The sequence below is a fragment of the Rana temporaria genome, chromosome 11, assembly GCF_905171775.1.
Source record: "Rana temporaria chromosome 11, aRanTem1.1, whole genome shotgun sequence".
NCBI classification, from domain to species: Eukaryota; Metazoa; Chordata; class Amphibia; order Anura; family Ranidae; genus Rana; species Rana temporaria.
The window spans coordinates 35721143-35865321 of NC_053499.1; the positions used below are offsets into that span (position 1 = coordinate 35721143).

Here is a 144179-nt window from a genome sequence, read left to right on the forward strand (position 1 = left end):
AAAATCTTTGAACTAAGAATGATACTTCAGTTTGACACAAAAAATAACGCCCCAAAATTAGATATTGGTTTCCTTACACATTATACTACAGTTTTATGACCCCCTCTGTGACTGTCACCCCCCCAGTCTATAGCTCTCCCTCTGTCTTATCTCACTAACTCTACTGCTAGCTTTATTACCAATGCCATCAGTGGCGGCAGGGCAGCCATCAATTTTTTTGGGGCCCTTTACACAGCTTTAAGTCTGGGCCCCCGGGGCCTGACCACCAACATTCCCCAGGGCCTGCCCACTGGCCGTCCCACCGAATCCGCCCACATTGTGGAGACTGGACTGTGTTGAGTTATTTTGAGGGGCCAGCAAATTTACACTGTTATACAAGCTGTAGACTCACTACTTTACATTGTAGCAAGGTGTCATTTCTTTAGTGTTGTCACATGAAAAGATAATGAAATATAAAAAAAAAATGTGAGGTGTGTACTAAATTGTGAGATACTGGGCCAGATTCATGTAGCACTTACGCCGGCGTATCTCGAGATGCGCGGCGTAAGTCAAAATGTGCACCGGCGTATCTCTGCGCCGTACCCACAGAACCAGATACTCCTCAAAATAGACTTCTTCCTACCGGCGTAACTTTTCTACACCGGAGCGGCGTGGGCGCATCTTTACGCTGGATGGATCTGGCGTGGCCATGGTTTTTTGGTTTTAAATATGCAAATGAGGGAGATACGCCGATTCACAAAACTACGTTTGACCGGCGCAGGCTACTCCCGGTGAGCGTAACTGGAAATTCCGGTGCAAAGTTACCCCTCATAAAGCAGGGGTAACTTTGCACCAGACTTGCTCAAGTCAGCTGGAGAGGGCTCGGATGGCCCGGATGGGAACCCCCTTAAAAAAAAAAAAAAAAAATACATTTTTTTTTTTTTTTTAGGGGTCCGGAGGCCACCAGGGCCCCAGATGGCAACCCACCTTTTTTTTATAAAAATAAATTACCAAATAAAGGGGGCTTTCCATCCGGGACCTCTGGGCTCTTTAATAATAATGATAATAACAATTATATATATATTTTTGTCCGAAAGGCACTGGCCGTGAACTTGTTCTGCATACAGACGGCAGAACTTTTTCAGCCAACATTCACGAAACTACGTAGTTTTTCTGCTCTTTTGTCCGATGGAGCGTACAGACGGTTTGATTATACGACAAAACACGTCCATCGGAATATTCGATCGTGTGTGCGATCCTCTAGCCTGTAGGGTTCAATATTGGGTCTTCTGTGAAGGCCGTCCACAAGGTTTAGGAGTGTGTCTATGGGAATGTTTGACCATTCTTCCAGAAGTGTATTTGTGAGGTCAGGCACTGATGTTGGACAAGAAGGCCCGGCTCACAGTCTCCGCTCTAATTCATCCCAAAGGTGTTGAGGTCAGGACTCTGTGCAGGCCAGTCCAGTTCCTCCACCCCAAACTCACTCATTTATGTCTTTATGGTCCTTGCTTTGTGGACTGGTCCAAATCATTTGATGAAAGGGGGGATTATGGTGGGGGGTTGTTTTTCAGGGGTTGGGCTTGGCCCCTTAGTTCCTGTGAAGGGAACTCTTAAGGCGTCGGCATACCAAGACATTTTGGACAATTTCATGCTCCCAACTTTGTGGGAACAGTTTGGGGAGGGCCCCTTCCTGTTCCAACATGACTGCTCACCAGTGCACAAAGCAAGGTCCATAAAGACATGGATGAGCAAGTTCGGGGTGGAGAAACTTGACTGGCCTGCACAGAGTCCTGACCTCAACTCGATAGAACATCTTTGAAATGAATTAGAGCGGAGACTGCAAGCCAGGCCTTCTTGTCCATCAAAAAAAAAAAAATACAAATATATTAAAAAAATATATTTTTTTTATAAAAAAAAAAAGGGGGGGGTTCCCATCTGGACCCCGGGGCCCCTTACAGGTGTACTGCCTGTACCCCCCTGATGGCGGCCCTGGTCATAAGTCTCCATTGCTGTTATGAGGGCTGACATCTCCTGGGTGTTAAAGTTTTTTTTCCTCCTCTGCCTGTGGGGAACGGGAGCAGCCATCTCACAGCAAAAGTACCTTCCCTGGGGGGGGGGGGAAAAAACTGGATGTACTTTTGCATCGGCTAGGCGTAAGTTGGGCCGGTGTATCTCTGTAAGTTGGGCCGGCATAGTTGTGAGCATGCTCAGAAGGGAACAAACATACTGAGCATGCTCCGTTCATGATACGCCGGGCGTAAATCACTGCTCCACGTTCAGAACATCATTTGCATAAGGTCACACCCACTTCCACTTACGCCGAGGAAATTAAGTTAGGCCGGTGCAAAGTTAGGCACAAGTGCTTTGTGAATACCCTACCTGCCTCTTCACGCTGGTCCGGCGTAGCGGAAAAAAGATATGCTACGCCGGCAGAAAGATACGCCATTGTATGTGAATCTGGCCCACTGTGTATACAAATTGGGCTAGATTCATATAGCCCGCCGTAAGTTTGTGCGGGCGTAGCGTATCTCAGATATGCTACGCCGCCGTAACTTAGTGAGGCTGGGGCTGGATTCACAAAGAACCTGCGCACTAAGTTACGGCGGCGTAGCGTAAATCTGCCGGCATAAGCGCGCTGAATTCAAATTTTTAAGAGGTGGGCGTGTTTTATGTAAATAAAACATGACCCCATGTAAATGACGTCTCTAACGAACGGCGCATGTGCCGTCCGTGAACGTATCCCAGTGGGCATGCTCCTAATCCCGTCGCAAATAGTCAATGCTTTCGACGTGAACGTAATTTACGCAAAGCCCTATTCGCGAACGACTTACGCAAACGACGCAAAAATTTACGCTGTCCCGACGTCCATACTTAACATTGGATACGCCTCATATAGCAGGAGTAACCTTACGCCGAAAAAAGCCTAACGTAAACGACGTAAAAAAATGCGCCGGGCGGACGTACCTTTCTGAATCGGCGTATCTAGCTCTTTTGCATACTCTACGCCGAACTCAATGGAAGCGCCACCTAGCGGCCAGCGTAAATATGCACCCTAAGATACGACGGCGTAGGAGACTTACGCCGCTCATATCTTAGCCTAATTTAAGCGTATCTGGTTTCCAGAATACACTTACATTTCCGACGGCGTAGATTCAGAGTTACGATGGCGTATCTACTGATACGCCGGCGTAACTCTCTCTGAATCTAGCACATAGTGTTTTGACCAGGCACACAAGTCTGGCTGCATACGCTTCACTGCTGTCCACTCAGATTGCGTATGCTGGACATAAATTCAAAGTGAAATAAACAATGTACTTCATTCTACAGCAGTGGTCTCCAAACCGCGGCCCAGGGGCCAGATGCAGCCCTTTGCTTGCCTTTATCTGGCCCTTGAAGCACTAATCCTCTCACTGACAATAACAATGGGCTTAATTCCTGCTACTGACACCAACAGCGGGGCACTATTCCCCCCACTGACACCAATGATGGGGCACTATTCCTCTTGCTGACATTAATGATGTGGTAATATTCCTTTTACTGACTCCAACGATAGGGCACTATTCCTCTTACTGACACCAATTATGGGGCACCATTCCTCTTGCTGACACTAATGATGCAGTACTATTCATTTTACTGACTTTAATGATAGGGCACTACTCCTCTTACTGACACCAATGATGGGGCACTATTCATCCCACTAACACCAATAGGGGAGCACAATTCCTCTCTCTGATGCCAATGATGGGACACTATTCATCCCACTGAAACCAATAGGGGAGCACAATTCCTCTCTCTGATGCCAATGATGGGACACTATTCATCCCACTGAAACCAATAGGGGAGCACAATTCCTCTCTCTGATGCCAATGATGGGACACTATTCATCCCACTAACACCAATAGGGGAGCACAATTCCTCTCTCTGATGCCAATGATGGGACACTATTCATCCCACTGAAACCAATAGGGGAGCACAATTCCTCTCTCTGATGCCAATGATGAGGCACTATTCTGCCCACTGCCACCAACAATGGGGCACTATTCCTCTCACTCCCACCAACTCCATTTACTACTCTTACTGGTCACAGTCCAGCCCATCTAAAGTCTGAAGGACAATAAACTGGCCCTTTGTCTAGAAAGTATGGAGAACCCTGATCTACAGCAACTAAGCAGTGGTCATCTTTCATTATTTTAACACTTTTACATCATGTAAAGTAAACTTAAAAACGTATTGTAATGTACATAGCACACAAGCATGTACAGCAGGGGTGCTCAACCTTTTGAAGAGAGAGGGTTACTTAAAGTGGTTCTAAAGGCTGAAGGTTTTTACCTTCATGCATTCTATGCTTGAAAGGAAAAAACCTGTGTGCAGCAGCCCCCCCCAGCCCACCCTTATACTTACCTGAGCTCCCTTTCGATCCAGCTATGTGCACAAGAGCATTGGCTCTCCAGGTACTCTCCCCTTGCTATTGTCTATCACAGCCAGTAAGCCAATGAGGAGAGCAGTGGGGCATGGCCGAGCCATGGCTCCGTGTCTAAACGGACATGCAGAGCAGTGGCTCGGGAGCGTGCCTGTTTGGGTGCCCCCATTGTAATCTGCTTGCTGTGGGGGCACTCGACAGGAGGAAATAGCCAGGGGTGCTGATGGAGAACCCAAGAAGAGGAGGATTGTGCAAAACCGCTGCTTTAACTGGTCTACTTGTTTTATGGGATCCTCCGCTTCTTCAGCACCACGAAAATCGGGTACCATATATACTTGATCTAAAATTTGAATTCAGTTCGTCAGTAATTCGATAGTACACTGGTCTGCTTGTTTTATGGGATCCTCCACTTCTTCAGGAGTATGACATGTTTGTTTATGTTTTTAATTTTGCCTTTAATATCACTTTGATGATATTGGTAACCGACGCGGGCCACAATGAACTATGGGGTTATATCGCCCTCCAAACCACAGATCTAAACAAGCCCTTACTGTCCTGATCCCCTTATAGGGCTGCTTTCACACTGACGTGATGTGGTTTAGCCGCACCGAGGGTGGAGCGCAGTGCACCTTCGGTTTTCCTGCTGGTTAGCTGCGCTTTGCCATAGACTTCTATTATATCTAACAAGAGCACAACAAAAGAACAAAACTAGACTTTAAGGCCCAGATTCACAGAAAGCAAGGCGCACATTACGCCGCCGTAGAGAAAACACTGTACGCTACGCCAACGCAGCGCAGAGAGGCAAGCATTGCATTCAGCAAGCCAGTGCTCCCAACGCTGCGTCAGCGTGGCGTGGATTTCGAAGGCGTACGCCGACGTAGGTGGAAGTGGGCGTGACCCCATGCAAATGAGGCGTGACCCCATGCAAATGATGGGCCGAGCGCCAGACAGGTACGTATCACGAACTGCGCATGTGCCGTGATGTGGACGCACCCCCCTGCGTCTGCTCATAACCATGCCGGCACAACTGCCTAAGCTATGCCGGATCACTGCGTACGCCGTGAACATAACGTAAGCCCAGCCAGACACACGTCCAACGCACAATACGCCGGCTTGTGTTCCCTGGTGCAGACCTGAGCATGTCTGTTGCCGGGTTGCACCTCCTTTATGGGGAATAACTTTATGCCGGACGTACAACTTACGCGCATCTCGCGTAGCATGCGCCGGGCACGCGCTCGTTCATGAATCACCGTATTTCCCTCATTTGCATGTTTGAATGGCTAATCAGTGGAAGCGATACCATGCACCCAGCCTAAATGTACGCCCACCCTACGTCGGCGTAAGCAAGATACGTCGGCGGGGTGTAGCCTGTTGTTAGGCGCATATTAGTTTGTGGGTCTGGCGCACAGATACGACGGCGCACATTTGCACTAACGTTGACGTAACTTGTTATACGTCGGTGTAAGTGCTTTGTGAATTTGGGCCTAAATCTGCCTTTGAGTCCAAACTGGATTTGTAGATTTTTTTTTTATTGTATTACATGTTAAAAAAAAAGGTAATTAAAACCTCATTCTATACACCATACACTACAGAGTAATGCCCTGTACACACGATCGGTTCATCCGATGAAAACGGTCTGATGAATTTTTTCATCAGATATCCGATGAAGCTGACTTTCATCAGTCTTGCCTACACACCATCAGTTAAAAAAACGATCGTGTCCAACGCGGTGACGTAAAACACAACGACGTGCTGAGAAAAATGAAGTTCAATGCTTCCGAGCATGCGTCAAATTGATTCTGAGCATGCGTTGATTTTTAACCGATGGATTTCCCCACAGACGATCGTTTTTTTCTATCGGTTTTTTACCCATCAGATAATTTTAAAACAGCGATGGGAAAAAAATCGATGGGGCCCACACACGATCGGTTCGTCTGATGAAAACAACCGTTTTCATCAGACGAACCGATCGTGTGTGGGCCCCATCGATTTTTTTCCCATCGCTGTTTTAAAATTATCTGATGGGTAAAAAACCGATAGAAAAAAACGATCATCTGTGGGGAAATCCATCGGAGGAGGCAGCACGGAAGCAGAAGGAACCGAGCGGTGTGTGGAGGACTGTGGCTGCTGAAGGGAAGAAAGCCGACAGCCGGGCTAATGACAGTCTGTGGCCCCGGCTGTGTGCACAGGTGAGAGGCACCCCCCCGCTCAACAAATTTAATGCGCCCCCCCCGCTCAACAACTTCAATTCGCGCCCCCCCGCTCAACAACTTTAATGCTTTAATGCGCCCCCCCCCGCTCAACAACTATGATCCCCCCCTCGCTCAACATCTTCGACCCCCCCAATTCTCGGCTCCAGGGGGCCCCTTCAACACTCAAGCCCAGGGGCCCCCACCACCCTAAGTCCTGTCCTGCGCGGGAACGACGGGTATATGTAGCATTGGCTGCCCCTGCTATTAGCAGGAGCAGCCTTACGCGAAACCCGACGGACGGAAACTACGTAAACTGCGTACGCAGGGCTCGCGTAACGTTGTGAATCGGCGTTAGTATGCAATTTGCATACTATACGCTGACCACTACGGGAACGCCCCCTAGCGGCCATCGTAAGAATGCAGCCTACGATACGATGGCATAAGAAGCATTATGCCATTCATATCTTAGGCTGCAGTTGGCGTATCGAGGTTCCTGAATCAGGAGCATTCGATACGCCGGGGCAAGTAAGCAATTGCGCTGCGTAACTATGGTTACGCAGGCGCAATTGCTCTTTGAATCTACCCCACTGTCTGGAAAGGTGTAAACATCAGGGGCAATAAAACGTTAACTGTGTGCCTAGCCAGTGCTTGTGTACTGTGTGGGGGGTGCTTTGACTAGGGGAAGGCATTGATCCATGTTCCTTTTAAAGGGTGTTCCGCGGCTTTTCGAATTTGCCCCACACGGGCAAACAGCCAATGTTCGATTTGAACTCATGTTCGACCCGAACATAAAGCTCATCCCAACTCCTGAACAGAGAAAAAGTTCTGACCCAAATGGCAAACTCCATTGAAGTAAAAAATCGATCATTCACTATCTCCTCCTGTGTAGTTCTGGGCTGATACCTCAATTTTCTCATGATCAACCTTACCCCATGAGGCAAAATCTTACAAGGAGCTCCAGACGGAGGGTGATTAATGATTTTTTTAGTATTTCTTCCATTTGTGAATGATCACTCTAACAGTTGTCTGCTTCTCACCAAGCTTCTTACTGATGGTCTTGTAGCCCATTAGAGCCTTGTGCAGGTCTACAATCGTGAGTCCCTGACGTCCTTTGACAGCTCGTTGGTCTTGCCCGTGATGGAGAGGTTTGAATGGAAGAAAGAGATTCTGTGGACAGGTGTCTTTTATACACATAACCAGTTATCGTTACGAGTACGTTTTTAAAATGACAGGCAGTGGCGGTGCGTCCATAATGGGCACAGGAACGCCGCCCCCTCTCTCCTGCACCTATCAATACATACATTGGATGAATGTATGTATTGTCGCCGGCTCCGCTGCCACCCACTATTCAGATGGCCGCCCCCCTGGCGAGCGCCAGCCATCTGAATTACAGCAGTGGCCAGCGACAGGTGTGTTTTGGAAGTGCCTATCAGAGCCAGCGGCTCTGATATGCTTCCCGATTACAGCCTGTGGGCTGTAATCATCTTCCGAATAATTAACCATAGGGCGCACAGCCACACGCCTCCCAGCCAATCAGGATCACTGGGTCTGGTTACCGGTAACCTGATTGGCTGAAGCGACATCGAAGGCGGGAGAAGACATCGAGGGAGCGTGGAGGTCTGGAGGAGGATGGCTGACCAAAGTAAGGTAAGTGCCGGTCGGGGGGGGGGGGCAAACTGGCTGCAATTGATGGCATGGCACAGTGGTGACAATTGATGGCATGGCACAGTGGTGACAATTGATGGCACAGTGGCTGCGTTTGATGGCACAGTGGCGACAATTGATGGCATGGCACAGTGGTGACAATTGATGGCACAGTGGCTGCGTTTGATGGCACAGTGGCGACAATTGATGGCATGGCACAGTGGCAACAATTGATGGCACAGTGGCTGAATTTGATGGCACAGTGGCGACAATTGATGGCATGGCACAGTGGTGATAATTGAGGGCACAGTTGCGACAATTGATGGGCACAGTGGCGACAATTGATGGGCACAGTGATGCTGCAATTGATGTTTTTTTTTCTCGTTTGTTTGCGCCCCCCCCCCCCCCCAACAATTTTGAGCACCAGCCGCCACTGTTGACAAGACTAATCTGTGCACCACATGAGCACATACTGTAGCCAGTCTGTGGGAGTCAGAATTATTGTTGGTTGGTAAGGGATGAAATACTTATTTCACTCACTGAACGGCAACAAAATTTATAAAATTTCTTTTGTGTTTTTGCTTGATTTTTGTTTAATATTCTGTCTCTATCATTAAAAATACACCTATGATAAAAATGATAGACCCTTAGGGGCAGATCCACAGAAAGAGTACGCCGGCGTATCTACTGATACGCCGGCGTACTTTCAAATTACCCACGTCGTATCTTTGGTTTGAATCCTCAAACCAAGATACGACGGCATCTGGGTTAGATCCGACAGGTATACGTCCTCGTCGCCTTTCTGGTCTAAGATGCAATACTTCGGCGTCCGCTGGGTGGCATTCACGTCGTTTTCCGAGTCGGGTATGCAAATTAGCTATTTCCGACGATCCACGAACATACGCACGGCCGTCGCATTCTCTTACGTCGTCTCTAGTCTGCTTTTTCCGGCGTATAGTTAAAGCTGGTATTTTGCGGCGTATAGTTAGACTTGCCATGTTAAGTATGGCCGTCGTTCCCGCGTCGAAATTTGATTTTTTTATTTTTTTTGCGTAAGTCGTCCGTGAATCGGGATGGACGTAATTCACGTCTAAGTTAAAAAAAATTACGTTGTTGCGACGTCATTTAGCGCAATGCACGGCAGGAAATTTAGAAACGAAGCATGCGCAGTTCATTCGGCGCGGGGACGCGCTTTATTTAAATGAAACACGCCCCCTAATCGCCGATTTGAATTCCGCCGCCAGAGGTACACTACGCCGCCATAACTTACGGCGCAAATTCCTCCAGGATTCGAACCGGCCAAAAGTAAGTTACAGCAGCGTAGCGTATCTCTGATACGCTGCGCCCATCTATTTGTATGTGAATCTGCCCCCAAATTTCTTTGTCTGCAAACTTACAAAATCTGCAGGGGATCAAAAAACAATTTTCCCCAATGTATATATAATATTTGGGGATCCTTATGCCTTGTACACACGATCGGAATTTCCGATGGAGAAAGTCAGACTGACTTTCCATCGGATATTCCAATCGTGTGTAGCCCCATCTGAGTTTTTTCATTGGAAATTCCGATGAAAGCTAATCGGAGTTTAGATATAGAACATGTTCTATTTTTTTCCAATGGAATTCCGTCTGAATTCCGATGCAATTTGGCCGGGAAAAAGCCTGATTGTGTGTACGCGGCATAAGTCATTTTGGAGAAAAAATTACAGATTTTTACATGTAAACAAAAAGTGTCAGAAAAGGCCTGGTCTTATGAAATGTGTGTGTTGTTCTCCCTATGATTGCATTGGTTACCTATGGGTACCCCAGTTTCCACCAACACTCCAAAGTTGGTAGGTTAACCACTTCAGCCCAGGACCATTTCGCTGGCTAAAGACCAGGCCACTTTTTGCGATTCAGCACTGCGTCACTTTATCTGACAATTGCGCGGACACCTTTGACACCATTTTGGGACCATTGTAATTTTTACAGCGATCAGTGCTATAAAAATGCACAGATTAATGTAAAAATGGCACTGGCAGTGAAGGGGTTAACCTGTAGGGGGTGCTGAAGGGGTTAAGTGTGACCTAGGGAGTGCTTCTAACTGTTAGGGTGTGTGGCTTGCCGTGACATCTCACTGATCGCTGTTCCCGATGACAGGGAACAGACAATCAGTGACAGTGTTGTGATGGACGTGAAATAAAATGAATATTTTATTCTATGCTATTTTGTGTTATGCTAATTCTTTTATTAGAATCACTGAAATGTTTTCTCTTTTTTATATTCTTTTATATACTTATATTGTTTTATATTCATTATCTATATATGCATGTATGAAGGTATATATTCCAAGTGTTTGTTTTCCTTGAAGTTTATATCAGATATGATGTTTTTAAAGTTACAATTGAACATTGGAAAACAAGAGACAACGGAGAGTTATTCAGATGTGTTCAAACCCCCACTCACTCCTCATTCTCACTCCATCCCCCCTCCCTCCTACTGCATTCCTATATGGACTTGAAAGAGGAAACCACCCCTCCTCCTCACTCAAATCTCCATATGAGCTTATATGACTTTGGAAAGAAACCCTTGCTGAGCTGACCAAGAACCCCTGTACACTGGACATTACACAAGGCTGAAATGTGCTGTGAAACATGTGCCACGATGCCAAGAACAGACGTCACAGGGGGCGTGTAATAAGAAACCACCATGTATAGACTGACCTATCAAATGTGCTCATGTTTTGTAATGTAATTTTGTCTATAAGGCTATGGAATAAATGGGTTTGGCCTTCTCTTTGAGGTTGGACGCTAGAAGGTGAGGATGTAAACTTTTTTAGTCTCTCTGGTTTGCATGCTCCCATTGATTTGGGTCAAACGGCAGAAATGGGGTTAATCCTGGGAATTGTGTCAGGAAATCAATCGTTATCAGTGTCACTAGGCAGAACGGGGAGAGGCAGGTTTACACTTGCCTCTCCCTGTTCTGCAGCTCTGTGACCCGATCGCGGTACACCGGCAGACATAAAGTCTGCGTGTCCCGCTGGCACAGTCACGGAGCACGGACCGGCGCGCTCAACCACATGGCCGGCAAATTAAAGGGGATGTATATATAGGCCCATTCGCCCAGCCGTGCCATTCTGTCGAAGTAAAAGTGCGTGCGGCGGTCGGCAAGCGGTTAAATCCTTTTTATAACCAGAGTGCCTCCTGTTTTTTTTTTTTTAGTTACACCAAACCATTTTCATTGTGCACCATCAAAACCTTCTTGCCTCTGGAGTCATAACAACCAATGATGTCATCGGTTCAAAAGGAGGACCATTCCAGCATCCTTGTTTGCCCCTCCACTGCCCCTCTCTTTTTAAGAGTTATTGACTAAGAATTTCAAGTGTAATTCTAACGGGATAGATAATAACAGAAGATAAATTAGCCAACAGCGTCTGGCAAATACTGATCTCAGGTAGACCAAGCCTTTAATGTTTATTTATAGTAAAAAATGTGATTTGTTATAAACATATTTTATTCTCTTTTGATAAGTCTTAATTTGGATTCATGTTTATTTAAAAATCAGTTTGAAGTTTGCAGTTTGGTCTTCAGGGCCCTCAGTCTGGACATAACAACATCCCAATCAAGGTAAGAGCCTTCAAGGTGACGCGAGACATCTGCCCCGGATTGGTAGCTCTTCCTCCCATGCAGAATCCTCCAGTTGTCGAATGTTACCACTTGACCTAAACACAGAAATAAACGATTGGAATCTGAACATGAAATAAAATCACTGACATGCATTTAAAGAGACCCTGTCACTAGACCTTTTTCTTAAAAACAACAATGTTCCTATAAGATTATTTGTGCAATTAAAGCGGAGTTCCGGCCACAATTTCACTTTTTAAATATAAATACCCCTGTAATACACAAGCTTAATGTATTCTAGTAAAGTTAGTCTGTAAACTAAGGTCCATTTTGTTAGGTTGTTACAGCATTTAGACACTTTATAAAATAGAAATTGACTGGGGCCATCTTAAGTGTGGGCATCATGAAGCCAGACTGTATGACTTCCTGGATTTCAGCCTTGCAGATCTCGCACATGCTCAGTGCTGCACAATCAGTGTCAGATCAGGTTTCAGCACCTGTGCTGTCCAAGTCACATGATTCTTTGAGACTGGGGAGTGCACAGACTCCTGGAAAGTTACACCCACTACATTCCCAGGAGTCTGTGCAGTGTAGATTAGGAAGCATTAAGCACCTAGGTGCAGGAAGTGGGAAGATTAACTATTCTGCCTAGCAACAACACTTTGAAGGCATCTAAAAAAAAATTTATGGGTGGAACTCCACTTTAACTTATCGTATGCATCTTAGTTACTTGTAAAAGCCTCCCTTGTGTTGACATCAAATGACACCTATAGTCATAGGCGTGCACACAGAGTGTGCTGGGTGTGCCTGGGCACACCTAATCAACCAATGCGCTTTGAATTAAATCTCAGTCTTGCCAATCCAGGCTGAATCCCAGAGAAAACCGCACCACATCAGTGTGAAAGCATCCTTCTGGGGGAGGAAAGACCAAAAGCATATTTTTGGGCACAGGAATTTTTTTATTTTATTTAATCATGTCTATTTAAGCCCCTCCCACTGTAAATGCCATTTGGCTACATCCACAATTCGCCATGGCTTTAGGGTGTACACACCTATGCCTATAGTATCCACTTAATTTCACATTGACAGCTACATATAAGGTTATGTATGGAGGTGAAGGAATGGGTGGAAGAGTTAGGTCAGCACAGAGAGTGATTAAACATTTCCAGATAAGCAGAGGTGTAAACTTTGGATGTTCTGGTGTTCAGACAAATACTTCAGCCAGTTTGTAGCCTTGTTTGGTGGGAGTAGTGCCCCTAAGGCCTGGTACACACGATAGGATCCTCTGTGGATTTTAATTCGATGGAGTGTACACACCATCGGATTAAAATCCACGCCGAATTCCCATCGCGGTGACGTGTCGCGCCGTCGCCGCGATGATGACGCGGCGACGTGCGCGACGCTGTCATATAAGGATATCCACGCATGCGTCGAATCATTACGACGCATGCGAGGGATGGGTTCGGACGGATCGATCCGGTGAGTCTGTACAGACCACCGGATCGATCCGCTGGAGCCGATTCCAGCGGATAGATTTGTAGACATGTCTACAAATTTTTATCTGCTGGAATTCGGAAATCTCCGCGGATAAATATCCGCTGGAACGTACACACCAGGGGATCTATCCGCTGAAACCGATCCGCTGAGATTTTTCAGCGGATGGATCCTCTCGTGTGTACGGGGCCTAATATAGAAGTGATTTTTCTATTGCTTCTATATTTCACATCTTTCCACTGTCACTGGTTCCTAAATAATCCACGGGTACCGCTCCGTCCTGATTTTTAAGGTGACCTCATCCAGTTTTTTTTAGTCCTCCTTAAAATCTGTTCCAGATCCAAACAGTCTAGCATGGATTTCTAGAACTTTGCTTGAGCGGTTATTTTTAACCTCTTAGCGCTGGCACCTCCCGGCCCTTTAAGATGTTTATGACTCCAGGAGGCGTGACAGGGCTTAAGATCCCGTGACGGCTACATGGTCTGAAAACTGATCACAAGGAGCGATCGGGAGCTTTCGGTTAGGAGATAACTGCTGGGAATGTGCAGCACAGGCAGGGCTTTTTTTTCAGGGATCCTTGGGGGGGGGGCTGCTCACCAAAAGCACTTGTAAACACAGATGCCTGGTTTCTGCACTCTGACAGCTCTGCACTCTGTGTAACCCCCCTAAACTCTGCACTCTATATGTAATGCAATCCTGGTATCCCACTATTTGATGTGATTTGGAGGGTTTGTGTGGGGGAGGGGTTGAGTTCCAGCACCTATTGTTTGAGAAAAAAAGCCCTGCACACAGGCATATGGGTAAGGCATGTTCACAGTTAAACATTTATGGGGAATGAACGCCATGGCCAAAATATTTTCCAAATGCAAATTTTAACTGCAAATTAAATTGCCAGCAAACATTAGTTTCTCTTAAAAGCCCAAAGTGTATTTAAACAACGTATCAAACAAAATGAAAAACAAACAGACATAAATAAGTTGCCATGGGTTCAGGAAGGTCAAACAAAGATTTAATCAGAGAGGGAGAGAGACTGAAAGAAAACAGCTTCTGCTGTGCTTACATTTTAGATAACTCATGGTGCTTTGTGAATCTAATGTCATGGCTGTACCCTGTATTACACAATTCTTTGCAAAATACATTTGTTATTTGTTTCCTTTCGGTCTGTTAAAGTGCAACTCCAGAAATTCAGGCACTTTCTAAAATGTGTAGGCATACTATTGGCCAAGTCCACCAAGGTGCTTGCCACCTCCTGGGCTTATCTCTTTAATTTATATCTGACAGTTTTATGGAGCTCCATGAGGATAGCTACATTTCCGACACTGGATCTTCTGGTCTCTGCTCCAGAGTACCATGTAGCTGCTGTGCCCACCATTCCTCTCCTTCTGCCCAATTACAGAGAACTTTGTGATAATATAAACTCAGAAATACATAAGAGGGGAGGGGTGGACATAGCTGCTGTGTGCAAGACGCCAATGCATTTACATACCCAGGGTGTGACCTCCATAAAAACTGTCAGATGCAAGTAATGCCTAGTACACACGGGCCGAATGTCGGTAAACATCTGCCGGATCAATAAAAAATGGCCGACATTCGGCCCGTGTGTATGTCAGCTGGTCTGGCAGAAGCCATTTGGCCAAATTCTGTCGGACATGCATGCTAGAACACCAGCAGCCTACTGGCTCACCATCAGCGCTGACCAGAGTGTTTTGTGGGAGGGGGTGCCCTCTGTCAGAACACAACAGTTAGCAGGGGAGATCACTGTACTGACTTCTAATTGTTAGTACAATGGCTGCAACCAGAGCTGTCAGTTTTTTTTTTCATTCAACCCACTGAGTTGAACGAAAAAAAACTATCAGTGGGTACCAGGCTTAAAAGATGCGTAAATCCACATGCACCGTGTTGCCTTTACATAATTCATCGTATGCCTTTACATCTTTCAAAGCGTCTGAATTCCTGAAGTTCAGCTTCAAATATACAATTGAAAGAATTTCTGCTTAATATGTAAATAAAAATATCTGTTTATCGTGTCAGAAATTACGAGCTGTTCGGTGTCTTGTGCGCAGCTCCTGCATTACCCAATTGAGAAAAATAAGCTCTCCAAGGCCTTAGGACTACAGACTACTTAGGGCCAGATTCACCAAAAAGATACGACGGCGTAACTGCTGATACTCCGGCGTATGTCTGTTTCTATCTATGCGACTGATTCATAGAATCAGTTACGCATAGATATCCATAAGATCCGACAGGTGTAATTGTTTTACACTGTCGGATCTTAGGATGCAGTACCGCGGCCGCCGCTGGGGGGAGTTTGCGTCGTAAACCAGCGTCGGGTATGCAAATTAGGAGTTACGGCGATTCCCGACGGATTTTCGCGTTCGCTAGTCTAGTTTCCCGTTGCAAAGTTAGTCGTTTTTTTTGGTGCCCTAACTTTAGTCAGCAATCGTATTGCTGTCTAAAGTATGGCCGTCGTTCCCGCGTCGAAATTTAAAATTTAATGTCGTTTGCGTAACACGTCCGGGAATACGGAAGTACGCTACGCACGTCGCAGTTCGAAAAAATTACGTCACGGCACGCAAAGCACGAGGGGATTTGCGAAACTGAGCATGCGCAGTAGGTCCGGCGCGGGAGCGCGCCTAATTTAAATGGCACACGCCCATTTGAATTGGCCCGCCTAGTTTTCATCGCAAGTGCTTTGTGAATCAGGCACTTGCGATGAAAACTTGCGGCGGTGTAACGTATCTATGATACGTTACGCCGCCGCACTTCTACGTGAATCTGGCCCTTAGTGTCTTTGTTGTGAAGATGGGAGAGTGGGTGAGTTTGAGAAGTTTAGCAAAATAAAACTGGGCAGGGCTGACACCAAACAGTCTATAAAAATGCTGTGTATTTTCAGCCCACAACAAAATATAGGAGTGCGGATCAATTTTGGCAGATCAATGTGTTTTCTTCTGTACTTGTAAAATCATTAGATAATAAAACATGGGAACATGTACATGTATTAAACAGATGTACTGCATGTGTTCTTATTTTGCTATGACAAAATGTCCCTTTAATTTTCATGTAAGGAGCGAATGTTGTGTTAGAACATGAAACCTGATTGTGTTATACCAAATAAATTAAGAACTAATTAGCAAGAGTAAATTTTATAACCAACCTGGTTTCATTTTGAAACAGAATATATTCTCAGGCTTATTCATGAGACCGACAAACTCTTTTAAGGAGGAATAAAAAGGTTGCACTTTCTCTGGTGGCATGTTGAGTACGGAGTCCCTTGTTGCATTATTAAAATTTATTTTCTGAAGTTTACCATTCTGATCTAGCCTGAAAAAAAAGAACTCATTATCAAAACAATTTATTTTCATCTTTAAGCCATCATAAGCAAGATTGGGGCAGTATGATAGTAGAACACTCCTTTCTCAGAGGGAAAATAAATCACGGCCAGAGAAGGCACATGTATATAATATTAGGACAGATCTCTTAACCACTTAAAACCCGGACCAAGATGCAGGTTGCCCCTTTTTGCGATTCGGCACTCCGTCGCTTTAACTGACAATTGCGCGGTCGTGCGACATGGCTCCCAAACAAAATTGGCGTCCTTTTTTTTTTTTTTTACAAATAGAGCTTTCTTTTGGTGGTATTTGATCACCTCTGCGGTTTTTAGTTTTTGGGCTATAAACAAAAATAGAGCGACAATTTTGAAAAAAATGAATATTTTTTACTTTTTTGCTATAATAAATATCCCCCAAAAATATATAAAAAAACATTTTTTTCCTCAGTTTAGGCCGATACGTATTCTTCTACATATTTTTCGTAAAAAAATGCAATAAGCGTTTATTGATTGGTTTAGGCAAAAGTTATAGCGTTTACAAAATAGGGGATAGTTTTAGGCATTTTTATTAATATTTTTTTTTTTACTAGTAATGGCAGCGATCAGTGATTTTTATCAGTACTGCGACATTATGGAGGACACTTCGGACACTTTTGACACATTTTTGGGGCCATTGGCATTTTTATAGCGATCAGTGCATTGATTGCATTGATTACTATAAAAATGCCACTGGCAGGGAAGGGGTTAACACTAGGGGGCGGGGAAGGGGTTAATCATGTTCCCTGGGTGTGTTCTAACTAAAGGGGGGGTGGACTTACTTGGGGAAATGACTGATCACTGTTCATACATTGTATGAACAGACAATCAGGCATTTCTCCCCCTGACAGGACCGGGAGCTGTGTGTTTAGACACACAGCTCCCGGTTCTCGCTCTGTAACGAGCAATCGCGGGTGCCCGTCGCTGATCGCGCCCGCCGAACACACGCGTCGGCGTCAGGGGCGAGAGGGGGGATCAGCCTGCAAGGAGGAGATCAGCTAAAAGTAGTTGGATCTGTATGTGCGTTATAATTAATTGAAATTAGTCGATTAATCGAAAAAAAAAAAACGATTAATCGAACACAAAAAAGCCCTAATATATATATATTTAGCTGTGTAAATTGAGTTCAATTCATTTATATGCTATATCATTTTTGTCCAGCGAGAGGCAGTATTTTCCTTTCTCTCCGCGTCTCTACTTATTGATGTCGAGCACAAACTACATCTAAAAGGACTACTTTTGAATGAGCTTACTCTATTATCCGTTGTTTGGACTGGAGGGAAAAATCACAGTAATCAATTCCAGTGTCTGTAAAGTCGATCTGCGTAGACGTGAGGATTCTGAACGCGTCTGGATTCTGCGCTTTCAGTTTGTTGCAGACATGGAACCCGTCTACCACTTCACTCTCACCTCCAGTTTCCGATTGTTTTAAACAGTGAAGAAACTGTACCTGGGAATTGGAAAATGTCACAGTGAAATCATAGGACACACGCAAACTACTTTACATAGTTCTCACGTGTTTTACATTATAATACTGACATCACCCATGATATAATCAACTCATACAGCAACAATTAAAGGGGAACTATGGTGCTGATAAACTGAATGTACAAGATTTTTTTAGAACCCCTTTTATCTGGAGCTCCGTTATAGAGATTTCCCCTTTCTTCCTGTCCCAGTGACCACAATTTCATCAAACTATAAGTAAGGGAAAATCTGCAACAGCAGCACAGACAGAACTATTTTTTTCTTTTTAGTAATGCAGAGAGTGGCCCCGGATTCAGATACATTATCGTATCTATCGGCGGGCATAGCGTATCTCAGATACACTACGCCGCTGTAACATATTGCGCAAGTTCCGTATTCAGGAAGAACTTGCGCCCTAAGTTACGGTGGCGTAGTGTAAATGTGTCGGCGTAAGCCCGCCTAATTCAAATGTGGATGATGTGGGCGTGTTTTATTTAAATTACTTGTGACCCCACGTAATTTACGTTTTTTACGAACGGCGCATGCGCCGTCCGTGAACGTTTCCAAGTGCGCATGCTCCAAATTACGCCGCAAACTGTCAATGCTTTCGACGTGAACGTAACTTATGTACAGCCCTATTCGCAAACGACTTACGTAAACAACGTAAAATACGACGCTGTTCGTATGTTTCCGACGTCCATACCTAACATGACTTACCCCTGCTTTATGAGGGGTAACTTTACGCTGGAAAAAGCCTTACGTAAACGACGTAAAAAAATACGGACGTACGTTTCTGAATCGGCGTATCTACCTAATTTGCATATTCCTCGCGTAAATCTACGGAAGCGCCACCTAGCGTCCAGTGTAAATATGCAACTAAGATACGACGGCGTAAGAGACTTACGCCGGTCGGATCTTAGGGAAATCTATGCGTAACTGATTCTAAGAATCAGGCGCATAGATACGACCCCGCACACTCAGAGTTACGACGGCGTACCCGGAGATACGCTGTCGTAACTCGTATCTGAATCCGGGCCAAAGATTATAACTCTAGTCAGCTTTTAATTGATTTAATAATAATATCTAATAATTATAATATCTAATAATAATAATAATATCAATAATAATAATAATAATAATATCAATAATAATAATAATAATAATAATAATAATATCAATAATAATATCAATAATATCAATAATAATATCAATATTAATAATAATATTAATAATAATAATAATGTCAATAATATTAATAATAATAATAATAATAATAATAATATCAATAATAATAATAATAATAATAATAATAATAATAATATCAATAATAATAATAATAATAATAATAATATCAATAATAATAATAATAATAATAATAATAATAATAATAATAATAATAACAATACTATTATTATCATTATTATTATTATTATTATTATTAATAATAATAGATATTGGGGGTTATTTACGAAAGGCAAATCCACTTTGCACTACAAGTGCAAACTACAAGTGCAAAGTGCACTTCAAATTGCAGTCATTGTAAATCTGAGGGGTACATCTGAAATGAGGGGAAGCTCTGCTGATTTTATTATCCAATCATGTGCAAGCTAAAATGCTGTTTTTTATTTTCCACTTCCACGTGCACTTTCAGTGCAATTTCAAGTGCACTTTGCACTTGTAGTGCAAAGTGGATTTGCTTTTAGTAAATAACCTCCATTGCGTCACATGCCACGGCAATTCACCAGATGACCAGGGACTTCAGAGCCCATTCACTTTTGTGTGCTGCAACAATGCACAGTAAAAAGGAAACAGATTTTGACATTCGCCACATCCGCATATACATATGAGAAAGAATTACTGGCTAAATGTATTTGAGCACTGCCTATATAGATTGGACTTTATAGGCTCAATGTGGGAGACCACACAAAGAAATTGTATAAAATATATGATTGAAAAGGGGGGGACAGGGGACGTTGGGACTTTATATGAGGAAATGGGTCAATTACCTCCATCTCTAATAATTGTATGAGAACAGGAGAGAGCGGGAATTTATATGAGGCATGTGCGGGGAAGGATTACTATTGATTGGGGGAAAATAATATATCTGAAATACGTTATAGATTTAATATTTTAATACTTTTACATAATGCATCGTGATAATGGTGTGAAAGAGGGCGCTAGTGGGATGGTTACCTAGCTGTTAGGACACCCTCACTGGGAGGGATCCAACGGTAGGTGTGATAGGTTATATAAAATTAAACACTCCAGTGACAAAAAAAACAAAAGGCTGTATATCAATACTGAAAATAAATCAATATGGAAACAATATAATACAACTACTGTGAATTAGATGCCAAAGAATAATGTTCACGATAGATCGTGAGAGTATAACAATACAGTGAAAAAGGTGATTGGGTGTCTCTAGCCAACACACTCAAATATGCAGTCCATAACAAGTGGTCTTCCCAAGAAATTTGGTAATCATGCGATGAAAAGTAAGTGATATTGCAGCCACCACCATCTGTTAAAGCTTCACCCGATGTGCTCTGGTCAAGTAATGCTCTTACCGGAAAGCGCGGACCTCTTTAATTACAAAGAAAGGTCTGTTGAGCTGAGCAGGTTTCAGTGCCTGCACACTATTCATCAGCTATTCAGACTGCTATGATGTATGGGCCAATGATATCCCGGGAAATCTATCCACAAAAGCAAAGGAGAACTAATAGTGCATTATTGCTTTATTAAAATGTAAAAAACATAGAAATGGCTGATTGGCCCCTTACTTGGTGGGTGCCTACCCGGCACTAGGACTGCATGCGCTGAATATGGGCTCTGTCTGGATGTATACAGGCCACTTGGTGCGGGGAGTCCCAATCAAGTCTGCAGCGTCTATGTGCGGGATCAGCTGGGGAGCGAAGATGTCAGACTGCCTCCGACATATGTTTCGTGGATCTCGACGTCATCAGGGGGGCTGCTGGCTTTTAATATTTTTTTTCAGCGGATATCCGCTTTAATTTCTTCTCACTTTTTCGATGTATACAATTTTTAATTGCACACATTGGTATATCACAGAAGTGCAGCACTCTATTTATGTATTTATTACTATACAGTATGTGAGGAACACACATTCAGTGATTGCAGCAGCTGTCAGATTAACACACTTTAACTCTTGTGTTTCATCACATTTTGTTGGTAGTGCACAGGTTTTTATTTATACGAGTTTATCAGCGTGCTACTTTTCCTTTCATTGTGTAGTCACAGGGTGGGATGGGAAGGAGACCAGTTTGTAAAAGTGCATTGCAGCTGATAACAATCAGGTCCCTTCTCTGTGCCAAGCTGTGTCGCAGAGCTGCGTAAATCTCAAGAATGGGTGGACAGAACTACAAATTCCTATGGCAGGTTAAACAGCTCTCATATACAGTATGTATAGTGCAGTGGCGGCTGGTGAAGTTTAAGGACCCCTCCCACTTGGTGAAAATGGGCGTGGTTTCAGCGAAATAGTGGGCGTAGCTCTAAGGTGGTGTGGTTAGCATCTGAGATGAATGAGGGATGGAGGGAGAGGGAGAGAGTGGGACAGCAGGCCCCCGATCCTACACAGCAATAGAAATATGTGCATTCTAGAAAGTTTAACAATCAGCAGATAAAGATACGTCAATCATCTCGGCACCATGGTTGTTATAATGTCAGGATGATTGAAGCGCATTATTTCTATTACATTGTAATATAAAATGAAATCATTCAACTCACCATAATGCAGAATCAGTGGGAGCCCTGAGACCAGATGCTATCATGTGTCCCCAGCAGAGTCCCTCCTTACATCATGTGTCCCCAGCAGAGTCCCTCCTTACATCATGTGTCGCCAGCGGAGTCCCTCCTTACATCATGTGTCCCCAGCAGAGTCCCTCCTTACATCAGGTGCCCACAGCAGAGTCCCTCCTTACATCAGGTGTCCCCAGCGGAGTCCCTCCTTACATCAGGTGCCCACAGAGGAGTCCCTCCTTACATCAGGTGCCCACAGCGGAGTCCCTCCTTACATCAGGTGCCCACAGCGGAGTCCCTCCTTACATCAGGTGCCCACAGAGGAGTCCCTCCTTACATCAGGTGCCCACAGCGGAGTCCCTCCTTACATCAGGTGCCCACAGCGGAGTCCCTCCTTACATCAGGTGCCCACAGCGGAGTCCCTCCTTACATCAGGTGCCCACAGTGGAGTCCCTCCTTACATCAGGTGCCCACAGTGGAGTCCCTCCTTACATGCAGCCCTGTGTCACATCAATTGCAGCGGCTCTCTCCCATCAATTGCGGTGCCGATATTTCCCGAAAATGACATTCACTTTAAAGATGATAAACGCGGGGGGGCACCAACGACCGCCGAGAGATAAATGACACAGCGGGACTTACCGCTCTGCGTGGTGTCCTCTCCATGGAGGAGTCCGCTCCTCATACTTCCGGTTTTCTCTCCGGTTTTCTCTCTCGGGTGCAATGAGAGAGAAAAAACAGGAAGTGACATGATCTACCCAGATGTCAATCAAACTGCCCGGCCGTAGTAATAGATACTACGAGTGCCGGGCAGAAGCTGTGGCGGTACAAAAGCATAAACATGAAGTGCCGCGTCTGCAATCTCATGATTGCATTGAAGCGGCGCTTCCCATAATGCACGTGGCCGGTGCCACATTTGGTAAAAGGATTTTTTGAAAAAAAAAAAAAATTGTGTATTTAGCGGTTCCTGGAGCTCAGGGTTGAAAAAACCCAAAAGTTATTGGCCCGGATTCACAAAGCACTTGCGCCGACGATACGCCGCGTAAGTGCAAATATGCGCCGTCGTATCTCTGCGCCGGACTCAGAAACTAAGATACGCCTGAAAATAGGCTTTATCCGACCGACGTAACTTGCCTACGCCGGCGTAGAGTGGGCGCATATTTAAGCTGGACGTATTTGGTGCTCCCATTGATTTTCTATTCACATATGCAAATGAGGGAGATACGCCGATTCACGAACGTACGTCCGTCCGACGCAGTGCGCGTAAAGTCATACGTCCGGCGTAAAGTTATGCCCCATAAAGGAGGTGTAACTCAGCAGCATCCATGCAAAGGTCTGCACCAGGGAACACAAGCCGACGTATTTTACGTAGGATGTGACTATGACTAGACGTAGGTTACGTTCACGCCGTAGGCAGTGATCCGATGTATCTTAGGCAGTTCTTCCGACGTGATTGTGAGCATGCGCACTGAGATGCGCCCACGGAACGGCGCATGCGCTGTTGGCGATACGTATCTGTCTGGCGCTCGGCCCATCATTTGCATGGGGTTACGCCTCATTAGCATGGCTCACGCACACTTCCACCTACGCCGACTTACGCCTGAGAAACCCAGCGGAGATTTGGGAGGAAGTGCTTTGTGAATTCAGTGCTTGCCTCTCTGCGCTGCGTCGGTGTAGCGTAAAGGAGATACGCTACGGCGGCATAAATATGCGCCAGTGTCTGTGAATCCGGGCCAATGTCTGCATTTTTTTATTAAAACACATGTGCCCTGCAGTTACACATTTAAATGAAGACTTTGTTTTAGTAGTTTGCACTTCTGGTATATAAACTCAACTTCTGCCTTCCTTTCATGAGACACAACTAGGGAGAGGCCGGCATGTAATATTGTAGTACAAGTTTATACAAGGAAAAAAAAGACTTTGAAAAGATAATTTTTTTTTCTTTCTTAATGGTATTTAACACTCACAACTTAATTAACTACATGTGGTGACTCCATAATCCATGATGTTTATATTGTCTGCTCTTTGTAATTACTGTTGTGCTTTTGTTTGTATTTAATAATGTCTGTGGGTTTTAACTGAGATAACATAAATCACACAACAGCAGCAACATAAAAACGTCAGCCAAAGACGTCATATACGGATTTACGGTCCAAGTGAATCCATACTGTTGTGTTTGCAAGAGAGGCTGGGAACCGGACAGGATTTCTGAATCCTATGGGTGTATGTAATCCTTGGCATGCTTACGTTATATGACCTCAGGCACATCTGTTCTCATGTATACAGTATTTTACCTATGTTTTTTCTTTGAACTTTTACAATACTTCCAATTAAGAGGATGTATGTCATTGGCACAACAGCTAAATGAATTTTCAAGAGCTGTAGTGAGTGTTGGGGAAAGAGCCTTAAAGCGGGAGTTCACCCGAAAAAAATTTTTTAACATTAGATTGAGGCTCATTTTGTCAAAGGGAATCGGGTGTTCTTTTTAAAATCGAAGCAGTACTTACCGTTTTAGAGATAGATCTTCTCCGCCGCTTCCGAGTATGGTCTTCGGGACTGGGCATTCTTATTTGATTGACAGGCTTCCGACAGGCTTCCGACGTTCGCATACATCGCGTCACGAGTAGCCGAAAGAAGCCGAACGTCGGTGCGGCTCTATACGGCGCCTGCGCACCGACGTTCGGCTACTTTCGGAAAATCGTGACGCAATGTATGCGACCGTCGGAAGCCTGTCAATCAAATAGGAACGCTGTCAGGGCACCATTCCCGTCTCTGTTGGGCTCCCGCGCATGCGCAGGGCAACGGGGCTCCGGCGCATGCCCAGGCGCAATGTGCACGCGCGCATTCGCGGTACAGCGGCGTGCCGTGTGCGTGGACGCGCGCACGTGACAGCCCTGTGGCCAAACGGAGGACTGACAGTCCTATTTAAACCAGCCTCATCCCTTGAACAGGTTGCTGGTTTGTCTTCAGCTTCTATGTGTTTACCCGTTGCCATACCTGCCTGTTTTGACCCGGACTTCCTGACCACTCTCCTCTCACCTGGAACCTTTGACCCTTTGGCTAACGTTACCTGGATTGCTGTTGTCTCCTGCCCTTTGACCTTGGCTTATACCTACGGACTTCCTCTGTTTTCTCCAACTCTTGACCCACGGCCTGTGACCCGGACTTGCCCTCGTTTTCTACTTGATCCCTCTGGACTTCCTGTCAGTTCCTGCCTGACCTACAGTTGTCTCCAGTCTTCTGCACCTGCCCTGCTTCCGTCAGCTGCACCAAGTCTACTTACCAGTTTCCGGCACCGGTGCCTCCTTGTGCCTTCCCTCCTCTGTCTCAACTCCAGGGAGCGGACTGCGCAGGGTCGCAAAGGTGAGCCGTCCTCAGCATCTCGGCCTCGGTGAGTACAGGTTCCTGATAAACGCCCAGTCCCGCAGCCCATACCTGAAAGCGGCAGAGAAGATCGCTCTCTAAAACGGTAAGTACTGCTTCGATTTTAAAAAAAATACCCGATTCCCCTTGACAAAATGAGCATCAATCTAATGTTAAAAATTAAGCTTTCGGGTGAACCTCCACTTTAAAGCATAACTCTATCCATAAATCGCAGGACAAAAAGGAACAGTCTATAAAAATATAACATAACAAAACCAGCTTTTGCTTTAATGTTTAACTTTAATCCAGAGATTTCCTCCACAGTACTTTTCTGCCACTAGATGTCCCCAGTCTTATGACCAGCATCATTTAACTCACTTCTTCTGAGGCCAGGTCATCCTGGATCTACCTCAGCCACTCTCTGAGGTCAGGTTGTCCTGGATCTACCTCAGCCACTCTCTGAGATCAGGTTGTCCTGGATCTACCTCAGCCACTCTCTGAGGTCAGGTTATCCTGGATCTACCTCAGCCACTCTCTGAGGTCAAGTTGTGCTGGATCTACCTCAGCCACTCTCTGAGGTCAGGTTGTCCTGGATCTACCTCAGCCACTCTCTGAGATCAGGTTGTCCTGGATCTACCTCAGCCACTCTCTGAGGCCAGGTCATCCTGGATCTACCTCAGCCACTCTCTGAGGCCAGGTCATCCTGGATCTACCTCAGCCACTCTTTGAGGTCAGGTTGTCCTGGATCTACCTCAGCCGCTCTCTGAGGTCAGGTTGTCCTGGATCTACCTCAGCCACTCTCTAAGGCCAGGTTGTCCTGGATCTACCTCAGCTTGTGACTGGACAGTGAAAGGAGAATCAACACACTGATGAGCTAATCTTTCCATCACTTTGATTTCTCCTCCTATCTCCTAGCTTCTTGTCAGCACATGAACAGGTTTGCTCCTTGTGCTGCTTTTTTCTTTCACACTTAAGTGTTTCTATACAGGCACTCCAATGCCAGACATTTGCTGCCGGAACTTCCGAAAACAAAAATTTGAGAGCTGGTTCTCAAATTTTTCGATCGTCTGTATGCAATTCCGATGCACAAAAAATCCACTATATGCTCGGAATCAAGCAGAAGAGCCGCACTGCCTATTGAACTTCATTTTTTTCGGCTGGTCGTACGTCTTGTACATCACCGTGTTCTTGACGTTTGGAATTTTAGACATTTGTGTGTCACAAGTTTGAGCCAACATTCCGTCGAAAAAAAATCTGCAGCATAAGAGACTGATACGAAGTGTAGCGCCCACCCCTTACAAATTCTGCTGATTTGTCCCAGGTTCTCTTCCTGGCTGGATCTCCAGGTAGCAAGGCACACACCAGTTTCTCTCACAACATCCAGGCAGTGAATGCCTTTTGCTTTATTGCTTGTTATGGGGTGCGGGGAAGCTTTGGAATACTCCACAATTTAGTGCACAAATTATTTGGAGGACACTGTCTAATTTTGTCTAATCTTCAGGGGCACCCGCTTCTTTGCAGAGACCAGCAAGGTCGAATCCGTTTAAGCAACACTGACACAGTCACACAATGGGTTAAACAGCAGACAGTCATTAGGATCTCACTTCCAAGCCTTTACTAACGGTGTCTCCAGATACTTGGAAACCTCCTGTCCAATATTGGCTAGGCACTATACTGTGAATCATCAGGACGGATCCTCAGGGCATATCCTTTACTTGACTCAAAACTGTTTCCAGGAAAAGCAAGCCCCCCAGCTTTCACTGAGCTGCGACCTCTGTTAACTCTCTGCAATAGGCCCCCCAGCTTCCACTGAGCTCTTTGTGACCGGCCCTTTAAGTCCCTCTGGGCTGGGACCTTAGTGAGCTCTCTGCAGGCTTCAGTTAACTTGCCCAGAAAGCCAGCAGCCCTTCATGCTGGGATCAGCCACCTATTGGACACGCCCAGAGTCTGCCTCTACATTCTAGAACCTACTATGTTTTTAATTTCATGTGAATTGCGGAGATATTATAGAGATTACTTAAATTTCAGAATATGCATCTCATTAAGAGGGCATAGCCTCCAAACATTCCTAAAAAGTCCAACCCCAAAGTCCTGGGAATTGGCCCTTCAAAACATGGGGAAATCTGTGCACAAAAGTCCTTAAGTGTATGATGGACACCAACCACCACCAAGGGATCTGGGTGTACATGAACTGGACAGTAGGACTTTCCAGATATAGAAGTCAATACACAATTGTTTCCAACATGGAAAATATTTCTGCTCTTTAAAAGTTTCACTGTTCCCCAGTCTGCAGGGATGGTGAACGCTCTTCCAATCCACAGGAAAAAATACACACGATCAGATTTTTCGACGGAAATTGTGTGATAACAGGCTGTTTGTACGCTTTATTGGACATTTGTTGTCGGATTTTCCGCCAACAAATGTTGGATAGCATGCTTTAAAATTTTCTGCCAACAAGTGTGGGCTGTCGGATTATCCAATCGTGTGTACAGAAGTCCTTCGGACAAAAATCCAAAGTACAAACATGCATGCTCAGAAGCAATGCTAACCATAACACAACATTAGCAGAAGTTGCCCAAAGGGTGGTGCTATAGAGCTGAAAAACCACGTAGATTTGCGTTTGTTGGCCGACAATTCTTTGCCGTTTGTATGCAAGACAAGTTCATGGCCAACGCCCTTTGGACAAAAGTCCTACGCTTTGTCTGCGGAAAATCCGATCGTGTGTAACAGGCTAAAGGCTCCCAAAAGCAAGTGATGTCAGTCCACTAGCACCAGGGTGGAAAGTTTTATAGTCCCGAAATTTTTTTGCTTACTGCTGGTATGTATTAGCATGTATTGATCTATCCAATTTGTATCTTAGCTCCATAGGTAAAATACTATAAAATGTGGATGTGTAAACCTACAAATTAGAGTGATGGAGCTTTAACCAAAATAGCCATAATGGCCTTAAAAAATAAATATAATAATTAGATTTTTATTTGAGTCAGCCTTATGGGCTGGAAAGGAAATATACAGTAGGTGTGGTACTCACACAGTAACAAAGTCAAAACGATTGTACAATTCTTGGCCATTTGAATGGTTAAAAATCAGTTGTGGGACTTGTCTGCACCCTAAGTGTATCTAGTGCCTGACATAATAAGCTTGAATGTATGCCTATTTCCACAATGAGTGGATTTACTAAAAGACCATTTATACCCTTCCCTCTGTGAAGCATGCAGTGGAAAAATGGCTCATTGACAAAAGAAAAGAAGATGACAGATTTTTGTAAGTATGCTCTTGTTGCTAAATATCAAAGTCAAAAGATAAAGAACTTACTCCTGGAGGATACTGGAGAGCTGGATAGTCCGTGTGTAGACTTAATTTTCCAGAGGTGTAGGCCACATTGTTGGCATCTACTTTGTCTTGAACTTGCCACGTGTATCTGTAAAATAACCAACCAAGATTAAAATGCATCATTTTAGGTTCACCTCACCCAACAACACTGTTTCTTAGGCCTCGTACACACGACCGAGTTTCTCGGCAAAAACCAGCAAGAAACTTGCTGGGATTTTTTTTTTTGCCGGGGAAACCAGGTCGTGTGTACATTTTTCGACGAGGAAACTGTCGAGGATCCTGTCGAACCAAAAAGAGAGCATATCTTCTTTTTCCTTGACGGGAATGGAGAAACTTGCCTTGTCGAGTTCCTCGACAGCCTAACAAGGAACTCGACGAGGAAAACGATGTGTTTCGCCCGTCGAGTTCCTCGGTCGTGTGTACGAGGCTTCACTCTTTACTTTAACTTGTAAAAAGTTAAGCCTTGCAGAGAGAAAAAAAAAGTGTGTAAAAAAAAAAAAAAGTGAATGAATGAATAGGTGGTACTATACTCCGTCGAGACTAGGTAGGTTTTCCCTGGAGCTACAGACCAATGCTGGCGATGCAATAAGGGGCAGGGAACCTTGCTCCATATATTTTGGTCATGTCCTAGGATCAGACAATACTGGCTAGAAGTACAAAGGGTCTCCCAAAAATTTACATCCTACCCAGTATTGGATGACCCTGCATTCTTTTTGCTACACCTTTCACCTGAGGGGCTAATGGAGATCATGCGTTTCTGCTAAGCAGAAACACGGATCTCTGTCTTTCAACAGTCAAAGCATCCCCCACACAGTTGGGAAGCACTCCCTAGGAACACATTTAACCCTTTGATCGCTCCGATGTTAACATCTCCCCTGCCAGTGTCATTAGCACAGTGACAGTGCATATTTTACCACTACTATGCCTTTATACTGGCTTTTAAAATGTACAAATGCAGCAATTTAGAAATTGTATGAATGGTTTAGCACTGGGAAACACTTTTTGATAGATAAGTAATGCATTTTATATACAACTATATAGATCAGACCAAAATGAGGGACAAATTAGGAGGAAAGAGGGACAGAGGGACTTTGTTCCAAATCAGGGACAGTCCCTCGAAATCAGAGACAGTTGGAAGCTATGCTTAAATTATGCTGAGACATATTTTTCTGAGCTCATTAATATTCTTTATACATACAATGTACATTTGAACAGAAAAATAATTTTAGAGAGATGTCTACCATATATTTGCATCATTTATAGAGAAATTGTTGATCAGGAAAGAGAACAGGGTACTGCTTTTCTTCACTTATACATCCTCCACTATTCTGCTATTCCTTTTACCTCTCCTGTATTTAATACAATGTGACCTCTTCACCTGTAGCACAGACTTACAATGCACACTTTGTACTTTCTCGCCAAGAAGGTGCAACTTTCACACTCAAACAACTCACCTTTCTGTTTACGCTGCAAGTAACAGTCTCCCCCATCCTTCTGCAGATTGACCTTCCAAACATTATGTTGACCTCTACATGTCCGACCTCATTTACACATTCAACCACAGAAAGCCTTCTGAATTAATATTCTTGTAATATTCACTGTAAATATCAGCAATTTCAGCGCTCTAATGTTTTGAATAAATGGTGTCCTTTATTATATGATGAGATGCAAGAAAATATACTTATTTGACTCTTGAAACTAGAAACATGCCAAAGTCCAAAAAGCAATGTTCTTATAATTGCGAAGCCATTTTGAAATATTTAATCACATCTAAAGTCTCCTGCCTAAACAGGTCTCAAATCCAGGTACATCGTGATGCAATAGCCCAAATATACCGAAGATGGCGGTGGCAGCACCCGAGCCAAGGGACAGATCGTCTTTGGGCACCCTGGACAGGCAAGTGTCCCAATATTAAAAATCAGCAGCTGCAGTATTTGTAGCTGCTGACTTAATATTTTTTCCGGCAAAACTCCGCTTTAAAGAGGAAGTAAACCCTGATGGGTTTTACTTCCTCTTTGTTTCCCTGCAAAGGTAAAGCATAATGGGCTACTATGTAGCCCATTATGTGTCGCTTACTTGAAACCAAAGCCTGCAATGTCCATGATTTCCTCACCTCCATCTTTCACCCTTTTACTTCCGGGTATCGAGGCTCCAGCGCAATGACGCATGTGTGCGGGAGCCGCCAGTGACGGCACGATCTCCTTTAGAAACGGCACGATCGCTGTTTCTAAAGTGCGCCTGCGCCGTTGTCTATGACGCATACGCCGTAGACATCGGCGACTGTCTCTTTTGCAAATATCTCCTAAACCGTGGAGGAGAGTGTGCTTAGCTGTGAAAACCTCTCCTTCCCTTCCTGAAGACTCCTGGGATGTATGCCATCATTTGCTTAGGCAAGGAAACAGGAAGTAACTATCTATTTACTAATGCTAGCAGGATAAGGATTAAAAATAATCAATGTTAATTGGGAGAGTGAAGTTCTATTTTAAGTAAAAAAAAAAAAAGCTTTATTTGTTGCCCTACATTGAAATTCCACTTCTTGGTATAGTGAGGCACTTGTGACATAGTCAGGACTAAGGCCGCGTACACATGGTCGTTCCAAACCGATGAGAATGGTCCGACGGGCCATTTCCATCGGTTCACCGCTGAAGTGGCCTGATGGTCTGATGTGCGTACACACCATCGTTCCAAAAACCGATCGGGTCAGAACGCGGTGACGTCAAACACATGACATGCTGAATAAAACGAAGTTCAATGCTTCCAAGCATGCGTCGACTTGATTCTGAGCTTGCGCAGGTTTTGAACCGATGCTTTCTGTACTAACTATCGGTTTGGACCGATCGGGCAGCAGGCCATCGGTTCGATTTTAAAGCATGTTTTAAAATTTTGGACCGAAGGACAACAGACCAATGGGCTATACACACGGTCGGTTTGGACCGATGAAACTGAACCTTGGTCCATTCTCATCGGTTTTGTCCGACCGTGTGTACGCGGCCTTACAGGTGCCCCCTTTGAGGGCTACATCACCAGTGACTTCTGGGGAGAACTGGCACCCAGTGATTTTCAAGACAGTACTTTTTTCTCCCACTAGATGTCCTCATTCTGATGGCTCGGCATCATTCAACACACTTACTCTGAGTCCCTTTCAATCTGAGTTTGCCCCATCCTGTGACTGGTCAATAAAAGGAAAAGGAGCAGAGGGATGAGTTCATCTTGTTCTGCTTCTTCCACAAAATGCAGCCATGCTCTAAAGGTCAAATTCAGGTACTTACATCATCAAAAAAAAACTGAATTATATGTGTAGCACTACCCCCTAAGGAGCTACTGGTTTGTTTTGGGTGGCATGTTACCTCTATTCCTTCGCCGTCTAGGGTATACGATGAGAGTTGAGAAAAACTGCAATGTCCACACTTTAGGTGTATATTTCTGTGCTTTATTACCCAACGGGGTAAAAAAATAAAAGTAGTAGTTGAAGAGATAGGAGGGTAATAGGTAGAAGGTTCAGGTGTATAACTTTGGAAACAATCCTGCTTCCAGCAAGGTAACTTTCGTTGTCACTCTAGCCAGAGTATTGTACACCTGGATAGGCCTCTCTCACCAGCCTAGCAGCCAGGATATCACACGGAAACTTTAGCAAAGTCTCTGCCACAGACCTTCCCAAAGATGGAGAAGTTTTCGGTCCAGAATCCATCTCAACACAGGATTAAGCACCCGGATCTCTCTTGAATAAACTTTTGAACTCAGAACTGACAGGCGACCTTCACTCAGCCTCTCAGTAATGGTGCGTCCTTCGATGAAGTTCAAGGCCTCTCCTGAGATACCAACCTCGTGCTCGGTGCTCTCCAAGACAGGTTCTTCATTGGGTGGCTTCCTCCCTCAGGACGGACAGCACAGGAATACCCTTCGATTGTAAACCCAGTCTGACTACCAGGCCTACATAGTAGATCACGACCCCGGACCTGGTCCCGAAACCAGGAACACTTGAACACGCACCCCCGGCCATGAGGGCCACACACAGAGGGTGGTGGGATGACAGACCAGCGATCGACGACCGCAAACTAATGACGTCTGTCCCTTAAAGCGGAGGTTCACCCTCAAACTGAACTTTGTCTCTATCATATCTGCAGCCCTAATAAATACATGCAGCGTTGTCATTTTTTTTAATGTCTGTACCCTTACCTGTATCCAGCATGACTTCCGGGTCTTCTTCCCTGCGGGGAGTGGGCGTGTCGCTCCTTTTCCCCGATGGGGAGCTCTGCGCAATGTCTCCTGGGAGTGAGTTATGAGAATCCCAGGAGACGCGCTGTGCTGTAATCCCGAGATATCTTGTGGGTCATGTGACTCAGCAAGCGGGTCATGTGATGTGGGCGGCTACAAATTCTCCATTTTAGGTATGGAGTATCCCGAAAGGACATCCTGCTGGGCTTCACAGTGCCCACAAACAAGATGGAAACGTCCATCTATGGATTTTTCTAAAATATCGTTTGCGGGAGAAAACAATTCCTGGCGCCCAGAAGATTGGGACACACGAGTTCCTTATTTAAGAAGGTAAGAGCGGCAGAAGGATTAAAAAAAAAACGAAAAACCCGCGGAACCCCCGCTTTAAGTACTCTCCCCCAGCATGCGCAACCCCCACTGATTGGCTGCCGAGGAAAAACGCCCAGACTCGACTGCTGCCACCTTTGGCCTGGGGTGGTACCAACACCCCAGAGAGCAATAGTGGTCACTCACAGTACAGCCATGGCTGTAACAGAGGCCCAAATTTGGTAAAACAATACAGTCAGAGGTAATTAAGTCTCTGACCACCCTCTAAATTGAAGGCAGCGCCAGCTATTAAAGTAGCAGGGTGCTACATATGCTTACAGAGCTCCATTAACTTGTGTCTACTGCAGGCATGTCCAAAGTCCGGCCCGCGGGCCGATTGCGGCCCTTGTACCGGTTTAATGTGGCCCCCCTGGTAATTTGGATATATATATCTTTTGCAGCCCCCTGGGCCACTAAAGATATACACTGTATTCATTGGTGCTACCTCAGAGGGGACAGGGAGGGGGCAGAACTAGCGCCGTCAGATTACAAATCTCCCGTTTACTCATTGGCATCTGTACTAGAAAGTCCCGTCTCCTGGGCTGCCATTGGATGACGCTCTGTCTATCATAGGAGGCGGGACTTTGTATTAAAGAGGCCGCCGAGTAAACGGGAGATTTTCCTGTATGTATCTGTTGGCGCTCATCCCATCACCCCCCTGTCCCCTCCGAGGCTGCAGATGGGAATGGATCAGGCTGCACTGACGGCAATGGGGAGGCTGCACTGATGGAAATGGGGAGGCTGCACTGACGGCAATAGGGAGGCTGCACTGATGGCAATGGGGAGGCTACACTGATGGCAATGAGGAGGCTGCATTCATGGAAATGGTGAGGCTGCATCGATGGGCACTGACCCTTATTTTGCTTCACAGTTCTTTTATTTAAAATAAAAAAAAAATCCTGAAACTTCCCTCTTAAAGTGAAGGTGCGTGTTATACGCCAATAAATACAGTATATCCCAATAACACGCCCAAGCTCATCCTTAGTCCTGAGCGGCGCTAGGGGATTCGTTGGGGCCACAAAAGCGAGAGAATTCTTGTTGAGCAGTGCTTTGACAAACACACTTGAACCAAATTTTTAATGGGTCAAAGAATGTCAAGTAAAATGGTCGGCACTCACGCATGTTCATTTCATCAAATCTGGCCCTCTTTGAAAAAAGTTTGGACACCCCTGGTCTACTGTATATCTGCCTAGAGTACACTTTTAAGGCAAGTATAAATCTGGGGAGTGGGGAGGTTGGTGGTAGTTTGTCATGGGACCTAGAGGAAAACAACTGTACTTTCTAATGTATATGATAACCTGTACTGACACAATTTAATAAAAAAAAAAAGGTATTGTTTAAAAAAAATAGAAAAAATAAAAAAGTAAATAACTGTACTTTATGTAAAGATACGGCTACCCTTCAAGAAAAAAATACCTATCATTTCTTTTGCACCTTAGTTACAGGCAACACGGTGCTCAGAAAGTAAAAAAAGTAAAAGGCAAATATATATCTGGCTTTGCAGATATGTTAATTTTAAAGGCTAACTCCACCTTTAAGGACCATGTTACACCCATTGTGAGGTGTAACATATAACATGATGCCAAACACCCCACCCCCAAAATAACCTCCCTTCTGGCAACATGCCAGGGTTCTTCTCCCCACATCATCTGTCAGGTTTGAAATTGGAGCTGCTGTATACATGGTTCCATCCGCACAGCTGCATCATTCATTCACAGAGATCTGTGAATGAATAAACTACACGGCCCACCTGCCACCACAGCAGTTTGAGATGTAGTTCTCAATATAACACAAGTGGGGTAACTACCACACTCAGTCCATTGCCACTTCTTCCAGCTCCCTTACTGACAGTCCATAGAGTGGTACTGACAGAGCTGGAGGAAGAGTCTATAAGACACTGGTATGCTTTGCAGGCTCATTTTCAATTTTTTTTTATTTATTAAAGCACATTTTTGTTTCTGCAAATACATGTGCATTTATTATTATTTATTTATTTTTCTTTTTTTTGCAAAAAGGTGGATTTTGCCTTTAAACAGATATTTTGGTCATGTTATTTGTCATTCGTGCATTTACACTTTTTGGTTTTTCTTTAACTGGTCCTTTATTTATTTATTTTTGCAAACAGTGGCCCGGATTCAAGTAGATTTGCGCATTTTTTGCGGAGGCGCAGGGCAACGTTTTTGCCCTGCGCCCCCGCAAATTTACTGCGCTGCCCTTGATTCACGGAGCAGTAGCTCCGTAAATTGCGTGGACGCGCTGGCAAAATGCCCGGCGTAAGCGTACGCAATTTAAATGATCCCGTAGGGGGTGGGAATCATTTAAATTAGGCACGTTCCCGCGCCGAGCGTAGAGCGCATGCTCCGTCGGGAAACTTTCCCGACGCGCATTGCGGCAAATGATGTCGCAAGGACGTCATTTGCCTCAAAGTGAATGTGAATGGCGGCCAGCGCCATTCACGATTCACTTACGCAAACTACGTAACTTTCAAATTTCGTGACGCGGGAATGACGGGTATACGTAACATTGGCTGCCCCTGCTAATAGCAGAGGCAGCCTTACGCGAAAACCGCCGTACGCAAACTACGTAAATTGCGTACGCAGGGCTCGCGCAACATTGTGAATCGGCGTTAGTATGCAATTTGCATACTATACGCTGAGCACAACGGGAACGCCACCTAGCGGCCATCGCAAGAATGCAGAGTAAGATATGCGGGCATAAGAGCCTTATGCCGCGCATATCTTAGGCTGCAGTCGGCGTAACGAGATTCCTGAATCAGGAGCATTCGTTACGCCGGGGCAAGTAAGCAATTGCGCTGTGTAACTTATGGTTACACAGGCGCAATTGCTTCTTGAATCCAAGCCAGTGGATTTAGCCTTTAAAACGCATAAGTATGTCTTTTGTGCATTTACACTTTCTTTTGTTTTTATTCTGGTCCTTTATTGTTCTTTAATGGAAAAAATATGGTTTATAACTCTTGCAACAAACCAATTTATAAATAGCTTCCTTGCTTGTGCAAAGGATTATTAGATATTTTTTTTTAATACCTATTATGCAATAACTTATTGTGTAGCGTAGACTTCTGAACCAGCGAAAATTTCCACCCCGACACTCCTTGGATCCAGGAATGCTAAGGAGGGGAGTGCGAGGGATATGCACAGAACGTAGAGAGGAAAAGACAAGATTAATTTAAAAAGAATTTGAACACAGCAGGAATTCTGCTACTGATGAATTTGGTCTTCTCCCTCTCCTGTTCAATGAACCATTAATTGTGATTTTGGCTTGTCCAGTGTCACCTCTTTGTAAACACATGTCAATGAACTGTCCTAGAATTAGTCATTCTTAAAACTCAGGGGATGCCCTTGACTATACTACAGTTGTTTACATGAGATCTTTTGTGTATAGTATCACTTCTGGAGCCAGAAATTTCCTAGTAATGAAATACAAACAACGTGTGTCATCTCCCACTGGTTAAAGTACGAACATTTGCTTTGACTGCATTTCTTTGATTATGATCATATTGGGCTCATCAACTGTTCTAGTAGAAGACGTTAACGCAACTCATATGTGGTCTAGGAGTTATAAACGGGGAAGGAAACCTTCTTGATGCTATGTTCTAATCTGGAAAGAATGCACAATTCCTGCCAAAGCTACTTTGGCGAACCCCCCTCCTTCTCTCTCTACTCTCCTTGCGGTCTATTTAAACTCTAACAGACAAAAATTTAGACCATGTCCATTGCACACATTGTTGGTCTTCGTATTGAGCGGGTAAGCACAAGACTCAACGCAAGCTCAAGCTTTATTATCTGCATCACAAAACTCCCCTACATTGGCTGGGATTCCCTGGCTGTTCTGGTTACAGCGGTGAAACGGACTCAAGGTTTTTCGTGCAGACTTGGCAGGAATTCTTTGACGATTAAATTACAGATGATCAAGGGCCAAACTGTTCTTGATGTGCTATTTAAAAAATAATGTACCAATGAAAATGATATAACTAGTTTTGCTGCTTTAAGCACATGAAATAAGGAAAGGCTAAAGAAGCAGTTTTGCTGGAGGCTCCAAATAAATCTTTAAGGCAGAATTTTCCAAGAGCGAAGAACTTTGCAGGGATCAAGATTGAAATATTAAAAAGTTTAAAGGTTTAACCACTTACCCCCCGGACCATATTGCTGCCCAAAGACCAGAGTACTTTTTGCGATTCGGGACTGCGTCGCTTTAACAGACAATTGCGCGGTCGTGCGACGTGGCTCCCAAACAAAATTGGCGTCCTTTTTTTCCCACAAATAGAGCTTTCTTTTGGTGGTATTTGATCACCTCTGCGGTTTTTATTTTTTGCGCTATAAACAAAAATAGAACGACAATTTTGAAAAAAATGAATATTTTTTACTTTTTGCTGTAATAAATATCCCCCAAAAATATATAAAAAAACATTTTTTTTCCTCAGTTTAGGCCGATACGTATTCTTCTACATATTTTTCGTAAAAAAAAATCGCAATAAGCGTTTATTGATTGGTTTGCGCAAAAGTTATAGCGTTTACAAAATAGGGGGTATTTTTATGGCATTTTTATTAATATTTTTTTTACTAGTAATGGCGGCGATCAGCGATTTTTTTTTTTGGTATTGCGACATTATGGCGGACACTTCGGACATTTTTGACACATTTTTGGGACCATTGGCATTTTTATAGCGATCAGTGCTATAAAAATGCATTAGATTACTATAAAAATGCCACTGGCAGTGAAGGGGTTAACACTAGGGGGCGGGGAAGGGGTTAAGTATGCCTGGGTGTGTTCTTACTGTGGGGGGGGGGGTGGCCTCACTAGGGGAAACACTGATCCTCGGTTCATACAGTGTATGAACCGAAGAAAAGCATTTCCCCTGCTGACAGGAACGAGAGCTGTGTGTTTACACACACAGCTCCCGTTCCCCGCTCTGTACCGAGCGATCGCGTGTGCCCGGCGGCGATCGCGCCCGCCGGGCACACGCACGGGAGTCGGGGGCGAGCGGGGGGCGCGTGCGCGCGCCTCCGGCGGCGCGCGTGCGCCCCTAGTGGCGGCTAAAAGGTAGGACGTCATAATACGTGATCTCGCCTAGGAGAGCCACCTTGTGGACGTATTATGACGGTGCGGCGACGGCAAGTGGTTAAACAATTCAGAAGAACCAACTTAAAGAGGTTGTAAACCCTGGGAAAACAAAAACAAAAAACCCTGGAAGACAAAAGGCATAATGAGCAAGTATGCATCGCATACTAGTTTATTATGAAATACTTACCTTAGAACGAAGCTCTCCAGCAGCACCCGTACACCGCTGAAATGGCTGACATCTTTCCCAGGTGTTTCTTCCGGGTTCGGACTCCGGTGAGTGTCCGGAGCCACAGTGACATCACTTCCATGCATTTGTGCGGATGCCGTCAGTCACGGCACAGGGCTCTGAAGAAACCACAGAGTAAAAATCTCCTAAACATGCAAGTTTCAGAGATATTTACAGTACCTGTAGGCAAGTCTTATGCCGCGTACACATGGTCGGAATTTCCGACAACAAATGTTCAATGGGAGCTTGTTGTCGGAAATTCCGACCGTGTGTAGGCTCCATCGGACATATGCTGTTGGAATTTCCGACAACAAAAATTTGAGTGCTGGTATTCAAATTTTCCGACAACAACATCTGTAAATTCCAATCATGTGTGGACAATTCCGATGCACAAAGTTCAACACATGCTCTGAATTAGGTACGAGACGGAAGCGCTCGATCTGGTAAAACTAGCATTCGGAATGGAGATTGCACATTTGTCACGCTGTAACGGACTGAAAAGCACAAGGCACAAGGCTGAAAAGCGCAAATCGTCTCTCACCAAGCTTCTACTAACAGTATTGAACTTCCCTTTCCTAGTGCCGTCGTACTTGTTGTACGTCACTGCGTTCTTGGCGTTCAGAATTTCTGACAATATTTGTGCGACCATGTGTATGCACGACAAGTTTGAGCCAACACCTGTCGGAAAAAAAAACACGGTTTTGTTGTCGGAATTTCCGATCGTCTGTACAAGGCATTATAGGTACAAACAAACCAGGGAAGTTTACTTCCTCTTTAAAACAAACACATTCAGGAATATTTATCTCAGTGAAAATGGAAAAATGGAAATTAGTAATAGAATATACCTCAATTCTGGGTTTGCACCAATATACAAGTAATACAGCTGTTAGAAGTCCCACAAATGGGTTCTCATCAACAAGTCTGTCTCGGATTAGTACCCAATCCATTTGGAGGTGCTAAAAAAACATAATAAGCCCAGGGACCTGTACATAATAAACTCCTGAAGAAGCAACCAGGTCACAAAACATGTAGAGCGGAACTTATGAGATCCATGAAGGATAAGTGAATACACAAACTCTGGAGGATATGTAAATACTTTGGTGTATACTTCACTATGCACACGGTTTCATATATGCTATACATTTCTCTAGAGGGAATTTGGAATTTACAACTTGCCCATGACTCATACTATTTTAAATATATATATATATATTTTTTTATCTTTGTTGCATTGTATACTAATATTTTATTATGCATATAATTGGCAGGATTGGGTAAAATCTGCTTATATTATAACAGGTTGACTATGAAAGTTCACCTTTGACTAGCTATATAATGGGGATGATTTACTAAAACTGGATAGCACAGAATTTGGTGCAGCTGTGCATAGTAGCCAATCAGCTTCTAATTTCAGCTTGTTCAATTAAACTTAGACAAAAAAGAAAGGAACTGCATCTGAGCTACAGTTTTATTAAAATCAACCTGAGTGTCATTATTTTTCTACATGGTATACTTATGGAAGCATTTATTGGTGAATTTATTTAATCCTTTTACTGCTATACCATTTTTTTTTTTTTTTCACATATTTTTAAATACTAGATTAATGTCATTTTTAATTTTCTTTTTTTTTACTATTACTAGTAATGGCTGCGATCAGCAACTTATAGCGGGACTGCGATATTGTGGCGGACAAATCGGACACTTGACACTTTGTGGGGACCAGTGACACCAATACAGTTATCAGTGCTAAAAAATACACTGTCACTGTACTAATGACACTGGTTGGGAAGTGGTAAACATCAGGGGAGATCAAAGGGTTAAATGTATGCCTAAGTTGTGCTTACTCACTGTGGGGGAGGTGCTTTGTTTGGAAGAAGGCAAAGATCCATGTTCCTGCTTAGAAGAAACACAGAATCAATATCTTCCCCTCTAGTTTACATAGGCAGATTGTCGTTCTGCCTCTGTACTGTGTAATCAGTAGGCGCCGTCTGACATCGAATCTGCGTTACCCGCCGCTGGGCTCCCGATGTGTAAAATCACTGTGGATCGCTGGTGGCACGTGCGTGAGCGCCCCAGACCCAGAAGTGTACGTGATCTGGAGCAGAGCGGCCGTCCTGCCAGAGTAAATGAATGGTGGATGGTCCGCAAGCAGTAATCAAGGCTAATGACAGCATAGGGGTAGAACCTACACCTGTCTGTATACTCTAGTGAGGATATCAATTATAGCAAAGGACCAACAGGAAGATGCTGGAGGTGCAAAGAAGTTGGTCAACCTTGGACACTACCAGGAATGTTGAAGCTTGCAGATAAAGAAGCCCGGGGGGGTAAGGGTTGGCCTTGGGCCTACTTTTAGACTACTGAAAACACGGGCCTGCTGTTCTATATATTTCAGCAGTTTTTCTTACTGACAGATTGACTTTGTAACATGATTAAAATGGAACTCAGAGTAATCAGGGAATACAGTGCTAAATACATAATGAGCAATATTTAGGAAATTAAAAAAAATATTTTTGTTTTTAACTTTTTGTGCAGCCTATATATTGTTCTTTGTTTTTTCCCCCCACTTAATAGAGTCTTCACTAATTTGTATAGTGAATTGTGTACCAAACTGTAATTCTTAATGTACCTTGTAACGAGTAACTTCCTGTGTTAAGACATGAATCAGTCTAGCACACATGCATCTCTTATTATTCAGTTTTCAGCGGCACATATGTTTCTAATCCATCTGTCAGGACCCAGATGAGCATCTTTGTAAAACTAACCGCTGCCTGCTAGACACATATAGTCCTCTTTGCTTTACTTAGGGAGTTATGCCGTGGCAGTAACATTTTTTAAATCGTGCATTCAGCTACAACATCTACTGTGAGTGAGTAACTTGTATAGCGCAACTAATGCGAACTTAATCGCCTCAAGGCGCTTTGCCTTGCACTGTGGGAGCAAAATCATTCACACTGCTATCCTCAATTACTGTAAAATTTCCAAATCGGCTTTAAAAAGAGGCCCTGTCATAAAAACAAAACCCGCTGTGAGTATACCTCCCACAGATGCTCACTTTTAGGGCCACAGGTAAAGAACAAGCTGTCTGGTTCCCAGGTTATTATACCTAGCTAGAAATCTGCTTGACCAATTTCGGTTGGCACCCACTGTGCCTTCCAGGGCGCAGTGGATCATCTACATTAAAGCCTCTTACACATGATTGGATTTTCCACATACAAAGCGTAGGACTTTTGTCCGAAGAGCGTTGGCCTGGAATTTGTCTTGCATACAAACGACCGTTCCGATGGAATCCATTCTCGGTACCCAGCGATGGGTGATCTCCACGTGCCAGCGAAGATGTCCAGCGAGGAACACACACACAATGCTGACTCCACCGCAGACACCCCAAGAATGACGCGGCGCCAGCCTGTCAGCTCTTATATAGTTGAGGGCGGGGCCACTCGTCACGTGACTCCATCCCCCTCTAACGCAAGGGGAAACGCCGGGCTTTCCCACTGACGTGGATGGGTGGTTTCCGGTGCACCAGATGGGGGCAGGGTCAGCCATCCACATCACTGGGAAAGCCCGGTGTTTCCCCTTGCATCATAGGGGGCGGGTTCACGTGACGGGTGGCCCCGCCCTCAGCTGCATAAGAGCTGTCAGGCTAGCCGCTGTAATTCCCGGGGTGTTTCCGGTGGAGTCAGCATCGTGTGTGTGTTCCTCGCTGGACTTTATCTCTGGAGAGTGGAGATCACCCATCGCAGGATACCGAGAATGGATTTCATCGCTGGAGTAGAGATTGAGAGTGGATTTACATTGCTGGAATGTTTTTTTCTTTTTCTTTTTAATAAATGACTTATAAAGCTGTGTCTGTGTGGTTTAACAATTTGACTTTTTTACCCCTTATCAATTTACATGGGGGGGGGGGGTGGGATCTGGGAGTCCCCTTTGTTAAAGGGGGCTTCCAGATTCCGATAAGCTCCCTGCCCGCAGACCCCCACAACCACCGGGCAAGGGTTGTGGGGATGAGGCCCTTGTCCCCATCAACATGGGAACAAGGTGCTTTGGGGGACCCCCAAAGCATCCTCGCCATGTTGAGGGCATGTGGCCTAGTACGGTTCAGGAGGGGGGGCTCTCGTCCCCCCCTCTTTTCCTGCAGCCTGCCAGGTTGCGTGCTCAGGTAAAGGGTCTGGTATGGATTTTTTTGGGGAACACCACATTTTTTTAAAATTACGTGGGGTTCCCCTTAATATCCATACCAGACTTGAAGGACCTGATATGGATTTTTTTTTTAATTTTGGTTCCCTGCACAAAATGTCATTTTTGAAGGAAAAAAAGTAATGTAAAACTACTCGCGCTGTTAATGAATTGTCGGGTCCCAGCAATACAGACAAAAGTCATTGAAAAAATGGCAGGTGTTCCCCTTAATATTCATACCAGACTCAAAGGGCCTGGTAATGGACTGGGGGGGGGACCCCTGTAATTTTTTTCAATTACTTTTCTCTGTATTGCCGGGACCAACAATTCATGAATAGCCGCTAGTAGTTTTAAATAACTTTTTCCCCCCTTCAGAAATTACATTTTCTGCAGGGACAATTCTAAGCACGGGAAACATGCGCTACTTTAAATGCATACTATAGACACCCCCCAGGTACGAAATTTAAAGGAATATTTCACCTTTATTGTTTCACTTTAAGCATTATTAAAATCACTGCTCCCGAAAAAACAGCCGTTTTTAAAACTTTTTTTGCATCGATACATGTCCCCTGGGGCCGGACCCCAAACACTTTAGGACAATAACTTGAAAATGAACCTTTAAAATTAGCACTTTAGATTTCTCCCATAGACTTTTACAGGGTGTTCCGCGGCTTTTTGAATTTGCCGCGAACACCCCAAATTGTTCGCTGTTCGCTGAACAGCCAATGTTCAAGTCAAACTCATGTTCGACTCGAAGCTCATCCCTACTCAGGAGTTTTGTATGGCCCCCATGTGCTTGTATGCATACCTGACAATGTCAGGGCATGTGCCTAATGAGATGACAGATGGTGTCCTGGGGTATTTGCTCCCAGATCTGGACCAGGGCATCACCGAGCTCCTGAACAGACCGAGGTGCAACCTGGCGGCATCGGATGAACTGACACATATTGTCCCAGAGTTGCTCTATTGGATTTAGTTCAAGCAAGCGTGGGGATCATTTAATCGTTTCAATGCCTTCATCCTCCAGGAACTGGCTGCATACTCTCGCCACATGAGGCCGGGCATTGTCATGCACCAGGAGGAACCCAGGACCCACTGCACCAGCGTAGGGTCTGACAACGGGTCCAAGGATTTCATCCTGATACCCAATTGTAGTCAGGGTGCCATTGTCTAGCCTGACCCACCAACAAATCGGTCATGCTAAGCAATGTTACAGGCAGCATAACATTCTCCATGGTTTAGACCCTTCCATGTCTGTCACATGTGCTCAGTGTGAACCTGCTCTCATCTGGGAAAAGCACAGGGCCCCAGCGGCGGACCTGCCAATTCTGGTGTTCAATGGCAAATGCCAATCGAGCTCCACGGTGTCGGGCAGCGAGTATAGGGCCCTCTGGCCATCCTCATGAAGTCTGTTTCTGATTGTTTGGTCAAAAGACATTAAATAGCAGTGGCCTGCTGAAGGTAATTTTGTAGGGCTCTGGCAGTGCTCATCCTGTTCCCCCTTGCACAAATGAACAGATACCGGTCCTGTTGATGGGGTAAAGACATTCTACGACCCTGTCTAGCTCTCCTAGAGTAACTTCCTGTCTCCTGGAATCTCCTCCATGCTCTTGAGATTGTGCTGGGAGGCACAGCAAACCTTCTGGCAATGGCTTGTATTAATGTGCCATCCTGGAGGAGTTGGACTGCCTTACAACCTCTATAGGGTCCGGGTATTACCTCATGCTACCAGTGGTGACACTGACCCTAGCCAAATGCAAAACTAGTGAAAAACAGTCAGAAAAGATGAGTAGGGAAAAAAATGTCAGACACCTCCACCTGAAAAAACATTCCTGTTTCATTAACGCCAAAGCAGCTGAAACTGATTAAAAAAAACCTCAGCTACTTAACTGAACAGATCAATATCTTAAGAGTTTAATTGACTTGATGCTATACTCTGATTAAAAAGTGTTCCTTACATTTTTTTGAGCCGTGTATCCCTGCAAATTTTATAACAATATGGCATCTAGTTATAAAAAAAGTGTTGTACAAATGTCACAGCATTTGCACACCTGTCAAAAATAATCCCCATAATGTGTCTAATATGTTTCCTATGATTGGCAGCTTTATTTAGTGGCCCTAATGCAGTATTTTTCAGATAGAGGTATTTCTGGAAAACATCACATTATGGCCAATTAGGATTATTTGCGAAGTTTGTACAGCAATTTTTTTTTTTATATAAAAAGACCCCTTTATGTTCTTTTCTTTTACTTATGGGGTGAAAAATTGCCATTGCCGTTTCATTCATATATATATATATTTACACACACATATAAATAAAAAATATATGTGATGGTTTTAGGAACTTAGAAAATTTACGTCAATGCATATTTGTTGTGTGTTTATGTAGGAAAGGAATGTATTAGATGTATTTGTCATGGATTGGTTTCCATGAAAAGACTGCACATGATATTTCACGTATGACGTGGAATAGATCTTTGGCTTGCCAATAAAAATACCAGGTACCAGGTTCATCATCTAGTCTCATTTCCTTTAGGAATTCCAGAAATGAACACACATCTGACAAATTCCAGATGTCAGTAAAATACGGGATGTTGTAAGGCATTAGGCGTAGTTGGGCTAAGAACTACTTCATGGATCCATGTAAAAAAACAGGATATTTTTTTTTATTTTTTTATGTGTTTATCACTTAACCACTTCAATACTGGGCCCTTTCACTCCCTACGCGGTCGCGTAACACTTTACCCAAATGAAATTTTAATAATTTTCCCCCACAAATAGAGCTTTCTTTTGGTGGTATTTGATCACCTCTGCAGTTTTTATTTTTTTTGCTATAAACAAAAGAAGAGCGACAATAAAAAAAAAAAAAAAAGCAATATTTTTTTACTTTTTGCTATAATAAATAACCCCAAAAATATATAAAAAAAATATTTTTTCCCTCAGTTTTGGCCGATACGTATTCTTCTACATATTTTTGGTAAAAAAAAAAAATCGCAATAAGCGTATATTGATTGGTTTGCGCAAAAGTTATAACGGCTACAAAATAAGGGATAGATTTATAGCATTTTTATATATATTTTTTTTTTTTACTAGTAATGGCGGCGATCAGTGATTTTTATCGTGACTGCGATATTGCGGCGGACATTTTGACACTATTTTGGGACCATTCACATTTATACAGTGATCAGTGCTATAAATATGCACCGATTACTGTGTAAATGTGACTGGCAGGAAAGGGGTTAACACTAGGGGGCGATCAAGGGCTTAAATGTGAATCCTAGTGAGTGATTCTAACTGTAGGGGGAGGGGACTGACTGGGGGAGGTGACCGATCTGTGTCCCTGTGGTGCATTGGCAGTCCATTCATAATGGCATTCAATTTAGAAGGCTGGCTGGAGGCTATAGCCTGCATTTGTAGGAGGAGTCTGGGCACTATATATCCCTCCTCCTCTGGTGGATCCCTCGTCGGCTTGTTTTCTGGTTCCCACCCTCCCGGTTTCATAATTTCTTTCACATTTCACTTATTTCAGGTACATTTATTCAGGGTATGCCCTCTTTTAGGCTTATTGACCAGCTAGGCCAAGGCACACCTCAAGTCTTGGTAGTTAGGGTTATCGCATTTCCAAGTAAAGACTCTGACTACAAATGCACATATGCCATAATGCGCTTGCACTAACTACTGCAATGGAATTATTTAAGCCTCTTGCACACTGCGGGCCAGATTCACAAAGAGATACAACGGTGTATCTACAGATACACCATCGTATCTCTGACTTACACTGGTCCTATCTATGCGCCTGATTCATAGAATCAGATACGCATAGATAGGGCTAAGATCTGACAGTGTTACACTGTGTTACACTGTCGGATCTTTTTTTCAATTTAAAAATGGCGCCGGGGGCGTTCCCGCTGATTTACGATAAATAATATGTAAATCAGCGAGATACGCAAATTCACGAACGTACGCGGACCCGACGCAGTCTTCTTACGACGTTTCCGTAGCGGCGTACCCGTCGTATACTTACCCCTGATTTTATCAGGTGCAGCCAATGTTAAGTATAGCCGGCGTTCCCGCGTCGAATTTGAATTTTCTAACGTCGTTTGCGTACGCCGATTCACAAACACGCGCGTTGCAAGTCACGCTCACGTCGAAACCACTGACGTCCTAGTGACGTCAGTGGGAGCAATGCACGCCGGGAAATTCCCCGGACGGCGCATGCGCATTTAAATCGGCGCGGGAACTCGCCTGATTTAAATAGTACACTCCCCCTAGCCGCGGAATTTGAATTCCGCCGGGGGATTTAGGATCCGCCGTCGCAAGTTTGGAGGTAAGTGGTTTGTGAATTAGCCACTTGCCTCTTTTTTTCTTTTTTTTTTTTTTTTTTTTTTTTAAAGTGTATTTTTGTGCGTGTACTCGAGAGAGGAGCCGGACTGCAGGAGTTGGGAGTAGGCAGGCCTCCCCCAGAGGCAATCTGCCACCTTTCTCCATGCCCCGGGTGGCAATGGCGAGTGTGTGAGGGGGTCCTCCCACACAGCCCGCCCTACCTGCTCCGCTTTGAAGCCCAACGGGGCAGAGGGACTCCCTATAAGGGAGTGAGAGGATTAGCCCGCTCAACCAGCCCCATTAGTCCTTCGCCTCTCTTTTAGAGACCGCGTGGTCAATGTGAGTGTGTTAACCCAATTTAGAGTGCGTGTGTAGGTGTGGTGGTTTTTGTGGGAGGGGGGTGGGCGTACTAAGCACAGGCTTACCCTGCATAGCACACCCACTGGGAGCCGGGCTGAGACCACCAAACTCAATTCACATGAAGCCGAGACCGGGATCCGAACCTCTAGCTGCAGAGGTGAATGGCTTGTCAGCGCAGTGCCAATCGCGTTGAGCCACCACAGCTCCTAGCCACTTGCCTCGCAAGTTTAAGAGCCACTTGCCTCTTAAACTTGCGGGAGCGGATCTTAAATCACGTAGATCGAGCGGATCTATAGATCCGCTGATCTACGTGAATCTGGCCCTGCAACTTGAAAAAAGCTTGGTACAGCATTTTTTTTACTGATCTAAAATGCGGCCCATTGCTTACAATGTGCCGGTACACAGGCGCGTAAAAAAGCGCAGCATATTCTTGAGTAAAATATAGAAAAATCTGCGTTCCCGGTCAAAATGTTGCACCGGTATGTTCAAACGCATGCAAATGTGTACATATGAACATAGTTATTCATCTATATCCCCTAGGAATGTATTGTGTGCATGAATACGCAAATGCACATACACTCGCAAATAGGTGCATAAATACATGCAAAACAAGCACCTGAAATTATGTACAAACAAGCAGATGCTGAAACATCAGTACCGTGTACAAGGGACCTTAGGTTTTCTATACATGGTTCAAATCTCAGCCGGTTTAGCAGGAACCAGGTAAAATTTGAACCATTAACTGGCAGGCTGAAGGTACCAAGTTGATGGATTGATCAACTTGGGTACCACCAGCCTGCTAGATTCACTTGGCCCCCCATTGGGAGAAGACAATTGCTCGGTAAGAGGGATTCTCCTGTCAACACTGAGTTGATGGGGAAATCGTGCAAATTTGCACCGTCTATGGCCTGCCCTAGTGTGAATTGGCCTTTTAAAGCTATAGGTCTTCTACAGATATATTGCTAAACTTTTTTTTTTAAGGGCAGGATTTGTATATTTGTTTGAAGAACTCCCTTTGGAATGAAAATAGAGCAAACACTTCTTTCTATTTAATTCAAGCTGAATTTCCAGCATATAAAGCACTATAATGTATAATGTATGATGTCATACAAAAGGATGTTAGTCCCATATTCCAATTACACAGACTGCCAGTCTGAAGTTTAAGAACTATTTTTCAAGGATACTGTGAATATTGAATAAATATGTGCATTTCCCCCAGACATGCTGGGCCAGATTCACATAGAATTCCGGCGGCGTAACGTTTTGCATTTACGTTACACCGCCGCAAGTTTTATGGGCAAGTGCTTGATTCACAAAGCACTTGCCTGTAAACTTGCGGCGGCGTATCGTAAATCCGTCCGGCGCAAGCCCGCCTAATTCAAATGGGGCGTGTATCATTTAAATTAGGCGCGTTCCCGTGCCGAACGTACTGCGCATGCTCCGTTTTGAAATTTCCCGCCGTGCTTTGCGCAAAATTACATTGCACCGACGTAATTTTTCGAACGGCGACGTGCGTTCCGTCCTTTCCTATTCACGGACGACTTACGCAAAAAATAAATAAATTTAAAATTCGACGCGGGAACTACGGCCATACTTTAACATGGCAAGTCTATATAAGCCAAGAAATAGCAGCCGTAACTATACGCTGGGAAATGCCGACTAGCGACGACGTAAGAGAATGCGTCGAACGCGCGTACCTTTCGTGGATCGCCGTAAACAGCTAATTAGCATACCCGACGCGGAAAACGACGCGAACTCCACCCAGTGGGCGCCGAAGTATTAGGCCCCGTACACACGTCCGAGAAACTCGACGGGCAAAACACATCGTTTTGCTCGTCGAGTTCCTTGTGAAGCCGCCGAGGATCTCGGCGAGCCAAGTTTCCTCATTGAACAACGAGGAAATAGAGAACATGTTCTCTATTTGGCTCGACGAGTTCCTCGTCGGTTTCCTCTGCCAAAAGTGTACACACGGCCGGGTTTCTCTGCAGAATACAGCTCCGATCGAGTTTCTGGCTGAATTCTGCCGAGAAACTCGGTCGCGTGTACGGGGCCTTACACCTACGATCCGAAGGCGTATGAAGCCTAACGCCTGTCCGATCGAAGCCAGAAACCGTCGTATCTTGGTTTGAGGATTCAAACTAAAGATACGACGCGGCAAATTTGAAAATACACCGGAGTATCAGTAGATACGCCGGCGTATTTCATCTGTGAATCTGGTCCGCTGTGCCTGTTTCATTGTCAGTAATAATAACCAGGTCTGGGGCCCACCTAAAAGAATATTTTGCTACAGCTAATACTTAGCAGTCACTTCTGCAAGATACCATGTACACAGTGTCCTAATGAAATGACACAATGCAGAATCATTTATAGAATAATTTTTATAGATGAAAATGCAATTATAGGAGTGCTAGAATGGAAACATTGCCATTGTTTAATGGAAAGTTTTGACCTTTCAAGTACACAATTTACTGTAAATACACGTTTCAAATTGGTAGCAGCTAACCATCTCTAATGCTTAGAATGTTTGATGGTGCAAACAGAGCTCAGACTTCTCAGCAAATATTTAACTCCCCTCCTTATATACAGTAAGCATGCTTGTTATACTCATTGTGGAATCTAAGGGGGTTAATCCTCTGCATTGTGTAAAAAGGCCGTTTGATCCTGTCTTCTGATCCTCCACATGTTTTACTGTCCTCAATCCATCTCCTGATAAAACAGAGCCTTTGGAGTCATTCTGTACATGCTCATTTTGATGTGTATTAAATTTTTTTTGGGGGAGGGTGCATTTCATCAGAAAGATGGCGCAGCAAGCATGCATTCCCCCCTCCTAAACCATGTTAGTCCACATGACCACAACAATGGCAGGGTACATGCAAGGAAGGGATAACGAAAAAGTGCAAGACACCTTGTCCCTATGTTGACAGAGTCAAGGGCCTCATGTCAAAATTCTGTCACCCAAAAAGGAAGTGGTGGTCTGTGGGGGGGAGTCCCTGTATTAGTAAAGTAAAAATAAATGTCCTGGATATAAATCACATCAATTACAATGACCTGTCGAAACAAGGACCCGATGATGTTCACCCGCCACCACTCTCAGTGCAAATGACAGATTCCCACTGGCTTCTGTATGTAAACAAAGGGGCTGAATATGTGAGGCGGTGCCATTAATCAAATATGGCTACTGTTAAATGTTAAAAGCCAGCCGGGGATCTGTCATTTGGAGTTGGTAGTGCTACCGCTGCTAAATGACAGATCCCTGGACACTTAAGGATTTGTGTATATTTAAATGTTGCCTGTAAAGCCTCATTAAAAGGCCCCCTACCAGCTAAACAGTATTTCTTTTTACATTTTGCATTGGTATACGGTATGTCCTTGGAGTGCCCAGCTACCCATGCACCATAATACAAGTTAGAAAGCGAAATCTACCCTATTTTCTGCTGTAGACAACTCTTAGGCCTCGTACACACGACCGAGGAACTCGTCGGAAAAGACACATCGTTTTCCTCTATGAGTTCCTTGTTAGGCTTGCTTTGCGTACACACTGTCAAGACAAAATCTCCTCGTTCTCAAACGCGCTGACGTACAACACATACAACGGCAGGGGAACTTTGATTCCACTGGCACAACTCTTGGGGCTGCTTTTGCTAATCTCATGTGTTTGCGTGTTAAGTAAAAGTTTGTTAAGAGACGATTTGCACTTTTCAGTCTGTTACAGCTTGAAAAATGTGTTATCTCCATTACAAATGCTACTTTTACTCCCGTCTCATACTTTATTCTGAGCATGCAAGGGTTTCTTAGCATACACACGCTCAAGTTTCTCGTCGGAAACCAGCCCGTCGAGGAACACGACAAGCAAATTCAGACTCCCGTCGAGGAAAAAAGAGAACTTGCTCTCTTTTTTGCTCGTCGAGTTCCTCGACAGTTTCCTTGATGAAAAACGTACACGACCGGTTTCCTCAGCAAAAAAGCTCTGCCACCAAGTTTCTTGATGGATCCTGCCGAGGAAACCGGTCGTGTGTACGAGGCCTCACTTTTTTATATCTCTAGTTTTTAGGAATCAGAATTTATGATTAATTACCCATAAAATGTATGTCTCATGTATCCAATCCTCTTTCCAAGTGTAACCAACTCTCCTTGTCTGACAGGTGCTCCTTCCAAGAGTACAATTCCCAGTTTTTTCAGAGTACACAACCACTTGAAGGCCGTCTGGTCACAGCGTAGAACATCTTCATAAGACATTGTAGGGATTTTCAGGTCGCTACCCCAGTACTCATGATCTGTAAGGACAGTAAATAGTTAGACACAATTACATTGCTCACTCAGATTGCTCATTCAGCTACATAACATCCTCTGCCTGTAACATAATTTGTGGATGCTCTGTATTTTTCTTATTGTTTTTCTTAGTCACCAATTCCCCCTTTTCACAGTTTTGCATTTTGTTCTCATGTCTTTGACCCTCTTCAATTTCTGAAATGTTGATTCTTGTCTCCGGTGAGCCGTTGAGGCATGGAGCTTGCAAAAGGAACCATCCTTTTACTGTAAATGTGTCACAGTAAATGCTGGCAGTCAAGAAAGGTTGCGTGATGTGCCTATATTGATAACAATGGGCAACCTTTTCTTAAAAAAATAAATATCCAGCATTGCTAAAAGGGTGAGAGAAGTCTTGACTACAAATGAGCTACCTACTGGATTCTTATATCTCTTGGGGATTCCATTGAAGATATGTATGCCCAGCTCTGCTCCTGCCCAACTTGGAATCCCATTGCTACAAGATTTGTCTTCCCACTCTCTTCTGTTGCATTCTTCTTCACAATATGAAGCAAATAAAACATTCAGTAGATGACCACCTTGTATTTGTAAGTGTGCAATGTTGAAAGTCAAATGCAGAGACTAGAGGCCCAAGAGACAAAAAAAAAAAAAAAAAAAGGGAATGGGATTATTTTGGCAAAATGATTTTGAATGTAAGCTTTCAATTTCACTCACAATTTACTTGAAAAAACACTAAATCGTTTTTTTTTTCTTTTTAGAGGTTGTAGAGTTTTTGGGGTGCATTTTATTTAATTTCTTTAGTGTTTTTTGCACTTGTGTTTTATTTATTTTGTTATTTAATTGTAATTTTTGTACTGGCACTTTTAATTATGCATTCTATGCAATAAGATAAAAACCTGAACCCATCTCTATCCAGTGATATTGCACAAGAGACTCGGCTAACCGAGACTCTATTCCTCTTTGGCTAAAACAGCAGCGTCATTGGCTGTCAAAGTCAATGAGCCAATAAAGAGAGGGGGGAGGCTGTGCCTAGCCAGTGTCTGAATGGACAAACGGTGCTGAGGCTCGGCTCAGGTACCCCCATAGCAAGCTGCTTACTGTGGGGGCATTTGTCAGGAGGGAGGGGCCAGAAGAGCCGAAGAGGGACCTGAGAAGAGGAGGATTGGGACTGCTCTATGCAAAACCACTACACAGAGCAGGTAAGTATAACATGTTTTTTTTTCTTAAAAAAACCTTTACAATCACTTTAAATGTCACCTTCCCTATTGACCCCCAATGCATTTTGCCAACATAGCAACATTTGCCGAAATCTCCCATATTTCCTTGAAATTAAAGCTCATTTTTGCCAACCACTACCCTTTATAATCACCAAAAACATGCATACAGTGGTTGATTTACTAAAGGCAAATAGACTGTTCACTCTGCAAGTGAAGTTGCACTTTGCAATGGGATCCTCCCTGCAGCTTAGTAAATGTGGGGAAATTTATCTTTACGAACAATACCAATCATGTGCAGCATTTTGGATGATGGAAGTCACCACATCTAATAAACTCTACATACAATTCCCATGCAAAGTTCAACTTCAGCCTATTTTCTTTTAGTAAATCAACCTCAAAATATTTTAGGGTAGACACACCTTCTAAATGCACATAAGAGAGAGTAAGCGCTAGCACCAGCAGCAGTGGAAATGCAGCTAAAACAAATAAAAACATGGGAGCTCATGGGAGCTAATTAAAACTTTAGACTGTTGATATAGTCCTTTGAATTCATAATAAAACACCTGCAGGCAGCCTAGTGAAGATTGGAAGCGAATCTGAAGGCAGAAGAGGAAAACACAATGGCACCACTCTAAGGCCAGGTTCACACCTATGCGAATTGAGTGCGGTTTAAACCGCATCTAATTCGCAGGACATTTCAAAATACATTGTTTTCAATGAGGCTGGTTCACATATGTGCGATGCATCCGCACTGCGTATTGCCTCCAAACCGCATGCGGTTTTTATGTCTTGCGGTGCGGCTCAGGTGCGAATTCAGTCCCATTATCTTCTATGGGTACGCATCTAATTCGCACATGTGTTCAGTTCTCTGCAGGAATTTCTCTCAGTCAGCTCAATACAATTCTCCCCCACTCTCCTCTCACCCGGAACTTCTCCCAGGTCTCCAAATTCGCACCTGATCTGCAGCTAACCCGCAGTTGATCTGCAGAACACCCTCTAGAGAAATTTGCAACGACAACGCAGCTCAAAAAAGCAACGCACTAGTGTGAACCAGGCCTCAGTGTGAGGCCTCGTACACACACTACCAAGGAATTCGTCGTAAATGAAACATCGTTTTCCTCGACGAGTTCCTTGTCAAGCTTGTGGAGAAACTTGACAAGCTTTCTTTGCGTACACACTGTCAAGACCAAATCTCCTTGTTCTCAAAAGCGGTGACGTACAACACATACAACGGCAGGGGAAGTTCGATTCCACTGGCGCCACCCTTGGGGCTGCTAATCTCATGTTAATGCGTGTTAAGTAAAAGTTTGGTAAGAGACAATTTGCACTTTTCAGTCTGTTACAGCGTGACGAATGTGTTATCTCCATTACAAACGCTACTTTTACCAAAGGTGCGCTCCCGTCTCATACTTTATTCTGAGCATGCGCGGGTTTCTTAGCATACACACGAACGTGTTTCTCGTCGAAAACCAGCCCGACGAGGAACACGCGAGGAAATTGAGACTCCCGTTGAGGAAAAAGAGAACTTGTTTTTTCTCGTCGAGTTCCTCAACAGTTTTCTCGATGGAAAACATACACACAACCATTTTCCTCAGCAGAAAAGCTCTGCCACCAAGTTTCTTGATGGATTCTGTCGAGGAAAACAGTCGTGTGTACGAGGCCTTAGAGTGGCGCCATTGTGTTTTCCTCTTACACCTTTTAAATGTTATCCCAAACAAATATTTCCAGGTGTCAAAAACAATCCTTGATCCTCTAATTAGGTCCCTTTGTCCTTGCACGTGTTTAGTAGCATTTGCTTATACAATTTATTATTTCTGAACGCGCCTTTACACAGAATGATAGATCATGTCTGTTTCTAAGTACAGCTCTTCCATGGAAAAGTTTTAATGATACCAGGGATCAGTATATCCTTGTTTTTTTTCAGAAAGCTTTCAAAAGCTCATGTTTATGGACGCAACAGCAATTTTGGAGAACTTACTTTGACAGAGATAAATCCATGGCAGACATAAGTAAACACTTCAGGACATGTGAAAAATTACATCTGATGGCTTACACATGCTGAAGCTGTTCATAAAACCCTCCCACCGAAAAAGAATGTAAACTATAGTTATATAATATATGCACAGTGTCATAAGCAGTAGGATAAAAAAAAAATGAAGGCTAGTCCAAGACTAATTGAGTTTGGGATGGGTTTCAGTGGGTTGATTGACTCTTGAAAACTCAAATAGTGAGATTTCCTCAAAGCATTTTCTGTCTTTGCGCTCTACCATAATAAAATTGTTAAGGGGAGCTGCGGTGGCTCAACGCGATTGGCACTGCGCTGACAAGCCATTCACCTCTGCAGCTAGGGGTTCGGATCCCGGTCTCGGCTTCATGTGAATTGAGTTTGGTGGTCTCAGCCCGACTCCCGGTGGGTGTGCTATGCGAGGTAAGCCTGCGCTTAGTACGTCCACCCCCCCTCCCAGAAAAACCACCACACCTACACACGCACTCGAAATTGGGTTAACACGCACGCACTTTGACCACGCGGTCTCTAAAAGAGAGGCGAAGGACTAACGGGGCTGGTTGAGCGGGCTAATCCTCTCACTCCCTTATAGGGAGTCCCTCTGCCCCGTTGGGCTTCAAAGCGGAGCAGGTAGGGCGGGCTGTGTGGGAGGACCCCCTCACACACCCGCCATTGCCACCCAGGGCATGGAGAAAGGTGGAGGATTGCCTCTGGGGGAGGCCTGCCTACTCCCAACTCCTGCAGTCCGGCTCCTCTCTCGAGTACACGCACAAAATACACCTTAAAAAAAAAAAAAAATGAAAAAAAAATTGTTAGGGTATCTGGACATCCCACTTAATTGAGGAAGACAAAGAATTTATGAGAACGAAAGTGAAACTATACATTGGCTTTGTAATGACCACAAACGTTTTGGTGGAATTGGATCTTTTATTGGATAACTAGAGGTTCAGGAAACCAGCGTTTGGCTAGCAAATACACAAAGCTGAAATTTGACTTTGGGTTGCCTTTAAGTAAAAGGAAGATAACAGTATAGGCATACCTTGCAACGTTCCCTGATTTTGGGGACTGCCCCGTAGTGGAACCAAATACCCTGTGTTGCTGTTCAAATGTCCCCTTTTGTGGGCTGAGGTATGGACTGGAACAAACCATAGATGGGGCTGACAGTCATGGTAAATAAGTATTTCTTATGATCATCAGCTCCATTTAGTGGCCATAATGCAATATTTTCCAGGTTCACACTATTTATGAATCAACAACATTCAACCTGAAGAGAAAATCATCCAATAAAATGTGATTTTGTCCAATACGCACAGAATGAATGTACATGCAGTTTCACTGGATTAGTAGCTTTGCATGTTTTTTTTATAAATGTAAATACAAAAAGAGTTAAGGCCCGTACACACGATCAGATTTTCCAATGGGAATTGTGTGATGACAGGTGGTTGTCGGAAAATCAGACCGTTTGTATGCTCCATCGGACAATTGTCAGATTTTTCGCCTAAAAAAGGTTGGATAGCATGCTTTGTGCCTATGGGCTATTTTGATCATCCACATTTTATTTTTGGAGGTGCATTCAATTTAGTATATTTTTACTCACATATTCTTCATTTAAATTTCATCATACATTGGTAATTATATTGCGTTTATGAGCACTAAAATTAATTTGAGTGTATTTTTACTGAAAATATAGGTTTGAAAAATAGTTACACAAATATGTGACAATTTTATAATTACCATAATTTTATTGCACAGGTTTCTTCTCTTTCAGAATATATGTAATGTGTTGGGACTTTTAGATTTTTAGGCCTGAAATTTGTGTTTTAGCACGCTTGCAGTACATCACTACAATCCATGCCAATTTTCCCATGCTTTCTTTAACACTGTATGCGCAGAAAAAACAATTTGCCAGAAATGCAATGTGTATCTGCCCTGCTGTTTGAGCTACCAACACACAGCCTTTATTACACTAGAATCCCAAGGCATGTTACCAATACCTTGCCCAGTACTCTTCTGGTGGACTGTAGAGCCCTCCCCAATATGTTTTGGTTGTCAGCTTGAACAGAACGTTCAAATCTGTATTTTTTAGCAGATCAATGGGTATTTTTCTGTACTTTCTGAATTTTTGAACAGACAAAACCTGGGGAAATTTGTGTATTGCAGAGATGTGCTGAATATATACATTAGGGGCCAGATCCTCAGAGCGAGTACGCCGGCGTATCTACTGATACGCCGGTGTACTTTCAAATTACCCGCGTCGTATCTTTAGTTTGAATCCTCAAACCAAGATACGACGGCATCTGGGTTAGATCCGACAGGCGTAAGACTTCGTACGCCTTCGGATCTAAGATGCAATACTTCGGTGCCCGCTGGGTGGCGTTCTCATCGTTTTCCACGTCGGGTATGCAAATTAGCTATTTCCGACGATCCACGAACGTACACGCGGCCGACGCATTCTCTTACGTCGTCTCTAGTCGGCTTTTTCCGGTGTATAGTTAAAGCTGTGCGTGTTAACCCAATTTCGAGTGCGTGTGGTATAGTTAGACTTGCCATGTTAAGTATGGCCGTCGTTCCGGCGTCGAAATTTGAATTTTTTATATTTTTTTTGTAAGTCGTCCATGAATCAGGATGGACGTAACTCACGTCTAAGTTAAAAAAAATGACGTCCTAGCGACATCATTTAGCGCAATGCACGGTGGGAAATTTTGGGACGACGCATGCGCAGTTCATTCGGCGCGGGGACACGCTTCATTTAAATGAAACCCGCCCCCTAATCGCCGATTTGAATTCTGCCGCCAGAGATACACTACGCCGCCGTAACTTAAGGCGCAAATTCTTTGAGGATTCAAAGCAGCCAAAAGTAAGTTACAGCGGTGTAGCGTATCTCACATACGATGCGCGGATATCTAAATGTATGTGAATCTACCCCTATATATTTATATATATATTTTTTTTTTGCTGAGATATGTACTTTAATTTTCAAAGTTGTAAGACTGGTTAGTTTTCAGCTTGCACAAAAAAAAAAAAAAAGACTGCTTTCTTTTTCAAAAACAAAAGCAAAATAATTACTTTGACCATAATAAGCTGCAAGAAGATATACTTATTGGATGCACTTCAGTATATTACATCCATTTCTACTTTTACACTGCACTGTCCAAATACTTTACATTCCAGAAAAACTTTTGGGATATATTTTGGCTATTCTTAACTGCTTTTTGACTATTTACTGAAATTATCCATAGCAATGCAACTCCCCAACCACTCTGTTCTAGTTAGTTTTGGTTTAACTCAACAGGAGATCGTCACTTTGGAAGAGGGAACGCTCCTGACTTGCAGGAACATAAGTGATTATCCTTTCTGTCTGAAACCTGTAATGACCCCTCTGGAATTGACTACTGCGTTGTCCTGTTGAGTTCAGCTATCTTTGTCAATTAAACCAATCAGAACATTCTCCAAAGAGACCTGGTCTTGGGAGCCAAGTTATTTGTATAGAAGACATACAAAGCAGAATATTTTGTCAGCTTTCCAGATGCTAGTACTCTAACATAAGCCTTTTACTGAGACTTGGTCAATATCCATTACAAGTCCTACAAACTGATCTATGTGACTGGCTCATAATGTGGCCTGCTTGCTATTCAATTGGCCCATTATAGCATATTCTCTCTAATGTTATAGCCTCTTTCAGGTCTGTAATTATTTTTATTTTTTATTTTGTGTGACCTATTGAGAAGCTTTACAGTAAATGCTTAAGGGTTTGTTCATACCATGGTCCTTTAGACCACATAGGAGTGCTGGAAAATGTAGTACAGTATATTAACTTCCAGGTATTTCTAGCATTAATGGGTTTTCATATTTTCTGTATATATTTAAATGCTTATGTTATTTTGAAAAAGATTTATAAATTTAATAATAGCCAAAATAATATATTGTTAAGCAAAATATGTCAATGCCATTACCTTATTGGTTCAAACTTTAAGATGCAGAATAATTTTTCAATCACTTTAAATATTTTTATGATATACAAAATTTCTCATTTGCATCCTTCATCCCTGATAAAGTAGAAGCTTTAGTAACCTCCTGTAACGCATTGGCTTTTATGTCTGGTGTCTTTCCAAACAAAGACCAATACATTTGAGATTTTATGACTTTATCACTACTTATCAGTATGATACTCACGTTGTGTTTTTACATTTGGACTGCTCGTTAGGCTGCCTGGTGTATGTGAGCTGTTGTAGCCAGAGCATCATTCCTTGTAAATCACACCTTGTCCCATAATGGAATAAATAGCCCATGATCCAGCCCTTAGATCTATACCCTTCAAATACAAAATGATTTTTCCCTCCGGATGTCTGATCTACAGAACCTGTATAAAGTAAGACTGCCTAAACACAACAACATTATCCCTTTTTACCAATCTGGTAATTTTTTTTTCTCTTGACTGAGTAAAGGTTTAAAATACATTTACTGGGGTTTATCTAGTGAACCATGTTTTTAAAATGCCTTGATCTTTCCATTAACACATTTTCACTTTCACCAAGATCATCTATATTGTATTAAGGAAATCATCAAATTCACAAAAATAAAACTCCAAGTTCTGTGCAAACACAGTTTTACCTTTGCTCTCTTAACCGCAAGGCCAAAAAGGTGTAAATGCACTAATATGTACATGGCTCCCAATAGAATGCATTACGATGATACCTTCAGGGTTTACAAACCCTTTAACTATTTCCTAATTTATCCAAAACCAACAAAGAAAAAAAAAGTATTGCATACACTTTTAAAGTGATTCTAATAAAAGGTAAGAGGTGCATTCCCTGCATTAGAGCAGAGTTCCACCCTTTTTTGTAAAAAATCCCCCCCCCCCCAGTGTACAGCAGTAGGGATGAGCCGAACATACCCAGGTTCGGTTCGCACCAGAACGTTCGAACAGACCGACCGTTCGCGCGAACATTTAGAACCCCATTGAAGTCTATGGGACTCGAACATTCAAATTCAAAAGTGCTCATTTTAAAGCCCAATATGCAAGTTATTGTTGGAAAACGTCTTTGAGAACCCGGGTCTTGCACCAGGGAACATGTATCAATGGAAAAAAAAGTTGTAAAAACTGTAGTTTTTTTCTTGAGCAGCGATTTTAACGATGCTTAAAGTGAAAAAAAAAAAATCCTTTAAATATGGTACCTGCTGGGTGTCTATAGTAGTGGCACGTATTAAGAAATGTCCCTGCACAACATGAGATTACTCTCAGAAAAAAGTAATTTAATACTGCCTGCGGGTTTAATGTAATGTTTGGTCCCCGCAATATGGATAAAAATCATTGAAAAAAATAGCATGAGTTTCCCCGCCACCACTACCCCCAGGTCATTACAAGACCCAGTGCCGATCCTGACCTCCCTGGGGCCCTAAGCAAAATGACATGGCACATTAAAAATGAGAAGCGGGGGGGGGGGGGGGGGGCCTGACGACAGTGACATGTCACATTAAAGAAAGTTGAGAAGCGGGGGGAGGGGGTGTTCTGCTGTCGGAAATGACTCAGCCAGCGAGTTTAGAAGCGGGGTGAGGGGGCGAAAATGACTTCTCACCAGGCGTGGCCTCTAGTAATTTGCGGGGCCCTAAGCGGCTTGCATAGTGAGCCTATAGCGAGGATCGGCCCTGACAAGACCGTTTGGCCCTATATACTTTGAACAGCAGTATACAGGCGGTGCAAACAAGATAAGGACTGTAGGTTTCTTAAGTAGAATCAGAACCATGTCATACTTTGCTCCTGCATATTGCACAATTTCCTAAAGAGACCCTCAACAAACTACATGACACTTGTGCCTGATGAGGACACTGATGTTCCAGTGGTGGTGGCCCGTGAGACTGTCCATACAGGATTGGACCCCCAAAGTGCCAGTGCTGTGTGGCAACAATATGTCGATTATTTTACGGGTGGGGGGGTCATTACAATGGGAAAGAAAAATTCTAGAAAAAAGGGGGGTTGCCATCCGGGGCCCCCTTTGAACAAATCCTGTGAAAAACTCCTGTTCTCTGAAGGCCTCCATTATTTCTGCAAGTCAAAATGTATAAAAAAAAACTAATGTCAGTCAAGCCTTAGCTTTCTCCCTATATCAAACCCACAAACTCATCCACTGATCATAAAGTCCAAAAATCAAGTTTCGTATCGTCGTACTGCATGATCGTTTTCACAAAGTTTTCTACCAACTGTGAACGACGTTCTCACTCACGCAATATCGCTTTATACACTATTAAATAGCCCACGTGCAGTAACAGCTAATGCGTTTATGGGCAATTAAATAGCACACGTCCACTAAAACTGAGTACTATGTTTAGGTGTAAACTAAACACTATGCAGGCAATACAACACGTTAGAGCACTGCATCTAGCACAATCTACTGCCTAACAATAGGAATAGCTGATCTAGCTAAGCTATACAGTGTATAAATATATGTACAACGCTAGGATTTATATATATCCTCTACACACTGTAAATTTAACTAAACTGACTAGCCTTCCTGCTCTATCTATCTATCTATCTATCTATCTATGGGGCGTGTACCATTTAAATTAGGCGCGTTCCCGCGCCGAACGTTCTGTGCATGCTCCGTGTGAAAATTTCCCGACGTGCATTGCGCAAAATTACGGCGCCCCGACGTGTTTTTTGAACGGCGACGTGCGTAACGTACTTTCGTATTCCCGGACGTCTTACGCAAAAAAAAAATTTGAAATTCGACGCGGGAACGACGCCCATACTTTAACATGGCTGGTCTAAATTTAAGCCATGAAAAAGCAGGCCTAAGTTTGCGACGGGAAAAAACGACTAGCGACGACGTAACGAACGCGCGTACCTCCGTGGATCGCCGTAAAAGCTAATTTGCATACCCTTTGCTGGAAAACGACGCAAACTCCACCCAGCGGCGGACGAAGTATTGCATCCTAAGATCCCAAGGCGTACGAAGCCGTACGCCTGTCGGATCTTAGCCAAAAGCCGTCGTATCTTTGTTTGTGAATGACAAATAAAGATACGACGTGGCAAATTTGAAAGTACGCCGGAGTATCTGCTGATACTCCGGCGTACTTTCAAATTTGCCACGTCGTATCTTTATTTGTCATTTTCTGTGAATCTGGCCCTGTGTCTCTATCTATCTCTCTCTCTCTAACTGTCTGACTGTTCTTTTCTTTAACAAAGCTGGAACACACTACACGCGGCCGCCTTACAGGCGGCCTTATATAGTGTGGGGCGTGTACTAAACCCCCTGAGCCATAATTGGCCAATGCCACCCTGGCTTTGGCCAATTGTGGTTCTTCGTTTTTTGCGCCTTGTGATTGGCCAAGCATGCAGGGTCATGGTGCATGCTTGGCCAATCATCAGCGCGCAACGCCGCAGCGAATTATGGGCCGACGCGCGTCACTCGAATTTGGCGTGAACGACCCGTTTTGTTTGAAATTCGTCGAACGTACGAACAGACGATGTTCGAGTCGAACATACGTTCGAGTCGAACACAAAGCTCATCCCTATACAGCAGTAAATGGCTACATTTTTTTTCGGTATGTAGATACTTTTGTTGTCTTCGGCGGCACTTTTTGGTGGGTAGCCAGCTGCACCTAATCCCAGAAATGAACAGAGGCAGGCTTTAGATGCCCACATCTGAGATGGCTCCTGCCTGCTTCCGAGATCATGTAAGAGATTAGTCATTTCATGAAGACAGATTAACCACTTACTGGGCACTTAAACCCCCCTCCTGTCCCCTCCAGACCATTTTTCAGAGCTCTCACACTCACTTTGAATGACAATTGCGCGGTCATACAACATTGTACCCAAATGAAGTTTTTTCCCACAAATAGAGCTTTCTTTTGGTGGCATTCGATCACCTCTGCGGGTTCTAAAATACAGAATAATAATAATAATAAAAAAATAAAAAAACGTTATATTTTGGAAAACGGGTAATTTTTCTCCTTCATTGATGTACACCGATGAGGCTGCACTGATGGGCACCAATGGGCTGCACTGATGGGCACCGATAAGGCGGCACTGATAGGTGGAACTGATGGGTGTCACTGAAGGGCATTGATAGGTGGCACTGGTGGGCACTGATAGGTGGCAGTGATGGGCACTGATAGGCAAGACTGATAGGCAGCACTGCTAGGTGGCCCAGATTGGCACCACTGGTGTGCATTGATGGGTGGCACTGTTTTGCACTGGTGGGCACTGATGAGGCGGATGTGCCTCTTCCACTGGGGACTGATGTCCCTTACACAAAAGCCGGTGATCGGCTTTTTTTTCGCCTCATGCTGTCAAAAACAATTACTGAGCTTTGTTTACAATACTTGATCAGCTGTCATTGGCTGACAGCTAATCACGTAGTAAGGGGCAGGGACCAGCCCCTTACTCGGATCTGTGATCACCACAGTCTCAGTGAATCAGTGATCACAGAGCGCGCCGCACGCGCCCTGCAGGGGGCGCGCGGGGAGCGTGCAAAGGGGAGGACGTCTATTGTGGTTAATAACAGTATGCAAATATTATTGTGCAAGAACTGACAATCATGGAGGCAGGGGGTGATTGGAGGCAGGGGGCCTGGGGGAGATTGAAGGCAGGGGAGATTGGAAGCAGAGGGAGATTGTGGCACCGCAGAGGGGGGTGAAGGCAGGGGTGTTGGTGGCAGAGGGGGATGGAGGCAGGGGGTGATGTGACTAAATAATTTGCCCTTATTATATCGAAAATAACAAAAATATGTTTTTTTACCTTAATATCTACCTTAAATCACATGGCTATTTGCCTAGCGTACTTGTTTGTAGCCTAAATACTGAGATTTGCACCTAAAAATGTAATTTAGTAACTTTTGTGAAATGCCAGTAAAAACATGGCTGCACCAGGAAAGTTCGGGTATCGTGCCAGTAAATTTCAATCTGATAGGTTGGCAACACTGGTATCGATCCAGCACTGTGCCCTTCTGCTGGTTTTCACTACTCTCTCCTTGCTCTCACAAGCTTGGCTGAGAGCAGTGGGAGCCATTGGCTCTGGCTGCTATCAGTAAAATATTGTGAGCAGAGAGCAAGGGAATGGGACCAAGCCGTACTGTGTGCTTCAATAGAGGCACACAGCTTCGCTTGAGATCGAGCCTGCACGTCTGCCCTCATAGCAGATACAGAAGAGGAAGAGCCAAGATCATGGGTGGGGGACCCCAAAAGAGGAGGTTAGAGGCTGCTCTGTGCAATACCGTTGCACAGAGCTGTTATAACATGTTTATTTTAATAAAAAAAAAATGCCTTTAAAACAGCTTTAAGTAAATCTGTCAAAAAGGAGACTTGCATTTCTGAACTTATTTTCTCAAAATGCTAGTTACCTGATTACTTGCTGAATGTCTTGCCTTAATTGAGGCAAACCTCAGGCTCAGAATACTAAATCAGGCAACTGACATCTGAAACTTGGCAAAAGCTGCTCTTCTCATCATGACAATGCATGCCCAACTGCACACAAAGAATATGATCAGATCATCAATGACACTGTTTACAACTTTGCTTTTATAGTGTGCATTTTTTAAAGACTTGCAAAGTGTGGCTGGGCTATCTGCTGTCTATAATTATTTATAAAGCAGAGGCAACAACAAGTAATATTGTGATGAAGCATAGTGTTCTGCCTCAAGCAGGGAAATTCATCATGTTGTTCTTCCTGCAATATTAAAATTGGCAAATAGATGGAGACACTTACATTTACTGTTCTACAGAAACCAGAAACTTTTTAGCTTTAATAAAAACTCCCATCATCCTTCATTCTCAGAAAAGGAAACCGGTTCATCCTAGGAGCTCAGACTCCATCTTAACTGGTGAAGAGGCAACCAGCCAACTAAACTTATATCCCCTAAAGGCAGCATCGCTGGTGACCATGGACTTATAGCCATTTGCAGGCTAGTTATTTCACTATGTTTTTGTATGTTTCATATATAGATTGTATGCAATGTGTAGCGAGGACAGAACACTTATGCCCTGTACACACAATCGGTTCGTCTGATGAAAACAGACCGTTTTCATCGAACGAACCGATCGTGTGTGAGCCCCATCAGTTTTTTTCCCATCTGTGAAAAAAAATAGAACCTGTTTTAAATTTTTCGTATGGTTAAAAAACCGATCGTCTGTGGGGAAATCCATTGGTCAAAAATCCAAGCATGCTCAGAATCAAGTCGACGCATGTTCGGAAGCATTAAACTACATTTTTCTCAGCATGTCGTTGTGTTTTACGTCACCGCGTTGGACACGATCTGATTTTTAACCGATGGTGTGTAGGCAAGACTGATGAAAGTCAGCTTCATCGGATATCTGATGAAAAAATCCATCTGTTCGTTTACATCAGACGAACCGATCGTGTGTACAGGGCATAAGTATTATCCTGGAAACCAACCAAGTAAAAGATGATCCAAAGAAAATGTAAATCACAGTACAAGCAGTCCCCAGGTTAAAAACACGATATGGTCTGTAGGAATTTTGTAAGTGTAACTCCAGCCAAAAATAATATTTTTACATTTTGTGGATAGCATAGGGAAGGGTTAATGCCCCTGTAACATTTGTTTTGCTGTCTGTGCTATGTGTGTTCAGAAGATTTCACCTCATTTTCTGTCCCTGTGACAATTGGATTTTGAAAAATTTGAGTTGTGGAAACAAGGATTGGCGATAAAGCTTCAGTGGAGACCCCCCCCCCCCCCAATCATAACTCTTACAGGAGTGAATTTCCTTTCCTAAGGATAGATTTCCTCTTACTTCCTGTTGTCTTCCCCCATTTGTAACTAGGAGTCGTTTGCAAGTCGGAGGTCTATAGAGTCTATAGACTCTATTGCTCAGCCCGCATGCTACAAGCCTTTAAGTCTACCAGGAAGAATGTCAGTCCATATCTGGCTATAAACCCAAGCTATTATGGTTAGGCCTTCTCCACCAGCTGTCCCTGGAGCTCCTGAAAAATCAAACCAAGAATAATAATAATAGTTCATCTACATGGACACACATTTCCCTAATGAGGTACACAGATTCTATACCAGGTTCTGCCTCTATGGAACATTTAAATGTCAGGAAAACATTGCTGTAAAATGAAAGACTTCTGACAGGAAGAAAAATTGTAGTGCCAGCCGTCTCTAAGTTAAGTTTATGATTAATGTAGAACAACATTGCCTTGCTGAGGTGTTCCTATAGGAGAACTCTGTCATGCTTTGATGGAGCTACGGATGTCTTTCGTTAATTCTTTCAATGTAAACGAGAGGCAGACTTCAAGTACAGTTGAGAAACCACAGACATCGACATTTGATTCCTTTCTGAAGAGTTTTGGAAATTGTGACATACCCAGACTACATGTGTCCTCTGCTTCATAGTGTCTGGCTTTACTTTATACTCTCGAAAAAGTTAAGACAAAAAGAACAAGACATGACTAGTACAAAGTGTGACTTCATTTGAGAAGTACAGACAAAGATTTAGAAGATAACTGACAGGTGTGTATGCTTGCCTGCAGGCATTGGATTTCAGACTGTTAAGAAATTTGGTGTTCCCATAAGTTATTATGTCATTCACCCTTACTAGTAAATGAGATAAAGGTGTTGAAACAAATTGATGTAAAGCCAAAAAAATTATAATTCTAACACTGTTATCGTTAATTAAATAGATATCAACTCCATGCAAATTCAAAACACAACCCATTAGCCTTAATATGTAGCCAATAAAAATCACTTGAGAACACTAAACTTACTCAACATTGTTTCCCCCATCTAAGCCAGCTTTTATTCTTTTTGTGAATTCTTCAGAAATCGACAGTTCCATTGGAACATATTTCCCTGGGCCCCCTCAGCTCTTATTGGTTCCTCTTGCCAACCTTCACACATTACAGGATACAATAACGACATTGAAAACTAAAAGTTAAGATCTTATCGAATTTCCAGCTGCATCAATGGCTATGTAGTGAATGAATGAAAAACTTATATAGCGCGGCACATGCGAACCAAATCGCCTCTGGGCGCTTGTTGTTCCTGTCTTATTTGATATCAAAAGAGATGAGTTTTGATCTTTCTCCTGAATGCTGAGTGATTTTCCTCCAAACGAATGCTGGTTGGTAAATCTTTCAATAGTCTGGGACCCTGGACCGCGAATCTTCTTTCTCCTTTGGACTTGAAATTGGCTTTTGGTATTTGGAACAGATTTTGGTTGGTGGTTCGCAGAACGCGATTGGAGTTGTGAGCTTTCATTTTTTCGCATAGATAATGGGGAGCATTCCCATGGATACATCTATGCGTTAGACAGAGTGCTTTAAAAACAATTCTGTCTTTTACTGGCAACCAATGAAGGGTTCTCAGTAAAGGTGAGATTGATTCCCAGGGTTTTTTCCCAGTCATTAGTCTGGCGGCCGTATTTTGAACGACTTGCAGACGAGCGATTTGGTACTTTGGGAGTCCGAGGTAAAGGGCGTTTGCATAATCCAATCTGGAGTTTACAATTGCTCCCACCACGGCCTGCGGGGGTAGTGCTACCCCTGCAGGAACCGCTTGGTAGATTGGGTTTGCTGTTCCTCTCCCTCAAGAACAACCTTAGCCCCACCGACACACCAGGTTAAAGCCTAGGTTCCCCTTTCTGAACATGTTACATGTCACACCCGTATTTAGGGTGTACCATGTTCAGTATCCTCCCCCTCACCCCCTGATCCTGAACCCATTCCTGTGACAGATCTTCTTCCTACATCCTATGACAATTCGAAAACAGTGGCTCTGCGGGGTTCTGTCCACATGCCTGAGGTAGTCATTCACAGAGTTCTGTGAATAAATAAAGTACCAATACTGTCTGACATTTTCACAGGTTGCAGTTAATGGCAGTATGCACATAAATAAGTAAAAGATTTTACAAAAACTTCTATCATCCTTCGTTCTCAGAAAAGGAAACAGGTGAGCAGATCACAGTTCCCTAGACAATATGTTCATTAGGCTATAGCGGTATAGAATGGAGTTCTATGCAGCTAAATTAGCACAAACCTGGTAAACCACAAAATCAGCAATAATGGCATTAGAAATGAGTAACAGCAATCATAATCAATACTGTGATTACTCCTCTAAACAGTAGGCTATATCAAGTTTAGAGTGCACTCCATCTGAATGGCAGTAATAAAATGTAAAACTTCTTAAAGAGGTACCTCATACTATGGACAATAGGCAAAGTTCCTGTGAAACAGCTATTTGAATGAGCAGTCTTTAGCCCTAGTTGTTGAGCCGGCAGCATTGGGACCTCGTTTTTATGGTGGTGCACATGAGTATAGTCCCAGTAAAGTCTGCATGCAATAATGCTGCTAGTTAAATTGTCAGTCCGGACTGGCAGCTCCTGCGTGCATGTGCAGGAGTGACAACACGCGACTCCGGACAGTCACAGAGCTGAAATTTGCAGCCCCCGGATGAAAGAGTGGTGAAGATGGACGCTTACTGCAACAGGGGACAGCGGTGACATCACAGGCTTTGGTTTCAAGTAAGTGACACATAATGGGCAACTATGTGATGCTTTACCTTTGCAGGGAAATAAGGAGGAAGTAATACCCATCAGGAATTACTTCCTCTTTAAGTGGGTAATTCTTCCCAATGACCACAAGTGTGAGGAGCACTAATGTATCGTGGGTTGTAGATATAGTCATTTCTAGCAGGGGTTCCCTGGGCCTGGAAAGTTATTTCAAGGGTTCTACTATGTTGAAAAGGTTGAGAAAGGCTGCTCTGGAATTAGATGATAGAATTAGATGATAGAGACGCAAAAGTATGTCCTGAACACATATAGGTAGATTCAGTAAGAGTTAGGCCGGCTTATCAGTAGATAAGCCGACCTAACTCAGAATCTACGCCGACTTATGTTTAAGTGTATGCTCAAACAGAGATACGCTTAAACATATCTAAGATACGACGGCTTGCGCCGTCCTATCTTAGATTGCAATATTTTGGATGGCCGCTAGGTGGCGCTTCCATTGCGGTCGGCGTAGAATATGTAAATGATTAGATACGCCGATTCACGAACGTACGCCCGCCCGACGCAGTACTTTTACGCCGTTTACGTTAGAGATAGGCCGTCTAAAGTTAGAGCTTAGCCCTACATGGAATAGTAATGTTAAGTATGGCCGCCGAAATTCGAAATTTTTACGTTGTTTGCGTAAGTCGTCCGTGAATCGGGATTTACGTTGTTTACGTCCACGTCAAAATCAATAGGCCCGTGCGGCGTACTGAGCTGCAATGCACACTGGGAAATGTAGGCGCCCGGCGCATGCGCAGTGAAAATAAACGTCAAAAACGTAAGGTCAAGCCTTATTAACATAAAACACGCCCCCCCCTTACACACATTTGAATTCGGCGCCCTTACGTCCGCCCGCTTTAGGCTACGCCGCCGTAACATAGCAGGCAAGTACATTGTGAATCATGTACTTGCCTCGCTAACTTACGGCGGCGTAGCTTAAATGCCTTATGCTACGCCACTGCAAAGTTGCGTCAACGTACCTGAATCTAGGCAATAGTAACTGTTAGTGCAAATAAAATAAAATATCATGTACAGTACTCAACTCTGTTGCTACACGTGCACTAATAAGGATACAATCAATGTAACATGTGTTGGAACTATATACATCTATGCACAATCTAAGCTATTCATTATTTTCTAATAGATACAAGAACAAAAGTATAACTTGGGTCGTATTATTAAACATCTGGCTGCCAGGAAACAAGTTTTTTTTTTAATCTATACCAGATAATAGAAAAATAATACACTGTATACAATTGCATACTCTGTACAGATTCTGTAAGAACTAAACTTTTTTCCACCAGATAGCTTTGAATTTAATGGTGGTTTCCTGGACTCTTCATGCATTGCAATTTAATTTACATGTGTATATATACAACCAGTAAAAGCAATTAAAACTCTGATTTAACTGTTGGGAATAAATGTGCTTTGAATGATTTCATAAGTGTATTCAATAAATCAAAGAAAATCCAGAAGTGTGTTCTTTCATTAGATAGATATGCATGAGGTCATACTGATCTCATTGGCCAATCTATAGGATACTTTTATGCTGCCTGAAAGAATACATATGTACTGATTATTAAGGCCTATTCATTGTTATAATATGCACATCTTATGGCTGATTACATCATGCTTAAGTGTTTTATGAATTTTAGTTACATCATTTATATATCGTATTTCTGAAACAATCTACAGTACTTTACGAAGAAAAATCAATGACTCGCTATGCTCAATGTCCCAGAAGAAGCTTGCCATCTAATGTCCCTACCACAGTCAACCAACTGAAATAAAACCGCCTATCCCTTACTCCCCCTGCACCCAATTTTGTTTAAAAAATGACCCTTAAGCCTCGTACACACGATAGGTTAACCAGAGGATAATGGTCAAAACCGATCGTGTGTGCGCCCCATAGGTTATTTATCCTTCGGTTAAAAAAAAAGCCAACTTGCTTTAAAACTAACCTATGGATTGGTAACCGATAGGTCAAAACCGATCGTTAGTAGGCACGACCATCGGTTAAATATGACATTTGATTGTCACATTTAATAGTACACACGGTTGGACAAAACCGATGAGAATGGACCGAGGTTCAGTTTCATCGGTCCAAACCGACCGTGTGTATAGCCCATCGGTCTGTTTTCCTTTGGTCCAAAATTTTAAAACATGCTTCAAAATCGAACCGATGGACCTCTGCCCGATCGGTCCAAACCGATGGTTAGTACAGAAAGCAACGGTTCAAAACCCGCGCATGCTCAGAATCAAGTCGACGCGTGCTTGGAAGCATTGAACTTCGTTTTTTTTCAGAACGTCGTTGTGTTTTACGTCATTTACGGCATTCTGACCCGATCGGTTATTTAACCTATGGTGTGTAGGCGTGACGGACCATCAGTCAGCTTCATCGGTTAACCTATGACAACGGTCCTTCAGACCGTTGTCCTCTGGTTAACCTATCGTATGTACGAGGCTTTACACATACCTTAAAGTGTATCTAAACCCAGGACCCTGCATTCACCATATCTGGTCTCCCACAGTACACAGAACATGTAAATGCAATTATTTTAGTAATTATAAAATGTTAAATACCTTTTCCCATCAGCAGTATATATCAGTTTTAGGACTTCTATCAGTGTCTGGTAAAAGCTTGTATGAGGAGTTTTTATTCTCCCCTGAGGCTCAGTTCACACTGCAGCGATGCAAGAACCCTGTGATCTGATTCTGTTGTGGACCAAAAAAAGGATTTGGTTTGATTCAAATGCAATGCAAATTCAGCCATATTACCTGTATGGCTTAAATCGCATCGTACAGAGATCACATGTAATTTGCAGTGCAGTGCGAATCACATCTGACCCTTTATCTGGACAGTGCCGATTGACCCTGTGGTGATTACATGCAATACACACCAAACTGAGCATGTGCAGAGTGTCTCTAAAGGCTCTGTGTTTCATTAGGAGAGGGATTAGGCGCAGTGGAAGAAGGGCAGGATCAGAGAAGACAGTATCAAACGGCCTTTTTACACAATGCGGACGAATAACCCCTTAGCTATTACAGCGAGTATAACAAGCATGCTCTACTGCATTTACAGACTGATTTTACTGTTGTGGGATTAGTAACACTTTAAATTAGAACTATAGGCAAAACTTTATTTTTTATTTTGGATAGAGTAAGGCAGGGTTATAACTCCTGTAGCGTTTTTTTTGTTACATCTACAGTATGTCCCATTAGGGAGATTTCCCTTCCCTTCCTGTCCCATAGCCAAAACAGGAAGTGAGAGAAAATCCCTTGGGCCCCCCAGGTCACCAAAACTAGTGTCCCTATTGGAAGATTTTACTATTCTGGGGACAACACAAAATGTTGAATTATTTTGCATGGAAATTTGGCGTTTTACATTGTAGGCCTGTAATTCTTAGGAATAACTCACTTAAATCTGACCAAACAAGAGTCTAGTAGACATCCTGGGTATGATAAAGTTTGAAACACAAAATCATAAATTATAATATAATAAATAACTATGAATAATTATAACAGATAATAATGTAATTATAATAAAAATTATTCAATAATGTAATCAAATCAAAAACACTGAAATTTGCTCAGTTGCAGAATTGTCGCTGTCATTACTTTTATTTTTTTATGACGAATTTATCCACAAATCGCTATCGCTATTCTGCAAGTAATTATAATATATTATCGCTGTTTTCTAGCTGCTCTAAAATCAATTTTGACATAAAGGGACACTTTTGGTTGCTATGGACAATCTACAGTTTGCAGGCAGAAAAAACAGTTTTTATTTTATAAAAGAACATGTAGAACACTGGGCAGACCACTAGGGAAAAGGGGAGTGTGTCTTTTTTACATACAGTACTGTAATCTGTAAGATTACAGTATACTGTGGCCCGGATCCACAAAGAGCTGCCTATCTTTAAGGCAGGCGTAGCATATCTCAGATACACTACGCCGCCGTAACTTACAGCGTATTTTCCCTATCCACAAAGTATTTGCGCCGTAAGTTACGGCGGCGTAGTGTAACTGTGTCGGCGTAAGGGCGCGCAAGTTAAATGGATAAAATGTGGGTGTGTTTTATGGTAATTCCTATTGACCCCACGTAAATGCAGTTTTTTTTAACGGCGCATGCGCCGTCCGTGGGGGTATCCCAGTGCGCATGCTCTAAATCACGTCGCAAATAGTCAATGCTTTCGGCGTGAACGTAATTTACGCAAAGCCCTATTCGCAAACGACGTAAACGACGGAAAATTCGATGCTGGCCCGACGTCCATACTTAACATTGCGTACGCCTCATAGAGCAGGGGTAACGTAATGCCGAAAAAAGCCTTACGTAAACGACGTATAAAAATGCGCCGGGCAGACGTACGTTTGTGGATTGGCGTATCTAGCTAATTTGCATACTCGACGGGGAAATCAACGGAAGCGTCACCTAGCGGCCAGCGTAAATATGCACCTTAGATCCGACGGCGTACTAAGACGTACGTCAGTCGGATCTAGCCTGGCTTCAGGCGTATCTTGTTTTGTGGATACCAAACAAAGATACGCCGGAGCGTCCTAGAAGTTACGCGGTGTATCAATAGATACGCCGACGTAACTTCCTCGTGGATCTGGGCCTGTATGTATTGTGTTTATTAACTTTTTTGAATTTGGCGCCGTTCTCCGCCCCGTGCGTCGTAATGTCGCTGGCAACGGAGATCGGCCGCACACAGGCACTGTGTGAATCAAGCGAGGACGCCGCTCGCTCACACAGCGGGGACAAGGTAAGTAACTTGTGCCTGTGGATGCTGCAAGGCGGCCCCGAGTCTGGCTCGGGGATATCGCTTTTGGTATTGAAATCTTACCCCGAGTCAGACTCGGGAATACCAAGGGAGTTAATGGAGTGCGGCCATCCAGCCATTTTTTTGCCCTTTCTAAAAACTAGCAGGTGTTCTAATCTCTCTCCACTCTGTTCAAGACTAAAACAAAGTTTTGCCTTTAGTTATACTTTAACTGAACAAGCGTAAGTTAGAAGCCAGTTGGCTACCATGCACAGCAGCACCAGATGTTGCACTCTCCAGTTTTAGTAAATCAACCCCAATATCTAATACTGTGCAAATACCCAAATGTGCAGCCTCCAATATCAAAAAATAAATATATGAGCCCACAGGCAGCACTTTAAGCAGAACTTCACCCTTCCAGACAAGTTTCCTCCTCTCCATCTAACACCCCCGCCTAGGCGAATTACATCAACACCCCCTGGTGCCTCTTGTGATATTTCAAGAGGTGCTAGAAGCATCCATTCACTAAAACAGGAGGCGGTGGGCATCAGGAGGAGTACCTGTGCCTCCCGACGACATCCCAGTAGTTCCCCCTGACTAAGCTTTGGGGGGCGGAGAGTAACACATTGGGGCTTGGCCTGACGGGAGTCCAGGCTGAGGTTGCCACTCTCCTTACCCCTACAGGACTCCGTGGATGTTCGGCACTAGGGATTCCTTCCTCTTTTCCCCTCAGACATCCCAGCAGAAGATAGCTGTGAGGGACCCAGGTGCTGGCTACAGAGGAGGGGAAATCAGTGAGACAACACTGGATCCACTGGCTGGGTGAGTATCTTTCCTGTGCAGAACACCACATCAGGTAGACAGGGAAAAAAAAAAAATAGGACCATAGGTTAATGTTCCGCTTTAAGCCTAGTAATAAAAAACATGTCATATCTACCTGCTCTGTGCAAAATGCTCCTTGCTCCTCCCCCTGCCCAATGTCCCCAAAGCAACTAACTTGCTATGGGGGCACTCATGCAGGCTCCAAGACACACACACAAACACGGCTCAACACTGCCCCCGCTCTGTGCTCACTAGCTGTGATTGGCTTCTGCCTCCAAGTCCAGTGAAGAGAGAGAAGGACGCTACTCTCGGGTACAGTGCTTGATTGAGATCGGGGCTCAGATAAAAGGTGGGGGTGGGGGGAGCCAGTGGCGTAGCGTGGGGGGTCCAAGGGGGGCCACCGCCCCGGGCGCAAAACTTAGAGGGGCGCTGTCACGAGTGTGGAGAGGAGGGAGCGCCAACAACAGATGTGACATAGGAACATATGCATGATGTCATCACTCCAGGCTTTACCAGTCATTATGAAGCACGCTCTCCTCTTCCCTACAGCCACCTCTGTCTCACACAGTGGATCATGTGACCAGACTTGAGCTAGCTGAAAATAGGCAAGTCCATGGGTCAGGGGGCCGAAAATTACTTGCCTTGCCCCAGGCGCTGACAACCCATGCTACGCCACTGGGGGCAGCTGCACACAAACAATTTTTTACCTTAATGCAGAGAATGCATTAAGATAAAAAAAACTTCAACCATTACAACCACTTTAATGTGCAATACATCCTAATTACAATAATATGAACACCACGTAAAAGTCTGTTATTCCAAAATGACTGTTAAATGAAATTGTCCATATCCAATAGGTGTGCCAAGAAAATTAGGGTCTTGCTAAACCATGTTACACAACACCCCAGATTTGGCTGGAAAGGTGGAAATACACGTTAAAGGGGTTGTAAAGGTACATATTTTTTCACCCTAATGCATTCTATGAATTACCGTGAAACATTAGAACATTAGCGGGCCCCCTCCCAGAGCCCCCGTTTTCTTAGAAAAAGCTTAGGAACTTCAGGCAAACAGCTAAATACACTGGGCTGGATTCAGAAAAGTCTTAAGCCTCGTACACACGGCCGAGGAACTCGACGTGCCAAACACATCGAGTTCCTCGGCCAGTTCAGCACTGAAGCCGCCGAGGAGCTCGGCGGGACGAGAGCTCCCATAGAACAACGAGGAAATAGAGAACATGTTCTCTATTTCCTCGCCGAGCTCCTCGTCGGCTTCCTCGGCCGAAAGTGTACACACGGCCGGGTTTCTCGGCAGAATTCAGCCAGAAACTCGGTCGGAAGCTGAATTCTGCCGAGGAAACTGGTCGTGTGTACGGGGCCTCACACCGTCGTATCTTAGGCTGCATAATCACGATTCTTGCTAGGTGGCGCTTCCGTATAGTTACGCGATGAATATGCTAATGAGATAGATACGCCAATTCAGAAACGTACGTCCCGCCGGCGATTTTTTTTACGTTGTTTACGTTAGGCTTTTTTCGGCGTATAGTTACCCCTGCTATATGAGGCATAGCTAATGTTAAGTATGGCCGTCGTTCCCGCGCCGAGTTTTGAAATTTTTACGTAGTTTGCGTAAGTCGTTCGCGAATACGGCTGTACGTCATTTACGTTCACGTGGAATCCAATAAGTCCTTGCGACATAATTTGGAGCAATGCACACTGGGATATTTTACGGACGGCGCATGCTCCGTTAAAAAAAAAACGTCAAAAACGCGTGGTCAAGTAAAATTTAAATAAAACACGCCCCCAACATCCCCATTTAAATTAGGCAGGCTTACGCCGCCACACATACGTTACGCCGCCGTAACTAAGGGCGCAAGTTCTTTCTGAATACAGAACTTGCGCCCAAAGTTACAGCGGCGTAACGTATAGGAGATACGTTACGCCCGCAGAAAGATGCACGCATCTTTCTGAATCTAGCCTACTGTTGAATACTTGTGAGTTTATTGGTTTAATTGATTTATTGTCCAAGGAATAGACTGGAAGAAAGGTGACCAAGGAAGCTGAATTGTTAAACTGGGAAACGCACGTGTCACCCGTTTGACTTCAACTGCATGCATTCACACTGGGCATGTAAATCTCAATACTGACTGTAAGGAATTATAAATGCATTATGAATTAAAACTGGGTAATTAGCCGTCTGATTTTAAAAATAATAATTTATGTTTCATTCATTGAGTGCTGAGGGTAACAGCAGTAAACAGGGACTCGGAAGACCACCTACAAAGTGGATAGATAAATCACTAGGAGGCCTCCTGAGTCTTTTACAGGTCTGACATCTGTGTTCTAAACATGGTCACATGTGTGTATGTTACTTCTGGATTCCGGTGAAGCAGAAGCATTTCTAATGCTAAAAACATTTAGGTATGAAGACATGATGGTCATGTCTACAGGCTGACCCCTAAAAGCAGACAGTTGATTTTTTACATCTGTATTCTTTTTGTCACACTGTTCGCTTCCTGAAACATACCAGAGATGATGTCAATTGTTGCTTTAACCAATTCTGTACATTAAAGCGTATCGAACCCAAAGGAGAAAAAGTGTTATATATTGCAATTTACCGGTCCTTAGATGTGGTGCCTACTTTTTTTTTTTTTTATTTTTTTATTATTTTTCTTTGATTTTCCCTGTATTAGGGTGACAAGGCTCATTTGCCTAGGCTGTTCTGATTCAGACTACAAACACTTTCCCCTTCTCTCATCCCCATTACATAGGGAGGATGGATTTTATAGTTCAAATAAGATAGCCAGGAAAGCTAACAACATTGGCCCGGATTCAAGAAGCACTTGCGCCCGCGCAACCATAGGTTACGCAGCGCAAGTGCTTACTTGCTCCGGTGTAACGAGTGCTCCTGATTCAGAAACCTTGTTACACCGACTGCAGGCTAAAATCTGCGCGGCATATGGCTCTTATGCCTCGCAGATTTTAGGCTGCATTCTTGCGGGGGCCGCTAGGGGGCGCTCCCATTGTGTATCAGTGTGTAGTATGCAAATTGCATACTACCACTGATTCACAAGCCCGCGCAAGCCAGGTACGGAGTTTCCGTACGGCTACTTTTAGCGCAAGGCTGCCCCTTCTAATAGTAGGGGCAGCCAATGCTAAAGTATAGCCGGCCTTCCCGCGCCGTGAAATTTGAATTTCACAGCGTTTGCGTAAGTGAAACGTGAATGCCGCAATGCAAGTCGGGAAATTTTCCCGACGGAGAATGCGCTGTACTCTCGGCACGGGAGCGCGCCTAATTTAAATGATTCCCGCCACCGGCGGGATCATTTAACTTGCGCGCGCTTACGCCGGGCAAATTTGCCGGCGTGCCCTCGCAATTCACGGAGCTACTGCTCCGTGAATCGAGGGCAGCGCAAAATATTTGCGGGGGCGCAGGGCAAAATCGTTGCCCTGCTCCCCCGCAAATATCGCGCAATTCTACTTGAATCTGGGCCATTGTTTTGTGACCTCCCCTCTCCCTACCTAGATAACATGAGGGAATTGTTCTGTTCACCACCAAGAGCTGGAAACAATGCTTACCGATTACAGTTCAGCACAGACAAAGTGTAGAGGAAGTTATCAACTCACAGGATTTCTGGTGGGATCAACAGGCGTTTTCACATACTTTATTTCCCATCTATTGGGGAAGATTTACTGAAAGTGGATCGTGCAAAATCTGGTGTAGCTCTGCACAGAAATCCATTAGTTTCCATTTTTTTTGTCAAAGCCTAATTTTTAAGTGAAAAGTGGTAGCGAATGTAGCACCCTAGGGTTTAGTCAGAGACCTCCTCACAAATTTACTTGCCAAGAGTAGTTATCTTGGTTGATTGATGGTCTTCTATTGATTTCTCCCTAAGTTTGGCTTTGTTGCACTTTTCTTTTCTACCACTAGGTGGCCGGCAACTTGGTGGTACTAGATATGAGAAGGGCAACCCAAGGTCAGGGTATGGATGTATGGGGTATCTCAGCCAATGGGCAGGGGTTTTCTTAAATCCCTTGGCCTGCTGGGAAAACCTATATATTTGGGTGAGGTCAGGTGATTGCTGTTCTGTGCCACTTGGTGCTTGGATGGCTGTCTGGGTGGATGTGTGTCGTATGCCCTGGGCTGCTAGGCCAAAGATTGGGCTTATCCCAGGGGCATCTGGCTGCCAGGCTGTGTGAGGGCCTATCCAAAAGTAAAAGGGCAGCACAGGGTTGGGACTGCGGCTTGCACTCCATCCGAAAGTTACGGTTCTGTCGACCGGAAAAACTGTCAGTGGTCGGAGGTAGAAGGAAAGTTGTTTCCACAGAAGGACCAACCACCTTCACCAGGGACCACAGTGAGTAACTTAAGAAAGTACCGGAACCATATTCCCACCAAACGGGCACGGTTGGGAATCAGGAAACTTCAGACGAAGATTAGGTCAGGGACCCAACCCAGGCAGGAGACGCTTGCAGGACAGCCTTGTGAGTCAAGCCAGGGACCTCACCGGTTATCAGGGGTGAAGCTTGAGAAGCATCTGGAGTGCCAAGCTAGGGACCCAGAAGGGAATCGTAGGTGATGCTTCAGGAAGATACCACCACCAACCTTGGAGGAGCTCAAGGGATTCAGAGTCGTGAATCAGTGAAAGAATGGGAACTCAGTAGAAGTGTCTGGTGCCCAATGACTTTCACCATCTTTGCATCCACCATGCCTCACAACCCACTACATATTGAAGACTGTCAGCTATCTTCGGCCTTAGAGGTCCTCAGACTGGACAAGGCCTGAGACCTTGCTACACTGGTTAATAATATTGATATTATTTCTTAATGTCCATATTATTTGTTTAATCAACCACCATTTTCTTACAAATTGAACAAGCTCAAGTTAGAAGCTGATTGGAAACCATGCACAGCTGCATCAGAATTAGCAAATCTCCCCCATTGTAACAGGTGCTTCTTTTAGGAGGACATTTTTTTTCTGATCTAAATTATAACAATCATAACGCTTCATGAAGCTCTGTAAAGAAACTTTTTTTCTTCAACAAAGCAGCTAGGGATAGCCTGGTTAACAAGGAAAAGGAGCACTGCCTACTGGCTATAAATACTACATTTATATGCAATATTTTCTAATAAGAACTATGGGCCAGATTCACAGAAGAAATACACCGGAGTATCTACTGATACTCCGGCGTATTTTCAAATTTGCTGCATCGTATCTTAATTTGTGATTCACAAACAAGATACAACGGCATTTGGCTAAGATCCGACAGGCTTACGGCTTCGTACGCCTTCGGATCTTAGGCTGCAATACTTCGGCCGCCGCTGGGTGGAGTTTGCGTCGTTTTCCAGCGTCGGGTATGCAAATTAGCTTTTACGGCGATCCGTACTCGCGTGCGTTACGTTGTTTTTTCCCGTCGCAAAGTTAAGCCTGCTTTTTCAAGGCTTAACTTTACACCAGCCATGTTAAAGTATGGCCGTCGTTCCCACGTCGAATTAAATTTTTTTTTTTCGGCGTAAGTACGTTACGCAGGTCGCCATTCACAAACAGGTCGGGGCGCCGTAATTTTGCGCAAAGCACGTCGGGAAATTTACTAACGGAGCATGCGCAGAACGTTTGGCGCGGGAGCGCGCCGAATTTAAATGGTACACGCCCCATTTGAATTAGGTGGGCTTTCGCTGGACGGCTTTACGTTACACCGCCGTAAGTTTACACGCAAGTGCTTGGTGAATCAGGCACTTGCGCTGAAAACTTGCGGCGGTGTAACGTAAAGACGATACGTTACGCCGCCGCAATTCTTTCTGAATCTGGCCCTATATATATTATGATTTGTACATAATAAGCATCATAAAATCATAAAGAAAATATATACAGAACACTAGCCATCCCCTTTAATTACAAGCCATTATAAAATATGATGAACACCTTCCTCCAGGGATCAGTTTATGTCTAGAGAATGTATGTAATTTATTAGTAATGGCTGTGCTAAGTTTAACATCCTTTAAAAAGGTTAGTCCATTAGACATTTGGATGTGAATCTATAAATTGTTTATAGGCTAACAAAACGTTTGCTCACACGTCATCCTCATATCTAGTGTAAAAGATCCATGGTGTCAGCTAAGAAAAACAACAGATACTTAGGTGCTTCTTCAGGGGGCAGATGTGCAAGTGGGACATAAATCCTTAATTATCACTAAGTTTACAACATTTGCAGAATCGTAAAATGCACTGTTAAATGGGTAATTTCATATATACATTCCACATTAGAAACCTAATACAAAAGGTGACCTTTGGTTGCAGCCCAATAAAAATCCAGACGTGAGACTAACAGATGACAGTTTATACAGCTCAAATCTAATTTATATATTTCCTAAAAAGCAGTTCTAGACAGCAAATAAAAGCAATCAGTGAAAGGCTAACACCATCCATCAAATACTGCAATTGGGAAAAAGAAAGTATACCCACTTTACGTTAAAGTGAGATGACGGCCAAAAATTTGACATCACCGTCCCTCCTCTCCAGCTTGTCCAATCAGAGAACTCGTTGCATTCATTCAGAAAATGCAAAGCGTTATCTGAATGGCGTCTGTGCCGAGTGGCTGACCACAATACAGCAAGGCATCACAGGACCCGGAGGCAGGTGGACATCATTGGAGTAGCGGTGTCTTCAGTTATTTCCAGCTTCCAGGGGGCATTGGCCAGGTATGGTATGTACATAGTTATATTGGTCCAAGTTGGACCAATATAGCTATGTATAAAATATTTATACCTGGAATTTCTCTTTAATCAACACAAGCTGTATGACTTTTTCTGAGCATCGCTTCCAAAAAAATAGGACGTAATATACTTACCTTTCTGGTGGCCGGTGTGCTAAAGTCAACTGCTCTGCTTCTCCCTGGGTTCCTACAAGTAATTTTACACTTGTGAACTATAGAATTGCTCCCCCCCCCCCCCCCCACAATATACTGTGCTTGCTCTTGTTCACTTGTACAGCAGTACAGTACATATGAGTCAGCAGGTGGAACCACAGCTTTTGAGGGGGGGGGCAGGTATTCAGACCAACTGAAGTGTCAAATACCTGTAATGTCCAGGGAGAAGCAAAACGGTGGCGTTTGATCACACAAGCTGCCAGAAAAGTAAGTACATCGCCTTTTCTATTATACTGTAGAATGTGCATTTTGTGCAAGCGATCCTCCTGGTGACAAGGTCACTTTCCATAATTAAGTATTGGAGCGCACTGGAACAGCACTTATTGCTGGCAGCATTTTAAAACTTATTGGAAGAATCAAAGCACAACGCATGCGTCGTCCGTAAAATCTCCCAGTGTGCATTGCTCTAAATGACGTCGCAACAACGTCATTGCTTTCGATGTGAACGTAAATTACGTCCATCCGTATTCGCAAACGACTTACGCAAACAAGGTAAAATTTCAAAACTCGGCACGGGAACGACGGCCATACTTAACATTAGCTACCCCTCATATAGCAGGGGTAACTATACGCCGGAAAAAGCCGAACGCAAACTACGTTAAAAAAAAAGCGCCCGGCGGTCGTTCGTTTCTGAATCGGCGTAACTCCTCATTTGCATATTCCTCACGTAAACAAACAGAAGCGCCATCTAGCGGCCAGCGTGAGATTGCAGCCAAAGATCCGACGGTGTAAGTCACTTACACCTGTCGGATCTTAGGGATATCTAGGCGTAACCTGATTCTATGAATCAGGCGCATAGATACGACCGTCGGAACTCAGAGATACGACGGCGTATCAGGAGATACGCCGTCGTATCTCTTTCTGAATCCGGCCCAAGGACTGTGGCATACTGTATGTGCGGTATATACTGCAAGTAGGCTTATCCCATTTCGAACCACAAATCATTACCAAGCTGAGGTGCCCCTCTTTCTCACATTCTAAATTTGGGAAGTATGCTTTGTGCAGTAAATTATAAAATAATGTGGCTTGGCTTGCCCATATCTCAGACCAGGCATTAGCTTACAAAAGTTTGCTTTCACATACCTGCTAAAAACAGTTCCTCTTGTATATCCGCTCGTGCTTCCTTTGAAAAACACCTCTTCTTCAGCCATTCGGCATCAAACTCACTTTGGTGCTCATCTGGCCATGTAATGATCACCTGGAAAAAGGAAGACAACCAAGGGCAATGAAGTCTTTTCAAAATGTACACACTTTCAAAAGTGTATGGAACAAAACAATGATTTTAAAAAGTAAACAATCCGTCTCACCCATCTGTATATATGGCACAGATCTTATCTGACCCCTCTACGTATGGCCAAATAATGTGCCAACTACTGCCCACTTTTTCCCAGATGTGGGAAGCTCAGGGGTACCTTTTTCATTTAGGCTCAGTTCACACCGTAGCTGCTTGCGGCTCACAGCAGGGGTTCGGTGTGTGCTGGTTCACCGTTTCAGGTCCGATTTCAACCGGAATTTTGGGCTGAAATCGAAACTGAAACGCACCAAAAATAACTTTCATTCATATATTTCTACAAGAAATGCTACAGGCTGTTAATCGCCTGGGCATGGCTTAGAGCCTTAAAGTGGAGGTTCACCCGGAAATCTTAATTTTTAACCTCAGATTCATGCTCATTTTGTCAAGGGGAATCGGCTAGTTTTTTTAAAATCGAAGCTGTACTTACCGTTTTAGAGAGCGATCTTCTCCGCAGCTTCCGGGTATGGGCTGCGGGACTGGGCGTTCCTATTTTGATTGACAGTCTTCCGACGGTCGCATCCATCGCGTCACGATTTTCCGAAAGTAGCCGAACGTCGTTGCGCATGCGCCGTATAGAGCCGCACCAACGTTTGGCTTCTTTCGGCTACTCGTGACGCGATGGATGCGACCGTCGGAAGCCTGTCGGAAGACTGTCAATCAAAATAGGAACGCCCGCTCCCGAAGACCATACCCAGAAGCGGCGAAGAAGATCGCTCTCTAAAACAGTAAGTACAGCTTCGATTTTAAAAAAAACTAACCGATTCCCCTAGACAAAATGAGCATCAATCTAAGGTTAAAAATTTTTTTTAGGGTGAACTCCCGCTTTAAGCCCACTGTCCAACAATGGCTAGCCGAAGTTCATGATGTGCTACCGTACAAGAAATTGTTGTACTATCATAGAGATTGTCTTGCCAAATATGGTAAAACATGGGATAAATGGCTGGATATGTGTGATGAACCTGATAGTGCTAATGTCTAACAGTATTTATGTAGACCAGATAGCATTACAATTCTTTGATTCAGGTATATGACCATAGGTGTGCACAGCATATTGCACTAGGGTGTGCACCCCAAAGCTCAAACATACATACCTGCGTCTAAATATAAATAGGGCAGCAGGGCCATGGACAGTGTCAGTGGGGCAGAGGTTGGTGTCGGTAGTTTTTTTTTATTACAATTTCATTTTTTTTTTCAATTTTTTTAATTATTATTATTATTATTATTATTATTATTATTATTATTATTATTATTATTTTTATTTTTTTTACATTTTATTATTATTATTATTTTTTTTTTACATGTTTTTTTTTTTTAATGTATTATTATTATTATTATTATTATTATTATTATAATTTTTTAAATTGTATTATTATTATTATTATTATTAATTATTTATTTTTACATTTATTATTATTATTATTATTATTATTATTATTATTATTATTATTATTATTATTATTATTATTTTTATTTATTTTTAAATTTTTTATTATTATTATTATTATTATTATTATTATTATTTTTTAAATGTATTATTATTATTATTATTATTATTATTATTATTATTATTATTATTATTATTATTATTATTATTTTAATTTTATTATTATTATTATTGATTATTTATTTTTTACATTTTTTTATTATTATTATTATTATTATTATTATTATTTTTACAATTTTTTTCTGGGCCCCATTGGGGGGGCTTTGGTGAAATACCAGGAGTCCATGATGTCTCACTTTGGAGGAAAAGAAAGGGACTGAGGACAGAGATTCTCCGCTCCCTTTTCCTTGCAGCCAAGCAGCAGGGGAAATCTGCGCACCACAGGGTGATTAGGGTGTGCCCAGGCACACCTGGCACACCCTGTGCGCACGCCTATGATAGGACTCACCAGTCAACGTGCTGGTTTCTCCTTTTGTTGGCTCAGTTCCCATGTTAAAGTTTGGAACTTACCTCTAGTGTTATGTTTCATGTAATGCATATACCTTGATGTATATTTGCTGTCAATGTGTAAATCATGCTCTTCTCAAATAAGGAATTTTATTTGTAAAAAACAAAAAAAAACAAAAAAAAACACAATACCGTTTCTAAAATGGCTCATGCAGACAGGCATACAAATCCTGTATAATAATGAAAATGCTGGAGAAAATAACTCAAAATACAGCTGCATTTTGGCCCCCAAAGGTGTTGTATAAACTGCTTGTACAAAGGAATGACAGGATATTATTATTATATTATACAGGATTTATATAGCGCCAACAGTTTATGCAGCGCTTTACAACTTGAGGGTAGACAGTACAAATACAATACACTTTAATACATTACAAATCAGACGGAAGGTCAAGAGATACAAAGGGCAATAACTGTAGGGGGCATATGCTGATTGATAAAATAAATGTACAGTTGTTAGGTGGGTGCCACATAGGCTTCGCTGAAGAGATGAGTTTTCAGGGATCTTCTGAAAGTGGACAAAGTAGGAGAAAGTCGGACAGATTGGGGTAGAGCATTCCAGGGGATGGGAGAGGCTCTAGAGAAGTCCAGAAGGCGAGCATGGGAGGAGGTGACAAGGGAGTTAAGAGAGCAGGAGGTCTTGGGAGGAGCAAAGAGAACGATTAGGTTGGTATTTTGAGACTAGGTTAGTGATATAGCTGGGGGCAGAGTTGTGGATGGCTTTGTAAGTTATTGTTAGCATTTTAAATTTAATTTGTTGGTTGAGTGGCAGCCAATGGAGGGATTGGCAGAGGGGTATAGCAGACGCTGAACGGCTTGGGAGGTGGATGAGCCTGACAGCAGCCTTCATGATGGACTGAAGGGGGAATAGCCTATTTAGAGGTAAGCCAATGAGGAGGAAGTTGCAGTCTAGGAGAGAGATGACCAGGGAGTGGATTAGAAGCTTTGTGGTGACAATGGTTAGGAAGGGGCGTATCTTGGAGATGTTGCGGAGGTTGAGGCTGCAAATTTTTCATGGCGATAGGATCTAGGACCTTGGTGTGTGTGTGTGTGGGGGGGGGGGATATGCAGTTCTGAATGTAAACATTTATATATACGGATTTAAGCTCCTGGATATAAAATGCTCATGCGCAACAGCCCTACAAATTCAATCTCAGGAATTTCATAGTTTATATAAATGATTAGAAATAAGTTCAAAAAAAAAAAAAATGGCCTTTTGGTGAAAATATAAACATTATAAAAGAGCATGCAAGTAAAAACCATTTTGGCCAGTAAATTGTATTTATAAAATTTAATGTGTAATTTCTGTAAAGAAAAATGGTATCCAAGTTCTGGTTTAGGTTTAAGACTGCCATTAGTTCCTGGCAGGAAAGGGGTGGAGGCTGGGCATTATTATTTGGAGGTATCCGAATCTCTACAGTAAATCACAATAACGAATTTCAACAAACCTGAAATATTTTAACAAAAAAATAAATTAATTTGTTTCATTCGTATCCAAAATAATGTAACACGATGAATGATTCAAATTAATTTAGATCTCTTTCTTTTTTATGGTGCATTACCATTTTTCATTATTTAAAAAAATGCACTACATATGAAATGGAAACATTTTGCAATGAATACAGGAAGGTATACAAGTGAAATAGGATGATGATTCCTACTTATTGTGTTTGGGTTGGATGGAGACAGATCCATCGGCATCTATGAATCATTACAATTCTAAATTTGTTTCAATAATTTTTATTTTGAGATTTTTAAAAGTTAACAAACGTCCAAATATATAGCGTATGCAATGAGTCAATATCAATAACAAATATATTACATTCCAATTCCTGAGGAGAGAACCTCGAAACCCTTCCCGCAATAACACAAGTGAGCATCAAAAAAAGGAAAAATAAACCAACAATAACCATCCTCAAACAAGGCTGATCGACCTGCCCTGGGGCAGTGAGTCAACCCAAAAAAATTGGGGGAAACTCCCCAGTGGGTCGGGCGCAGCGATTCCAATCCCCCAAGAAGCCCCTTTGGGATCATACTGCTTCTCAGGGAATGCAACCGCCACCCTCCCACCCCGGCTGTCAGCCTAAGTGCAACTGGGAAAATGAGTGAGGATGGCAAACTCTCAAAGTGCTAAAACTCAGCCATGTATGTTGGCACAGAGGGAAGTCATTCATAGTAACATAAATTGCAGTGGAGGTGCCAAGGGAGGCGACAGAAAGAAGAAGGAAAGAAAAGTGAAGTAGAGAAATGAAGAGAAGCGTGCCAGCTCCGTCAGGGAGTAGCACGAGCGGTCAAGTTTCCGAGCTGTACTCCCGGTATTAGAGAAAAGTTACAGAAGGCGGCCCAGGGTTTCCAAATTGCCATGAATTTCTCAGTTAATAAATTCTACATTTATTTGGCTGTCATGCTATGATGCAGAGATACTGATGGATCCACCTCCATCCGTTATAAACAAATAGGTAGATTCAGGTAGATTGGATTAAATTTAGGGCGGCGTAGCCTAGTGTTTTTAGGCTACGCCGCCGTAAATTAGCTAGGCTAGTAGTGATTTTCAATCAACTTACCTGCTAATCTTCGGCGGCGTAGCCTAAAACAAGCGGGCGTAAGGGCGCCTAATTCAAATTACTTGGAAGGGGGCGTGTTGTATGGAAATGAGGCTTGACCTCACGTTTTTTGACGTTTTTTGCTACTGCGAATGCGCCGGGCGACTACATTTCCCAGTGCGCATTGCGGCTAAGTACGCCGTACGGGCCTATTGATTTCGACGTGGACGTAAACGACGTAACTCCCGATTCGCGGACGACTTACGCAAACTACGTAAAAAATACGAACCTCGCGGCGGGAACGGCGGCCATACTTTAACAGATTCAGAGTTAGGTTGGCTTATCTACTGATAAGCCGGCCTAACTCTTTGTGAATCTACCTAAAAGTACATAAATAATCTCCCGGGAAAGAATTAACACGTTAAAACAAATATAGCCAATCTTCCAAAATAGCTTCTTAAATAGGAATCAATTCGGAACAACGAATATACAAAACAAATTTGAATATTCCAAATAAATCCGAATATATACAATTTATTCTGCAAACGAATCATGTCAACATAATGAATATGACAAAATAAAATTATTCATTTAATGAATGAGTCCAAACAATCCTAAACAAATGCTTTGTTGTTGTGCACACCTCTAGTGAGGGCAGCTTACATTGGGCGATTTGAAAGCTCAAGTTCAACAGGTATGCACAGCAAGTTCACACACCAAAACCAAACCGCAGTGGGAGGGGACGTTCTCAACTCCAGCCGCCTTCCACGTCTTCAACAGGCTCTCTTGTCCTACCAGGAAAACTGATGGACCAGCCAGCACTTCTGCTGGCTGGTCATAGAGATGAACAAAGACTAGAACGGCCCTGTTCATCTCTATGATATAGGGAATTAGAAGCGATGACCTAACATCACTTCTGGTTTACCCGGATGTAAACGTTGCACTTTTTTCAAATGAAAAGCGTTTGATCACACCTATCTTGGTGTGATCAAATTCTTTTAATGGCAGAGGAGGGATCTAGGGTCTTATAGACCTCAGATCTCTCCAAAAAGAGTACCTGTTATGTGCTTTTTGCTGTCACAAGGGACGTTTACATCCCTTGTGACAGCAATAAAAAAAAACTAAGTGACAGTGAAAAAAGCTTTTAAATGCCCTTATCCCCCTGTGCTTGTGTGCCTGTGCCTGGCAAACACACCTGTTGATCCCGTATGCATACAAACAGCGATCGTCCCACACACGTGAGGCATCACCACATGTATCAAATCATGGGCAGTAATTTTAGCACCATACCACTGTGTAAATCTAAAGTGGTAACCTGTAAAGGCATTTAAAGCATTACCTATAGATAGTATTCGACATTGTTTTTCACCATTGCACGGCGTGCGCTGTTTTAAATTGCGACATGTTTGGTATCCATTTACTCAGCATAACATCATTTTTTATATTTTTCCAAACATGGGTCATGTGTGTTTTTGCATTCAAAAAGTGTATTTTTCCCCCCAAAAAAATGTGCTTGGAAAACTGCTGCGCAAATTTTGTGTGACATTAAAAAATGCAACATCAATTTATACTCTGGGGCCTCTGCTTTAAAAAAAATGATATAATGTTTGGGGGTTCAAGATATTTTCTAGAAAAAAATACTGATTGTTACATGTAAACAAAACGTGGCAAAGGTGCATTAAGGTAAAAAAACACCTTGCACTCTCGGGCAGCCCCCCTGTTTAACTTACCTGGGGCGGGGGCCAAGTGATACACTTGGCAGCTATGGCCGCCACTATCACACGGGAGCGCGCCCGCAAGTTAACCCCCTTGGAAGAGCGCTTCCCAGAAGGGGGTTAGCTTCAGTGGGGAGGAACAGAGACAGTCACGAGGGACCCCAGAAGAGAAGACGTGGATCAGGGTTACTCTGTGCAAAATGAACTACACAGTGGAGGCAAGTATGGTATGTTTGTTATTTAAAAAATGTTTTACCCTTACAACCCCTTTAATGGTACCTTAGATAATGCAAAAGGCTGGTGCACCCCTCTTCTGGTATTTCATCCAGGTATACACAGTATGCACGTGTGCTGATAAGGAACATACTTATAGGAGGAGAAATCAGAGTGAGGAAAGGAATGACCACATTCGTTTTCTGCCCAGTCAAAGGCAAAAAACATAAGGCCCCTTTCACACTGGGGCATCAGTAAAGTGCCGCTATTTTTAGCGGCGATTTACCATCGTATTTGCAGAAGTATTCGGCCGGTAATGGGGCACTTTTAACCCCCAGCTAGCGCCCGAAAAAGGGTTAAAACCACCCGCAATGCGGCGCTGCCAGCGGTATAGCCGCGATGCCCATTCATTTCAATGGGCAGGAGCGGTATACACACATGCTCCAAAGATGCTGCTAGCAGGACTTTTTTTTAGTGTCCTGCCAGCGCACCGCTCCAGTGTGAAAGCCCTCGGGCGGCTTGTCCAGACCTAAATCCAATCCAATATTGTCCAGACCTAAATCCAATTGAGAATCTGTGGCAAGACTTGAAAATTGGTGTTCACAGACGCTCTCAATCCAATCTGATAGAGCTTGAGCCATTTAAAAAAAAAAGAATGGGCAAAAAAATTCACTCTAGATGTGCAAAGCTGGTAGAGACATCCCCAAAAAGACTTGCAGCTGTAATTGCAGGGAAAGGTGGTTCTACAAAGTATTGCAGGGAACAGAATACAAATGCACCCCACACTTTTCACAACACTCTGTGTTGGTCCATCACATAAAATCCCAATAAAATACATTTACTGTACGTTTATGGTTGCAACATGACAAAATGTGGAAAATTTCAAGCGGTATGAATACTTTTTCAAAGCACTGTATATGAACAAATGTGGAGAACTAGCTCTGTGTGAGATTCAGGATGACACATAAGGAGGAGAACACAAGTGATTAGCGCCATTATCACATTAATCTTACCCCCCAACTGAACCCTAGTTAAGTTAATTGGTATACATGTTTTGCATACATGAACCACCCAAATAACTTTGCAAGTACAGCAGACCCAGGACTGTCTTAATGCATGGGCACCGGGTGCATGGGGGCCCCATGATAGTCTTGCATTACATCAAACTCGCCAATTGTCCTGGATTTGCAGGGCCAGTCATGCTTTTTACTAAGATGTCCCAGGAGGGCCATGACCCAAGCAGCTTCCTGGAACATGTACTGTGCCCTTTTGATTCCAGTATTGTGCCCTTCCGCCCTTCTGACCCCCCCTGTACTGTGCCCTTCTGATTTCAGTATTGTGCCCTTCTGACCCCCCTGTACTGTGCCCTTCTGATTCCAGTATTGTGCCCTTCTGACCCCCCCCCTGTACTGTGCCCTTCTGATTCCAGTATTGTGCCCTTCTGACCCCCCCTGTACTGTGCCCTTCTGATTCCAGTATTGTGCCCTTCCAACCCCCCCTTGTACTGTGCCCTTCTGATTCCAGTATTGTGCCCTTCTGACCCCCCCCTGTACTGTGCCCTTTGTGTTGATTAGTCTTTGATTTATGGAATGCTTCCTTATTGTTTAAAATCGATTTTGTTGAAAGTACAAATTTATGCTTAATTCTACAAATTTTTTATACTTTAATTCTGAGAGTAGGGAGTAGGTGCGTAAATTGAGGCCGACTGGTAGGGCCCCAGTGCATTACTTTGTCCAGGGGCAATGATGCTATTAAGATAGCCCTAAGCAGACCAATTAAAAAAAAAATAACTTTCCAAGCACCTTTATTTATGATTAGTCAGATTCTGACTTACAATCCCATATATCTGTTGTGTATGTGAGAAAACTGTGCTATAAATCTTAGGCAAGCTACATCAGGATTGTATGATCTTCTACCCCTCTTAATTCAGAAAAGGTGTCCTGGGCATGGTGCTCGTATATAACGTGTTAGTCGGCCCTTTAACCAGACTCCAAGTCAGCAAGAATTTTGCTTAAAATATCTACGTTTCCATAAATCTGCAGCGATCACTGAAAGGTTTTTGGTTTCCCAAGAATTATTGGTTCATTTTTAATAACACTGCTTAAAAAGATTAATGTGCCAGTCGTTTCTAAAATATGTTTTAAACACATTACAGAAACTGCTGTTATAAGGGAAACCCAGCACGAGAGCAACTATTTCTGTCCTACTTCTGAAAATGCCAGTTGCATGGCTCTCACTGATAAAACAAAACTCATACCATTAAAGTAGATTGTAGAGGCAGAAGTTTTTTTTATCTTAATGCATAAAGATAAAAAACCTTCTGTGTATAGCAGACCCCCTCAGCCTCCCTAATACTTACCTGAGCCCATCTCAATCTAGCGATGTTACTCTCCCCCAGCATGCACAGCGAGGCGATCACCCCTCATTGATTGGCTGCCGAGGAAAAACACCCAATACGCCCTGACTCGACTGCTGCCACCCTTGGCCTGAGGTGGTACCAACACCCCAGACAGCAATAGTGCTCACTCACAGTACAGCCATGGCTGGAACAGAGGCCCTTATTTGGTAAAATGCAGTCAGAGGTAATTAAGTCTCCGACCACCCTCTAAATTTAAGAAAGCGCCAGCTATGAAAGTAGCAGGCCGCAACACATATATAAGAGGACAAGTGGTATATGGAACATTTAATCTATGGTTGCACTTCCCCACTCAAGTCATGATCTGAGAGCCCTTTGCTCTCCATCGTTTTTGAAGATTAGGCTTAGCCTGTGTGATATTCCTTATTAGCTGGTCTGTCTTTTGATGCACGGTCTTCTCCTCCCCCCGGCCCCCCCCCCCATCTGTGTGGGCTGGATGTACTTTGCCCTCTTTGTCTCAGTTGCTGTGGACTGAGGTCTCTGTGGCCCCCAAGCCTATTTAATATACAATACCAGTAGGACCACCTGAAGAAGCCTCTGGCAAAACTCATAGCAATTTTTATTGGTGATGACACATTGAGTCCTACGTCTGGCCCTGCATATGGCGGTTTGATCCTCATACTTATACATTTACCTCATAGTGGGCCACACTGATAGGCTTCTTCGTTATGCCTATACACTCACTCATTTTTGATGGGAGTAGTTGCATGTTTAGTCACTGTATTTTTTTTAAAATTATTTTATTGAATTTTAACATATTATTGTATCAATAAACATTGTTATTTTTATATACAGTACATGCGTACTCCCCTTTTTTTCCTTTTTGGGATTATTAGTGGCAACCGTTAAAGTCTGATTCTTTTGTCCTTTTTTTTTATTCTTTATATATACATAGATGTGGTGCCACAACTACAGGTTATGTCTCTAAATTATATCCCCCCCTGTCAGAAAGGTGTTCTGCCTTGTTTACATAGGCAGATCGCTGTTCTGTGTTCTTTACCAATGATCGGTGGGTGCGGGAGGACATCAAGTGCCCAGCATCCGCAGATCGGCTTCTACTGTGAAAATTTACAGCAGAAGCAGTTCGTCTCCTGCAGGCATAAATGTCAAATCACGAATATACAGTTGCAAGAAAAAGTATGTGAACCCGTTTGGAATGATATGGATTTCTGCACAAATTGGTCATAAAATGTGATTTGTGGTATCCTCCCATGACATCCATATTTGTTTAGTGTTTTACGTATCGTAGATTCGCTAACAGGGATGTTAGCATATGCCAGAGACTTTTGTAAGTCTTTAGCTGACACTCTAGGATTCTTCTTCACCTCATTGAGCAGTCTGCGCTGTGCTCTTGCAGTCATCTTTACAGGACTGCCACTCCTAGGGAGAGTAGCAACAGTGCTGAACATTCACCATTTATAGACAATTTGTCTTACCATGGACTGATGAACAGAAAGGCTTTTGGAGATACTTTTATAACCCTTTCCAGCTTTATGCAAGTCAACAATTCCTAATCGTAGGTCTTCTGAGAGCTCTTTTGTGCAAGGCATCATTCACATCAGGAAATGCTTCTTGTGAAAAGCAAACCCAAAACTGGTTTGTGTTACAGGGCAGCTGTAACCAACACCTCCAATCTCATCTTATTGATTGGACTCCAGTTGGCTGACACCTCACTCCAATTAGCTCTTGGAGATGACATTAGTCTAGGGGTTCACATACTTTTTCCACCTGCACTGTGAATGTTTACATGGTGTGTTCAATAAAAAACATGGTAGCATTTAATTCTTTGTGTGTTATTAGTTTAAGCAGACTGTGATTGTCTATTGCTGTGACTTGGATGAGGATCAGATCACATTTTATGACCAATTTGTGCAGAAATCCATATCATTCCAACAGGGTTCACATACTTTTTCTTGCAACTGTATATGTGATCCACCCTGTAGCAGTAAAACTGCTGTAGGGCGGACGGCAAGTTGTTAAACTAGATGTGAACTCAACTGAATGCTGGTCTGTTTGAAGCCACTTCCTGTCTACACACGTCACTGAAAACGGCATGACATTTCTCATAGCAGGTTTCCTGATGGTGACAACAGTAGACCTTGCCTGAACAGTGTGTGTTGAAACAGCCACTTCCTCATTGGAAGACTGAGTGACAATGCAAGAGCTCAAATGGAGACAGGGACAGAGTGTTGTCACTCTTGAACAAGAAGTACCTGAACAAATGCCTTCAGGGCAGAATCATGAGCCATTACTTTAAGGCCTCATGCACTGGTTTCTTGTAAACCCCGTTTATCCTGACAAGAGAAAAATCAGCGTTATAAACTCACCTAAACTGCATTATTTCAAACCAGTTTAGGTGAATTTAGGCAAGTTTAGCAGTGTTTGGAATGTGGGTATTTATTTAACCACTTCAGCCCCGGATTATTTTGCAGCTAAAAAAAAAAGAGCTTTGACTTTAGGTATACTTTAATTTTCTTGTAACAGACCTATGGGGAAATCAAGTTCATTAGAACATCATCAATGTATCTATCTGTGTACCTTCTTTCCGTTGTAAAGATTTACTTTATCCAGTCCAGTATTCACATCCAGATTCTCAATTGGAAGCTTTCTGGCTTTGGCAGACTGAAGGAAGCAGCTAGGACATTGGCAATTATCTCTGAGCCATACATACGGGAATAGACTTTGCCCTCCATCCTTCCAGTGTACGCAGACAAAGCGTTCAGCATCCAATACCTCTATGTACTGGATCATAGTCCCAGTGTGAGCAGTCTGGTTATAGAAAGGAGCACTGTGTTGTCCTCGAGAGATTTGCAGCAGAAAACTGGAAGGGAATCCTTTGTTCCTTCGAACATTCCGTGATATGTGTGCTGCACACGGACGGACTTTGCTCCGTAATAAATGTTTAGCTACAGTAGTCCACATGGAGACTCACTTTAATTAAATTCAATGGTTCTGAGGAGAAAAAAAAACAAAAAACACTGTATTAGCATTATATATACACTGCTCAAAAAAATATAAAAAAAAAAACTTTTTAATCAGAGTATTTCAAGTCAATTAAACTCCTGGAATATTGATCTGGTCAGTTAAGTAGCAGAGGGGGTTGTTAATCAGTTTCAGCTGCTTTGGTGTTAATGACATTTCCAACAGGTGCACTAGATGGGCATCGGTGAGATGACCTCCAAAACAGGAATGGTTTTACAGGTGGAGGCCATTGACTTTTTTGCCTACACATCTTTAATGATTGTTTTCACTAGTTTTGCATTTGGCTAGGGTCAGTGTCACTACTGGTAGCATGAGGCGATACCCGGACCCTATAGAGGTTGCACAGGCAGTGTGGGGTCAGGAAGGAATTTTTTCCCCCGATCGCTGCAGATTGGCACAGCACGCCGGGGGTTTTTCGCCTTCCTCTGGACCAATCGGGGAGAGAAGACTCAACGAGTGACGGCTCACTTGGACAGTCTTCCACCCATCACGTCCGGCGTCTCGCGGCTCTTCCCGCATCCGCGCCAGACCAGGCCTCATTCGCGGCCGCCGCAATTAGGAAAGACTGATGACAATGTGACTGGCGACAATGGCTAATCTGCGATACTCTGCGCACTCTATTCGGGGTCTGAGACAATTCGCAACAGCATTACCAGCCGTCACCAAAAAGGCCTTAAAAATAGAGCAACTTTTGAGATTCGATCGACGATCGACCATCAAAAATTTTAACTATTTAACCCAGCTCGAGCACATATCATGTGCTTTGATCAACACAAGATCGGCAGTAAAACACCGATTAGAAATCCACGATTTCTTACTACAAAACGATCTAGACTGCCTCTTTATTACAGAAAGCTGGCTCTCAGACGACTGCAACACCATTCTCGGAGAATTGGTGCCAGAAAACTATCGCATTATAACGGAAAACAGAATAGGGCAAAGAGGAGGAGGCCTGGCGGTGATCCACAAGAATCGCATTACAATCACTAAGCCAGCCCTTCAAAATCCTCTTCCATTCATGGAAACCCTTACTCTTCAACTTCAAACTTCCCCCCAGGAGACTGTTCACATTCTCCTCTGCTATAGGCCACCTGGGCCAAAATCGCAGTTTTTGCCATCATTAACGGAGTTTATATCCACTTATACCCTTAACAGCAAACACCTTTTGCTGCTCGGGGACTTTAATCTGTGGGCCAACTCCGCACAGGATCCCATTGCGGACGCCTGCATTCATCACCTGGAGGGATTAGGGCTACAGCAACTTATATGCGGGCCAACACATGCTTCAGGTCACACACTCGACCTAATTTTCAGACAAAATCTGAAAATAAGCATTTTAGAAAATGAACCATTGCCATGGACAGACCACCATGCAATTAATTTCATAATCTCCAAAATTCCCCCAGTGATAAAAGCACCCAAGCCGGTGACAATACACTGGGCTAGATCTCAGAAGAAGCTCCATTCGGAACTCTTCAAATCTACCTTGGGAAACAGAATCAAAACAATCCATCCACATCAAACAGCCGCAGATACACTGGACGCCATAAACGCAGCCCTGCTACAGTCAGCCGATTTAGTAGCACCGAAACGCAAAGCCTGCATTCGAAAAAGAAAGTCCGGCTGGTTCAACAACCAGCTGTCGCTTCTGAAGCAAGAGCGCAGAAGGGCGGAAGCCGCCTGGAAAAGAAGTCCTGCAGAGGATAACCTCATCATCTACAAGGCAATAACAACACGATATCATAAAGAAATCTTCAAAGCCAAGAAACATCATTTTTCTTTGGCGATTAACAGCGCCCTAAACCGCCCCCGCGAACTCTTCAAGATGGTCACCCAGACCATGAACCCAGGATGTCTTGAAGTCCCCAACTCAGACACCCAAGAGTTCTGCAATGAACTATCGGATTTCTTCATCAACAAAATTGAAAGAATCCGGGAAAGCATCATGCAAAACAATACCCCCCTCAACCCCACCGTCAATCAACCACAAAACACCCACAGAAACGCTCTACAATCAACAAAGTTCACTCTGGAACCGATCTCCATCGATACCACAAAAAATATCATTGGTGCTTTGCGGAACAGCACATCGCCCAATGATATCATCCCCACCAAACTGCTGAAGGAATGTGCCGACATCCTGGCACCACCCATCACACAGCTTATAAACCAGTCATTTAAGGAAGGCACAGTGCCATCCCTGTTGAAAGAGGGCACAATCCAGCCCATCTTGAAAAAACCTAACCTGGATCCCAAGGACCCAACTCACCGCCGTCCCATAACAGGCCTTAATGTTCTCTCCAAGATAATGGAGAAAGTAGTGGTACAACAGCTGCAACAGCATCTAGATACCCACAATCTACTGGATCCATTACAATCAGGCTTCCGTCCCGGACACGGGACAGAAACGGCCTTACTCAAAATATGGGACGATGCCCTCGAGGCCGCAGACGAAGGAGAATCTTGTCTCCTGGTTCTGCTGGACCTAAGCGCAGCCTTTGACACGGTAGACCACAAACTGTTACTGATGCGACTAGCCAAGGTAGCAGAAGTCGCAGAAGGTGATTTACCATGGTTTTCTTCCTTTCTTGAAAACCGATCACAAACAGTTAAATTGGGTTGTTTCACGTCGGAAAAGCGCACGGTGTCATGTGGAGTCCCCCAAGGATCCCCCCTGTCACCGGTGCTTTTCAACATCTATCTTCGCCCTCTCTTTGATATTATCAGTAGCCAAGAACTACTCTATCACTCTTATGCAGACGATACGCAACTGTATTTTCGCATCTGCAACAAAAAGGATCATCATCTCAGTTTAGAGAAATGTCTCTCTTTGATAGAAAACTGGATGACTAAGAGTTATCTTAAACTCAACAGTTCAAAAACAGAACTCCTTATGTTTCACGCCAGCCGAAAGAGTCAACTGGCAACAACCTGGACACCCCCGCCCATTCTGGGCCAAATCATCACCCCTAGCTCCAAAGTCAAAAGTCTCGGGGTCATCTTCGACACCTTCATGACAATGGACGCACAAATAGGGTCAGTAGTCAGCGGAGCGCACCATCTGTTGCGCCTACTACGCAGACTTATTCCATTTATCCCCAAAGAAGACGTAGCAGTCGTGGTGGGAACAATCGTGAATTCCAGACTGGACTATGCAAATGCCCTTTACCTCGGACTCCCAAAGTACCAAATCTCTCGTCTGCAAGTCGTACAGAATACGGCCGCCAGACTTGTGACTGGGAAAAAAAAATGGGAATCAATCTGACCTTCGTTGAGAACCCTTCACTGGCTGCCAGTAAAAGACAGAATTGCATTTAAAGCACTCTGCCTGACACATAAGTGCATCCATGGGAAGGCTCCGCAATATCTTTGCGACAAGATAGAACCTCACAATTCGAATCGCGTTCTGCGATCCACCGACCAAAATCTGGTCAGGGTACCAAAAACCAAATACAAGTCCAAAGGAGAAAGAAGGTTTGCTTTTCAGGGTCCTAGACTATGGAACGCTTTACCAACCAGCATTCGGTTGGAGGAAAACCACCTGACTTTCAGAAGACGAATCAAAACTCTGCTCTTTTGATGACATGAGACACGAACAACTAGCGCCCAGAAGCGATTCAGTTCGCATGCGCCGCGCTTTATAAGTTTTTCATTCATTCATTCATTCATAAATATTTGCCATTGCTAGAAGGTTTGCTGTGTCTCCCAGCAAAGTCTCTAGACAGGGCCATAGAGAACGCTTAACCCATCAGCAGGACCGCTATCTGCTCCTTTGTGCAAGGAGGAACAGGATGAGCACTGCCAGAGCCCTACAAAATGACCTCCAGCAGGCCACTGGTGTGAATGTGTCTGACCAAACAATCAGAAACAGACTTCATGAGGGCCCGGCGTCCTCTAGTGGGTCCCAAAAAAAAAAAAAAAAAAAGTGCTGCTTATTCTACTTCAGGATTTGGAAACCATGCTATGTCTGTGCCTGCCTCCATTACTGACAGCCAGGACATGCTAAGAATTAGTGGACAAATTCAGCTTCTGATGTTATTATTGCAATATGGTCATGGAGGGGGGAGGAATCCGATGAGCGGAAGTTTCACTTTAGGGTGGAGCTCCACTTTAAATACCAGGGTTATGGCAGGGGCTAGCTGCCATAACCTCTGCATCTTTTTAAACAGCAGGCGGTCCACTTTCAGATAAAAGTGGCCTCTGCGGCAGATTCGCCGCAAGATCACTTTTATATCGGGGGTGGTAGAGGCCCCCTTCCCGCTGCTCCCTGGTGGTCTTACCAGAGCTGTCGGTAGCAGCAGAGACGATCTGGTCCTTTCCTCTGAGAGACATGGAGTCGAGAGAGGGAAAGATGGCCCCCACTCAGCTCCATACCATTGGATAACGGAAGCGAAATCAAACGTCTTCTGCCTAATGGTCTTTAAGGGGGAAAAAAAATTATGGAAACAAAAAAACACTCTTTTTTTATTGCTTTTAAGTGTAAATGTTAGATCTGAGGTCTTTTTGACACCAGATCTCACATTAAAGAGGTCCTGTCATGCTTTTTTTTCTATTACAAGGGATGTTTAACTTGTAATAGGAATAAAAGTGACCCACATATTTTATTTTAAAGCGTCCTGTCCCGCCGAGCTTGCGTGCAGAAGCGAACGCATACGTAAGTCGTGCCCACATATGAAAACGGTGTTCAAAACCACACATGTGCGTATCGCCGCAATCGTTAAACCTCCTCTAACTCAAAACTGGTAACCAGGGGCAGACTGACAACTCATTGGGCCCCCCGGGCAATAGGAGATTATGGGGCCCCCAGGCAATAGGAGATGATGGGGCCCCTGGGCAATAGGAGATTATGGGGCCCCCGGGCAATAGGAGATTATGGGGCCCCCGGGCAATAGCAGATTCAGAAAGAGATACGACGGTGTATCTCCTGATACGCCGTCGTATCTCTGAGTTCTGACGGTCGTATCTATGCGACTGATTCTGAGAATCAGTTACGCATAGATATCCCTAAGATCCACCAGGTGTAAGTGTCTTACACCGTCGGATCTTAGGCTGCAATTCCAGGCCGGCCGTTAGGTGGTGCTTCCGTGTCTTTTACGCATCGAATATGCTAATGAGCATTTACGCCGATTCAGAAACGAACGACCGCCCAGCGCATTTTTTTTACGTAGTTTGCGTTCGGCTTTTTCCATCGTAAAATTACCCCTGCTATGTGCGGCGTATCCTATGTTAAGTATGGCCGTCGTTCCCGCGCCGAGTTTTGAATTTTTGACGTAGTTTGCGTAAGTCGTTCGCAAATACGGATGGACGTAATTTACGTTCACGTCAAAACCAATGACGTCCTAGCGACGTCATTTAGAGCAATGCACGCTGGGAAATTTTACGGACGGCGCATGTACAGTTCGTTCGGCGCGGGGACGCGCCTGATTTAAATTTTACACGCCCCCTACCCGCGGAATTTGAATTCCGCCGGGGGATTTACGATACGCCGCCGCAAGTTTACAGGCAAGTGCTTTCTGAATAAAGCACTTGCCTCAAAAACTTGCGGCGGCGTAACGTAAATGAGATAGGTTACGCGGATCTAAAGATCCGCTCACCTATCTGAATCTGCCCCACAGTATACATACACACAGAATACACATACACACACTGAAAAGGTACTGGAGAGGCAGGGCAGCTATAATCTTGGGAATTTTTAAAAACACAGATTTTTACATACTGTCCCTGGTTTTACTGAGGCTGGCAACCCTGATGGGGGCCCCCTAGTGCCATCGGGGACTCAGGCAGTGCCCGAGTGCCCTGCTGGTAACCTGTAGAAATTTTCAAACGTCGCCTATGGAGATTTTTAAGGGTCAAAGTTTGTCGCCATTGCACGAGCGGGCGCAATTTTTGAAGCATGACATGTTGGGTATCAATTTACTCTGCGTGACATTATCTTTCACAATATGGAAAAAAACTGGGCTAACTTTACTGTTATCTTATTAATATTTAATTTTAAAAAAAGTTTATTTTTTCCTGAATAATTGCACTCGTAAAACCGCTGTGCAAATACGGTGTGACATAAGTATTGCAACGACCGCCATTTTATTCTCTAGGGTGTCTGAAAAAATATATATAATGTTTGGGTGTTCTAAGTAATTTTCTAGCAAAAAAAAAATTATTTTAACTTGTAAAAAAGTCCTTAAGTGGTTAAAAAATAAAAAGTGAAAATCGAACTCTCCTATAAGCATTATTTACTCCACTTTGCTATTAAACCCCCTAGTCACAATTTAGTAGATTTTTTTTTTACTAAGCTTGTAAAGTATGTGCTGAATTCTCGCTGTCCCACCCGGAGAAATACAATGGGCTGTTTTACAATCATGGTCTTTTCAGTTCCCAGGAGCTCCCATCCCCCAGCTTGTACACACAGCTTGTACTTCATATGAATTGCATCTTGTATATAGAAATCAGTGAACGTATAACTGCAAATGTAATCAGAATGCGATGCCTTCTCATTTCCAGTGCTACTCTATCTTTTCTGCTTACAGTCTCCTGAATGACAGCACTACAGTCTGCTCTATGCACTGCAGCAAATCAGCTGGACCCCAAAGCAATACCTTGTGTTGTCTTATCCTCTCTCTGGCTTTCTCTTCCTGTCATGCTTGTTCTTGCTGGGGAATCTATTCCTAACCCTGTCATTGGATCCCAGCCACAAAGTCCCAGCCCAGTGCTTCTGGAAATGTGACACCCGCAGCCTGTGCATAGTGCAGCTCCTTATCTCTTCCTTACATACGCAATACAAAAGCTGCTCGCTTGCTGTTGTTAACTATGGCGACTGTGATAAAAAGAGTTTTTGACTTTCTTTTGTAGTTTTACACTGGCAGCGGACAAGCTTGGTTCACACCAGTTGGGTTGGAGGACATACCAGATGTTCCTATGTTGGAGGGACAGTCCCTCTTTAGAAGAACATATCTTGCAGATGTTTAGTGGGACAGTCCCTCTTTTGGAGGACATACCATACAGATGTACACAACCTACTTCAGAGGGACAGTCCCTCTTTGGACGAACATATCATACAGATGTACCTACTTCAGAGGGACAGTCCCTCTTTGGAAGAACATATCATACAGATGTACCTACTTCAGAGGGACAGTCCCTCTTTGGAAGAACATATCATACAGATGTACCTACTTCAGAGGGACAGTCCCTCTTTTGGAGTACATACCATATAGATTGTTTTGAAGGATATACATACAGATGTTCCTACTTCAGTGGGACAGTCCCTCTTTTGGAGGACCAAAAAATGAGGTATGTTCTGAAATTGACACCATCCCTAAACAATGATAGATACAAAAAGACCACTAGGGGACGCGTGCTGCTGGCGCGACACCGGAGCCAATTTGCGTGGCCGCGATGTAGGCCAGCCACCCGCGATCGATCCTGAAAGAGACAGAGCAGGGATCTGTCAATGTAAACAGACAGATCCCTGTTCTGTCAGGGGAGGAGAAACATATCTGCTGTTCCTAGTGATTAGGAACAGCGATCTCTCTCCTCCTCCAGTCAGTCCACTCCCCCCACAGTTATAAACACCTTCCTAGGGAACACTTAATGCCTTAATCGGCCCCTAGTGTTAACCCCTTCCATGCCAGTGACATTTATACAGTAATACAAATGTTTTCTTTGAAACAAGAGTAAATAAAGAGAATAAAAAAACATGTAGCGGACCGGTCGAGGGGTGGAGCGAAGGCATAGGTGTGCGTAGCCTATTGAGTGAGTGAGTGAATAACTTGTATAGCGCTACAAATGCGAACTAAATCGCCGTAAGTCGCTTATTTCCATCCAGTGGCATCCTTATCCTTCAGAAGAGATGAGTCTTAAGTTTTTTCCCGGGAGGCCCGATGGTTTTCTTCCATGCAGATGTTTGTGGGCAGAGCGTTCCATAGCCGTGGTCCTTGGACTGCAAATCTTCGTTCTCTCTTTGATTTGTAGCGGGACTTGGGGATGTGGAGAAGGTTTTGGTTGGTTGGTCGGAGAATTCGATTGGGGGTGTAATGCTTTATTTTCTCGCAGTATTGAGGAGCATTTCCTTGTGTGCACTTGTGGGTAAGACAGATGGTCTTGAATGTGACCCTATCCTTTACGGTTAGCCAATGAAGGGTCCTCAGTGAAGGGGTGATGGATTCCCAGGTCTTTTTCCCCGTTACCAGTCTGGCTGCTGTGTTCTGGATGACTTGTAGACGCGATATCTGATATTTAGGTAATCCAATATAGAGGGAGTTTGCGTAGTCGAGCCGGGAATTGATGATAGTTCCAACTACTACTGCTATGTCTTCTTCTGGGATGAAGGGGATGAGTTTACGCAGCAGTCGGAGGAGATGGTGGGATCTACTGATCAAATTTGTGCATCCATCGACATTTCAGAATCAAAGATGACTCAGAGACTTTTGACTTTGGTGCTTGGGGTGATCAACTGTCCGAGGATAGTGGGTGGTGTCCATGAAATCTCAGCTTTTGTCTTTCGGTTTGCGTGGAGGAGAAGGAGTTCTGTCTTGGATCCATTGAGTTTGAGGGAGCTCTCGGTCATCCAATCATCAATCAACAAGAGGCATTTTTCCAGACCGTTATATTGGTATTTTTTCCCGGGGATGCGAAAGTAGAGTTGGGTGTCGTCCTGTTTACTGATGATTTTGAGGAGTGGGTGGAGGTAGATGTTGAATACCACGGGTGACAGGGGTGATCCTTGAGGGACTCCGCAAGAAATTGTGCGAGTTTCAGAGGTGAAGGCTCCTAGTTTCACTGTCTGGGAAAGATTTTCTAGGAAGAATGCGAACCAAGGTAGATCTGTGTCTGTGACTCCTACTACTTCTTTAAGGCAAATGAGTAGAGTTTTGTGGTCTACAGTGTCAAATGCCGCACTGAGATTCAGCAGCACCAGGAGACATGACTCTCCGTCATCTGCTGCTTCGAGGGCATCATCCCATATTTTGAGAAGTGCTGTTTCAGTGCCATGGCCTGGGCAGAAACCTGATTGGAGTGGGTCCAAGAGTTTGTGTGTGTCCAAATGGAGTTGTAGCTGTTGTACTACAGCTTTCTCAATAATCTTGGAGATGGTGTTCAGGCTTGTTATCGGTCTGCGATGATTTGGGTCTTTAGGGTCGAGGTTAGGTTTCTTTAGGAGGGGCTTGATTATGCCTTGCTTGAGGGAGATTGGGACAATACACTCTTTGAATGATTGGTTTACGAGATGTGTTATGGTGGGTGCCAAGATACCTGTACATTCTTTCAGGAGTTTTGTAGAAATTATGGCATTTGGTGATGTGCTATCTCTGAGGCTTCTGATGATGTTTTTGGTGGTCTTGGGGGTGATCGGGATCAGCACAAATTTGTCGGTTGTATAATGTTTGTATTGTCTTCCTCTTCTTGCTGTGGCCGAGTAAGGTTGGTTGTTTTTTTCTGTTGAATTATTGCCCGAATGTTTTCAATTTTGTCGATAAAAAAATCTGAAAGCTCATTACAGAATTCTTGAGTTTCATTTGCTGGAGGTTCTAGGCAGATGGGGTTCATAGTCTGAACGACTAATTTGAAGAGTTCGCGGTGACGGTTTATGGCTTTTGAGATGATGTTTCAGAAATTTTATTTTTCTGCTTTGTGGTATTTATTAGTGAGTGCTTTGTAGTTTGTGCAGTTTTCCATTGTGGGTTTTTTTCTCCAGGCTCCTTCAGCTCTTCCAGGAGTATGCTTGTAATCTAAAGTACTTGCATATCAAAGCGTGTTTTCCCATTGAAGTCAATGGAAATTAAAATAATTTGTTCTGCATTGTCTTCAATGGGATGCAATACCGAATGCGGCCAGAGGTGGGGGTGCCAGAGAGAGCCGAAAACATCCGAAAAGGCCAGAGGACACTTCGGCTCGTTTCCTGCGTCCCTGTACCTCAGGCCAAATGAGGTACTGCAGGCCAATGGTTGGCTTTTCTCGGCTCCTGCGCCCCTGTACCTCAGGCCAAATGAGGTACTGCAGACCTATTTTCAGCTCTTCTCGGCTTCTGCGCCCCCATACCTCAGGCCAAATGAGGTACTGCAGGCCTATTTAGCTTGAATTCTGCTCGTCTTGCGAGCCAAAACTCGCAAATCGAGTCAGAATTTAAAAAAAAAGGTTGCTTGTAAATCAAAATCCTCTCAAACCAAGTTACTCTTAAACCAAGGTTCCACTGTGCTTGTCACATATATAGTACTTTGTCTGCCACATCATTATCTTGGGAAATGTGAAATGTTGTTTTTCCAGGTCAAAGTTCAAACTGATTAGCCAAGCAAAGGAAAGTGTGTGTGTGTGTGTGGGGGGAGGAGGAAATAAAAACAAATCCCATATTAATGGTTGTGCTCTGTGTTGAAAACAGAAGCCTACAATGCTAACAGTGCCCATATTGTGGTATTCACAGTCCACCCTTTGTAAACAGTTTAATTGAGTTCTACATTTGTACGTTGCTACATTTGTACGTTGTCGAGTTTCTTTCCATTTATGCAGATTGTTTAATGCTGAAACCTCAGTAGGTTTAGTCAATGGAACCCTGTGTGTGAGGTAGTTAAGTCATAATATATTGTGGTCATTTAGATATATTTTTGAGCGTTAGAGCAGGAAGGTCCTTAGCAAGTAGTAGTTTTATTGGAGCAGAAACCATAAATCAGCTTGGCAAACAGACAAACTAGGAGATAATTCAGCTGTCATTGTTTATAGTAGATCTGCATCTCCAAAACGTATTTTCTTCTGCCAATACAGCTTCTCTTTTTAGGGAGCATCAAAACACATTTGTGTTTACATATATTGTACATTTTCATTGAATTTTTTATTTTATTTTTTCTGTGTGAAGAATAGCTGGTTGTTAGGCAGCGGGTCGGGAAACTGGCCCCTGCGTTCTTAACAACATCAGCTGAAATGTTAAAAAAACAACGTCAGCAATAGAAAATGTCAGGTCTGGTATGGATTCTAAGGGGAACCCCACACCAAAATCCCCCCCTAAAAAACGGCCTGGGGTTCCCCCCAAAATCCATACCAGACCCTTATCTGAGCATGCAGCCCAGCAGGTCAGGAAAGGGGGGCAGAAAACAGAACATGCAAACTCCCCCCCATGTTGACGGCATGTGACCTGGTATGGTTCAGGAGGGGGGAGCTAGCTCCCCCTCTTTCCTGGCTGGCCAGGCTGCATGCTCAGATAAGGGTCTGGTATGGATCTTGAGGGGGACCCCCACGCTGTTTTTTTTTTTTTTTTTATTGACGCAGGTTTTTTTTTTTTAAACAGTGGGGCCGGTAATTGCAACCGTGAGTCAATTTCAATGGGATTTGATATTTTTTTTGTTTTTTCTTCAGAAATAGAATTTTTGCTGCAGTATGTGCTATGCATGCTACAGATGCTCCAATTTACAGGCAGACTAAGGGGACACCCAGGCACTATATTTAAGGAAATGTTCCATTTTTATTGGGGTTTCCAATTTTAGGCTACTTTCACACCGCAGCGTCTGTATTTTTAGCGGCGCTTTACCGTCGTTTTTGTGGCGCTAATCGCCTGCTAGCGGGGTGCTTCTAACCCCGCTAGCAGATGAAAAAGGGTTAAAACTGCCCGCAAAGCGCCGCTGCAGTGGTGCTTTGTCGGCGGTTCGGCAGGGGTGCTTTAGGAGCGGTGTATACAAAAAAAACAAGTCAAATCACATTTAAATTGACTCGCGGTTGCAATTGCCGTCACCCAGCTATTTAAAAAGAAAATAAAGGGAAAAAAAGGCGTGGGGGTCCCCCCCCCAGGCCATACCAGGTCCTGGGGGCCCTTTTAGAGAGAGGACACATTGGAAAAGACTCTGATGCTGGGAAACATGGAAAAAATGGAAGTTGGGTAGATGGCATCATTCAAACAATGAACATGAAGTTAAGCAAGCTCTGGGAGGCAGTGGAGGACAGAAAAGCCTGGCGATCTGTGGTCAATGAGGTCACAAAGAGTCAGGCCCCGTACACACCATAGAATCCATCCTCAGATAAATCCCAGCAAATGGGTTTCAGCGGATAGATCCTATGGTGTGTACACGCCAGCGGATCTGTTTCCGCGGATATATCTCCCCTGGGATGGATTCCAGCAGATCGAATATTCGCTGACATGCAAAACATATCCATCTGCTGGAGTCCATCCCAACGGATGGATCCGCTGGTCTGTATAGACTCACCGGATCCATCCGTCCGAAGGGATCCCCCGCATGCGTCGCAATGATTAGACGCATGCGTGGAATTCCTTATATGACAGCGTCGCGCACGTCACCGCATCATAATCGCGGCGACGGCGCGACACGTCATCGCCAGAGGATTTCGGCGCGGATTTCAATGCGATGGTGTGTACACTCCGCATAGAAATCCGCGGAAATCCTCGAGAGGATTTATCCGCGGAAACGGTCCGCTGGACCGTATTCGCGGATAAATTCTATCGTGTGTATGGGGCCTTAGAAACTACTAGAAAGATAGAGAGAGAGAGATGCAGGGGAAAAGTAAACTTGTCCATGGGGTCCTTTGCAGCGATGTTAGGGATGATAACATTTGGAAGTTACCCAGGGTCACCCACTCTCTGATAGAGCCCTAGTTCTCCCCTTGAACATCCAAATTGTGGTTAAGGATCTTCTCAAACCCCGTAATTCTACAGTATAGCAGTTTCTGGGGCTAGAATGTGCTGTGTGACAGCATTTGCCAACAGATTCATCAGCAGAACTTCAGGTAAAGAGAAGTAAGGTGGTAGACTGACAAGTGACAATCATACGATCCATTGATTCCTAATTGGGTGTGTTTAATGTATTGGGTGTATGGCCTATTACTATGTGCCTGCATTGGAATGCTGAAGCGTGTTCACATAGATGTCAACCTGGGAGAAAGGTTTATAGGGCAATAAGAAAGAGGCACCCGCCGTTGCAAAACCTACGTGTGGTTAAACAGTTTAAGGGTCATGGTCTCACGTGCCCCATTAAATGGCGAATTACAAATGCACTCAGTTAAAAAAATGTTGAGCAGACATTGGAATTTCTACAGTGCACTTAAAGGATAAGAACAGATGGCAAGAATCACTTTCAAGATGTTAGAGAAGTGGTACTATGCACTAAGCATGCACGCATAATAGTATACATTAAAAATTATACCCAGCATACAAGACAAATGAAAAGTTGTAATGTGCAGTGTCCATTCATACCGAATATGTACAGATACTAAGAATTACACCCAGTATATAGAAAAAGAAAGTAGCACTCCATACATACAGAATAAAAACAGATAGTGAAATGTATGCACTGCACAGAGAAATACATAAAACTTTATCCAGTACAACAATAAATAAATACGACTGAATTATGTAAATGTTGTAAACCCTTTTAGTAACATTACCAAAATTGATTTTGCCAACCTATGACCAGATCAGAATGTCTTGCAAAATATGGTCATTGGAAAGTGAGGTTGGAGTGAGTTGACATGAGTGTGTTCAATAACCTTCGGGTACTGACTGTTGTAGGTTTTGCTTTGCTAAATTTGTCACCCTTTCTGGGAAAAATACTGGCCTTTTTATCTCTTTTCTATAAACAGTGGCCAGGGGACAACCCTATGCCTTGCCTGCCAACTGACTGCACAAGCTTTATGCCACGTACACAGGACCGTTTTTCATGTCATCGAAAAAACAATGTTTTTCTCAGCGTGATTCCTCTCAAGCCTGCCTTGCATACACACGATCGTGAAAAAAAATCCTCAAGCAAAGCGCAGTGACGTACAACACGTACGACCACACGTATGAAGGCACTATAAAGGGGAAGTTCCATTCGAATGGCTCATGAGCGTCCGCTGAAATTTTTTCAGGGAGGGGCGCTTCGGCAGCGGCGATACACAGTCGCATTTAACCCTTTCTTCAAACGCTAGCAGGGGTTAAACGTGCCCCACTAGCGTCAGAATAGCGCAGCTAAAACGATGGTAAAGCGACACTTTTTAGCGGCGCTTTACCGATAACGTTGCCAGCTGGCAGTTTGAAATAGCTTGAGATAATTCATCTTCACTCCATGCCCATATAAAGAGCGAATGTACAGACCCCCCCTTCAGCACAGATGGACCCTCCTCCCCCCACCCCATTCAGTACCTCAGATCAGCCATCAGTGCGGCACAGGCACAGCAGGTTCCCTCCCCCTGTGTACACATAAAAACTGGCGGGGGAGGTGGCTTCACTCTGCTCGCTGTGCCTGTGTGACATCCGGCCCGGGACCGCTCAGACAGCCCGCAGCGGCAAAACTCTTCAAAACCTTCTCGATTTTCCAGGGGGGGTCAATTGCCCCCCCTTGCTCTATGGAGCGGACGCCCATGCCTGTGCTATCTCCATTACGAACGCTAGTTTTACCAGAACGAGCGCTCCCGTCTCATAACTTCTGAGCATGCACTTTTTTTCCCCCTCATTAAAGTGTACACACAACCGTTTTTCATGACGTAAAATAGAACGATGTGAAAAACGACAAGAAAAAATAGAGCATGTTCTAAATTTTTTAACGCCCATTTGGAGCCTACACATGACCGTTTTTCACAACCAATTAAAAAAATTGCATTTTTCCCATCATGAAAAACGGTTGTGTGTACGCGGCATTAGTGTTCACCTTTTGTATTTGCTTTAGGCCCCATAGTTCTGTTGAGATACCTTTACCACCCAGTATGCATATGGGCATATGGTGCCCGTTTTTTTTTTCGGCCCCACTGTGCTTGATTTGCTAAAGTCAAATAGACTGTGCATTTTGCAGGTACAGTTGCACTCTTTTTTCCCCAGAGCAATGTGGGGAAGCTCCGCTGATTTCCATCATCCAATCACGTGCAAGCAACGATTCATTTTGTTTGTTTTCCTTGCACCTGAATGGGTATTTTTTTTTACAAATCATAGCTGGGCTACATTCACTAATTTTATTTTTGAAAATTTTATTTTCAAAGTCCACAGTCTTTATTAAATCTACCCCATTTTATCTAAACCTGGTGCCTACAAAACATGCTGCATTCATAATGCTTACCAGTCATTCCCAACACAGACCGCTGACCGATAAGAATGAAATGATCCAGGCATTCTAGTGAAGCAAGATAAGTTATATTAGTATGAAGTGAATGGCAGCCATGGAAAATATTTAGCACAACTGATAATCATAAGATCTGGCTTACATCTTGCTGTCTGCATCTTTACTCTCTTAATAAGCTCAGAATGTGATTCTGTACACAGAGTTAAAAAAAAAATTAAAATGGAGTTGATTTAAAATAAAAGCTTGATGACAACAGGGTTACTGAATTGTTTGTCACAGGAGATATAATTATTTGGAGAATAAAAAGACTGTTGAGAATCATATGCATGGTATTAAAGGGTTAAATTATATCAGATCTAAAGCCTTGATTACTCTCAAATGCTTTGAAAGTAAAGCTGAAACACCTTTCACCTAGTTGTACCAACATAATAATTTTGACTCTTCACCTAGTAACCTTTAGCTAATGACATCACTTCTTACAACGTGTGCAGATCAATATTCCTGCAACCTCCTGCGCTATTCATGCTCTGTTAATTTTAGACAGTCTTTAACCTTTTCATGATAGGGTTCTTGAAGCAGAACTTTGGTTTAAAGGTAATCCATTCTTCACTTTATAGCATTTGTGCATGCACTATATTATTGGTAAGGTATCCAACTTAAAAGGGCCAAAGGGCCACATTTGTATCCACAAATGGAGTGGACAGACGCATCTAAATCCGCCTTTTGTTTTACAATTTCCAATTTAAAAAATTCATGCAATGGACATAATAGGGCTCTTTCACACAGGCAGCCAGCAGCGGTAAAAGCAGGTAGATGAGCCGCGGTTTTACTGTTTGTGGATGGGTGCTGCGTGTTAGAGTGGCAATCAAACACACACACACAGTCCAGATGCAATTAGAAGAACTTGTATTGACATAAAGGCAAAACAGCTCACGACAGACACGATGGGAGAAGACCCAACCGTATACACCCACGGATGCCAACAAGGTGTAGCAGAGCATGTATCAGCAGAACTAACAGCATCTGTAAGGAAGGGCAGAATGCGGTCTGGCCGTCTCATGCCCAAATGGGAAGATGTCCAAGGAGATTGCGAGCCCTAAGCTTTCCCTTCTCGTCTGGAAACTTTCCCTCCTGCTAATTCTGTTCCTGACAGATGGGGGATCTGTCCCTACACTACCCAAACACAAAAGTGTGCGAAAACCCAAAGGCCAGGGCCTTAAATAGACTCCGCCACACCCAAGATGGCCACCAAAGTCACATGGGCAGTCAGCATCCAATCTGTTTACTGGCCCAGTGACTCAGGAAATCATAGAGGAACCATATTAATCATGACTTTCTCTCCCTCTTCATTGTCGCTGTGGTTGAGCACCCCCTGCAGTGGAGACAGCAGACTGCACCTGCCTACATGTTCATCAGCCGCTGACCTAAATACTAGCATTACAGCCTAACAGGGAGTGTGAAATAATGTGCCCGAGTCACTCATGTGGGTACATTCCTAAGTTACCCATATGGGAAGTATCCTTAAAGAAACAAAAAAAGCTTCATTCTCCAAAAAACACTTTAGCTCTAAACCCAAAGGGTGTCTTCAATCTTGCTTCCTTTCACAATGCCAGTCAAGGGTGCAGCCCTCCAAAGACTGGAAAGTCTTCCAAACAAGCTGAAAAAAAACACACAGGAGGGCCCAAACACCTTACAATACTCACATGCCGATAAAAAACATCTAGCCAAACTGATCTGCTCCAGCTGGAAAGCAATGTACCTCGTTCTAGGACCAAATGTTTGAATGGCTGACATGTTCTGGGGGTGCTGCGTCTTTTCTCAGTAGACATGTACACACTGAAATATTTTGTTTCGTAATTTCGTCCAAAAAATACATTTATTTAGTTACTCCCAAAATTCGTTTTATGTTATTTTGTTTCATTAAAAAATGCATTTGTCCGAAAATCCGAATTAATTAAGGTTGAATCTGTCATTGAAGGCTTATGGTGTCTGTCGAATGTTCTAGGAAGATTCGACGGAGCAGACAAACTGTACGACGCCGCAATCGTACATTTCCGGTCGAATGTTCCGCCTACAAGCTATAGAAGAATTCTAATGTTGTATGACACTAGTAATAATTATATTTTTAAATTATTATTACTAGTCAACCAACATTCAAATTCTTCTATAGCCTATGGGCCGAGCATTTGACCGGAAATGTATGATTGCAGCGTCTTACAGTTTAGCTGCTCGTCGAATCTTCTTAGAACTTTCGACAGACACCATAAGCCTTCAATGACAGATTAGACATTTGTATGTTTTTCTCTGCTTTGTCGAATCTTTGTCATTCATGTTGAATGGTCTACCCCAACACTGTCTTTATAATATCGAAACTATTCTCTCTATGTCAAATCTTTCCTCTCTATGTAGAATAATCTTGGTCTAATAGAGTTAAGGTTTGGCACATTCGACCACAGGGTGGATAGACACAGATTGCTATTGTCGGCGTCATGTCGAATCTCCTATCTATATCCAACTGTTGTAGCAACGAAAATGAAAATAAAGCATTTTTTATGTCGGATCTTTCAGATTTTTGATTCTGCGCGTTCGAAAATACCTGAAATTCGGACGAAAATGCATTCGGGCGAAAACTAATGCACATGTCTCTTCCTCAGAGCTAAACCAACCTTACAGTGAATGGTCTCGTAAATGGTCACAGATCATGGGACACCCTCCTACAGGAGGCCAGCAAATGGGTGGAGCTCAAAAACTATACAAACTATATAACAACTGACTAACACATACCCCAAAAAATAAGCTAATTGGCTACCATGCAGAGCTGCACAAGATTTTGCACTCTCCGGTTTTAGTAAATCAACCCCCAAGTGTCCTGGATCAGCCCAAGAAACACAAAGATTGTGGGACAGTATTAAAAATCCCTGAACTATCCCACAGATTCTGGAATGCTTGGCAATTTACACTTTTAGCTAATAACACCTGTCCACATACCTTATGGTACTATGATGATGACTGGATTGTTAATTGGTACATAATTACTTTTCCACAAGCTCTGACAGCTGGATCGGGATCAGGCTCAGGTAAGTATAGGAGGAAAGGGGGTGGGGGGATCCTGCAGCACCAAAGGTATTTTACCTTAATGCATAGAATGCATTAACCACTAGCCGACCAGCCGCTGCAGTTATACGGCGGCAGGTCGGCTCGGCTGCACAAGATCATGTAGCTATACGTCATCTTGCGATTCAGCCAATAGGGGCGCCCCCCGCTCACCCCTGGTCCCGACGCACGTGCCCGGCGGGCGCGATCACCACCGGGCACCCGTGATCGCTCGTTACAGAGCGAGAACCGGGAGCTGTGTGTGTAAACACACAGCTCCTGGTCATGTCAGGGGGAGAAATGCTGATCTTCTGTTCATACAATGTATGAACAGCGATCTGTCATTTCTCCAAGTCAGTCCCACCCCCCCTTCAGTTAGAACACACCCAGGGGACATACTTAACCCCTTCCTCGCCCCCTAGTGTTAACCCCTTCCCTGCCAGTGGCATTTTTATGCCACTGGCAGTCGCCCCCGACTCCCGTGCGTGTGCCCAGCAGGCGCGATCGCCGCCGGGCACCCGCTATCGCTCGTTACAGAGCGAGGACCGGGAGCTGTGTGTGTAAACACACAGCTCCCGGTCCTGTCAGGGGAGAAATGCCTGACCGTCTGTTCATACAATGTATGAACAGCGATCAGTCATTTCCCCTAGTGAGTCCACACCCAGGGATTATACTTAACCCCTTCCCCGCCCCCTAGTGCATTTTTTTAGTAATCCAATGCATTTTTATAGCACTGATCGCTATAAAAATTACAATGTCCCAAAAAATGTGTCAAAAGTGTCCGAAGTGTCCACCATAAGGTCGCAGTACCGATAAAAATCGCTGATCGCCGCCATTACTATTAAAAAAAATATATTAATTAAAATGCCATAAAACTATGCCCTATTTTGTAGACGCTATAACTTTTGCGCAAACCAATCAATAAACGCTTATTGCGATTTTTTTACGAAAAATATTATTTATTATATATTTTTAGGGATATTTATTTCAGCAAAAAGTTAAAAATATTCATTTTTTTCAAAATTGTCGCTTTATTTTTGTTTATAGCGCAAAAAATAAAAACCGTAGAGGTGATCAAATACCACCAAAAGAAAGCTCTATTTATGGGGAAAAAAAGGACACCAATTTTGTTTGGGAGCCACGTCGCACGACCACGCAATTGTCAGTTAAAGCGGCGCAGTGCCGAATCGCAAATAGTGGCCTGGTGATTGACCAGCAATATGGTCCGGGGCTGAAGTGGTTAAGGTAAAAAAACTTAAATCTTTCGAACAACTTTAATATTACTGAACAAGCCTAACTGAATCTGAGTAACCGCTACTTGCTGCACAGGATGACAGCAGAGACCATTCAAAATGTTGCATTGGGCTCAGAGGAAAGTGGTAGGTAGGTGTATTAGGTGGCTGAGTTGTTACGGCGATGGACTACTAATCCACTGTACTCTGTGTGCATGGGTTTAACTTCCATCCTCAAACTGCAGGTCTAGATCTTTTCAAAACGCGTGACAGAAAGCTGTGCTAATGTCCATCTTCCATATTGCAGTCACTCATTGTAGAAGTTCAGTTTAGAAACCAGAAAACAGAAATATCAACTATACCAAATGAGCAAAGCAGGATGCCACGAAAATGCCTCTGAGATTTCACAGCACATGTGCTAATGTGCTGACAAGGAACATACGGAGAAGAGTGGAGATGAGCAAAGTTTGAGACATTTTCCAGTTACATCAAAATGCATTACATTTAATGCAAAAAAGCTAACTGAAAGTGTTTATGACAGTTTTAAGAGTGCAGATGACTTCAAATTACATTTAAGATATAGAGGAGCTTATTTCAATTAACCCAGGCCTATTTTTGTGCCAAAAAGTGCTAACCCTAATTCTGTGCACACACGATCTGAATTTTCCGTCGGAAAAACCTTGGATGTTTTTTCCGATGGAATTGCACTTAAGCTTGGCTTGCATACACACAGTCAGGCTTTGTACACACAACCGTTTTCCTCGACAGAATCCATCAAGAAACTTGGTAAAAGAGCTTTTTTGACGAGGAAAACGGTCGTGTGTATGTTTTTCATCGAGAAAACTGTCGAGGAACTCGACGAGAAAACAAGAGAACAAGTTCTCTTTTTCCTCATCGGGAGTCTCAATTTCCTCGTCGTGTTCCTCGTCGGGCTGGTTTTGGATGAGAAACACGTTCGTGTGTATGCTTAGAAACCCGCGCATGCTCAGAATAAAGTATGAGATGGGAGCGCACCTTCAGTAAAAGTAGCGTTTGTAATGGAGATAGCACATTTGTCACGCTGTAACAGACTGAAAAGTGCAAATTGTCTCTTACCAAACTTTTACTTAACACGCAGTAACGTGAGATTAGCAAAAGCAGCCCCAAGGGTTGTGCCAGTAGAATCGAACTTCCCCTGCCATTGTATGTGTTGTACGTCACCGCGTTTGAGAACGAGGAGATTTGGTCTTGACAGTGTGTACACAAAGCAAGCTTGTGAAGTTTCTCCACAAGCCTGACAAGGAACTCGTTGAGGAAAACGATGTTTTATTTACGACGTGTTCCTCGGTCGTGTGTACGAGGCCTCACACAAAATTTCTGTGAACTTTCGACCGTCAAGAACGCAGTGACGTGCAACACGTCGAGCCGAGAAAATAAAGTTCAATGCTTCCGAGCATGCGTCAGATTGTTTCTGAGCATGTGTCAGAATTGTCCATTTATAAGATATTTCTAACACATAGCATGTACATAGCAAAAATTACACCCCAAAATACATTCTGCTACTCCTCCTGATAGGAAGACCTTGTGGTGAAGAAGAGATACTGTGGGACAGCTCTGGATTGAAGGTAAATACATCAGCCTAAGTTTCTTTTTATATTTTTTTAATACACATTTTTTATTTTGTGATAAAAATTTGAGAACTATGTCACTTGTAAAAAAGAAATATCATATTTCTCGTATAACTATATGGATGGAACTAAACAAATAGGCCCAGATTCACAAAGCACTTACGTCGACGTATAACAAGTTACGTCGACGTAAGTGCAAATGTGCGCCGTCGTATCTGTGCTCCAGACCCACAAACGGATATGCGCCTAAAACCAGGCTACACCCCGCCGATGTAGCTTGCTTACGCCGGCGTAGGGTGGGCACACATTTAGGCTGGGTGCATGGTGCCACTCCCATTGATTAGCCATTCAAACATGCAAATAAGGGAAATACGGCGATTCACAAACCTGCGTGCGCCCGACGCAGGCTACGCGAGGTGCATGTAAGTTGTACGTCCAGCGTAAAGTTATTCCCCATAAAGGAGGTGCAACCCAGCAGCAGACATGCAAAGGTCTGCACCAGGGAACACAAGCCAATGTATTTTGCGTTGGACGTGGTTGGACATGTGTATGGCTGGGCATAGGTTACGTTCACGCCATACGCAGTGATCCGGCGTAGTTTAGGCAGTTGTTCCGACGTGGTTGTGAGCAGGCGCAGGGGGATGCGTCCACGTCACGGCGCATCAGAGGCGGACTGACCATTGGGACTCTCGGGGACCACTAGGGGGCCCCATCAGGGTTGCCAGGCTCAATAAAACCAGGGAAAGTATGTAAAAATCTGTGTTTTTTTTACATCTGTCGCTGATATGTCCGAAACCGACATGCTTTTGATGTGAAATGCCTGAGATTTTAGCTGCCCTGCCTCTGCACTGCCTCCTGGCGTGGTGGCCATCTATAAACCCGGGGGCCCCATAATCTTTTATTGCCCGGGGGCCCCATGAGTTGTCAGTCCACCCCTGCGGCGAAAGCGTAGTTCGTGATACGTATCTGTCTGGCGCTCGGCCCATCATTGGCATGGGGTCACGCCTCATTTGCATGGGTCACGCCCACCTACGCCGAGGGAACCCAGCGCAGTTTGGGAGGCAAGTGCTTTGTGAATTCGGTGCTTGCCTCTCTGCGCTACGTCGGCGTATCGTATATTAGATACGCTACGCCGGCATAAATATGCGCCATTGTATTTGAATCCAGGCCTTTATTTTTATTTATTGTCTCTGTATCAGTTTTATAAGAAAGTCGGGTACGCCTTCGAATCACACGCCACGCTGGCGCAGCGTTGGGAGCACTGGCTTGCTAAATGCATTGCTTGCCTCTCTGCGCTGCGTTGGCGTAGCGTACATTGGTTACTCTACGGCGGCATAATGTCCGCCTTGCTCTCTGTGAATCTGGGCTATAGTTTTGTTAAACAGATGCAGTCTAAACTGTATAACCATTTGCACAATTTGCAGACAGCTGTTTCAGGCTTGTCAGCACAAGATGTGGTATGTATAGGGGAGGGTTTCTAAAGCATTGACTCTGCATCCAGAAAAATTATGTTAAGGCACTGGCAAAAAACATTATGGTATACTTTCTACTTTATTAGTAGACTGGCAAAAGCTAAATCCAGTACTATGATGTGGATGGGTGCGGCTGGGTTAGGGTGCACAGTCCTGGGAAATGCTGCTGCACTATGGGACTTTCCTGCTCTCTGTATAAGGAACAGCAAGAAACCTACAATTAATGGTCTTTAAAGCAGAGGTTCCGCCAACATTTTTTTAAAAAGCCAGCAGCTGCTGACCTTTAAAAAATGGACACCTACCTGTCCAGCGCGCCCGCAATGTCATCAGTCGAAGACGAGCAATCGCTCGTCCCTTGGCTGTTCCCGCCGCCATCCTCGGTTAGGAAATCGGGAAGTGAAGTGTTGCGGCTTCACTGCCTGGTTCCCTACTGCGCATGCGTGAGTAGCTCGCTGCGCCGTCACTGGTCCCCGCTCTCTCTCCTGGGAACAGTGTGTTTCCCAGAAGACAGCATGGGCTGCGCGTAATGCCGTGGCTGCCGCAGTACTGTATTCCCGGAAGTGGGTGCAAATACCTGTCTTAGACAGGTATCTGCACCCCCTCTCCCCTGAAAGGTGCCAAATGTGACACTGGAGGGGGGGGGGGGAGTGTTCCGAAAAGCGGAAGCTCCATTTTTGGGTGGAGCTCCGCTTTAAGTGGCTTACAAAGGTTACAGAAGCTCCTCTTAAGTAACCTGGGCCCCATTAGCTCCATTATTTAAAAAAAGTATTGAAAGAAAAAAATTACCAAAGTGTCAGTTCACACATTATCAAATGCACAAAAGTGGAAAACAAAAATATATTTTTTTTTTAATGAACTAAATTTCCATAAATAAGCCTGTAAGCAGGTGCAGCTAGCTATTCTGCCACTAGGTGTCTCAGAGTAGTGTCTGGTAACAGAAAGCAGTGTAATCAGGTGCTAAGCCCTTTTTGGAGCCCTCCTGTACTGATGTCATGGGTGAGTCAGTGCCCACGTACAGTATAATCCAGGTTAGGAGGAGCCCTAGGGCAGTTGGGGCATGGGAGCCAGAGACCCCACTATCAGCCAGCTGTAGCCAGCAAGTGGAGGCCCTGGACAGGACTGGAGGCCAGGGAGTGACAGACCTGCACCCAGAAGAGCTGGCTGTAGACTTCCTGATCCTTATGGAGGTAAGGGTTAGGGTGGGTTGCAAAAGGGCTTTTAGGCCAGGCCAAGAGTTCCCTGGAGTTGGGCTATCCCTCTGGAGGGTCCCGGGAGAGGTGTACCCATGGAGAAGGTGACTGCATATATCCCATCTCAATAATATTGACCCAGGTGGAGGGAGACTTGTTTAATTAAAGATGGCTTACCAAAAGTGCTGCATGATGCTTTCACATATGACTACTGTGGACCGTCCACTAAATGTGATTGACAGTGACCCCAGATAGTATATTGATGTGATGTGACTGTTTGTGCCATCTTTTAAGTTTCAACAGTAAAGTGCAGCAACCCTATCTTTGTGTGGACATCCCTTCCTTTGCGATTATAAAGGTTAATGGCCAGCAATGTTGGGAGGAGGTCTCCGGCATGGTGTGGGCACAAAATAGTGGAGGATTAAAGCCTCAAATAGGAGGGTTGGTGTTCTAGCAGGAGAGGAAACAGGGCAGGGACTTGTGTTCTTGACGCCCAATTCTAGCCATTCGCAAGCTCACCCTTTCCCACCTCCTCGAAAAACACACCCCTTCAATTAAAAAAAAAAATTGTATTTTATTAAAGAAATTTTTGACTTGGCATCTCAAAGAGCGAATTTGAGATTTTATACTTTGGCGGCAGTGCGTAACTTTCAGTTGTGACTGAAGTTCAGTTGCTGAGTTGAGTGATATTCACATTGCTGTATACAGTAGATAAATGAGAGGAACTCTTTGTGGCCTTTGAAGCTCCTTTGGGTAACCATGGTAAACATCACTATGCAAAGCTAAGCTGTGTTAGATTTTTTTTTCCCAAGAACTGAGAATTTAACAGGATGATGATAGACATCCCGTATTCCGTATGTCTGCCTGAATGTCTACAAAACTCATCAGGTGTGGTCTCTTTTTCATCAGGAAATTCTTATACAAAATACTATGGCCCGGATTCACAAAGCACTTACGCCGACGTATCTCGAGATACGCCACGTAAGTTCAAATATGCGCCATCGTATCTATGCGCCGTACCCATATACGCCTAAAAATAGGCTTCCTACAACCGACGTAACTTGCCTACGCCGTCGTATCATGGGCGCATATTTACCCTGGGCGCATTTGCCGCTCCCATTGATTTTCGATGCACATATGCAAATGAGGGAGATACACCGATTCACGAACGTACTTGCGCCCGGCGCATAATATACGCGGTTTGCGTAAGTCGTACGTCCGGCGTAAAGTTATTCCCCATATAAGAGGCACAACTCATGCCAAGGTATGGACCAGGGAACACAGCCGTCGTATTTTACGTCATTTACGTAGTACGTGAATAGGGCTGGGCGTAGGTTACGTTCACGTCATAGGCAGTGATCCTTCGAATCTTAGGGAGTAGTTCCGACGTGATTCTGAGCATGCGCACTGGGATGCATCCACGGGACGGCGCATGTGCCGTTCGTTATTTGTATCTTTATGGCGCTCGGCCCATCATTTGCATGGGGTCACGCCTCATTAGCATGGCTCACGCCCACTTCCACCTACAGCGGCTTACGCCGAGGGAACCCAGCGCAGTTTGGGAGGCAAGTGCTTTGTGAATTCGGTGCTTGCCTCTCTGCGCTACGTCGGCATATCGTATATTAGATACGCTACGCCGGCATAAATATGTGCCATTGTATTTGAATCCAGGCCTTTATTTTTATTTATTGTCTCTGTATCAGTTTTATAAGAAAGTTGGGTTTGTACCTCATGCTTTTCTAAAACAAAAAGTACTTATATGTCATCTTTCTGAAAACGAGTCCAAAAACAAAAAAATTATTCTTGTTTATTTTTTAGTAGAAGGCGTTGGGTCTGGAACATTTGTATTTTTTGCTGTTTTTGTCTTCCTGTCCTGTCCACATATGTTTCTCCACAATATCATGGGGTTAAGAACTGCAGGAAATATTCACAATGGAATCACAGCAATAAAAAATCTGGCAGAAGGTATGACCCATTTTATTTTATTCAATACAAAAATACAAAATATGACTAGTTTTATTTAATACAAAAACAGTTAAAAAAAAAAAAAGACAATGTCCTTCAGTAGTTAAAGTGGAGGTTCACCCTAAAAAACATCTATATACCATTACATCCAGCATACTTCCGACATGTACAGTATGCTGTTTTTTTTGTTTTTTTTTCGCTGTACATACCGTCTTATAGTTCTTTTTCACCTGGCTTCAGGGTTCTCACTCCCGCGGGGAATAAGCGTTCCTATGAAGAGGCGTAGATGATTAGGACTAGGAGCCGTGTAGAGCTGACTGCGCCGTATAGAGCCGAGTCCCAGTGCGGCTATTTTCGGAACGCGTGACGCGCCTTATCCGCACGTCAATCATCTACGCCTCTTCATAGGAACGGCTACTCCCGGCGGTAGTGAGAACCCGGGTGAAAAAGAACTATAAGACGGTATGTACAGCAAAATAAATAAAAAATACCAGCATACTGTACATGTCGGAAGTATGCTGGATGTAATGGTATATAATTGTTTTAGGGTGAACCTCCGCTTTAGGATAAAATCAGCTATCACCGCAGTACTCAGTTCTGGCCACTGTCACCCTCACTACTTTGCAATCCAGCTTTGTTCCTTCCAGGTTAAAGCGGTAGTAAACTTTTTTTTTTTTTTTACCTGCAAGGCAATGTCATAATGTGCTAGTATGCATCTCTTACTAGCGCATTATGTGAAACTTGCCTTAGAATTAAAGCAGAGTTCCGCCGGTTTTTTTTTTTTTTAAGTTAGCAGCTCCAAATACTGCAGCTGCTGACTTTTAAAATAAGGACACTTACCTGTCCAGGGCGCCCGTGATGTCAGAAAATTTGAAAGCATGCTATCCAACATTTGTTGTCGGAAAATCCGACAACAATTGTCCAATGGACCATACAGATGGTCGGATTATCCGACAATATGCTGCCATCACAAAGCTCTCATAAAAAAATAAACTGTTGAGTGATTCAGTGTATTAGGATACAACTACAGGGTGGGCCATTTATATGGATACACCTTAATAAAATGGGAATGGTTGGTGATATTAACAAACTGTTTGTGGCACATTAGTATATGTGAGGCGGGAAACTTTTCAAGATGGGTGGTGACCATGGTGGCCATTTTGAAGTCGGACATTTTGAATCCAACTTTTGTTTTTTCAATATGAAGAGGGTCATGTGACACATCAAACTTATTTGGAATTTCACAAGAAAAACAATGGTGTGCTTGGTTTTAACGTAACTTTATTCTTTCATGAGTTATTTACAAGTTTCTCTTTGTTTACACGTGCGGACGGGATAGAAATAGTTTTGATGTCTGGTGAACGCTAGTGTTGCTCACGAATAATCGCATTGCGAATATTCGACTCGAATATAGCATATTCGAGAAATCGCGCTATATTTCGAAATTCGCGGTGAATATTCGCAATTCCGAATATTCGATTTTTTACAATTTTTTTTTTGAACCAGATCACATCCTAGATATCTCCATCGACGTCTAAAAGCATTGCTGGTATCATTAGAGACCCTGGGCCGAGTAGCTGAAGCGTTCATTGAATTTTCCAGAAAGATCGCAATGCGATTATTCGGCAAACGCAATATCGCGCGATTACTTTCCTCGCCCCGATCTTCCGCATCAGAGCGATTTTTACAGTTTCATTTGTAAAACAGATCACATCCTAGTGATCTCCATAGACGTCTGAAAGCATTGCTGGTATGATTAGAGCCATTGGGCCGAGTAGCTGAAGCGATCATTTTATATTGCCGAATATTCGCAATGCGAATATTCGGCAATAGGAATATTGCGCGATTATTTGCTCCGCCCTTTTGCATCAGAGCCAATCAGAGTTCTCCTTCCACACTCGTCACAGGTTAGCAACCAATAGGAACCTGCCTGCATGGACATTATATAAGCTCACTCCCAGCACCATTTCATTGCAGATTCAGAAGCTGGCTATAGAGTGTGGAGGCTGTTTCTGTGTTCCTGGTTTCCTGTGTCTTTGTTCTTGATTGATTTAGATCATCACCAGCATTGCTATTTAGTGATTCCAGTGGATCTTTTCCAGTATATCAACTGCTTTTTTCAAAGCAATAGACCCAAGAGCTTTTTTCAAAGCTACGTTTTGTGCTGTTTTGTGCTGTTTTTTTCATTTGTGTTACTGTTTGATCCTGCAATCCTCGCTGTTCAGTGATATTTGCAAGAGATTTCAGAACACATTTTGCTGAGCTTTATAAAAGAGCTTTTCTAAAAGCTAAGTTTTGTTCATCTTGTGTTACTGTTAGATCTTGCAGGTTCGCTGTTCAGTGATATTTGATAGGCATCTCAGTTCACATTTTGTTTAGTTTTCCCTAAAGAGCTTTTATAAAAGCTAAGTTTTGTGTTCAGTTTAGTTAAATTTTGTGTAGTAAGTGTACACACTGTTAGTGTACATTTATTTCATCTAGCTTAGCTTAGTGTGTGTTTAGTGTCTGTGTTTTGTGTTTAAAAAAAAAAAAAAAAAAAAAGTTAGTGTTTGTTTAGTGCTTTTTTTTTTTTCTTTAATTTTGTAGTCCTTGTCTGGTGTACTACTTTTCTTATAGTTTAGTAGCTGTCTGTGTACGTCTTTGTCTGCGTGCCTGTCTTGTAAAAAATACACAAAAACACATTTTGTTCACATTTTCCCCCCCCAATAAAGTTTACCCCCCCCACACACATATCAGCAATAATGAGCGGCATCCGTGGCCGTGGCAGCAGGGGTAGGGGAGTTACTCCCAGTGCTGGATCGCTGCCAGCACGGGGTACCTCTCGTGCCCCTACTAGTGGTAGAGGATCGGGTGCAAGGGGAGTACGCCTGATCCGGGAGTTCTTCCCATCGGGCAGCCGCCCGATATTGCCATCTCAGGCTCAAGTAGTGGTGGACTACATGGGGCACAGCAGTGCCACTGAGTCGTCGGTCCCGACTCACAGTAGTACCACCATTACACCGGTGCCTGTACTACCTCCCCCCCAGCCCCCAAGAGTCCAGCATCTTACTGTTCGACAGCGACAGTGAGAGGGATCTCTTGGGGGAGGCCATGCATCAGGCAGACCTCCAGCTCTGTCCTGATGGTCAGGACCTTTTTGAAGGGATGGATGAGGAGGATGGGATACCTGCTGGCAGTATCCCAGAGACATCCCTTCAAACTGGTGCTGCTGTTTTGTTGCAGGAAACAGCAGCACCTAGTCAGACCCAGGCGTGGGTGAGGGGACAGCGGAGCCAGGCTAGAGGCTCCATGTCAGGTGGTTCCCTCAGACCAACACATCTCAGCCCTTGGTCTGACATCTCTGGGGGCGAAGAGGGTGACCCATCATGGTTGCCATCTGACGCGTCGGCTCACTACGTCAGTGACGACGGGGAAGGTAGGCACCCTGGTGAAACGGTGCGCCAGGTCACCACCAGGGAGACCATCGTCAGGGTCTCCACTGGTGATGGCAGCAGGAGGTGTCAGGAGGAGGAGCAGCAGCAGCAGCAGCAGCAGCAGCAGCAGGCAGCTCCACCTGTGCGCACCGAGTCCCAGCAGGTGCAAGTAAGCGTCACCCCATCTGACAGGAGGGCGGTGCTGAAGTCACCTGTCTGGAATTACTTTACCCTGGTGGCAGACAACCCTACCGTGGCCATCTGCCGGATTTGTAAAGTGAGGGTGAAGAGAGGGAAGTGTTTGGCTCGGGTGGGTACCACAGCCCTGAACCAGCACCTGAGGATAAACCACTGGGCGTTGTATGACGAGATGAAGCGTGGTGGTGGTAGCAGCGCCACCACCACAAGTGAGCAGGGTACAGCAGCCCCTGCCACATCTTCATCTCTTTCCAGCAGGTCATGCCCCCCCGCTCCCTCTAGTAGAGGTACTGGTACCGGCAGCCAGACCTCTACTTCCACAGCACCCTCCACGTCTGTGTCCCGCACTGCCGTCCGGCGCCAGGCGTCGATTTCAGACGCCTTTGACCGCACCACTCCCTTCCCCCCTGGAGACCGACGTGTGCGTTCCCTCAATGGGCTCCTGGCAAGGGTTATTGCCCAACATCTGCTGCCCTTCAACATAGTTGACAGCAACCCCTTCAGGCAGATGTTGGAGCAGGCCCAACCCCAATGGCGTGTCCCCAGCCGCCATTTCTTTGCCAGGACTGGTGTCCCTGCCCTACACCAGCACATTGTGCAGAATGTAACCCTGTCGCTGGATCACGCTGTCAGCGACAGGGTTCATCTGACAATGGATGGCTGGACCAGCAGGCATGGGCAGGGACGCTACATCAGCTTCACGGCCCATTGGGTTTCCCTCCGAGGCGTCGGTGAGGGATCGGCGGCAACCGATCTTGTGGTGCCGCCCCGGGGTGTCCAGGGGAGAACTGCTGGTCTCCCTCAAGCCACTGTCTCCGCAGCTGCTGAGCCTCCCAGCAAGCGCCCCCGTAGCTACTCAAGTGTGGGGCACGTGCGCTGTCAGGCCGTGCTCCAGCTTGTTAGTTTAGGGGACCGGAGACACACTGGAGAAGAAGTGCTGAAAGCACTTCAGGCTCAGGTCCAGAAGTGGCTGACACCCCGAAGGCTCCAGCCAGGTATGGTTGTCTGCGATAACGGCAGCAACCTACTCGCCGCCCTCCATGCTGGCAGTCTGACCCACGTGCCCTGTCTGGCACATGTCCTCAACCTGGTGGTGCAGAAGTTCCTGCGCACTTATCCAGGGTTGAGTGACATTGTGGCAAAGGCGCGTAGGATTGCCAGCCACTTCAGGCGCTCCCCAACCGCTACCGCGTCCCTGTCCAAATTGCAGCGGAAGTACAATCTGCCCCTTCACAGGCTGATTGTGGACAGTGTGACGCGGTGGAACTCCACCCTCCACATGCTGAAGAGGTTGTGGGAGCAGCAAAGGGCGGTGAGGGAGTACCTGATGGAACTAGGCACTGAGAGGGCTTCACCACAACTCCCTTTCATCGCCTGTGCGGAGTGGGGGCAGATAAACCAGGTCTGCCAAGTGTTGTCCTCCTTCGAGCAGGCGACCAAGATGGTCAGCAGTGAGCAAATTGGCCTCAATAGCGTGCTGCCAATACTGTTCATGCTGGAGAGGACACTAGATCGCCTGCTCGAGGCTGGGGAGAGTGCCTTGGTGGAGCAGGAGGAGTCAGCAATGCTCCACCGAGACCAGGGCCAGGACGAGGATGAGGAGGAGGAGGATGATGATGAAGAGGAGGAGGAGGTGGTTGCTGGTGTCGTCCCGGAGTCAGGGCCTGGTCAGGAGGGAGAGCCGGTGTTGGGGGCACCGATAGTCCGGGGGTTGGGCATGTCTGAGTTTGACCAGCAGCGCCTCAGGGATGAAGAGTCGCACCTCATTCACCTGGCCAGCATTGAGGAGTCACAGCGGGCTGTGCTCTTCCCCATGGCTGCCCACATGCTGAGATGCCTCAGGAGGGACCCCCGGGTTAAGACCATCAAGACGAGGGATGATTTCTGGATGGCCACCCTTTTGGATCCCAGGTGCAAGGGGAAACTGGAGCAGTTCATCCCAGCCAGCCGGAGGCAGCACCGGATGGAGGAACTGCAGGCAGCCATTGTCAGACGGTTGGAGCAGGCAACTCCCCGGCCTCCAGTTGTCCCCCCTCATCTCACCCAGCAGGTGGCTGCACCCAGCTGCAGCCGAGCAGGGGACCTAATGGAAGAGATGAGGATGTTCTTCCAAACCGAGCGACCCAGTACCACCACCAGCAGCAGCAGCAGCAGTCACCACCAGCGGCTGGCCCACATGGTGGCAGACTACATGGCGTCCGTCGGTGCTTCTGACAGTATGAGCACCGACGACCCCATGGAGTACTGGGTTGCCAGATTGGACACCTGCCGCGAGCTCGCTCAGTATGCGCTGGAGTTATTGTCTTGCCCCCCCTCCAGCGTACTATCTGAGCGGACATTCAGCGCGGCAGGTGGGGTGGTCACGGACAAGAGGACCCGTCTGTCCACAGACTCCGTGGACAGACTCACATTCATAAAGATGAATGAGTCCTGGATCGGCGGTGACTTTCTGGCACCCGTCGTCGGTTCAGGGCGCTGAAGGGTCCCTTGTCATGCATTCCCTGATAAAGCCCCGGACCTGATGTATTTACAGTGCTGAATATAACTATTTTAACATCAGAGAAAATCAATGTTAATATTTGGTACAGTAGGCTTTCTTTGCAATTACAGCGGTCAAACCTTTCTTGTAGTTTTACACCAGCTTTGCACACACTGGAGGAGGGATTTTGGCCCACTCCTCCACACAGATCTTCTCTACATCAGTCATGTTTCTGGGCTCTCGCTGAGAAACACGGAGTTTGAGCTCCCTCCAAAGATTCTCTATTGGGTTTAGGTCTGGAGACTGGCTAGGCCACGCCAGAACCTTGATATGCTCCTTACAGAGCCAATCCTTGGTTATCCTGGCTGTGTGCTTTGGGTCATTGTCATGTTGGAAGACCCAGCCTCGACCCATCTTCAAAGCTCTAACTCAGGGAAGGAGGTTGTTGCCCAAAATCTCGCAATACATGGCCACGGTCATCCTCTCCTTAATACAGTGCAGTCACCCTGTCCCATGTGCAGAAAAACACCACCAAAGCATGATGCTACCACCCCCATGCTTCACATTAGGGATGGCGTTCTTGGCATGGTACTCATCATTATTCTTCCTCCGAACACGGTTAGTGAAATTATGATCAAAAAGTTATATTATAGTCTCATCTGACCACATGATTTTCTCCCATGACTCCTCTGGATCAGTCAAGACAATTATGTCAGCAGTTATTTCACACCCTATATACTCTTATTAATACTGCTGTTCATCATGGCACCTCCTGCCCATGTGATATGACTCTGTATCAACTACTACTGTTAATACTACTACTGCTGCTTCTGCTGCTGCTGCCCAGTCAAGACACCTATGTCAGCAGTTATTTGACACTCTATATACTCCTATTCCTACTGCTGTTCATCATGGCACCTCCTGCCCATGTGATATGACTCTGTATCAACTACTACTGTTAATACTACTACTGCTGCTTCTGCTGCTGCTGCCCAGTCAAGACACCTATGTCAGCAGTTATTTGACACTCTATATACTCCTATTCCTACTGCTGTTCATCATGGCACCTCCTGCCCATGTGATATGACTCTGTATCAACTACTACTGTTAATACTACTACTGCTGCTTCTGCTGCTGCTGCTGCCCAGTCAAGACACCTATGTCAGCAGTTATTTGACACTCTATATACTCCTATTCCTACTTTTGTTCATCATGGCACCTCCTGCCCATGTGATATGACTCTGTATCAACTACTACTGTTAATACTACTACTGCTGCTTCTGCTGCTGCTGCTGCCCAGTCAAGACACCTATGTCAGCAGTTATTTGACACTCTATATACTCCTATTCCTACTGCTGTTCATCATGGCACCTCCTGCCCATGTGATATGACTCTGTATCAACTACTACTGTTAATACTACTACTGCTGCTTCTGCTGCTGCTGCCCAGTCAAGACACCTATGTCAGCAGTAATTTGACACTCTATATACTCCTATTCCTACTGCTGTTCATCATGGCACCTCCTGCCCATGTGATATGACTCTGTATCAACTACTACTGTTAATACTACTACTGCTGCTTCTGCTGCTGCTGCCCAGTCAAGACACCTATGTCAGCAGTTATTTGACACTCTATATACTCCTATTCCTACTGCTGTTCATCATGGCACCTCCTGCCCATGTGATATGACTCTGTATCAACTACTACTGTTAATACTACTACTGCTGCTTCTGCTGCTGCTGCTGCCCAGTCAAGACACCTATGTCAGCAGTTATTTGACACTCTATATACTCCTATTCCTACTGCTGTTCATCATGGCACCTCCTGCCCATGTGATATGACTCTGTATCAACTACTACTGTTAATACTACTACTGCTGCTTCTGCTGCTGCTGCCCAGTCAAGACACCTATGTCAGCAGTTATTTGACACTCTATATACTCCTATTCCTACTGCTGTTCATCATGGCACCTCCTGCCCATGTGATATGACTCTGTATCAACTACTACTGTTAATACTACTACTGCTGCTTCTGCTGCTGCTGCCCAGTCAAGACACCTATGTCAGCAGTTATTTGACACTCTATATACTCCTATTCCTACTGCTGTTCATCATGGCACCTCCTGCCCATGTGATATGACTCTGTATCAACTACTACTGTTAATACTACTACTGCTGCTTCTGCTGCTGCTGCTGCCCAGTCAAGACACCTATGTCAGCAGTTATTTGACACTCTATATACTCCTATTCCTACTGCTGTTCATCATGGCACCTCCTGCCCATGTGATATGACTCTGTATCAACTACTACTGTTAATACTACTACTGCTGCTTCTGCTGCTGCTGCCCAGTCAAGACACCTATGTCAGCAGTTATTTGACACTCTATATACTCCTATTCCTACTGCTGTTCATCATGGCACCTCCTGCCCATGTGATATGACTCTGTATCAACTACTACTGTTAATACTACTACTGCTGCTTCTGCTGCTGCTGCTGCCCAGTCAAGACACCTATGTCAGCAGTTATTTGACACTCTATATACTCCTATTCCTACTGCTGTTCATCATGGCACCTCCTGCCCATGTGATATGACTCTGTATCAACTACTACTGTTAATACTACTACTGCTGCTTCTGCTGCCCAGTCAAGACACCTATGTCAGCAGTTATTTCACACCCTATATACTCTTATTAAGACTGCTGTTCATCATGGCACCTCTTGCCCGAGTGATTTGACACTGTATTGTCAATGTCTACTACTACTATTACAGCTCAGTCAAGACACCTGTGTCCCAATTTTTTGGTACACTATTGACTACTATGACCACTACTGATGCTGTAAAGTATTCCCCAAGTGTTTTTATGCTATGTATTACTATTACCACTACTGCTTGTAAATCATGCCTGTGTGATACTTAGTGGGAATGCTTTAATAAGCATTCCTAGTATGGATACCCGTAAATGTATTAATCTTAATTAGTGTGAATGCTTTAATAAACATTTCCAGTATTGATATCCGTAAATTTAGTAATCTTATTATTCCTTACGTTTTTTGGTTCTGCGTAACTTCGGCATACTTTCAGCTATTGAGACCATTCAACTGTAAAAATGTTCGTCTCGTTCAGCTAATGATGGGACTTCTTCAAGTTTTTTTCTACTTTTTACACTTTTATAAATTTTAAGCTTTTAGACCCTTTTTTTAAACATTGAAGTCAATGAGAACATCCTTTTCCCCTTTGAATTCACATGCCATGCCAAAAGTTTCAGCTACTTCATACTTTCACTTACAGACACTGAAAAAACTTTAAAGCGGTCACAAAATATTTAGCTATCCGGCTATGACTTTTCAGATCGTTATCGTTTACAATTTTTTGGTGAAAACGCAATTTACGTTTTGCGAATTTTTCACAAAAATGCAATAGGTTATAATGTAATCCTATGGAGGGGATTTAGAGTCTGTCATGTGACCTTAACATTGGAGATCTTTGTAATTAAAAATATCTTTACAAAAAGGGGAAACAAATTGGTCTCACGCCCACAAGATCTACTTTTCATACACAATTTTTATATCAAAACGTAGCTATGCTTGTCTGGTTTATGGCAATGTGACCAATTCTGCGATACGTATTTTAGTTTTAATTATTGGAGCAACAGCCAGAAATTATGTCTCATAGACTCTCATGTGAAATTATCTAAAAAATGTTGCTGCAGAACTCACAAAGACGCTCTTTTCTAAATCGCAGACATGGCCACATTTTTAAGTTTATCTACATTAATTTCATATCGATGCGTTTACAAGGGCCGTGTATTTCAAACGGTGTAGTCGTTGTATCAATTGCATGTACGTTTGAGGATTTATTAAGCTTTGTTTGGAGGCTTAAATCATGTATTAGATCTGTGAATTAAAAGCGTTTGTAATGTTATTTCTTTCCATAAATAACTTTCCTGACCTCAGTGCAATATTCCTCCTCACTGACCTGGGGGGGAGGGGAAACCTATTGAGGGGGGAGGGGCGACCAGGAAATCAGCATACTCTATACTTTGCAGATAGAGAAAGAAGCTGTGTGTCCTAAAGATAGTGTAGTGGTTATGGTGAATGTCTTTGGCAAGGGGCTCACCAATTAAGCTATTCAGCATTCCCACTCGCATTTTCCTCAGGAAATGCATTGTCTAGTTATATTATATTTTAATACTCCTGCTGCTGCCTCCATGCTGAGTAAAGCTTCATGACCTCTCTGGCACAGCGGATCCACCAACAGCCTCCGCTACAAGCTACCAGACCGGACTACCAGACCGGATCTAAACAGCAAGTGTAACTATAACAATGAACCTTATGTTAAACCCTGTTTTGCGGCATTTATACTGCAACCATTGGGCTGACTGCAAGAGCTCATCTGCATTCTCTCTCTTTCTTGCTCTCCCTCTCTCTCTCTTTGTATATATATATATATTGTTGCTTTTGTTATGTTCATTTTTCAACAGTTTATTTTGTGTTCGTCGTGTCTGTGTCGTGTGCTTTAGTTTGTCCTAGGTTAATGTTAAATAAAATAATAGTATAAAATGTTTTTTGCTTATTATGAAGTTAAATGTGTTGATGTTGATTTGTTTGATGTGAAGTTAGATGTGTTGAAAAACCTACAACTCTATCTCAAAAAGAAATGAAACATTTCCAAAAAATAAGTTTTTTTAATACAAAAATAAATTTAAATATAGCTCTCAATGCGTTTCTGAATGCGGTGCATTTCCGCAATCTGACCCGATAGCTGCTGCTCTAGCAGAGCATTTTGTTGGGTGAGGTAGCTCATCTTCCGCTGGTTTTGCAGGATCCTCTGGTGGGTCTTTTCGATGAGTCTGTTTTGCCTCCTCATATCTCTTGATGCTTTTAGGATATAATAAAAAAACATTTGGATTTCAAATAACGTTACCAAATAAATAAATATTTTTTTTTGCTTATTAATCAATCATTATCATGTGTATACACTTGTTATGTGTCTAACACATCCCGGGAGTGCAGAATTATTAGGCAAATGAGTATTTGGACCACATCATCCTCTTTATGCATGTTGTCTTACTCCAAGCTGTATAGGCTCGAAAGCCTACTACAGATTAGGCATATTAGGTAATGTACATCTCTGTAATGAGAAGGTGTGTGGTCTAATGACATCAACACTCTATATCAGGTGTGCATAATTATTAGTCAATTTCCTTTTCTTTGGCAAAATGGGCCAAAAGAAGGATTTGACAGACTCTGAAAAGTCCAAAATAGAGAGATATCTAGCAGAGGGATGCAGCACTCTTAAAGTTGCAAAGCTTCTGAAGCGTGATCATCAAACAAAAGAAGCGTGTGGAAAAACAAAGGTGCAAAATAACTGCCCATGAACTGAGAAAAGTTAAGCGTGCAGCTGCCAAGATGCCACTTGCCACAAGATTGGCCATATTTCAGAGCTGCAACATCACTGGGGTGCCCAAAAGCACAAGGTGTGCAATACCCAGAGACATGGCCAAGGTAAGAAAGGCTGAAAGACGATGACCACTGAACAAGACACACAAGCTGCAACGTCAAGACTGTGCCAATAAATATCTCAAGAAAGATTTTTCTAAGGTTTTATGGACTGCTGAAATGAGAGTGAGTCTTGATGGGCCAGATGGAAGAGCCCGTGGCTGGATTGGTAAAGGGCAGGGAGCTCCAGTCCAACTCAGACGCCAGCAAGGTGGTGGTGGAGTACTGGTTTGGGCTGGTATCATCAAAGATGAGCTTGTGGGGCCTTTTCGGATTGAGGATGGAGTCAAGCTCAACTCCCAGTCCTACTGCCAGATTATGGAAGAGACCTTCTTCAAGCAGTGGTACAGGAAAAAGTCACCATCCTTCAAGAAAAACATGATTTTCATGCAGGACAATGCTCCATCACACGTGTCAAAGTACTCCACAGCGTGGCTGGCAAGAAAGGGTATTAAATAAAAAAAAGTAATGACATGGCCTCCTTGTTCACCTGATCTGAACCCCATTGAGAACCTGTGGTCCATCATCAAATGTGGGATTTACAAGGAGGGAAAACAGTACACCTCTCTGAACAGTGTCTGGGAGGCTGTGGTTGCTGCTGCACGCAATGTTGATGGTGAACAGATCAAAACACTGACAGAATCCATGGATGTCAGGCTTTTGAGTGTCCTTGCAAAGAAAGGTGGCTATATTGGTCACTGATTTGTTTTTGTTTTGTTTTTAAATGTCAGAAATGTGTATTTGTGAATGTTGAGATGTTATATTGGTTTCACTGTTAAAAATAAATCATTGAAATGGCTATCTATTTATTTTTTGGTTAAGTTGCCTAATAATTCTGCACAGTAATAGTAGTCACCTGCACACACAGATATCCCCCGAAAATAACTAACACTAAAAACAAACTAAAAACTACTTCCAAAAAAATTCAGCTTTGATATTAATGAGTTTTTGGGGTTCATTGAGAACATGGTTGTTGTTCAATAATAAAATGAATCCTCAAAAAATACAACTTGCCTAATAATTATGCACTACCTGTATACTTCTAGCATCAATACCATATTATGGTTCTACAATCTGACAGGTGCGCTTTATATGTTGTCCATTTTTATATCTACATTTTGTTGTTGAAATGTTATTAATCATTGTGCACATATTTACCTTCCTGAATGAGGCTCACAGGACCGCTCTCTTCCTCCTGCTCTTCTGCTTGAGAAGTTGGGGTGGTGGGGGGGGGGAAGCTCCTCAGCTTGCTCCTCAACAGGAGCTGGGGTTGGGGAGTGGGAGGGCCCTGGCTGCTCCTCCTCATGCATCTCCTCCTCTGCCGCATCCTCCTCTGCCGCATCCTCCTCCTCCTCCTCATCGGCCTGGCGCCTTCTGCGCTTGGCGCGGACAACTGGCATTGGAGCTCCTATAATAACACAATGTTCATATATTATAAAAATGTTTTCTAATGACGTATGCAAATTCTGTGTACTCTGCTGTATTGTATATGAATACAAATTGATTTATATAGACAGTTAACCAATGGGACAATGTTATATTAAAGGGTCTTGTGGGCACTACAGGGGACTGAGCGTGAGCTGGGATGCAACCATGTTAAAATGAGCTGTTTTTGTCTACTTTGTTTTGTTCAGACCATCTCATGTTAAAAAAAGGGCCTGATGGAGCACACGGGATTACTATGACAACCCCACTCCTAACACAGGAATTTAGTGGTAATCTATATATATAAAACTCAACGTGTGTGTGTGCATAAATGTATGTATGTATGTATGTATGTATGTATGTATGTATGTTCCAGCATCACGTACAAACGGCTAAAGATATTTATATGAAACTTGGCACACAGGTTACTTATATGTCAGCCACAAACATAGGATAGGTGGTTTAAACCTTACCCACCCCCACTTGCCATGGTCGGGGTTTTTCTTTAAAGTCCCATGCAAAGCAATGGGAAAATTATGTTCCCACATAACTTCTGTGTTCCTGTCTGCTGTCCCATGTCTTTTTTCAACAGTACTATGAATACCTTGGCTGGTGGTGATATATGTTAGCACAACATGGCATCTTGGTTAACAACATCTGACCTTACATGAATTACATATGACCTTACATAACTGTCACCAAAGGAGCTGCGGTGGCTCCATGCGATTGCCACTGCACTGACAAGTGATTCACCTCTGCAGCTAGGGGTTCGGATCCCGCTCTCGGCTACCTGTGAATTGAGTTTGGTGGTCTCAGCCCCGCCCCTGGTGGGTGTGCTATGCGAGGTTGGGTTGGGAGGACCCCCTCACACCCGCCATTGCCAACCGGGGCATGGAGAAAGGTGGCAGATTGCCTCTGGGGGAGGCCTCCCAACTCCTGCAGGCCGGCTCCTCTCTCTTTCGAGTTCACGCACAAAATACACTTTTTAAAAAAAAAACATAACTGTCAACAATAACTTACCTGGATGATATTTAGCCCGAAGACGTCTGACCTGATCCATTTGGCGCCTCTTCAGGTCAGACCACTTCTTCACAATTGCATTGTGGTCGTGTTGGCCGCCAAAGTCAGCGATTAGGGCGCTGACCACAGCCCTTTTCTCTGGCTGCCTCCGCAGCTTATCGTATCCTGTTTCCAGGAACTTCTGCAAGATGAAGAACAAAGTATATTGTAATACTTCTGTTGACAGCCTTATGGATATATGACGTAAATGTATGCTATTCAACAATTGGAAGCATTCTCGCCTTATTAATCAATGACAGGGGTAACATGACAGATTTTATATCCTGCCATTTCGGTCGCCACCTTTTTTGCATAAATATAGCAGCCATTATCATTTGCATAATTATGAATATATTATTAACAACACAGGATACACGTATAGGGGAGATATGCGTTGCTAACTCTTTTCCCTGTCAGGAGCCTAACGCCCCGGGGGTCAGAGACGGGACCTTTTCGGAGGGCCACTGACGTATGTACCCGTCGCAGTTTTTTGTGATGTCACTCTTTAGGTGTGTGCACATTTTTCACTGCATCCGGGTGGAGTTTTTGGGTTGTGTTTTGCACGCCACAGGCTTTTCAACAGGAAAAAAACAGCTGGAGGCAGAATGGTTGCAAAACACTACGGGTTTGTTACCTAACTCTGGGTTTCAAGACCAGTCCACCTCCAGCTGTTGCAAAACTACTACTCCCATCAGCCACGGTCTGTCAGTGCATGCTAAGAATTTTACTTTTGCTGCATCTAGGGTGCCACAGTTTAGAGACCCATGCATAAAGGCCTGAAAAATGGGGGCCTGCAGAACTTACAATACTAGAAGTGCCAGCATTCCCAGGCATGCTGGAAGTTGTAGTTCTGCAACATCTAAAGGGCAATATGTATTCGAACGTCCTTGGGCCTTGAGGACACTGAAGTCAGGACGTTCGCATACGTCCTATGTCCAAAAAAATTTTAAATTCATTATGCTAAATAACAAGGAAAAGTGCCTAAATACACATTTGCCAACCAGGGTGTCTGCAGCTGTCCAGGCATGCTGGGACTTGTAGTTTTGGAAAAGCAGGAGACACATTTTTTGTGAAATACTAATATCTGATCATATATACTAACTTTTAAACTAGACTGAAATGCAGTTGAAGATAATGAAATAACAGTGGTCGAAATACTTACACAAATCAGCAAATTTTCCTCAGATACAGTGAAATTACTTCCAACCATCTTGCTCTGCGATTGCGTTGCGATCAAAAAGTTGGAAACTGGCAAGGGTCCAGGAAATGGTCGCGTGTTGTTCGCGTGTTGATTGCGCTGCTTGGACCGAGATGGGTCCATATGGCTTCGGCTGTATGGACCACAGTAACTCTTTTCCCTGTCAGGAGCCTAACGCCCCGGGGGGTCAGAGACGGGACCTTTTCGGAGGACCACTGACGTATGCAACCGCCGCAGTTTTTTGTGATGTCAGTCTTTAGGTGTGTGCAAATTTTTCCTTGCACCGGGTGGAGTTTTTGGGTTGTGTTTTGCACGCCACAGGCTTTTCAACAGGAAAAAAACAGCTGGAGGCAGGATGGTTGCAAAACACTACGGGTTTGTTACCTAACTCTGGGTTTCAAGACCAGTCCACCTCCAGCTGTTGCAAAACTACTACTCCCATCAGCCACGGTCTGTCAGTGCATGCTAAGAATTTTACTTTTGCTGCATCTAGGGTGCCACAGTTTAGAGACCCGTGCATAAAGGCCTGAAAAACGGGGGCCTGCAGAACTTACAATACTAGAAGTGCCAGCATTCCCAGGCATGCTGGAAGTTGTAGTTCTGCAACATCTAAAGGGCAATATGTATTCGAACGTCCTTGGGCCTTGAGGACACTGAAGTCAGGACGTTCGCATACGTCCTATGTCCAAAAAAATGTTAAATTCATTATGCTAAATAACAAGGAAAAGTGCCTAAATACACATTTGCCAACCAGGGTGTCTGCAGCTGTCCAGGCATGCTGGGACTTGTAGTTTTGTAAAAGCAGGAGACACATTTTTTGTGAAATACTAATATCTGATCATATATACTAACTTTTAAACTAGACTAAAATGCAGTTGAAGATGATGAAAAAACAGTGGTCAAAATACTTACACAAATCAGCAACTTTTCCTCAGACTTAGTGAAATTGCTTCCAACCATGTTGCTGTGTGATTGCGCTGCGATCATAAGTTGGAAACTGGCAAGGCTCCAGGAAATGGTCGCGTGTTGTTCGCGCAATTGCGCATGCGCGATCGAAAAATCGCAATCGCAATATGTATTTTGGTTAAAATATCATACATATTCGATTTCAGAGTGCTGCTACAGCAGTTTTCGAAATATCTGCAATCAATTTCGCATTCGCATGTTGCGATATTTCGATAAAATATCAGGAATATTCTGAGCCAATCAGAGCGCTCCTCCAGCATATCTCGAAATTGCGCAATAAATATCGCATTCGCATGTTGCGATATTTCGATAAAATATCACGAATATTCTGAGCCAATCAGAGCGCTCCTCCAGCATATCTCGAAATTCCGCAATAAATATCGCATTCGCATGTTGCGATATTTCGATAAAATATCACGAATATTCTGAGCCAATCAGAGCGCTCCTCCAGCATATCTCAAAATTCCGCAATAAATATCGCATTCGCATGTTGCGATATTTCGATAAAATATCACGAATATTCTGAGCCAATCAGAGCGCTCCTCCAGCATATCTCGAAATTCCGCAATAAATATCGCATTCGCATGTTGCGATATTTCGATAAAATATCACGAATATTCTAAGCCAATCAGAGCGCTCCTACCGCAGTTATTAAAAAATCGCAATTATTTTCGCATTCGCAATAGCGAAAAATCGCAATCAATTAATTTCGATAAAATATCACGAATATTCGAATTTAGCGAATATATCTCGAATATTCGAATATATATTCGAGATATATCGCGAAATCGAATATGGCATATTCTGCTCAACACTAGTGAACGCAGTAACGGGGTCATTGCAGCAGATTTCAATGCAAGACAGCCTACGAGACCACCCATCTCCCATGCTACAGTTAGCAAACTGCTTGCTAAGTTTCATCAAACTGGTTCAGTGTTGGATTTGCCAAAATGTGGACGCATGAAATCTGTCACTAATGAAGAAACACCAGTGGCTGTCTTAGCTTCATTCAGCAAGAGCCCACAGCGTAGCACTCACCGCATATCACTGGAGAGCACATTGAATACATTTTATAAGTGGTCAGAAACTTGTAAATAACTCATAAAAGAATAGAGTTACGTTAAAACCAAGCACACCGTTGTTTTTCTTGTGAAATTCCGAATAAGTTTGATGTGTCACATGACCCTCTTCCTATTGAAAAAACTAAAGTTGGATTCAAAATGGACGACTTCAAAAAATGGCCGCCATGGTCACCACCCATCTTGAAAAGTTTCCCCCCTCACATATACTAATGTGCCACAAACAGGAAGTTAATATCACCAACCATTTCCATTTTATTAAGGTGTATCCATATAAATGGCCCACCCTGTAGAATTGCTACTACTGTGACCCTCACTCTCAATACTACAATTTATATTTAAATGCATTATCAAATCAATTATATGAGCAAAATCTTTTACATTCTCATATAATTGCTAATACAAATAGTCTCTTCAAATTGAAATTCTACTGTTTTCACATTTTTTTTTATGCTCCTTTATTTAGATGAATTTCTGAAGAAATGCCAAAAAACAGAAGCAGACAAATACAGTCTCTTTAAAAAAAATATGAAATTTTTCCCTTCAAGAAAGCCAAAATCTTCAGCCAGCTAATACACATTGCTTGGATGACAGTTTTCCACAAAGTGAAAAACAAGTTACAATCTCTGCGCAGTAAAATAAAATTTGAGTTTTCAACAAAGTCAGTAAGAATGAATAATTGTCTTCTAACTTTTAACATTTTTAAAAAGAGCTTTATTTAAATGTATACATACAGGGAACCTACACTTATTTTTTGTAATGCCCCCTGCCTTAAAAAGATGTCAAAGTACGACTGACCCTTTTTATGCCCCATTGCTACCCTATATCCCATTTGTCTCTTACATAATATGCTTCAGTTCATAAGTCAATCTCTAAGTTGTGTATTTCTTCTATGCTCGTAAAAGAGAGCTAGGACATAAGTACAGGGCCGTCTTAATGGCATCATGGGCCCCTGGGCAAAGTAATGCTCTGGGGCCCCTACAGTGATGACAGTGCAGGTAAACAGACATCAAGTAGGTAGGCGGCAGACTGCCTTTCCCTGTGTATCTATCACTCTCAGTGCCATCATGGGGCCCCCAATTTCGGGGGAACGTGGGCTCAAGGACCAGCTGCTTTGGGGAAAGTGCAGGGGCCCCCCATGCAACTGGGGCCCCTGGGCAATGCCCAGGTGTGCCCTCTCATTAAGACAGCCCTGCATAAGTATCACCGAGACTGAAACAGATGAAGGAATTCTCAACCTGTACTGACCACTCTTTCCAAACTCAGGGTCACTGAAAGACACAAGAGGGCCTAAGACCAAGGAACATTTAGATGGGCCCCAGCCACCTTTGTATGGAAAAAAATTAGGCTAACGTTTTACACATAAACCGGACTGGATGAATAAAAGTTAATATAGAACTATGGGCAAAACTTTTTTTTTCATTTTGTATAGAGCAAAAACGTGTTATGACCCCTGTCAGATTTTTTTTCCGCCATCTGTGTCCCATTGCAGAGATTTCCCTTCACTTCCTGTCTCATAGCCAAACAGGAAGTGAGAAGAAATCCCTGCAAATTATGGGAATTTCTTGGGGACCCCTAGGTCACCATAACTAGTCTCCCCATTGGAAGATTTTCTCTATTACTTTTCTGGGGACAACCCAAAATTTGGGATTTTCTTTTACTTTCACTTTATATGGTAATAGTAAACAGGACACATATAGAGGGTGAATCTCCTTAACAGGGGACACAGACATCAATAAAAACTGACAGGTGTTTTAATCCTTCTCCATTCTATCCAAAACTAAAAAATAAGTCTTGCCTTTAGATATACTTTCAGGCTGGGTTCACACTAGAACATGCAGCGGCTCATAGCAGGGGTCCAGTGCGTCTCCATTCACTGTTTCACTGTCTCCAAGATCATCAAGAAAGCTGTAGTACAACAGCTACAACTCCATTTGGACACCTACAAACTCTTGGACCCAATCCGGTTTCTGCCCGGGCCATGGGACAGAAGTAACCGGAGTCGCAGACTCAGATCTACTCTGGTTCGCATCCTTCCTAGAGAACCGATCCCAGAAAGTGAAACAAGGAGCTTTCACTTCGGAATCCCTCAAGGATCACCCCTGTTGCCCTTGCTCTTCAACATCTACCTCCGCCCACTCCGCAAAATCATCGGCGACCAGGACCTGCTTTATCACTCCTACGCTGATGACACCCAACTTTATCTTTGCATCACCTACGACTACACTCTACTGATTGGCTGCTGGGGAAGAGCACCCCAAACCTTGACTCCACTGCTGCCATCTACTGCACGGGGGTGGGAAGAACACCCCAGTACAACAGAATGAGCCCACAACACAGCCAAGCTGAGACAGAGACCCTGTTTTAAGAATAACAATTTGGATCAGAGTTTAACTACACTCTGATCTCCCTCTAAATTTAAATAGCACCCGTTCTTCAAAGTAACCAGGCGCTACAGGTATTTTTCAGGTCCTAGAAAATCTTTATCCAGTTATTGGCATATTGTTCATGCATACGTTGGAAAGCCCAAGGTCACATATTGTGTGGTTGCTTTTCCTGGACAGAAATGTGTGCCTTAGACTGTCCGTAACTGTGCCTAACTCAGCTGTCTAAAGGTCTGTGTGTTATATATTGAGCATGACATCTCCATCATGTTCCATTAATTCACTTGTAGAGTGAGAATCCTTAGCTGTCTACACATCTAGAGGCACTTACCCAGACCATGGCATGTTTATTATTAAAAAAACTCACAAAGAACTCACCAAGCCAACAGTCTCCATTAAGTATAATGTTTGGATACCATATGGTTGCTTATCTGTGACATTTGGATAGTGTTTCAAACAATTAGCAAAATGGAGAGAAATACATTTTTTCTTAATGCTTTTCCCTTTTAGAACCATTTGAAGAAGGACCAATAATACACACGATCGGAATTTCCGACAAGAAAAGTTCGATGTGAGCTTTTGGTTGGAAATTCCGACCATGTGTAGGCTCCATCTGACTTTTTTCTGTTGGAATTTGAGAGCTGGTTCTCAAATTTTCCGACGGGAAAAGTTCTTGTCGGAAATTCTGATCGTCTGTATGCAATTACGATGCGCAAAAAAACATGCATGCTCGGAATAAAAATAATTGAACTTCATTTTTCTCGTCTCTTTGTAGTGTTGTACGTCACCGCGTTCTTGACGGTCAGAATTTTGTGTGACTGTGTGTATGCAACACAAGTGAGCCAAAATTCCGTCGGAAAAAAATCCACGGTTTTCTTGTCGGAATTTCCGATCTTGTGTACAGACCATAATAGTCCAATCTTAGTCCGCTCAAAAACGTTGTTTCACTCTTTTTGTACTGTAACAATTCTATGGCCTTGTGTTGAGACACCACTAATTTGCACCTACAGTGGCATCACTAGTAATATGTGTTTAAGACCTCCCTATGTTATTGTACATGAAATATGTTTATGGTTCCCCAATTATAAGATCCTCAAAGCCTGTTCATAAATATAAATGGTGCTATACACCAGACTTCTCCCCAAATGTCAAGGACCCAGTTAACCACTTAAGCCCCGGACCAATATGCAGCCTAAAGACCCAAGGTGTTTTTACAGTTCGGGACTGCGTCGCTTTAACAGACAATTGCGCGGTCGTGCGACGTGGCTCCCAAACAAAATTGGCGTCCTTTTTTCCCCACAAATAGAGCTTTCTTTTGGTGGTATTTGATCACCTCTGCGGTTTTTAGTTTTTGCGCTATAAACAAAAATAGAGCGACAATTTTGAAAAAAAAGCAATATTTTTTACTTTTTGCTGTAATAAATATCCCCCAAAAACATATATAAAAACATTTTTTTTCCTCAGTTTAGGCCGATACGTATTCTTCTACCTATTTTTAGTAAAAAAAATCGCAATAAGCGTTTATCGATTGGTTTGCGCAAAATTTATAGTGTTTACAAAATAGGGGATAGTTTTATTGCATTTTTATTTTTTATTTTTTTTTTACTACTAATGGCGGCGATCAGCAATTTTTTTCGTGACTGCGACATTATGGCGGACACTTCGGACAATTTTGACACATTTTTGGGACCATTGTAATTTTCACAGCAAAAAATGCATTTAAATTGCATTCTTTATTGTGAAAATGACAGTTGCAGTTTGGGAGTTAACCACAGGTGGCGCTGTAGGAGTTAGGGTGCACCTAGTATGTGTTTACAACTGTTTGGGGGTGTGGCTGTAGGAATGACGTCATCGATCGTGTCTTCCCTATAAAGGGAATGACGCGATCGATGCGCCGCCATAGTGAAGGACGGGGAAGCCGTGTTTACACACGGCTCTCCTCGTTCTTCAGCTCCGGGGAGCGATCGCGACGGAGCGGCTATAAACAAATAGCCGCGCCGTGGTCCCGGATCGCTCCCCGAGCGGACCCGACCTCCGCATGTAGCGGGGGGGGTCCCGATCGGACCCCCCACCCGCTAATAGGCGAGGACGTACCTATACGCCCATGTGCCTGTACGTGCCATATTGTGGACGTATATGTACATGGGGTGGTCCTTAAGTGGTTAACTAAATCTATAGTAGTCTCTCTGGATCCTCAATGCACAGAATTATGGTAATTGACAGCTTACTGAATAAGGCACAGGAGAAAAATATTTTGCTCCTGAGGTCCCTGTTTCTCCTACACTCTAACCTAATGTTTTCTTATAACTGCATGAAAGGTCATGTTTCTTTATTCCTAGTCTGTTTATTTATAAAGTGTCAAGCAGGGCATTCCTATTATGAGGCTAGGCAAGTGGAACACAGGACATGGACAGCACAACATGAGGTTTTAATCTTTTCACATGACTCCAAACTCAGAAAAAAAACGGCACTTGGTGTTAAATACACATTGAGACTGCTGCCCTCACCATTTTCAAATACAAAATAAGCAAAAACTGAAAAAATGGTGCACTGTCCCTTTAAAAGTCCCTTTAAAGTCATTATACTAATATATAAGTACCTTAAGATACCATGAGATCATCCATATATTAATTAACATATTTCAACCTAATATACCGTTTTAAAATGCTTACTACAAAATCCATAAGCCTGCTTTCCCACGAGCGCCTCTGCTAAGTGAGATCCCCAGGGTAGTGGTATATGGATCAAATCATGGAAGAATAAGGAGTCAGATCATTGACCAGAGAGGAATTATCTAGATTCTCTCTTTTTTTTTAATTTTATCTTTCCTCCTTATTGATCTCCCTTGGAGGGCCCTTCTTTTGTATCTTTTTTATAGCCTTGATAGTGTGGAGTAGGATGTCCGCCCCAAACTAGGAGAGAGAGAGGGAGTGCTACCATGGTGAAATAAGGGTAGCAGGGAGGGATATGGGGTTGGGAAATGGAGTAGGTGGATAGAGGTGAAACACGGTCACTAAGAAAACAAAAAAAATTCTCCTTTTTTTTTTTTTTCTCTTTCTCCTCCAGCTCACTAGTATCACTTTGGTGGGGGGAAGGGAGTATCGAGATGGGCACACCACTTAAAGCGGGGGTTCACCCTATCGACGAAAAAAAAAATTTTTTTTTTCTTTTACCTTAAAATCAGGCATTGTAGCGCGAGCTACAGTATGCCTGTCCCGAATTTTTTACCCCCGTACTCACCTTGTAGTCATACATCGAAGATACCGGGGAATGGGCGTGCCTATGGAGACGGAGGATGATTGACGGCCGGCTCTGGCGCGTCACGCTTCTCCGGAAATAGCCGAAATAGGCTTGGTCTTCACGACGCGTGCGCATAGCCTGTGCGCAGGCGCCGTGAAGAGCCGAGACCTACTCCGGCTGTCTTCGGGGAGAGTGACGTGCCAGGGCCGGCCGTCAATCATCCTCCCTCTCCATAGGCACGCCCATTCCCCGCGGGAGCCGAAATCTACGATGTCCGATTACAAGGTGAGTCCGGGGTTAAAAAAATCGGGACAGGCATACTGTAGCTCGCGCTACAATGCCTGTCTCGATGGTAAAATGTGTCGGGGGGGGGGGGGAAATACCGCTTTAAAGTGGGAAGTAGTTCAGAAGGACCACTAGAAAGTAAATATAGTTGAAGAGACTCTCTTCATCATAAGGTACAATTATATATATATATACATGTCAACATCATGGCCATTAGGCCTCCTATGATTTTTTTTTTTAGGGGGAAGGACAAATAAATTACACAGGGATTACCCCTCACTTTATTTTTTAGGGGTAAAACTCTTTTTATTTTCTTAAATTTTTTATTTTTATTATTATTATTATTATTATTTGCACTATGTTACGCTAGTTGGGAGAAAGGCCTAGAAGGCCGGCACACATAAACACGAGAGACTAATAACCAAACACTAGGCACTAGGTCAACAATTATTGTGTATTTATCATTGGAGAAAGAGAAAAGAAAGGAAAAAAAAATTCTCTTTTTTTTATTTAATTTTTTATTTTTTACAAAATAAGAATAGACACAAGGGCCAACAATGGTTTTCGGGGAAGTAGGATGGTGGGATTTTTTTTTCTCTCTCTTTGCGTGGGGTATAGAAGGACATAGTAGGAGAACACACGATTCAAGCAGAAGGGATGGAGTGTGTAGGGACAGACCAGACATAGGCCAATGTAGCGAGGGGTGAAGAGGATTATACTTCAAAACATTTTTTTTCTCTTCTTCTCTCTATTTATTTTCTCTTTCTCTCTTTCTCTCTTTCGGGGGGGTAGAATAATTGACAAGTTTTTGGATATGAAAATTTTATAGATTTTAGATTTCCATGCAATGTTTAAGTTATTCGTGTAGTAAGTAAAGAATGTACAATGCTGTATGGAATATGTTAAATAAAAATAAAAAAAAATTGGATTATAAAAAAAAAAGTGGAATCTGCTTGCTCAGTGGGGGATCTTTCTGCTGATCCCTGCTCATGGGGCTTATGACATGGACACAGTCCCGTTCTCCTCTTTGGGGCAATCAGATGGAAAGAGACAGGCCGTCTCTTTTAAAGTGTACCTGACTTTGCCTAAAGTAAAAAGTGCCCAAGGTAACAACAAAGCTGAGGTGTAGGCAGATCATGCTTCCTGCATATACAGTATATGTAATGGCCTTTAAACAGATAGGGCCGGATTCACAAAGCACTTACGCCGACGTATCTCCAGATACGCCGCGTAAGTGCAAATATGCACCGTCGTATCTATGCGCCAGGCCCACAAACTAAAATACGCCTAAAAATAGGCTTCATCCGACCGACGTAACTTGCCTACGCCGGCGTAGAGTGGGCACATATTTACGCTGGACGCATTTGGCGCTCCCATTGATTTTCTATTCACATATGCAAATGAGGGAGATAC

The 144179-nt window shown here is 43.8% G+C and overlaps 1 protein-coding gene across 3 annotated transcripts; it reads right to left on the bottom strand.

The window, feature by feature from the left end:
- Positions 1-11646: 11646 nt before the first annotated feature.
- Positions 11647-109014, bottom strand: BBOX1 (gamma-butyrobetaine hydroxylase 1). 3 transcript variants are annotated; one of them, XM_040328350.1, is made up of 8 exons: positions 108980-109014; positions 93519-93932; positions 81932-82046; positions 51432-51630; positions 28594-28699; positions 17949-18145; positions 16486-16652; positions 11647-11935 (listed from the first exon to the last, which is right to left on the bottom strand). In XM_040328350.1, exons 2-8 carry the CDS (start codon positions 93900-93902, stop codon positions 11775-11777), a joined length of 1329 nt encoding a protein of 442 aa, XP_040184284.1. In that variant the 5' UTR covers positions 93903-93932; positions 108980-109014; the 3' UTR covers positions 11647-11774. The 3 variants fall into 3 exon arrangements, with proteins under 3 accessions (XP_040184284.1, XP_040184283.1, XP_040184285.1); XM_040328349.1 differs by lacking the exon at positions 108980-109014 and adding an exon at positions 100556-100660; XM_040328351.1 differs by lacking the exons at positions 16486-16652; positions 108980-109014 and adding an exon at positions 100556-100660.
- Positions 109015-144179: the final 35165 nt, after the last annotated feature.

What these genes read in the sequence shown, in the direction of transcription:
- BBOX1 (XM_040328350.1), bottom strand. Translation starts at nt 93,902, where the DNA reads ATGTGGACTACTGTAGCTAAACATTTATTACGGAGCAAAGTCCGTCCG. An exon ending in AGAGGAACTGTTTTTAGCAG is followed by an intron (nt 51,631 to 81,931) that starts GTATGTGAAAGC and finishes CTGTCCTTACAG; the next exon opens with ATCATGAGTACTGGGGTAGC. An exon ending in CTCTCCAGTATCCTCCAGGA is followed by an intron (nt 18,146 to 28,593) that starts GTAAGTTCTTTA and finishes TCCAATTCCCAG; the next exon opens with GTACAGTTTCTTCACTGTTT.